This window comes from Thunnus albacares, chromosome 7 (genome assembly GCF_914725855.1).
Source record: "Thunnus albacares chromosome 7, fThuAlb1.1, whole genome shotgun sequence".
Taxonomy (NCBI): domain Eukaryota; kingdom Metazoa; phylum Chordata; class Actinopteri; order Scombriformes; family Scombridae; genus Thunnus; species Thunnus albacares.
Genome location: NC_058112.1, coordinates 26305421 through 26423674, shown reverse-complemented (window position 1 = coordinate 26423674; position 118254 = coordinate 26305421). Strand labels below are relative to the sequence as shown.

The 118254-nt window shown below is 39.2% G+C and overlaps 1 protein-coding gene across 1 annotated transcript; it reads right to left on the bottom strand.

Moving 5' to 3' along the window:
- Positions 1-23241: 23241 nt before the first annotated feature.
- On the bottom strand, positions 23242-93397 carry cspg4 (chondroitin sulfate proteoglycan 4). The gene is made up of 11 exons (XM_044357492.1): positions 93261-93397; positions 55328-55491; positions 49986-53534; positions 48201-48389; positions 47761-48036; positions 42017-42193; positions 33029-33227; positions 32558-32689; positions 31154-31314; positions 27254-27437; positions 23242-26099 (listed from the first exon to the last, which is right to left on the bottom strand). The coding sequence occupies exons 1-11, from the start codon at positions 93331-93333 to the stop codon at positions 24229-24231; spliced, it is 6975 nt and encodes a 2324-aa protein (XP_044213427.1). The 5' UTR covers positions 93334-93397; the 3' UTR covers positions 23242-24228.
- Positions 93398-118254: the final 24857 nt, after the last annotated feature.

Below are 118254 nucleotides of genomic sequence, written 5' to 3'. Positions count from 1 at the left end.
TAAGTCATCAACAGCACAGGTTTATGTAAACGGAACATTATCTGAATTGTTTAGACTAAAATGAGGCACTAGCTAAAGTTGCCTAACATATCCCTCTTTATTTGTGTTAGTAATCAAACCTTTGATTCAGAAAATTAGACGATGTGAGTGGCATAAATGTAGATAAAGAAGAACTCTTTAAACCTAGGAGACATTATATGTTTGTCACTTTTGTCTAAAAGCCACGACACATGTTCTTTAGCTGTAAGGATCTGGAGGAAAACGCTCCAGTTGACAATCACTACACAGAGAGCTTTTTGATTAAGTTTACACTCATACTTATAGAACATTTTATTGAAAGTTTCCCAATGTGAATGAGGCTCTATTGCAGCAGGTTTGATTCTTGGAGACAACTGATGAATACCAAACTGGAGCCTAGTGCAATATGCTGAGGTGAAATCCAGGCTTTTCCCTTAAATTGGTTCCAGATGTTTCGGAAGCAAACATTTCGTTTGGACAGCCCAGATCAGCAGCTCTGTTAAAGTGAATGAGGTGTTGGCATAGACCTTAATATATGGAGTTCCCTCTTCTGTTTCACCTTAACAACAGGTGACTTAAGGATACTATTTAGCACCTATATACTAATAATTCCTTTGTGGTGACACATTGTGATTAAATGCTAAAGAAGAATCACTATTGCTCATTGGTCTGACAAGGACTAAACATATCAGTGTACGTTACAGATACATTCAATGACTTGCAATCTTTTTAACTTAAAAGCCAGATGTTTCTATTTGAGCCCCGTGCCTGGGTCTGATGTTAATGTTTCAGACTCGCAGGTTTTGGAATGCAACTCGAGCGGTGGCATGATGTCATTTTTGTGATATGTGCCAGGAGGAGATGTCATCAAGTTTATTTAGAAACCCAAGATTGACAGAAGAATGAAAATCTAAATTGGAAGTATAAAACACTGAACTAATTAAAGTGGTGAAAGCTAATTCACAGAAAGTATTTTCACCAATTAAGTTTGTCTGCCACACGCTCCTAGTATTAGTGAAGCAAAAAGACCTCAATGGCTGTAAAATGACACCTTGGAAAAGTTCTAAAACCTTGAGGTATTGCCAAAGTAATGCTAACAGTGCAGTTCTCCAAAGCAACCCACTTTGTATGAGCGAGGAAGTGGGGGAGATGAAAACCAGTTAACTCTGCCTTCTTTTAGAATTTTTCCATCAGACACAGCTGAAGCCTGGATGAGCTAACTACCTCTTTTCCAGGATAAGGGAACAGTTGTTGAAACGGCTCCAGTGTGGTGCAAAAATGGAAGTTGTATAATAAAAACAAAAAAAAAAATATCTTGAAGCCTCAGTTATCACTGGATAACAGACCTGTTGCTACTGGTCTCGTCATGCCTGGGTGTCATGTTGCAAACCAATCACATTTACATTACTTAGCACATTCTTAACGTCTCTGATTTCTCTTAACTCACAAAGAAAATCACCTGGCTCATCTAATGGGAAAAGTGTGGATTTCTTTCAGGTCTGCAGTGCTGCTGCAGGGGCACATGGTAAAAGCGTTATGGCCCAAAGTGCCAGCAGATGTCTATTAAAAAAAAACACACACACAAAAAAAAACAAGATGCTGAGTGAAGGAAAGGAGCAGTTTCATGTCTGCATAGTCTGGGGAGGAAAAGTGCACCTCCAGCCCCTCTACAGGATACCTCAGAGGACACGACGTACCCAGAGTCCTCATTTGTTTCCCTTAATGAAAAATCAGTCTGACCTCCAAAGTACTGCAACAAATGTGTTTTGATCCCGGCAGCAGTACAGCTGTCTGCATCAACTGGTAGACTGCAGACATGAATCACACATGACTTCTTCAAACATGTCACGATTCCAAGTTTTTAATCTCAAATTTCCCACTCATTTGTGAGTAACTTCTCTTTGATGTATATGGGCTGCATGTACTGTACAGTGTACTGCAGAGTGCTACTGTAATCAAATTAAGATTTTGTTCTTGCTATCACTTGTGTGGGTGACCAGACAGGATTGTTGTCTCGCTCCTAAACTAACTGGAGTGACATGGACTTGACCTCCACGGTGCAGAGGATTACAGCGTCGTCCTCGTCGAGCATCTGAAGGAAACAAAGGCAACAGATGGTCAAATCAACACACACACACATGGTAGGTCTGGTAATCCCTCCCCCTGCTCCTCCTTCTTGCTGCTGGGGCCAACATCACAGCAGAGCCAAAAGCCAACATTCAAACCAGATTTGTGGCTTCATTGAGTAAGTTTGGGAGGGGAATCATGGCACTGGATGTCATTGGGGGCTAGTTATTGTCTCCTCACTGAACTACCCAAAAGAAGAAGAAGAATCTATAAGGTCAATATAACACTTTTTGCACATGTGGTTTATGCGGAAATAGGAATAGAAATGTGGTTCCTGACTTTTCTGGCTTGTGGCCTTTTCAAATGAAAAAATATTTACTTGTGACCTTGTGACTTGTTAAACAAAAATCAAAATAGATCAAAGGTCAGAAAAACACAATTTTGTGCAAAAGAAAAGTTTTATTTCCTGTTTTATCCCTCATGTTGTGCCCTCTTAGATCTATCCTGGGACCTCTTGGTGGATACTGACCCCCAAGTTGGGAGCTACTGCCCAACAGCTACTTTGGATTTAAGTATACATGTGAAGTGCCTCTAATAATCTAATCTGTCACTTTGAGAAGCCAATTTTAATCTGCTTGAGAAAATGTAAACATTTATTTATAAACTGCTCTAAAATGGTGCATGTGTGCAGGAACCGAATCTCGCAACAGACGACAGAGTCATTTTTTTTTTAGCATGAACATTTATTCTTCATCCCAGATCAAATCCCTGAAAAACAAAGAGTACACAGTGTACAGACGTAGACAATATAACTCCTAAACAACATAAATTTAGCCAGTGTTTGACATGACAGCTACTAGTTTAATTTATAGATGACAACAAGAAGTATACAGGGGCAAAATGGATCTGAAGCTGATGAAAACACAGCCACTGTAGAGCTGAGATGTGTTTTTAAGACATAGTTTATTTTTGAAACTCTGTGCAGCCTTGATACACACAGTAGGAATCATACCAATTACCCATATGCTGTATCCTAAATGTAAACACTAACCATAACTAACACTAATGTAAACTATTCTGTCTCTGTCTGATTTCCTTCACATCCCGGTCTCATTGCCCTCCACTCACACTTTGATAAGGAGGGGTGACCCAGACTTGAGCCCGACTGGTTCCAGATGTTTCTTACTGGCCAGATGCATCAGAAAAGTACATTTTAGATGGCTAACTATACAATGAGGTAGACACTTTCATCTGAACTGTACTATGGTAAATGTTAAAACATGCTTGGTCATGGTGAAACGTTAGACTGTACATGAAGATGGACATAGTGAGGTTTGATGTCACCCATTGGTTTGCGTTGGAGCTGGTTTGACGCCCAGAGTTGCAGCTTATGGTCTGTGCTGTCTTTTCTGTTTGGAGCCAGGACCTCCCAAATAAGTAGTGCGGGGTGTTGCCTTTCACGCTCTGGAAACACACCCTGCTACCGAAGCAAATGATAGCTTACTGGGAACACCGGGCGGTGCACTCCTGGGCTACCATTAGCTACTTTAGCTACTTTAGGTATCTTAATCAGCTAACATTAAACTTACTGAAATATAATATCAACGCCCACATTGCAAACATCAAAGCCTACTATAAGTCTTCAAATCTTATAATAATGACTTGTTGAAAAAAACGTTTGACTTAGTATTTCTAGAGAGAAATTTACACTTTTTGAATGGGAGTCAATAGGAGCCAGGAATTTTTTGGAGCCTGATCTAGCAGCCGCCGGTAGCATTGCACTTGAAAGAACTTCCGCATTGGCTTCAGCTTCAAGCTGTGGTAGTTGCTGCTTGGGTGAAACCAAATGGGACTTTAACCTTGGCAATGTCAGTGTAATTTAGCTGCAAAGAACTGTGACTGTTTGATTCTGCTTTAGATAAATGTTTGTATGATTAAAACTCCAGTCCACGTACACTTCACTTCCATTTGTTCTGCGTAGATCAAAGGCGCCAACATTCTGAGGTTAAAGGTCACATCTCCACTGGCTACACAATCAGAATGTTTTCTCTGATGCTCCTGAAAGTCAGTTTTGATAAAAGCATCCATCAGCGGACATGTGTTACCATTTCTTATCTTATACAGAACCAGCGCATGCAATTTATGCCATATTCCAACCCTGAACCAGGCTGGTCTAACACTTTGCCTGGCTATGAGAAAGGACATTCCAGTGGGTTGGACCCAAAAAGCTTCTACATTTTTCCAGAAAGTCCTAACAAAATGATTTTGCTGGTGGAATTTTTGCTAATAGGCCTTCTGACAACTTAATCAGGTCTCAACTACCTCAATATGGCTGTCCCAGCTGGATGACATCAGTAGTGTCCAGAGGGAACAGGATGTATTGTGAATATCTATTTTCTGTTCTCTCTGCCGCACGCTAGACCCAGGCATTTGAACACTGACTCATCAATTTGTTCGGTAGACCACACAGCATTTCACAACATGAACAATTCTTTGGCAAAATGAAAAACCAGAGAGCAAAGACAACCTGGAGTGGTTCCACAGACAACAGATAGGAAACGTATTTCATGGACTTATCTATCAAATACATGAGTCATTATCAGGTTTTATTTGTGCTAATGGTCAAAGATCAAACCCTTTGAAGCAGTATGTCAATGTGACATCAGAATACAGGGTGTGACAAACTCCTCCAACTGGTTTTTGGTTTTGGAAGACAAATAATCATTACATCAGGTGTCCTGGTCTTGACAAATTAGAGTACATTTCAAGTGCTGAGAACATACTTTGTACATAATGTAATCCTTGTGCTTTTGTTTAACTCTTATGACACATTAATCCTGGTAATTTTACACATTTCTAATTTAGCTGTGAATGCATACATGTGTCTGTACTGGTGCTTTAAAATGATCAAATCTTTTCCTTGCCACAGGTCTAGACAGGCAATACAAGTGTTGCGTGTGAATAGTTTCTCTGCTGAGTGTTTTCAGGACGTCACATGGCAAAGACTTGTTTATCCAGAAGTGAAGCGATTGTGAAAATCCTTGTGAAATCCATTATATAGGGAGCGAGTCAGACATGAGGTAGCTGTGGAAATTTCAGGGGCTGCTAGAAAAATAAAGAGGACAGCTCAGGGTTATATCAGAGAAAATACGAGGCCTGTAAACAATTCTGCTGGGACACAAAATGCTGCTGTTACGTCCGGACCACATTCTCTAACAGAGACTGCTGTGTCATCACATTCAAGCTGCAGTGGTGGTAATACATCTGAGCACATCTGTATCTTTATAAACCTTTCATCTGTGTTGCTTCACATTACCCAGTTTCAAGTTCAGCTGCTTTTTCCCAGACGTGTGTGTAGCTGTAGTTGAAAATGAAATTGATATTGAACATTCATGTATGTTAACTGTTTCTGATGTAGTTCATCTAATGAAGTGTTGAAGTAACAAAACATTGCAACGACTGCCAACTTGAGTTTAACATGATGTTCCATCCAAAATCCATTCTTTTAATGTAAACCGACCCCCCCCCCACCCCCCACTAAACCAAACACAAAGTACATCTGAGCCCGCCAAGAGTATTGTTAAGCAGATCTTGGGTTCTAAATGAAAGTATTAGACAAATTAAACTTTTGACTCGATGATGGTGCTAAGGGACATGAATGTCTGTATCAAATTATATCACATCCATCCAGCAGTTGTTGAGACATTTCACTCCCAGTAAAACCCCAAATGTCAACATCATAGAGGCACTAGAGGAAAAGTCAGAGGATCAACAAAGTAATTAGGAGTCATGGTCGGGAAACCATAAATATCTGTGACAAATTTCATAGCAAACCATCCAATAGTTGTTGAGATATTTCAGTCTGGACCAAATTAAGTGGTGGACCGATCGGCAGAGAGAACGACATTGCCATCCCCAGAGACATGCCACTAGTTTCATAAAAACTTCTCAAACCACTCATAATTCACCCCTCTACTGTCCATTCATACGTTTTCTATGTTCCAAACACAATTTTTACTAATATGTAGTTGACGTCCTCAGTATTTGGTCCAGAGTCATCACAATATTCTTTTGTTCTTGCTTGATCAAGTATGAACTAAATGGTGGAAAAATGAGCATGAAAAAACAAAAGATATATGAGTGTTTTGTCTAGAGCAAAGTAGGGTGAGTACAAGAGGGAAATTTGGGATAAAGGATGATGAGATGTTATTGGAAGTGACTGTCATGTTCAGACTGGAGATGAGGGGTCACTTCGCTAAGAGGTATCTTAATGATATCCTGTCTTTTAACTTGTACTTTTGGAATGATATTTGTCTATGCTTGAAAAGATCATGTCAAGATTGCTAAAAGTATATTTCAGTGGGAACTGAGATATAAAAGGCACAATAAAACCACCCAAACATTAAATCTGGAATAAATGAAAGCTTGTTTAAAATAGACCTCAATGAAGGGCCTGAAACCATAAAGAGTTTGGAGTTTTGGGCAGTGTTTGTACTTTTCTGTGCCCACTGAGTTAAATTCAGATCAGAAGAAAATGAAGCATCCTCATAGTCTCTCAAGTCGTTAACCACCCATTAGCTTTGATTTTCTGACCACCTGTTCGTCTCTGCACTCCAACGAGAATGATATGAACGACCAAGCCAGTTAACTAGCATCAATCACAACCATCCATCCTTGAGGATCCGCAGCAGGAGGTTGACGACTGTTGAAATGAGAACCACTTGTTTCCATCACAGAAGCTGGCAAAGCCATCCCACAGTTGGCCATGGGTGGATCTAAGTAGGCTGGACAACAAATGATTGACAGTTCTCTTCTTCACTAACACATCAACGTGAACCCATCCTTAACCTCCCTGGATGATTGGACCACTCACTGGGCTGTCATTGTGCATTGTTTACGATTTTCAAGCTGGTAAAAACATGTGGATGCTAACAATAAATTTCTCTTCAGCTATCCACCAAATCGTTTTCTCAATAAATCTGAGGCAAGATGTCGGTAATAAAGTGACAGACTTATTCCCATTTTATTCTAACTCTTGTTAGTGATTTTTGCAAGATCCCAAAGGCAAGTCATGTTATCATTTAAACACTCACTATTGTTAGGTAATTGGTCTGGTTTTCATCAGACTGTGCTCAAATAATTCTCAGAGGATGTTTCTCAGACATAAATATTGTAATGAAAACTGAACTTGTATTCTGGGTGTGTGAGACTATAAACATGTATATTATCATCACATCATCTTTCACACTGAAAAAAATATTTTACTCATCCTACACATAAGGTTCGTCCCTGTCAACCTTTCTCCTCTGTGACTGCAGCCAGGCTGTAGAAGTTCCCTCTGGAGACAACCATTTCCTCTGAACACAGTCTGCATTCCTGAGACGCTGTCCAATCTCTGTAAACAACATTCCTGCTTTGGGAAACAAAAGCCACAGAAAACCATTATCTCACTTTCCGATCCAAAAGCTACCTCTCTGCCATCTTTCTCTGTGCACATAATATCTGTCTTTTTCTCTCTCTTATGCTATTTTATTGGAAACTGTCAGGAAACTTTCAAACTGAGTCTGACCGAAGATCATATATAAGAACATAGAGCTTTATCTTCTTCAGTGCATGTTGACCTAGAAAGACCCCAACTCTCAGGCCCTTGACCTTCCCATAGGCTGTAATTTGTACAACAATGAATGACATTTTCACAGTAAAGACAATTTAAATTCCAATATAATTCAATTGAGGTGTTAATCTAAGATTTTTGTCCATTATGACTGATGGTCATGAAAACGTTTTTGTTGGAGAGATTTGGGAAAAACTGGCGAGATTCCCGTTGATCAGGGCAAGAAATGTGACCATCTATGGCTTTCTGAAAAACTTAAATCCTACATAAACTGGAGTATCTTATAATGGCAGTCCACTGAATTTTTACAATTCAAAAAACTTGACAGACATGAACAGTCCACTTGCATTTATGCATGAAAGTTAAATGGAAAGTGAGCCAGAGTCTCACATTAACAGTGGTTGGATGCAAACAGAGGTGAATTTGTGTCACAAATTGAGATTAGTTTAAAAAAAAAAAGCTGCAGCTTTGTGACTCATCTTCATAAGGTGCTGAGGTACTAGCAGAGAGAACTGGAGCTGGAGTCCCTGGTAAGTTTTCATATCACATGCAGTCAGTGCGCATGTTGCTAGCTAGCCACAGCTAACGTTTGTACAGCTGGTAAATTTTGTGGTGAATAAAATGGACTGCACAACCTTTATGCAAATAAAGCCAGCTGAAAATGTGCTTCCTCTTAACTCTGAACATACCTTACAGAAACAAACATGTGCTCATAAATAATTCAGGTAAGTCAGGCAGCAAGTTGACCAGGAAATGGACCTGTTATGCAGTGCAGTTAACTACGCTACACTATGCAGAGCTACAAAAGCTTCAGTGACCTGAAATGATCTTAAACATCAGTGCAAAGATTCAACAGAAAATTGTTCTCAGGAGGTCTCATATCGCAATTCAAAATAATGTGCAACTAACATATTTGCTTTTTTGCTCATACCTTCATAACTTTAATGTTTTGCATCAGATTTCTTGCTTGTAACATTGTGTTCAGTCAGTGGTGTTACAAATGCGAGCAGCACAAGTGAAAAGAATGTTTTGTTTTTAAACAGGGTACAAGCCAAATAAAACAGAAGAAGAGTTTTCAAATCCAAAAATCCAAGCAACTGGCCAAAAATAAGTAAATAAATAATAATAGTAATAGAAAAATCAGGTCACTGATACTGATCAACAAACCCCCGCTGATATGTTATGGTTACACAGGCCAATAGAAATCCTGACATTCACTTTCAATTTACTGTAAGAGGAGGGGACAAATGCCTGTGTGTTACATTAAACAGACACAAGAATGACTGATGATTTTGAAAGTCTCAACCTTCCGCACAATGTGGTCAGACTGTATCATACCAAACTGCTCCCACCATCATCTCCCCCGGGACAGTATAATCTGTCCGTGAAATGTTCAAAGCAAACAACAACACTGAAAAACTAACATCAGACACTAGAAAGTATACAGCCAAGCGTGATTAAAACATTTTTATTCCAACAGCACTTACATCCATGCATAATGATTCCCTGCTCCCTGATGTACAGTATGCATTGCTTCCTATTTCCAAAGAATAGATGAGTTCATACAGTATCACTCATGTTCAGTTAATTGATTTTACTCTCACGTTCACAATGTTTTGGTAAGAGTGTGACTCAGTTTTCAAATGTGGATATCTAATGTTCTGATGAAATTCTTGAATTCCCTCATTGTCAAAACATCCATCAATAAACAAAAAGTCTGGGAAAAACAGTGCCAGTCAGCTGACTTCAGGCTGCTTCAAGACTTTGGCATTAACATTGCACAAGAAATTTCTCCTGTTGCATTATTATTGATGATGAAAGAAAGCCCTGATTGATCTGAGAGGGATTTTTTTTCAGGCAATGCATTGATTTTGAGGTCAACTTCTTATAAGATCTTGACATCAAATATTCCATTAGTAAAATTACTTCACCAGATAGGATTTACACCCAGACACCAATTTTGGAAACACTACTTGATGAGAGGAAAATCAAAAGAGCTAAAGCCAAACCAAAAAACCCCCAAGGGTTACACAGTAAATTATCCAGCAACCCAGCCTGAAACTGTAATGCCTCTTTATCATTTCAGTGAAGCGAACAGAGTTTAATACGTTGGAAAATAAAACTTCAAATGTGAAATTTAAGGTCATAAAAAAAACGTCCCACATAGTGTTATCAATACACAAATAAGAATGTGACATACAATGCAGGCGTGTACGCCCTGACACGCTTTATCTGCTCACATCACACCCTGTGCAAATGTCAGAGCTCAAACACAGAGCAAGGGGAAAAAGATAAGAAAAGTAGTATGCCTGTGGAGGCATACTAAGATTTTTCCCCTCTCGTCTGCAGCTCTGTGATTTCTCTGTGGTTCCAAGCATTCTTGGATGGCTGGAAGTCTAAACTGTGAACAGATATTAACAGTAATTATTCAGATCCCAGTGAATCTTTCACACAAATAGAGAAAATATCTGTAAACACTTTGTGTTCTGCTCTGCTCTGCCGGGATACTGTATATTCCAATGAATAGGGTTTCTCTGGAAATATTAATGAGGTGAAACAGCTGCAGCAGTTACATCATATTAGAAATGAAGATGGCTGTTTGATAGACACCACAGAAGTTGAATGTGAGTACTTTCTGGATCTGAAGAAGATATGATAACACTTAGCTAGTGACCTTGTTCCAGTAAATCAACCTACAGAAGATAATTCTCACCAATCAGTGAAAAACTTTAAACATTGTGACACTTTTACTCCATTATTTTGGCGTGCTGTCCACCTACCTTTTGTGAAGTTTTTAGAATAGCTAATGTTCTTGACATTTTGCAATATTAACATCTTTTCCTCTCAATAAAGTGAAAAAACACGTGGAAATCAAGGCATTATGTTCTTGCTAAGGTGTAACAACTGCAACATGACTCAAAGGACTGGGTAGATGAGATCATTCACATGTTTTTTGTCACTTTAAAATGGATATTTGTACACATTTCATTTCACTTATACAGTGTTATATGCATACTGTTTATACTGTAGTATTAAAAGCTACACTAGTTGCTGCACTACTTCTCATTAACCTTATTTCCAGCTGCAGCGGGCAATGAGCTATTGAACATAGTGGAGCATTTAGCACCAGCTAAAGAGCCAAATATTTCACACAGGTGTTGGTGGAAACCAAAAACAGAGTGAGAAGGGAGTGCGATTGTTGTACATTGCCAATACAAGTTTATAAGTTAGTACTTAGAGTGCTTAGTAAAGTAATCCAGTGATTAAAAAAACAATTAAAATAGTCAAACTCATTGTAAATTGCCATAATTCAAACTGGTAGTCTTTCATCAGCCCCTCCCCTCCTGGTAAACACCTACAGCATGTCTACCATTCCAGATGTTTAATAATTGTTTAAAATGTGTAGTTTCCAAGCCCAAGCCAAGAGTAATTATCTCAGACTTGATGTTATACAACTGTTTTTCACAGTACTACTTAATAAATTCAATCAATCAAACAAACTTTATTTACATAGCACAAGCCATACATCAACTGCAACTCCAAGTGCTGAACATAAAAAGGGTTAAAAAAGGACATTTTTGATAGTTTTGTGAGGAAGCCTGACCAGAGTGGCTAGGAAGGTGGTAGGAGGCAGATTCAGACTCTTGTTGAATGAGTAAAAACTGATTTATTCAGTCCAGTGTAACAAAAAAAAGGTGTCCCAAAAACTGAAATGAATACAAGCAAATCAAATTTAATTGGCTCAACTCATAATCATGTGCATTCAGCTAAACTGTCATCCTCTAATTTCTGCTCCCCCCTAAACTTACATCTCTCCCCTTAAACAGGCCCACGAATCTACTAGGCAGAACCAAATTTACTGCAAGGGTGTCCTTTCCCTTATACCAACTGGCATATAACAATGCTACTTGTATCAGTCAACATTGTTAACACAAAACACATCTACAGCATAAACCTCAACATGAGTCAAAACAAGCACAAATCATATAGATGCTAAACCAAACATTTAACTAAGTAAAATAAATCTCCCTATATTTGGTCTAACCCAGTGACATCACTGATGATGTCACCCAGTGTATAAATACAGGAAGTGGTTTGGTGCCTCCTCTCTTTGTCTCTGGTAAGTAAGAAAGAAAGAAAATGATTAACTTATGGAACACAGAACTGAACCAATAAACAATCACTGAGCTTAATACTTGTCTGTGTTTTACTTTAACTAAACATCTTGCTGATATGTAAACTGTAGCCAAACATTAAGTTTTCTTTTAAAGATATCCAACTTGACTTTGACTTGTAATTTTGGTGGAGCATCTCTACACAGTTCTTACATTAAGTACTTGTATATTACTTGTCAACCCATAGTGAACTTTAATTGGTAAACTGAGGTTGTACACATAGTAAAGTATAATTAAACATCTTCTGAAGAACCCAGTGTTTTTCCGTCCACTGTATGACTTCACATTGTTATGTGATGGCCTGCAGAGCAACGACAGTGATGAAAAGCAGTGGAGGCAGACAGCTCTGAGTGAATTTCCAGAAGGGCTCTCCCTTAAAATAACTTCCCAGCCGGGTCCTGCATACCACGTCTCTGTGTGTGCCGAACCCTCAGCCCGCCCCGATCTGACCACCACCTCACCCTAGCTCCTATACCTTCAGGACCACCTCTGACACTTCCTCTGGTCATATTACAGTTTGGTGCCTTCATTTTGCCAACATCAACATGGAGAACTTGCACAACCTTTTGCCTTAATGACAAACCGGCCTTTGAAAAATGATGAGGAATTAAACTTTGGTGAGTTGTATAAACAAATGCCTGTCAGTGTACGGAACTTCATCAGTGTGTGGAACATTTTTCATAGTCTCCAATGAGGAAAAGAAACCAAAACTTGTTTTGCATTTTTCATTCATGTGTGCATTCAGACTGATGCAATTTGTTTCCCTGCTTCATGTAATGACACAATAAACCTTGGAGGGAAGGATCCACCCAATCAGCTGGACGGAGCAACGACACTGCACAGATCTGAAGTCATGACCCCACAGTTTTCAGGGAGGGGTGACGGGGTTCCACCCTGGTGATTTCCTGCCTAATCCAGACTCTTGGCCTCTCTTCATGCTTTTGGAGGGCATAAGGATAGATGGAGAAGGGGTGTAGCGAAGAGGGGATTGTGACGGAGGAGAGAGAGATGAGGTGCAACCGAGGAAGGGATGAAAGGAGGGTGGGAGGCAATATTAGACCAGTGCTGTGTTGTTCTTGGCTCTCTCTGTAGTCTATCCCACCCCACTGCAGGGTATTAAACACACGCACATACACATGCAAAACAAAATAGAGATTTCCATGACAATAGTGTTCCAGCCTGTGGGAGTAACAAAGCAGGGCGACCACAGTGCATTCTCACAGAGGAGAAGAGGGTGAAAGTCTCACTCAGAGCTGTACCCGGGTTATCATCTGCTCCGCTGGCCAGGCCACAAAACCAAATAAGCTGTGCGATGACTTCAGAGGCAAGCTGGCGTCTAGGCAGCCCTCAGGGGAAATTGCTCACTAGTGGGGGTCTGTGGAGGAGCCGAGGAATGGATTGTGTTCGTTTAATTAACTTTCATTCATTAGAAATAACTAGGAATCAGCTGCTGTAGTGTTGGGTGTTGGCAAAAGCTCTGTTGATAGTTACGTAATCGTGTTGTTAACAACAGAAAGCTTCCTGAAAGAAGATGACTGAAACTGCAGTTAATGATTGTCCCTTTCTGACATGGTATCGTTAATGTCAGAAAGTTTAGGAGCTACTATTTAAACCCATATGTAACATTAAGGGAGTATTCCAGTTTATTACCACTTGATTCTTATTTTGTAGTTTTGTCTATTGTTTCTATTGGCAATTATAATAGATATATATATATATATATATATGTATATACCATACTCGCCAAGTTATTTGCTGTGAACTGCTGCATCAGCTACATCACTAAAAAGTCAAATGGGGCAAGAAACATGAGCAACCAAACTTAAATGGAGGAGAAAATGAAGGCAAATGGTAAAATGATTACCTAAACTGTCCATTGTACACATCCACCACAGTTAACAGGTAAATCTTGATGACTTACAGTAGGAGACGTAGTTGTTTGTGCAGTTTTCCTGTAAAATGAGGGCGCAATAGAGACAGATTTCCTGTCTGTCCAGTCTTGAAATCACTGTGTCTGCCTAAGAAGTACTTCCAGCATGTAAACTCCCTGTAAAACCACAACTTGTTATTTTTACCTTTCTGCTTGTGTACAGAATAAACAAAGAAGACACAGCATGTTAATTTATGAGATTTATGGTGCTAGTTACAGGATTTGTTTGGACAGAGTCAAGCTTTGCTAAGTGCTAATCGCCTGCTGGCTGTAGCTGCATGTTTAGCATTCAGACATGAAAGTGGCCTTTATCTTTTCATGTAACTCTCAGCAAGAACGCAAACAACTGTATATTTTTCAAAAATGTCTAACTATTCCTTTAATGAATCCAAAATAAATAGTTTTCCAGCAGAAAACAGTTGAGGGAAGTAGAAAGACTAATTAGTACACATTTAAGGAAGTCAAGATAACCCTGAATTACGACAGAAATGATCTTTAGTTGAGATGTGACATCATTAGGCGCTGCCCTGCCAATGTTTTCTCCAACAACAGCTAGTAAACATGTTTCCTAGATGGTCAGGTTGGTGTGTAAGAGCCTTCCTGCGCAGATTTAATGTAAATCTAATTACATGGTGTAAGTAGCCCACTGTGAATGGAATGTAGCTTGGAGATGTTGTGGGGAATAGTTAAAGGGGAAGCACACATTACAGTGTTTACAGTTGTCATAGCACCAAATAACATGTTGCCTTCAAGGGCGCATTAGCTTTGTCATAGTCTATATTATCCTCTCTTTCCCTCCTTTCTTCTTTCTCTACATGCTGTGTTATTAAAGTTGATGAACTTAAAAGATGACAACATCCTGGCAAACTAGAATTAAAAAACAAATGATCAATGGCTGAGGGGTTAAGGAGCCACAAAGTTCCCAGTTCTAATTCGGCCAGGAACCTTTAACGCATGTCATTCCCTATCCTCATCAACTGACATGATTCAGATCTTCCAGTTCCACGATGCAACACTGACCTTTTCTGTTTGTAGTATCAAATACTCACTTCCTGCAGGCTTGAGAGGCTTTAAGTTTAAGGTCATAATTTTGTTTCTTACACAGAACAACAGCTGTGCTCAGCTTGAATGCATGTCAGACATATGGATTGCAATGGTGACAAGTTTTCACAGCTGAAAAAAAAAAGAACGAAAACATCCACAGAAACTTCTCAAATGACTCCAGAAGCATAAACTACTTCTCTGCTGTCCATCTGTATGTATCACTGTCCTGTCATGACCAGCTCATAGGCCATGGCAAAAAAAAAAAAAAATGTGGGCGACACAAACAGTACAATGCTTAAATTAATTTAAAAAAAACAAACAGACAGACTAAAATGTAAAAAGAGATGGGATGTGGAATCAATCAGGTGTTATGTAGATGAGCGAACATGTGTATTTTGGCGAGCACAAATAATAAAGAAGCCAAACACAACACATGGACAAAGCCTCTCTGAGGGGACTGAGGTAGCAGCACTTATTGTGCACAAAGGGATTTGGACCCAGGTGCACCCCATTGCACTAATTAACATCCTCACTTAGCAATTGCCTTTAAGACAACATGAATAAACTGGCAAATGTAGCCCAGCAGTTTCCAAATCATGTTTGTTGATCATTTTAATATTTATATATAATTTTAATACTTCCATGAGCTCAAATCATTACTGCAGAAGCTGTGGTTTGATAGATTTAGATTGGTCTTAGTTTTTCTGCCTTTAAGTCATCTTTAAACCTGCAATAATATTTTTTGGCCACTTGCATGCACCAGAAACAAGCTGTAAAAACAACATTTACATATTATCACCTTATAAAGTTGATATGGTGAATGTTTCAGCAAACAGTTGCCTGTTCATACATTAATAACAACATTAGCATTCATTTGGAGTCATATCTCTGATGAATGTTAGTGCAGTCGTCTTGAAACGATGCCGATGAGAGTGGTGAGAGGTAAAGTAGCGGGTTGAAAAATCAAAACAGTGAGCCGAAAGATGCTAAAACACTTTATAGAGCTGAGAGGAACTGCAGAGTCAGGTGATAATTCTCTGTGGATTCATTACAACAAGCGAGCCCTTTCACATACAAGTAATCATGTTATCCATTGTTAATATAAAAATGGTGATTAGATCATTGTTTCACTGCCTTCTCTGGGTGAAAGTTTCCAGCTTGTTGCATATCCGACCACACACCCAGCGTCCCAGATGATTGTGGCTCTAGTCAAAGGGTGCACGGTGCTGCACCTACATTCCCAACAATGATGTCACAGTGTAGTCACAGTCTGGAGGGCATTTTTAACAAATTCACTGCAGCAAGATGAGAGTTTAAACCACTAAAAGCAAGATTTTCAGCAGTTGTCTGGTGCCATAGGATGTGACGTTTTGTATAGTTCTTACTGGCAATTTGATTTATAATTTTACAATCACTTTTTTATTGTATGTTTTCTGAAAGCAATCACACTATTGTTATCCAAAGCTTTAATATTCTTTTTCTTCTGTATGTTTTTTCGTGTACGTGACAAATTAAAGGAAGAACCGGTACGGGCCTGAATGCTTGACCCATACAGTGATTGGATCTGGTGGCTGTCTTACGCTTTGGCGGGAATTTTGCTGGCATGGTTTGGGTCCACTTGTCCCCTTAGAGGGAAGGATCACTGCTAATCAATACAATGTTGTTCTGAGTTATCACCTTCATCCTATGATTTCTATCCTGATGGGAGTGGTCTCTTCCAGGATGACAATGCCCTAATTTACGGGGCATGTTCATTTTCTAGTTTGCGTTACAGTCCTAATTTCTAATTATTCCAGTTAACAAGGACTTCACAATGAAATGCTTAAATGACTTTTAAAATACAAAATGTAACTGTGGTCAGTTATTGCATGTTTTAAATAATTCACGAACCATTAGGTGTATCAAAATAATATTTGCGTAGTGTTTTCCTTGGTGGAAATATTTTCCACCATTTAGGATTTTTTTGCTACTGTTGGCACATATTTCATCTACTCTTCACCAAACTTGGCAAATGCCATATTTAGACCCAGACAAAACTTATGAGTTCATTTCTGGGTATCACTTACCGTTTGTCTGTAATTAGTTGCCAAACTTTTGAAGGTGTGGATGACGCCCTTAACGGACCAGAACTCTTCAATGCTAAATTGGATTGCAACCCAATTTGGGAATGTTGTACATAAAGCCACACTGCACAAGTGTGTAACATTTGATATAGTTCTACCCACAGTAAAGTAACATTATAACATGATATTTCTGCAATTCTGCTGTCTTTAATAAAATGAAACTTGGTACACAAGTTCTCCATGAGAATCTGCATGACATACTGAATCATGGCACCAATAGCCCCACCCTATGGTCATGAGTAAAACAACACCATATTACTTAATAACTGCCATATGTCTTAAATATAAAATTCCATGGTAACCAAAGTTGTACAGATGGGAATGCTGAACAAGTATATTGTATTTGCAGCAATGCTTTGCAAGTTATTTCAGCTGGCAGCGTTCACGCACATTTTCCACAGGAAATGCATTTCTAGTTTAATTGTGATTTTGTGACTAATTTTGTGTCATGATATTAGTCTTTCATTCATTGTTATATATACTTTCTTGCCCAGGACACTGAAAAACCCCCAAACTTTTTTTTGTGTGTAAATGATGCAAAAGAAGATAGAAGTTATTGTTCTCTTTTGTGATCATGTGCACACACACACACACACGGAAACGCACCCACACCCTGTACAGTGGGCAACAGCCTACAAAACACTATCAGTTATCTCTCTTCCAGCTGTCTCTGTGTGTGAGTGTCTGCTTGACTGAAAGGCCTTTCTTTTCTCCAGGACCGACCGCAGCAGCAGGGCTGTGTTTGACTCTCACCCTGGCCTTGGCCCAGCACATTACACTGCTCTCATGACCCCGACATATGGCCAAGGGGACCCACCTCCAATCCTTTCTGACAGCTGCCTTGAGCTCAGACAGAGTGTTACATGTGTTCAGTGTAGGGGATACTTTTACAGTGCATGCAGAAAATCCCAGTTTTTAACTTGGTTACTAAAATAGCCTAGTTTTAGTTTGGTGCATTTTATTTCATAGATTGGTTTAAGTTCATTGTAATTTTTACTGGTTATTGTAGCTTGCAAACATTTTATTCCTCTCACTTAGTGCCATTTACTCAAACTAAGACTCCACACAATAAGTACATACCGGATATCTCAAAATAATACATTTATGGGTAACATAACAAAAATAGTGGAAATTCAGCCTCTCTCTCTCTAATTTGAGTAAAGAGCTAAATACAGCCATTGAATTAGTGAACCGAGCACAGGTGCCAGCTTTGTGGCTGCTCTTGGGCTTGAGCACTATGATATTTTTTGCTGTAATTCCACGTACTAAAATAATAAATCTAAATTTTTTTTTCAATAAATCTCACAAGGGAAGAAATTTGAGAAAAATAACAGAACCTCAGCTGCTCTCCCTACAATGTTTTGACTACACTCATTTCAGCAAAAGGAAAAAATGCACTTATTCTTACAGACACACAACTTTTCCCTTTTAAAACACTGTTTGGAATAGTCTCTTGAATGCTTATTCATAGTGCATGCAGTATTCAACTACACAACATTTGAAGTTGGTTTAAAAGTTTATCCAGGTCACTCAGTGCAAGTTGATGTAACCAGTGAGTGCTTAAAAGCACAAAAGCTTGCAGCTCTGCTTTCTCTTTCCTGGGAAAAATCCTGCAGTACACACCAAATTGACTTGTTTGATACTTTTGACAAGAGCGGTTTGTTTGGAATAAATACATAAACTCTGTCGACAGAAATTAATCCGCTGAAAATGTGAAGAATAAGACATCATAGTACCGCCTACGCTGCTGCTTGATTGAGAAGTGATCTGTGAGAAGTGCAGTACAGCAACTCCACAGTTTAACACCAACTTTGTTGCCAAAATGAGAACAAACAGGAACTTGCGGATAACCGCATCAATTAGAGAAAAGTTGAGTCAGTGGAGGTCTAAATTCAAGAGAAGCAATGCACCAATCAGGCTGAGACGTTTTATTTTCAGGTCTTGACTTCTGCACTGATGTGAGAGATTTCTAAGGAAGGAGGGAACAGCGTACACAGAAACACATCCAGGTTTGGAGGTTTGTCCTGTTACATGCCACTTACTGCATGTGGAGAGCTGATTGAGTCTGTAGATAATGTAGCAGAGTAAAGTCCAAAGCAAACAGACATGTCTCTTCTACTAAAGGCTGACTCAGAGCCTTTCTGCAAGACCTAATGCCAATGTCAACACAACCCTGCTCAGCCTTACATTGAAGGTTAACAAGCACACAAATGTTCTTAAACTTAAAGAGGCTGGAAATAATGCTGACTTAATTGCTTGTTACTTTGCTTGTAAAGACATTCAGCTTACCTAGAAGAGTTTTTGTCAGACAAGGACAAAAACAAGTATCTACTAGTACAAGTATATTGCACCATCCCTTGTGATTCTGGCACTCTTTGTTCACTTTACATCTTCAACTGAAAATCTGTAAACCTCTAACACAACTGTACTTGAATGAGTGTGTTCACTGACATGCCAAGAACTCCAGAAAACTTTGACAACAGCTAAAGAACCAACCAAAAACCATAAAATCTGACACATTCTTTCTCCAGTCCTTTAATTTCGCAATTGAAGAGTACAAGCATTTATCATCATGGCATCTCAAGAATTGTTCCCTCCTCCTTGCCTTATGTGTTTTCATTCCCATCGGTCTTTTGAGAGAAAGGAGTTAGTTTCTTCCAAACTTACACTGGATAATATCCGCCAATCAGCTCAGCTTCTCTGACCAGGTCAAAGACATAAAAGAGAATAAATGAAGCCTGCTTCAAGAAACACTCTCCCGTCCAAATCCTGAATCTGGTGAGAGGCCTGTGGCTACAAAGCAACATCCAGCTTCAATATACAGGCACATCTGTGTGAGTAGACAGTGGGAAGTGTCTACTCAGTAATAGGAAAAAGAAATGATTCCTTTCTCAAACACATACACTGTGTCACTACATGGTTTGCATTTTTGTTAGCAGAGTTGAGTCCCACCAAAACACAAACAACCCAGCGTCAGAACATGAAGTCCTCCTCCTTGTTGGCTCTTCTTAATACATGTTTATAAAGGCTTGACAAAAACAAAAATTATAGTGCTGTGTGTCAGAGTTCTGTTTAATGCTTGACCTTCAGGGCAGGGATTCAGATTAGCAGTGACTTCATGTGTTTCATAATAGACAATAACTCTCCTCAAATTGTCTCCTTTTCACAATCTTCTGTCTGTATCTTTTATCTTGATATTTCTGATGAAGTCAAGGAAAACAACATTGTATTTGAGCTTCTACATACCCCAAGTTACTCTGAAACCTTTAGTATGTCCTTGGTGAAGTATATAAGCACTGTTGCTTAATTTTGTAAGTTGATTTCAATTCCACTTTCAATTTTGCTAGTTTGTGTCATTTTGATTTCTTTAAATGTGCAGCTTTAGTTTCAGTTAAAGTTTAGGTTTTCAACTGGATGTGCACACAGTGTGCCAATACTGAATTAATGGCTGATCAAGGCTCACCTTTCACTGACTTTTTTAAAAATCTTCAATAACCCCTGAAGGAGGCAAATGGACTTAATTACACATGTAAGAAAACAAAAACAAAGAGAGGACAATCAACATAGTTGTGAGTTACATCCATTGCACAATGACTGCTGAGAGATCATGACATAAGCAGACACAAGCTTCTTATGAAACCTGCAGGATGAGTGCCGGGAGCCGAGCAGAGGCACACCAACTGCAGGCAAGTGGCACCGGGAGAAGACAAGAGAGCAGGGAAATGTAAAAAACTTAGAGAAACACTGAGAGTAAAGGCCATTCACTGGAAAGAATGACAGCTGGAGAAAACCTTGTTAAATGCTGACAAATGGCTGCAGGAACAGTTCTGGTTACTCAGGGTCTGTTTGAACACTAACGCCACCTGGTGGTGTAAAGCACACATAGCATCTTTAAAAAGCAGATGATAAAAGGTTGACGTAAAACATTTTCCTGGGAAAGACACAGCACATCATAAAAAATGAAATCAAAGACACAGCTGTGTCTTTTTCCAAGAAACTGTTTTAATACAGTTCCTTTATTGAAAGGCTCAGTTCGTTGTCGCTGTTTTCCTGTCTCTGATAAAATTCACCCCAGGCCATCACTGTAAATAACAATATTTGTTTACTGCATTTCCACAGTTAATAATAAAAAAAGAAACAGATTTAAAAACTGAATACTTTAGTCATTGCTTAATAATGTGGCATGTTAATTGTACTGGAGTGGGATTATACATGCATAATTTGCATTTGATTAGACATGTCATGTTTAAACTTCTTTATTCATTAGGAACATGTATGTTGTGATTATGCAAAAAGTGAATGCAAAAAAGAAATAAAAAAAATGTTTCATTTTAGGGCTAAAAGTAAGCACAATAAGTGATGATTACTTATTTATTCAATACTTTTCAAAGCATAACAGTAAAAACATTTAGCACAAAAAACAGGCAGAACAGAAACATGCACGAGAGCAACACAAAACAATAAAGACATAATTAAAATAAAATTTAAAAAGCATAATTATTAGTTAATAAAAGCAACGGAATACAAATTAGTCTTAGGATATTTTTTAATGTCAAATGAATTCAAAGATATAATAGTGAGAGGTAAACCATTCCAAAGTTTAGGAGCAAAAACAATATTTTAAGCCAGGCTCCTCTAGTAAACACTGGTTGGCCGACATGAGCGACGTTTAAACTCCTATATGAACAGAACAACTCAGAAATGTAATCAGCGACTGCACATTGTTATGTCTGATGAGCAATAACTAAAATTTTACATTTAATTCTAAACTTCACTGGTGGCCTGTAGAGAGAGGTGGAAGTGAAGTTCTTTGTGTGCTTTGTCCTTGTAGAAGACGGGCTGCAGCATTTAAAACCATCTGAAAACAAGCTACAGTTCCTTGGCAGAGGCAAGAGTATCATGAATTACAGTAATGTCTTAGAAGTATTTCTCATTTGGGCAAAAAAGCCAATTAAGAAATGGTTAAATGATGAAAGTTGCTTTGTTATGTTATAATACATCATACTAGTATGAAGTCAAAAACAACAGTAGAACATTAAAGTCACTGGAAAAAAAAAGAACAACAGGTTTTGTTGCATGAACGTTTTTATTTCCATTAGTGCCGAGAAAAAGCTCAGAGGTATACTGCAGCTTTGATGGACATTTCTCTTGCTCCAGAAACTAAACATCACTTTCAATTACTGTTATTTTAAAAGGCACCTGTCGTTTACAGATTACAGTTCAATCTCTGACAAAGCACATAACTTGAGTATGACTTGATGTACGGGGAGTGACAGAAATAATAAATAACGAATGAAAAAAAGACAGGTGGAGATCTCTGCAATGAACTCGAATCATCAGTAAGCAGAAAATGAAAGAGTGACACACGCACATGCACACACACACACACACACACGAACACACACACACACACACACACACACACACACACACACACACAAAGACAGGCATACGCATGCACACACATTGTAATTGATCATTCTCATTAAATGCAGTTACTTGTATTTATACCTTCAACACAAAACATGATATATATATATATATTTCGAGATGTTATTTAGGCCCCAAAATCTTACTCACAAACAGAATATTTACACATAAAACTGGTAATACGTGAATGTGATATCCTGAAGGAGTAACCTGTCTTTTTATTTCAGCTAAAAGTTAATGTCACTGGAAATACACAGTCTCCTTAAACACATCACTTCCTGAGCTCTGTGCTGTCTATAAGATCTATATGTCCTGCTCTCAAAACACTACAAAAATAGAAGATCAATAGAAGATAAAAAAACTGCGAAGAAACAATTGTATATTCAGTACATGACTAAACGAGAATAAGGTCTCATTGGTATACAGTATGAGAAAGGAAATGTACAGCAAATGGTCAAACGCTTTGCAGAAAGATCAGTTGTTTGCATCTTTCTTTTTGTTTAGTGGATAAAAACAAGCTTTTTGAATGTCTCATTATACGTCTTCACCTTAAACCTCCATTCAACATTCAACAATCAGACAACTTAACCATCACAGGTCTGAGTGACAAAAAAAAGACATCTAAAGATGAACAAGAGAGTTCTGATTTACAGCAATATTTGTAGTAGTTTCAACGTACAAAACAAGTTTAAAGAGTTTTAAAAATCTAATCTCTCTTCAATATATGACTGTCTCTATATTCAGCTTACATATGGAATGCTTAAAATCAAAAATAGCTCTGAAGACATGAAACAAAACTGAAACTGCATCAAGTCAGTGTCTTCATTTTGACCTCACCAGTGGAGCATTTTAATCATTATCCCCACCCCGGCACCAAGCAGCTTTTATGAACCCCAGATTGAGATGACCTCATCCCTGCCTGTCAGCCCATAAGGATGTGTTAAAGACCGATGCTACCGAATAACGTCCTTTCCTGTGGTCTACAAATTGTGCACTGTGTATTTTAGCGGTCAGTGCTGTGCCAGTCCAGTGAATATTCACAAGCACTTTGGAAGCATGCAGAAATAATAACATATGACAGATGATGACATTACTCTGAGCTAAATTCAATCAAACCTGTGCATGTTTTTTTGTGACAGGTTTTTTCATTTTTAAAGGTTAGTTTTCAGTATCAATCCATCCGCTTTCCACACAAAACTCAAACTACTGAAATATTTAGTGTGATGACATCAAACTGAATTTAGCCCTGAGAAACAAAACACAACGGTACCTTAAAAACACTGAAAAATAAACAGAAAACACAAAGAGGCAGTTTGTCATCTTCTCGATAATACAGCATATATTTACTTCTTCATTTATATACACGCTTATCAGCTTTCCTGATGAACCAAAAACTAAAATCAAACTACTACCAAAACTTTAAATTACCTATCCACTCAAATGAATAATATTGGCCTATGATATCATATGCAATATAATGACAGAGCACACCCAAAATACTTTCTTTTTGCAAACACAAGGCATGTTTATGTCTTCATTTGTGCCCTTTGACAAAGAGGAATGATAAAACTAAAATAAATAGACATGACATGAGCCTCCTAAGATAAGAAACTGCCTCTTTCTTTGCCAATAAGTATTCAGTGTTTTGTTGCCTGAGAACCTGTCCACAGTTATGTTGAGATAAGAAAATAACCAATGGCATCAAAAAATAATTTTCAATTAAACTGCTGTGGCAAGAGGTCTTTAATACTGAGAGGAATGATTTGAGGAGGCTGTGTTGCAAACTCTTGAGGATCCACCTCTCTCTGTGTCCCGTGTCAAAGTGTCTCAAACCCAGTACTGGTTCTTTTTCAAGGCCGGGTTCGTTGTCCGACAGTGCTGCAACAACTCCGGATCTGCGTCTTTGGAATCCATGTTGGACATGGGGATGTTATTAGCTGGGTCAGTCTTCCGAAAGGTTTCTGCGCTGGCCACCTCTCCGTTTTTGGGCTTGGACGCTGCTGTCTGGACTTCGTGCTTACCTGTCTTGTTTTTACGGATCAGGTAGTAAGCCAAAACTCCTGCCAGGAGCAAGAGGAGAAGGATCACCAGGATGGGGATGAGAATGGACCAGAAGTTGCTGCGCCGTGACACTGCAGGTTTCCTGTGAGAGCCAGTGTCAGAAGAGGCTGTAGTGGGGGCATCTCCATGGGGCCAGTCCATCTTACTCCCCCAGCCGGGACCAGCTGGAGTGGCACGAGGGAACCCACCCACACCAGGGAGGTCATTACCGTCCTTCGATGGGGCTTCTGAAGGTAACCTCAATAGAGTGGCAGGGTAGACTCCAGAGGCGTTATAGGGGCCGGTCTTAAAGGAAAGCACACATTCTGCAGGAGGGACTCCGTGGGCTTTGAGCAGGAAGCGTGCCTCATCCTGAGTGACACCACCTCTGGATCTGGAGGAGCTATTTAGGATTTCCATAGCTACACGACCCTCATCCAGGTCCTGCTGGCTGAATGTGTCCACTGGCTGACCTGCACCAGAACCTCTGGACCTCACAAAACGAGCCCCTTGAGGCTGCTTGGTAACAGTGAACGTGGGGGAGGTCCTAGTCTTGTTTGCCAGGGGAGTTGCATCCAGAAGCTGCCTGTCAAGTTGGACAAGAGTACCTTGGGGTAAGAGAGGATCTTGAGCGATGTTGGCCAGAGGCTGGACTGTGATGTTGAGGACAGAGGACACATTAGCGGCCCGGCTGCGAGCTACAAATGCAACACTGTCTCGAGGTGAAGTCGACTTTACAAAGCGGACACTGACTCTGCCTTCTTTGATCTGTTTCTGGGTGAAGGCGGACGTGGCCTGACGGTCTACCATGACAGCTGCATACTTTGGAGTACTTGTGATCTTATAAAGGACATCTTCCTCAACAGGTCCACCAGTAGTGGCTCTCAACATCTCTTCAGTCACCAGAGTCTCATCATCTCCTTGCTTCACCTTGATCTCAGTGGCTTTGTCGAGAAACAGGGTGCGAGCTAGAATGCCGATGTGGAGTGCGTATGGCTCTGTTTGATGTTCTCCATCTGACAAAATGAATTCCACAAAGCCGTTGGCAAGGCTGCCATCACTCTTAAAGCCCACCTGCCCACGATTGACCATATCTTGTGTGAACTCAGAAATGGGGCCCATTGTGAGTGAGTCAAACAGATGACCGTTTCTGGGGGCTTTGGTTACTTTGAAGTGCACCTCATCTGGGGGACTGTCCTCGTCTTGAGTGTTAAGATGCCTCTGGGTCAAGATGATTTGTGAGCCTTGAAGAACCTCCAACAGCATGTCTATAGTGACCAGCTCGGGAGGATCAGAGCCCCGCCGTTTGATGGAGATGTTAAAGTTCTCCTCCAGGACCACAGACTCAGCAGGGGAGGCCACACCATCACCCTGAGGCTTCAGACGGGCCCTGAAAGAAAAGCTGTCAGAGGAGGCCCCTGAATCATCATGGAGATACTCCACCTCTCCCTGAGTTACATCTTCCTGCAAGAAGAATGGAGCATCACGGGGCAGGTCCTGACCCCTGAGAGTGATACGTCCATGATCAGGGAAACGTTTCATCTCAAAAACCACATCCACTTCACCTCGCTCAGACTCAGGCAGGCTGGCCAGAAGGTTGGAAGCATCAAGAATTGAATCATCAACGGCTTTCCTCTGACCTTGCACAATTTCCAGACCTGAGTAGAAACAATGAACACAAACGAATTTTAAATGTCATTAAATTCAGTTTTCAGAGATACTTTATATTCAGTTTTGGCTGTCCCCTGTCGCTGTTTAATTATGCAGCACAGCAAATTTAGGCTGTTGGCACATTAGGAGAGACAGATGGAGCAGGGTGCTTGTTGTTTTGGCAGTGTTAGAAGCAGGGGTGATAAATCCCTTTATGAATTTGGACTGTTCAGGCGATGAAGAATTACAGTACATAATATGAAAACTATTCTAAAACTCTTCTCAGCAAGGAAAATTTATTAGGAATGTAAGTCAATGTGATTTTGTCCAGAATGGTAACTTTTTTTACCATGGTATGAATTGTGCATATTTAAATAAGATTCAATAATTATTCAATTCAAACATGTTCTTCAATCTGTGAACAAACTCGATGCACAATTCAAATCAAGCTGCCTCAGAAATCTGTTAGACAGTCTGAAGAAAACTATATATTAAAAATAAACTCTCACTTGCTTCAGAACGTTTTTATTGAAAGCATACATGATACATTTAAAAAATTATGTTTACAGTTGATGACGCAATGTGATTCTACAGTCACCAATCAGTGTTTTCCACTGAAACGGAGGCACCACATTAAAATGATATTACACCTAAATTCTACTTTATGTTTTGAGTATGAAACACTCACAATAAGCTCACTACAGACTCTGTTCTCCTTGAAGAAACAGACAACAAACTTTTTATAGCTACGTGTCAAGCCTACAGTATTCAGTATTCAATAACAGACTCTGACTCAGCTTTAGAATTACGACACCCCAAAATAAATGCCTTATTAACGACTGTATATGTTTGGTGTTTCTATAAAAGAGCATGTATTCTTAGCCAACCTCCTCTGTATAAATAAAGGAAAAACATAAACTGCTGCAGCTGTTGAAAACAATATTTCCGCAATGACACCCTAGCGCTATTATAATTGGGCTTTACAGACTCATAGCCACTTATCGCTGCACCGCAACATCTGCTGACATTTGTACAGTAATTACAATTATATTAAATTAGTGATAGAGTGGTCATTTATTTAGATACTAATCTATTAGAGTGGTCATTTTGGAAAGCCATCTCACATGAAAATGTTGTGTTCCTTCCTCATCTCATCACTTACCTTTGTTCTTCCACAGCTGCGAGGAGATGTTGCTGTGAGCGGCATAGTAAGAGACGGTGATGGGCAGGATGTGACGGACATCTGGGGCTGGTTGGGATGACAGAATGAGCTCTATGGAGTCCCTCACAACCCAAAAAGGCTTCTCTGGTATCTGGTGCTCATAGAAGACCATGCCTGACTCCAGCTGTGTATCGAGAGAAACAAAATCAGAAAATGGTGAGCCTCAAGATTTCCGTACTAAAATTATTAGCTATTATATCCTCCCATGTGTTGACATAGCTAATTTGAGTATTTTGTTAAAACATGACAGCAACAATAAGATACTTCAATTATGTATATTGTTTCATTCCAACTAACTTTTGTAGATTTGGGCAAGAAAATAAACAATACTACACTAATATAAGCTTCATTTTGATTGATTTGTACACATTCTCAGTCACTTTTTACTTTTCGTGAGTAATCTTGTAAACTATAACTGACATTTTAGTTTGCTCAAATATTTCATCGCTCTTTTCCCCTCTGATGTTTATAAGCACCACAGTAAAATGGGAGCTTAAATGGCTGCAGCAGTGGTTTTGGCTCAGATGAACTGGGATACGGGTTTGAGCATTGGAATGTGACTGTCTTTGTTCACTCTCTGAGGTCACTGTGTCCTAAACTCAACTCTTCTCTTGCTCTCTCTCTGTCTCTCTTACACACAAACACAAACACACACACACACACACACACACACACACACACACACACGTACACGAATAAATTCATGCATGCGTGCACAAAGACACACTGCTGAATAACTCAAACCATCAAATCATGTTTTCAGCTCAACGTAGTGTTAGATTTTCTGTCACACTCTCAACGGAGCCGTTTGCAGGGAAAGAATTTGTTCTCATACTCATCCAAGCACGGTCAAATGTCAGGAATGGAAATGAGCAGATTGTCTTGAATCAGATGGAGACAAGGAGGAGCAGACTGGGAGACACACTGGGCTTATGGTGCTTGCTCAGTGGGAATATTTACCAGTCGTCTTGCTATTATTTTGCACTACATGATGATGTTTTCTACTCCATAATCCCCCACCAAACTCATTAAATGCTAAAATATAATCAGTAGTGTTACAGCTATAATAACATGCAATATTTACGTATTTACTTAGGTTAATCATGTCACCTACTGTAGGTAAAGAGAGAAGAACATGAGTGTGTGCAGCTTTATGGACAATATGTTACACTAAACAAACTAAGGAGGTCTTTGGAGTCAAGAGCCACACCCTGACTTTTTAAATTTTTTTTACATTGTAGCCCGCAAAATCTGGCTTTCTTTTAATTAAACTCAGGACTCCGTGTGGCTGGAATTTTATTTCTTGTTTGCAAGACCTCTGCTGAGTCACTTTTACAACTGTACAATAAACATTAAAATGGTTGTAATTAAATCCCCTAAAGTCGTTCATATGTATTATTCTCTGATCTTGCCCCCAGTGTATATTTAAACTTCTCCAACCCATCCAGTCCTTGACATACAGTATGTATCTTTGAGATATAGATAGAAAGATTTATTTGACTATAATAAAGGTAAATGCAAGGCTGCAATCACCCAGCCCTGACATACAATTAAAATGGTCAAAAAACAAAAAGCTAAACTTTTATTAGCATGAGACATGCTAATGGTGAGCCTGAACAACACAGTGGTACAATGATGTATTCAATGAGACCCCCTGCTGGTGAAGAAGAGGAACATGTTGAGGCCTCATATGAGTTTGAAAGATCACTAAACCTTATCATTCATACACAAAACAGGCTATATCACACAATTACAGTAAACTAATAAGGAAACTTTATTTAGGCAACCCAGTGCTCATAATTAGGTGATGAAGCAGGTCAGTTTTTACTTTAATGTGATTCTCAGTATCACATTAAATGTGGGCTACATATATTCAGAGTTGAGGTTACAGTAGTTGTAGCAATAGGATTAATTATAAGGTCAGAATTGAAACAACAGTGTGTAGATATGCAGTAAATAGCTAAGTACTGACAACTGATAGTTTGTTGAGTGTTAATATTGTCAGATTCAATAGATTTCTGCCAATTAAAACATATATTTTATCCCATTTCACAAAAAGATCCCCCTTGTAAATGTTATAATTCAGCTTCTCATGTTTAAACAACAAAACAGGCTGTTTGTCAATGCCTTCCAAAATGCCCCATACAGTGGTGACTAGAGGGATTCATATCAGTGTTTTCTCATCTGTCACCTCTAAGGTTTGTTCAAATTTAGATAACTCAAACTACTTGTTTAAGGACAGTGAGGCAGACAGTAGGCAATCATTTAAAGAAACCAATGTTGATGGTGTAAGACCACAGGTGACTTCTTTTACTAATGTCATTGTGTGTTTTACTTTCTTTACAATATGTTTTATCTGTTCTATCACTCTTTTCATCTTATTCATATTATTTTATTGTTGGGTATTTTATTATATGCCATTCTCTGTACTTTTAGTGGCCTGATTTTATTTAATTGTATTGTGCTGATTTGTTTTATCTTGATTACTCCATGAAAAACACTTTGTCACTTTGATTTGAAAAGTGCTTTATAAATATAGTTTATTATTATATATTGTTATCATAGTGGGAGACTAGATAGGAATCGCAGTCTATGGTTTCAAAGTCAAACATATTCCACCACAACAAGTTAGTTAGAGATGAAATGAGACCATAAAGTAGTTAATTTCCAAGTGTTTGAACAAACATTTAACGTTGTTTTTATGGTGAGGCTGCAGTCATCAGTTTTCTGTCTTGTCAACAAAAACTAAGTAATGGCTGCTTGAAGGTGCAGTATGTAGGATTTAGTGGCATCTAGTGGCGAGGTTGCAGATTGCAACAAACTGAATACCACTTACCCTCCCCTTCCAAGCATGTAGAAGGACATACGGTGGCTGTGAAACTCGTGACATACATGATAGGCCCTCTCTAGAGCCAGTGTTTGGTTTGTTTGTTCTGGGCTACTGTAGAAACATAGTGGTGCAAGAGGACCCGCTCCATATGTAGATATAAAGGGCTCATTCTAAAGTAACAAAAACACATTGATTCTTATTTTTAGGTGATTATACACTGATTAAAACTTAATACTTAATACTCATGAATATTATATTCCATTTCTGCCAAGTCCGTTCTGATAGATGCCACTAAATTCTACACACTGCACCTTTAAGTCAAGACTGAACAAGCTTTACTATTGACAGAGTTCACTGCATTGACTTTGGTGACAAAAAATAAAAGTAAGTGTGGAAAATACATGAAATAAAATAATTCAGAGCAGACTTTTAATAGTATTCAGAGTTGTTCTAATTACTTAATTTCCACATTTGGAAGAGCAGTGTGTTCTGCAGCACCGGTTTGTGATGAAAGGAGGATTAGCTTCATTTTTATGCATTAAACTGGCATTATGTCTTCTTATATGTCTGTCTGGTATATGCAGCAGACAACTGGAGTGCCTTCAGCAGCTATGACTGCTCTGTAATGCAAACCTGCTATTTATAGGAATGTTGAGGCTGAAAGTGAAGCAGATTTATTTGAAAAAAGAAAATGAATAATAGTTGAACTTACAATGCCCCTTTAATGCAAGTCATTATTGAAGTAAATCCCATCAAAAGGTGTTTTTTTCTTTTAGTTTCCCTTGAAAGTTTTAATCCACAAGTTATTTATCATTTAAGTTGTACTGTTTAACTGCCTTTAATATTTACTTTTTACCATAACAAATCATTTATTGTTATTATGATTAAAGAGAAACACATAATTCATTTTGTGAGGAGATGAAGGGAAATAAGTTAAATGTCTCCTAAATGAAGCACATTCCACAAACACACATTTACCATCACAAACACACAGGAAAAAAAGTAATTACCTGTGTTTGAGAGAAGCTGTTAATTTCCTCATACTGGTTCTTGTCATGGGCCAGAATCAGTCTTCCCAGACGTGGTGGGCGGATAAGTGAGTAACTTATCTCATTTCCATCCTCATTGGTTACAGCACCCAGATTGGCACTCGTGATGGGCTGCCGTGTTCCTGTGAAGACACACACACACACACACACACACACACACACACACACACACACACACACACACACACACATTTAATTTAACTACACTTCTGAATGACTGAAAACAGACAAAGTGCCACCATCTTCTTTTTTTTTGACAGAAAAAGCACCAAAATTGCAGTAACTAAAAGTATAATAGTCTGATTTGATAGTTTGCATCCCCTACACTGTGGAAATGTCTCACTACATTGAGATAACACAAAAAGACACCTGCACGTGATGCTATAAACACATCCTACGACTGCTGTCTGGCAACTCTGAGTCCCGTGATTATTCTGTGGAAAACGGCCTCTTGGCAGTGTAGATGAGTTTGTAAAATGAAGCAGTCTAGAGTCGTCTCAAACCTCAACGGTTACGGTAACTCCTGCGCATTACTGTGCAGAGGAGTTTCCTGATGGGAGAAATTTCATTCCAAAATTTTATCCAAGCTTTTAAAAAATGTCCCCAATGTCGTGCATAGAAGTGAGGTTTATTATGAATGAAGCTGAGGTTATTTCCTGTGCTGATTCATCTGGAGAAGGTTTTTTGAACCTCTAGATATAAAGTGCCGTTTTATTTCCAAAGTACACAGATGGATCTGAACCTTCTCCATCACTGGACCCACTCTCTCCCCATGGACATTAAACACTTGATGACCCTCCCCAGTTTAAAAAAAAAGAAGCTAAAGCCAATTTTAAATAATGCTCAGCTCTTAGTCCAATACTTTTAAATGAATACTGTATGTTTCTTTTTGTCTTTTACTCTCCTTTACTGAATTTATTTTCTCCTTTTGTGTATTTCCTGCTCTGTTGTCATTGTGTGTAACTTATTTTTTGCCAATTTGTTTTTCTATGTAAAGTGTCTTTGAGTACCTTTTAAAAGCACTGTATAAATAAAAATGGTTATTATTATTATTATTAATAAACTTGAAATGTAACAAATGTGTACAGTATTGACACCCCGGTTTTGGGGCACTCAAACCATGACATCTACCTCTTATGAATGACAAGTTCAATTAATAAAGAATAAAACGCACCCTTTTTTAATTCAATACACTCTGGGTTTAGGTTTAGTTGGACATATGTATTTTTTGGCCACCTTTTGTCTGACGTATAGATACAAAACAAAAAAATACAACGGTTAAAAAATAAAAGCACTGTAACGACTTGGTTGAACATGTCATCGCACGCCGCTCACTGTGATTATCCTTCCATCTCTGCATCTTACCTGGAAACACCATGAGCTCCTCCTGCGTTACCATGGTGATAGTGAGAGGCCTGGCTGTGATGACAAATCGGAAGAGAGGAGATGTGTGCTCTCCGTCTGTCACGGTGAAACTGAAACCGCCAGACTCCTCACCTGGAGGAAGAGAAGAGTTGTGACCTGACTTACTGGTCATTGAGTTGGCTTTAAGTTCATTTGTTGTATTTCTCTCCTTCTTATACTTTCACTTATATAATTTTCTACACATAACCTGAATAGAAAACCTTTATTTGGTACAATAAAGTGGCAAATAAAAGCTACTTTCAAGTTTTTTTTTTACTACCAAATGACACAAAATGGCCACAATATATTTTTACTTGCAAACAATCTCATAAGCTTGTTTAGAAGGTGGTAACTTTAAGTCACAGATTAATATAGAATACACTTCAAACATAAGATTGAGGACTTCTTTCACTCTCAACCTCGTGGCCTCACCCTCGTGAATGAAGATGACTTCCCCTCTGTCTATGTGAGCCTGAGTGAAATTTAGGATGCTCTCCTCAGGCGCCTCTTTCAACGCCACTATCCCATTGGTTGGCACCTCAACGTTGTACACCAGTTCCTCTGCAGGGGTATCAGCATCCTCAGCGCTCAGCATGCTGGGGGTAATATCAGCTTCCTCGCCAGCAAGAACCTGTGAAATATCAAAGACGGTAGGAGAGAGAAGGAGAGAAACAAAGATGAAAAGACACTTTAGATCACTCAGTCTGTTTGGAGGAATATAGTTCAAACCAAGGGTCAGTAGTTTATTTGAAAATTATGTGAGGCTGCTCGATGTACAGTGTACAAATACAATATGATGCTGTTTATTAGTGTATGTCTGCAGTAATTTAAAGAAATTACACATTATGTTTACACAAATAAAGTTAGTGGGACAACAGAAATAAACAAATGAAGGAACTCTGAAAAAAATTAAGTACAAAAACAAGACCAAACCAATCCTACAAACAGCCACCCCCAAAAGTAACAATTTAAAAGGTTAATTATTTCACTGTGGCAGTCTAGACGCTCCTGTTATCAGAAGATGGAGCACAGCAGTGCAGGCTGAATGACTCTCCTCGGGTGGAGTGGCTTTAATGGACTTCTAATGGTTGGCTGCCTGAAAGGAGCATTAATTGAAAGAAATGGGCCAGATCCCCAGAAAGTCATTCTTAAATAGCTAGAATCAGTTGGGAAAGTGAGCTGCGGGTGCCCTGCAGTAAGAGGTATGTATCGATCTTGAAAGCCATTCGCCCTCTGATACCTCTCTTGCTGCCTCCGCTCTCAGGATAAAGAGCAAGAAGCCTCCGGCAGAAGGAAGAGGAGAGAAGAAGAAGCCTCAGTCACGGATATTACTGCTTCAGGTGTCACTCACTGAGATTCTGTTATATTTAGCAGTTAATTTATGCTATATGGCACGTACAACCGTGTATCGTTCATGTATAACACATATGTTGAGTTCCTGAAGCACTAAAGGTGTAATTAACTTTTTTATGACCCAGGTTTTACTGAAGATACTTATATCTACATATATATCCATTACTAATCCCCTTAACTACTTTTGAAGGGCACAGATGCATGACTATTTAATATGGAGTGTGGCATATATTGCATTGCTAAATACCTTAAAGGGGACATATTATGCACATTTCCAGGACTTTATTTATATGCTGTGCCTCTGCTGTTATATCTTTGCATGATTTACAGTTAAAAAAACTCCTTATAAGCTGCATCTCGGCAGACTTCAGCCAGCTCTAGAGGCTATGAAAACAAACAATAGTTGTAGGACTTCACTTCTCTTTCTCGTGGTTTACTCAAAATTGAAACTTCTCAAATACGTCTGTACATGTTCAAGCCTGAATCCGAGCTGAAATATGTGAGTGGACAAGAACTGATATCTCCCCTTTAATAACTTTCACTGAACCTGAGAGAGTGGGCATGAACCTGTATGATATTCATCTGTAGCTTTTATTTGTTAGTTAAGATTGAAATAACATAGACAAAGCATGTCTATGTTATTTCAGCAAGAGGTTTTCTAGTTGATAAATAGAAAATCAAAACTTTCAGTAAAACTCAGCTGACTTCTGCACAGATGAACACTGGTGCAAGAATGAAGATGCATTTTAAAAATCCTGAAGTTTATTGTTAAGATTGAAGAAAATCAAGCCTAGGGTGACACTTGCTTGACACTTTTAGCAAAATGTCTGACTAACAGCCCAAAACCCAAAGGTATTCAGTTTACCATCATGTTCCACAAAGAAAAGCAATAAATCATCACATTTGAGAAGCTGAAACCAGCTTATTTTTTACATTTCTGCTTCAAAAATGACCAAAACGATTATTCAACCATCAAAATAGTTGCTGTCAGTTGGCTAATCAATGAATCGACTAACCTTGCAGCTCTAGAAAGAGGACTTATTTTGTTCTATTTGAATAACCTCCAGAGGTTGGAGGAGGTAAAATACAGAAAAAATGCAAAAATTATAAGAAAGCTTTAAAAAAAGAAAATGCTTAAATTCTCTTGTTCCAGCTTCTCAAATATGAATATTTTCTGGTTTCTTTAGTTCTTTACAATAGTAACTGTTGATCTGGACAAAACAAGACATTTTAGGTTGCATCTTTTTTTTGTTATATGGTGATTGACATTTTAAACAACTAATTGAGAAACAATCAACAGATTCATCCATAATAAATAAATAATTATTTGCAGCCCTAAAAACAATATAGTGCCAAGACAGCAAGTGCAGAGTCACTAATATGTAAACCAATGTTAGCTCCGTTTTTATTTTTTTTTAAACTTTGCACAGTTCATCTCTCTTCCCGCCTTCTGTGTCATTCCTGGTATTTCAGACTCATCTAGACTGGTTCAATATAACAAATGTGTTGTGAAGTGTATAATTTAGTTGCCTTACAGTCCACTGCTCATAACATCACATTCAGTTTGACACTCCATCAAGGCTCTATCACCACGACACACAGTATCAACAGTTCAAAGCCATCATCCATCATTACATTCTTTGTGCTTTTTCTGCTGGTAGATTGTGACTTTCTTCCTCCCAAATGATAACTTTTAGAAACTCTGATGAGTACACAGCCAAGTAATTTGAGTTGAAGTGAAATCAACATTACTGTTCATGCTCCTAGAATAAATTCTGCAGCTATACATTTTATTTCATCAGTATCATTACAGAGTAGGCGCTTATATTCTATCATATCATGTGTTTATGTATCTTTGTTATTGTGATAAATGTAAGAAACTTTGTCTTTAACTTTCAAATGAGTCTTCACAAACTCAGAAATTGCATTTGTGTGCATAAACAATATGCAAACCAATTAAAACAATAGCCAAACATTATGACATTAAACACATGAGATAATTACTGAGAAGATTCTCAAAGAAGACTTAATTTTACACATTGTGGCCTCTGATTGGTTTTGGATTTGCAGAAAATCTGCTATACTGTTTTGTAGAGAAGAAAGAGGATGATGATTGTGTAATCTGGCTGTTAACCATCTCATCTCTGCATCAGTGAATGTACGATGAGCACTAATTTGGTGATTTGGAGGTCAAACAATATCTAGACATCTAGGGTAAAATCAAGCTAAATTTGGAAAACATTTTTAGACATTTCAATAAAATTTCACTGTTTTTTTCCAGCAGCATTCATTGTTTTTAAATGTGCACTTAGCCCTGTTTCACACTGCAATGCAGTCATTTAAATGCTTACTGGGCTGTCTTGGATGGCAGGGTGTGGAGAGTGGAGGTGCCAATGTTGGCAGCCCAGCTTGAAGCCTGGTTCGGCAGTGAGCAGAGAACTAAATCTGGGATTATCCCTGGACTATTTAGCGTCAAGGGGAGTGAGGCCTGCTGCTTGAACTTTCAAACAGCAGGAACCCTGGTGAGCACACCTCAAGTACAGCATCTGCACCTGAGGGGTTCAGCTAGGAACACCTGCAGTTCCACCAGGACTGCTGCAAATGAGTTACCTGCAGAGACTGTTTGCCAGATTGCAATTGGGCCAAATAGTACCTGATGACCATTTAAGGCCCAGTGAGGGACCTGGGCTATTGGAGAAGCCTTGTCTGACAGAACACCTCTGAAGAAGGCAATCTCATGCAATCAGATACATCCCTACAAGATGGAGGCTGCAAGAGCTTGGCAGGATGTGTGTCACCTTCACTGTCACAGGGTGGATCTGTTTGCACTACAACACAACACCCATTATCATCCATACACCATGGACACTGTAAGACAGCTGGTCCATGCTTTCCCTCTCCTCTATTTTATCCCTCTCCTTGTAGAATAACAAATTAAAGTGCTTCTGGTGGCCTGGACATTGTATGCAGAGATGACTCAGCTGATAATAGCACTACCCACATCACCAATTTCTCAGCATTAAGGACCATTGTTGCAGGTAAAAACTAGTATTACAATACCTCACTATTATTCTTCCACCATCACTAACAGAGCTGAGGCTGACAACTTTTTAATTCCAAGAAGGGTAGGAACAAGCTCTATTGAGAAACATTTCAATGTCACTACCAAACTCTTCAGAGTTTGACTGTGGTTTCAGTTGTAACGTTACCAAATTAACTGCCAACTGTAGCTTCCTTAAAAGATTAACAAAGTAAATCAAGCGCTCTATCAGATTCCCTAAAAGGCCCACCACAACCAAGTTTTAATCTTCAGGCTATGCTGCAATTCGTTCCAGGTATGTGAAGCATAAAATCAAAAAGCAAGTGTTTCCCAGGTCAGCGCTAATCCAAGGAAACTGAAGCACCAACCAGCATTGAGCGAGTACATACACAAAAAAAATCCAAGTTTCCAGTCAGTAAGACATGTGAGATAAAAGTAGTAATTTCTAAAGAAGCACCTCGTAATTCTCCTCATAATCATTCCTCTCTCCTCTCCGGATATAAAGGGATGGTCTGTCTGCTAGAGTTTTTTTTAAAGAGCCACATTTATAACCATCATCAACTGCAGTTAACGATCTCATTTGCTGATTACTGCACAATAGCCTAAATCAGAGAGCCATATTTTTAGAATCTTCTTCTAGGACACACGGTAAATTAAATTTATTTCTATTTTGAATAACACATCATTTTTTGATTATGTTTAAGAATCATTTGGACTAATTTACATGCAAGCTGATGGCAAAAAAAGCTTAATACCCACTTAGGTAGACAGTAAGTTTAATCACAGAACAGATAGACATGTTTCAATGCCTGATGAATTAATTGGCTGTTAATTTATTTTCTTGTAGCTTGTTGCCATTGTTTTCTATGTGAAGCTGATGTGAAACATTAATGCTTTCTCATAGTTCTTTTTGACACAAATGATTACACTGGCCTGTGATGGCCATGATGAGGTTGATAATGATCACTGTGTATGCAGCACTGATTACCTATTGTGCTAAAATGCAACTTTGAATACGCTGGTTCACTGGTGGGAATATAAAAAAAGCACCACAACAGAAAACAGAGCTTACACTGTAGCAAACAGTTTTCTTGAATAATAAAAAAGGTGTCAATATTTAAAACTAGGTCACATCAACATGGTTCAAGGTACTGTCAGTACTAGTTCAGATGGACATTCAGTCCACAATCCCAACACTAGAGGGCCACATCAACTCACTCTACACCGCAGCAAGGCACCAGGCAATCTAGGGCAGGTAATCTGAAAATGGCTCTGCAAATTGATGGTTTATATAACAATCAATGCATTTAGCACTGAAGAGAGTGGGCTATAAATACAATTTGATCGGACACAATGGCTGATATTTCATTAGGAGGCAGTAATGAAGGAGCTGCCATAGGCAAATGACTTAGTTTGCTGTCAACTCAACAGGATACCACAGTCTCTTAAATGTTTGAGACTCTGAGGGGCGCCAGATGTCTGAAGCTGTATCCCACACTTCCTGGGCATCCAAAATGCTGGCTGGTCTAAGTATAGGGTACACCAGTGTGTTCCCAACTCTATATGGGGAAGTAGGGGGGTAAAGTTGGACAAAATATATTAAAATAATAACAAAAAAAGATGATAGTGTGTTGGCAATGCAGCAGTTATAGTCTATGGCCATGGAGGAAACCAGACAGTTTTTTGGTGTTTTGTTTTAATTTCAGCTCACCATCCGCAGCAATGATATTTTTCTCACCTACCTACCCAAATATCTGATGCATTCTCTCTTTTGTTTTATGTTTTTATGAAGGATAAAATGAAATTAAACGAAATTGTATTTCATCTCTATTTTACCAGTCATTTGTATGAATTGCAAGGGGGTTATCCTGGCATTCAAAGCTAAATATGATCCTGCAAATACGTTAAAGACTGTAGTGAGAGAAGGCATCAGTAGAAAGGCTGATAGAAAATCATAGATAGATAGATAGTGAGATAGATAGATATAAAAATAACAAGCTAGACTGTCAAAAAGTCAGACTGACCCTGAGGGACAACTTTTCTGAAATACAACAAAGTCAAGTAGAGCCAGACAGAAACAAAGAGAGACAGAGTGTAAACCCTAATAGAGACCAGCTGTATCCTATAGACGTCTGCCAAATGGGATCAATGGTGAGCTTGAACAGAGCCTGATCATGGCCATGTTAGTCATCATATCTGATCATCTGCTGCAGAGGTCACTACACATATACTTCCTGCTTTAAATCAATCCAAGTGCGGCTGGGCCAGCCCTGGCTCTATGCGGGGAGACATCCACATATTATTATGTTACATTCTGCAGCCGCAGCACAAGAGGCGCAGAGATGGGATGTTGCCCTCACTCTGCCAGAAAGCCGCGGTCTCGTCGACCATCTTGGTTTTCCAAAAATACGGGTTGCCAGGGAGACGCGGAGCCGCAGGCAGAGCAGGGAGGGCTGAATGACACAGTTGTTTTCCAGTTCTGTGAGCTGATTACTGCTGGCTTTTTCCAACCGCCTGCCTACTCTTACAGTAGAATCTATTTCATTGATCCTTCAAAACTTTTCTTTCATGTCTGACGGAAATCAGCTTGAAAGCAAACAGTAAATAACTTTCTATTTACAACAAAAGGGAGGCTAATAATTTGGTGGAATCATCTTGAGGAAAAATACAGATGTGATCTATCCTGAATGTAAGAAATGTAACAGTACAGTGGTACACAGGATAACTCTACCACTACTTGAAAAAACTTATCAGAATTAAATGAAAAAAGCAAATCTATAATTTCAGCATAATTATGAATCATTCTGTTGTAGTTTTATTTGCAAATCAATGACAACTTACCCTTCATTAGTATGATGGCACATAATCCAAACACATAATGTGATGACTAAAAAGCTTGAGTTTCAATGATTTCAATGATCAAATGTGTTCCTTTACATGACTGTATTAGTGGACAATACTTTAAACAGATAAATACTCTCAAGCTAGAGTGATAAACAATAGACATATGTACAGTACCAGTCAAAAGTTTGGACACACTTTCTCATTCAGGGGAAAGGGAAAGTGTGTCCAAACTTTCACTGGTACTGTACACAAGACGGAGATAATGAGAGAATGTCAACTTAAGTCAATTATAGAATTTAATAAGTTTCCTTTCATATTTCATATTTCAGAATGACACTGTTTTATCAAACATGACCATTTAATATGGGGTGTGGCATATACTGCATTACTAAATACCTTAAAGGGGACATATGCACATTTCCAGGTCTTTATTTATATTCTGGGGTTTTACTGGATGCATGATTTACTGTTCAAAAAATTCCTCACTTATCTTATAGCCTCAGTTCAGCCTCTGTCTGAAACAGGCTGTTTTAGCTCATGTCCATTTAAGCCCCCCCTGTTCTGATTTCACTTGTTTTTCTCATTCTTTACTTGAAACGGACACTTTTGAAATACATGTTCGAGCCCAAATCTGATCAAAATAATGCGAGTGGACAATCTGTGGTATAACCTTAGCAACAACCTTAACAACAAAAGAAACAGAACAGACAACTGTTTGTGGGCGCCAAAAATCTGACATAATCATGAGGGGGAAATGAAGATTACACTGAAAATGAAACGGTCAGAGCAGGCTGAAGCCTGAACTTTTGACTTGCAGAGAGCATTTTTACATACCTCAAGTTTTGGACCCTTTCAACCCTTGATGATTAACATCTGACATCATAACAATATTAAAATAACAGAAAATCGCAAAAAGCATTTCCTCCTTAAGGTACGTTGATTATAATACACATAATACATCCTCATTGCATCTTCTAGTGCAAGATGAGATCAGCTGATTTGGAGCTCCATTAAAATACATACAGATACCTGAAGTTTTGCTCGACACTGAAGGGAGTGCATGCAGAAGTGAATCACTGCTCTCCTATTGTTATGTGACTGACATGATTCACATTCCACATTTTGGAACAGTCAAGCTGATAATATGCTAATTCACCTCTTTTTTATGGCTTTTTATAAAAACAAATATCCTGTGGAGGCCACTGCTGCACTGCCCCAGCGTGCGTCATCATCTGAGGTCAGTACCCTTCGGTGTCTAAGTAAAGATTCTCTACATTTACTGTGCTTGCTGCATGACTGAATTGGATTTTTAGTTCATACACGATTCATGACAGCGGCCTGTAACTACAGATGAAAATATCCAGTATAGATATAAGAAAGCAGTGACTACAGAGTCCATTCTGAGTTCAGAGTTCATTCATTCTTAAAACTATAACTTTATATCAACTCAGATTTGTATCATTATGGCACATTTTTACCCTTAAACCTCTAATGTAAGATATTCCATACAGCACACGATCAGATGTTTGTTTACATCTCATGGGACCTCCAAGTCAGCAGATTCACACTTATTATATTCATGCACTGTTTTGTCAGAAAATCAAACTAAATCAAGATTAAAGACTGAAGCACAAGGAGGTATTTTTTTTATAAATTGACTTCCTTTCAACATGTCAGAATCTCATCACCTCTTATAGAGTCATTTATGTGCCTTGCTTTTATAATTTGTGTGACTTGGACATCAGACCAATCATGCAAATTCGGGTGCATGTGGGAAAGTGTACAGCCTGTCAATCACACACGCACAAACCAGACTACTTCTCAGTTCTTGAATATAATGGGAGAGAAAGCAAATATGTCCACAAACATATCATGAAATAAAGTGAACACTGGAACTAACATTTTCTCCACAGTTTCATCTTTTCCGTATAAAATACTATATCATATTTTGAAATAAAACGTTAGTGTCTTCCTCCTTCACACAGAATGCCGGCTGTGGTCAACTTGAATTCTCATCAGTTCGGATGTACTATAGGAAAGAAGTATCCAACTAACTGAAAGTTTGCATTTTATAGGCTTAAAAGATTTTCCTACAAAAGCATTTCTAATCCATTTACCATTGAGTATATTGAAGAAAAGCTCAAAGTAACAGCAAATGTACTTTCAAAAGAGCAAAACATTACCTCCAGTCCCGTGTTTCGTGTCAGTTTTGGCGGCTCATCGTTGACTGGTATGACTGTCACTGAGATGGTGACAGGGAGGCTCCGGCGCTCAATCTCATAAATTGAGGCAGAGAGTGTAAAACTGTCCTCTGTGCTCTCGGTGCTGTCATGCATGTAGTAGATCTGTCCAAGTTTCATCTGGAGAAGACAAAAAGGATCCAGTTGTCACTCAATTCTGAATCAGACCTGACTGGTAGGAAACATGAAAAAATAGGGGGAGGCTGGGTGAGTGTAAAAGATGGAATGAAATTTTACAGTTTGCACACCAATATTCAAATAACACTCTGCTTTTGAGAAACCATGAAGTTATCAGATCCTGGTTAACCTGGAGAAACTTGGTTACATGATTTTTACATAGTTTCCCTCATCTCCAAGTCTTCAAGAGCTTGAAGGGGGCCTATTATGCTCATTTTCCATATATTTTTATTTTTGGATTCAACTAGAGTAGCTTTACATGATTCACAGTTGAAAAAACATCTTAACAGGCAGTCTTAGCTCCTGTCTCTTTAAGGCCCTCCTCCCAATGAGCCCACTCTGTTCTGATTGGCCAGCTGTCAGGGAGCCTGCCAAGGGGCAGTGATATCAGAATCCTGTTAAGTTACTGCCGATGCAAACCCAACATTTCCTGCTTTATTGTGTCAAATGAAAAGCTTTCAAATGACTAGATAACAGGAGATTTTTATTGTTAAGAATTTACAGGAAATTAAATATGTTCCTCACTGAATTAATGGAGCTTTGTTAGCGGTGCTAATAACCTGTCAAAAAAACAAGATTTTGAGATATTTGGAGCTGTTTCTTGTGTTAGAAATAATGCAGGGAGGAATAGTACAAGCAGAAACAACACAGTGATGATGATGTTTGATGAAGAAATGCAGATGACCAGCACAGCTCCAACAGGTAAACAACTTATTTTACTTTGCAGTGCTGTAAAATGGAAAACACTCACCATGCCAGCTGGACTCGAGCCATGGCTTGGTGTGACTACTCCCAAAACAATGGAAAAATGCCATAATGTTAGCGGTGCGGAGCAATGAACTCATGCGCTGTGCATTGAGTAGACGACCATATAAAGAAACCTGACATGAGCTGATGTCAGTTTGGGCTGAATGTACAAAAAAACGTTGGGAACTGAGCATTCAGAGCAGTCTGAAGCTGGTGCTTTTTGCTCACAGGGATTACTTCTACATACGTTTACCTCATTATTTGACACTTTGGCCATGTTTAATATGAACATCCAACATTGTACCATTATATATATGATTGAATATAAGGAAAAGCATAATAGGTCCCTTATAATTTCTTTATATGATTAAAATATTTTGGTGCTCAGTATGATTTTTTTCAAACATTTGTTCATGCCCAGATAAGGGGAACTCCAATAATTGTACACGAGGGTCAGTCTGTTGTTGTGTAATGTCCTCTGTGGCTCTGGAGGACCTTTGTCCTGAGAAAAGTACCCCAGCTATGGATTGGAGACAGATTTCTAATAGACAAGCTGTGTTACAAATTTGAGTTTAAAAGACGTGGGTGATTACTAGGTTGCATAATGGGAAATTGAGGATCCACTCTGTTTGAAGCTTGACCCATACTGGGGACTAAATGTCAGGATATCTTGGCCTCTCCTACTTTTATTTTGATGATTAAAAAAAGCCCTTGTGAGCCCCCCAACTTTATATAATGCAGTAATAAATTGCTGCAGTACCCCTTACTCTATGTATATTCTCTTCTCTTCCATATCATCTCCATATACAGTACATGGACATTAGCTGTTTGAAACTGAGATATAAGCATGCATAAACATTTACTCCAGAAGAACAGTTACCACACTACCCTGTCTCCCAGAAACTACTTTGATATATGACAAAATTGCGGCAAAAACATGCCGTAAATATGTTTTGCTAGAAATGTGTTGCTGGCTGAATTACTTTTTCTCACAACATAATGAGAAATTGTTGTTAATTAATGTATTTGGCAAGTTGCAAAAATGTTGATACTGAACATGTGAGTGAAATCCATCCTCTTTTTTAAAAATCTTTCTTATCCTCTAGAGGGTCGCAGGGGAGCTGGAGCCAATCTCAGCTGACATTGGGCGAGTGGTGGGGTACACCTTGGACAGGTCGCCAGTCAATCACAGGGCTAACATACCGTATAGAGACAGACAACCATTCACACTCACATTCACATCTATAGGTAATTTAGAGTCACCAGAACATGCAAGCTCCTCGCAGAAGGCCCCTAGCTGGCCAGTGGGTTTAAACCCAGAACCCTCTTGCTTTGAGGCTACAGTGCTAACCACTGTACTAGCACTAGCACTAGCACTAGCACTATCACTAGCGCTAGCACTAGTACTAGCACTAGCACTAGCACTAGCACTAACACTAGCACTTGGTTAGGATTAGGGAAAGATGGTTTAGGTTCAATACAGAAAAAGTCTGCTTAAAAAAAAAAAAGTTGACTGTAAACATAACCAGCCAGTGTTTACGTTTGTCAACACAATGTAATTAGGGAAACAATTTAGTCGTATATGAATGTAATTTCTAGCAGAAAGAGTTGCACTATATCACCCAATATGCAAACAGTGTGCATGTTTCAGTAAATGTAGTCTAATTACACAACAATTTCTGTCACACTTTGTAACTTTAGTTTTGAAAAGTGGTCTGTAAATGAGGCTTATTATTAAGATCAATGTGTCCAGAAGAAAAAAACTATAAACTACACAGTATCTTTGTATAGTACACACTGTATATTTTGTTGTTCTAAGCAAATAATATATCTTTTCAAACTTTTGAGACAAAGGCTATAATCAGATCTTAAAGTCTGGCAACAGCAGGGACAAGGAGAATCTCCCTGGTGGGATGAAACCTTGAGGGAAACCAGATGCACAAAGGAATCAGTCATCCAATGTCAAGTGAGCTAGATGGAAAACAGCACCTGTGGCTAGGCCAAGCCAACTCTGTTGATGTTCTGCATACAGAAGAGGAATCTCAGTAGCCAGAATCTTGTGTTCTTGTTTCTAAATCCTGTAGTCCTCTCTGTATCAAATAATCTTCCTACGTAACCTTTTTCTCTAATACTTTTTGTCACATTTACAGAGCTTCTGAGTCTTTCTCTCTAAGGACAACAGTTGGAACTTTGTCTAGATAAAAGTTGGTGAGCTGCTGTGATGAGAGGACCAGCTTCAGAGAGCAGGAAGTGCCAAATGGATCCCATATGACTGGCATCCTTCTGGAATAACAACCCCAATCATTACTGATCGGGGAAAGTCAGTGAGACAATCAGCCTGCTTGCTGGGACAATAAACAGCGGGTGGTTGTTGGCCATGTGGCCATCACATTTGTTCAGAGAAAGTATGATCTGTGTGTCAACATTTGACGCTAACTGCATAATTTATTTTACTTTGATATTTGATTGATGTACAATCTCAGCCTCAGTATACCTTCTATATTTCGGAAAATTTGTAACATAAACTGTAGAAGCTTGCGCACTTTGTTCTGATATGAAAAATAAAGATGCCTGTTTGGACCTTAATAGGTTTCCACATATGGAAGACCTAATGGAGACCTGATGGAGAGCTGAATCTGATTAAAGTAAAGGTATATTAGAACAAAGTGTTTCGGATTTCCTATATATCCTCAAGTTTGATCCCACTCAGCATAGCATATGTTGCTGAATGTGTACATGACTTTATTGTTTAGAGAGGGAGTAATTCATAGTCAGCGCTGTGGTTAGCAAAATGCCATACATTGTCTGACACAGGTTCTACACTTATGTGACACATCTGGGCCACATGGCAAATAAAGTTACTCTACATTCTTGTGGTTACTGTTCATGTTGATGTCCATGTGAGTCACTCTCAGTTTTTCTCACTTCACCCCCTGTGTTGCTGTATGCTTACATAACCTCAGTGAACTGCCCCAACTAACAGCTTTATTGCTAAATTGCTAGACACACCAGTAAGTCCAGTGTCAATTCACAGGGACAGAAGGGCCCAGTAGAACTTGAAACAAAATTGAAAAAAAACCCCCAAAAAACATTGCAATTCCGAAAAGTACACGCACATCCGACTTTAATTTTGGAACAATTATGGTGTGGTTTAAATGCTGCGCCGACTAAAGCTTGGACATTATTCTTCAATGTGGTACTCATTTTGGAGAACTGACTGTGTTTCATTCTGTGAGTATAACAGTAAAAGAAAACAGAAAAAGTACACACAGTGCACACAAAAAAGTCTCCAGGAAGCAGTATAAAGAAGTCAAAGCTTTGTCTTTTTCTTTGTGACATTTCTATAGTGGCAGATGATGATATCTATGTTCATTTTTGCCTCCCCACCATGAATGCAATCGCTGCTGTGCACTAGACCTATCTGAGTTGCACACTGGGATCTTTGAGAGACAGTATGAGTGAGTCTGGCTGTAGCAAAGCATGGGACGTTTGTGTGCACTCACACATTATTATAGGAATATACCGGGCCAGTTTATTTTGGCTTCAGGCGGTCCAAAGGCATCGTCAGTTTTTCCACAATGGTTCAGCGAAGAGAGAGGAGTAGAGGCAGACCAGGGATAGATATAGGAGCTACAAGAAATGTATCTAACTAGCTCAAACTAAACTATGTGGTCCATTCAGAATGCATGAGGTTTTTCCACCGGTAACTACTCATGCATTTTTAATATTTTCCTAAAGCTGGGGCCTCTGAGCCGCATGGAGAGAGACCAGATAACTGTGCAGCAGTGCCCAGATTCTCCCTCTCTCTCTATCTGGTACAACACAACAAATCCAAAACAGCACTGAATAGTAACTGGGGAAAGTTCCATGGTGACGCCTTGCTGTGGTAATCCTTTTGAATAACCACTATGATGATCTAGTCGTGAGAGGGAGATGTTACTCTCCCTTGAGTCATTAAGATGGGATAAAATATGGATTATTTGGTTTCTGGGCGTCTTCTGGCGATGTTTTTGGTCCAAGAGTGACAAAAATATATGAATCTTTGTCCAGGTGAAATTCAGGTGCTGGGTATGGACAAACTGACTTAAAGAAATGATTAGTATTAGTATTTGACATTACATGTGGTACACACATGGTAACCATTTGGTGGAAACAACTGTTGGGTAAATAAAAAGTCTCAAGTTTTATTTTACAAGATGTGTTTTCGACAATAAGCGAGGCAAAAATAAACATCAGAACTTTGAGTGGATCTTTGAAAACAGTGAGGGAAACCAAAAGGGAATGGAAATGATTCTTAAGGATTTAGGATGCTCATATTTCAGGACCTTCTCTATTATAGTACTAGTTTCTGACAATGCTGGTGGGTCAGCAAATATACAAATTTAGTGGAAGCATAGGAACTGGCATATTCATGCACTGGAAATCATGCATATCAAAATAATGTATATACAGGAGTAGAGCTGGTTCACTGGACACCAGGAAATCAGCCAATGAACTTGCTCATTATAGCCAGCGGCTAATTAGCCGATAGCATACAATAGTACACCATAGTGTACTACTGCACACTTGATTGACTTGATTGTTGAGTGAAAAGTCTTTGAGAGTTAGTGAGGGGATCATAAAAAAAAACTTTTAAACCAATGGTGGTGCAGTGAAGAAAAGGCTGTATTAGTTGAATGAGGAGGCAGGGAGATAAGATTGTTTAGAGTCTTGTGTAAGTAAATTTATAATGTATGTATGTCTTCCATAATGGCACTACATACCTCATCCCATGTAAAGTAAGTCAATTCATCTCCATCCAGGTATCGGAGGTCCCCATGCTGTGGCGCCTCTTCTACAACAAAGTCGATGTTTGCTGAACTGTAGAAGGGATGTGAAATGTTGACAATCTCTTGATTAATTTGCCTGCTGAGGCCTTCCTTCACGGTAAAGTTGAAGGCCTGAATAGGGATGATCCGGGGCACAATGTTCACAGAAATATGCAGGTCCTCCACTGTGGTAAAACCATTGCTGACATCCACTGTGAAGACATCATTGCCCTGTAAGAAATAGATGTTCTAATAAGTTACTGATATACTAAAAATAAACCTGAGGGGCTGAAGTTTTCTTTTGTCTGATTCCTTTCAGTGTGAATATGAAAGAGAATAAGCTGCCATGTCTGATTTATTGTTAATACAACAAAATAAATTAAATGACAGTAAACCTGGACGGATGCAGACACGTAGAGAATGCGCCCCTGATCGATGTCCTCCTGGGTGAAGGAGTGAATGTAGTCGAGGACAGGGGAGGCCGTGCTGTCTGAGCTGTTTGTCAGCTTTACCACATGACCAAGACGAGGGGGCTCTTTAATGGTGAACACCATTTCTGTGGGCAGAATATCAGCTTGCTCCACCTAAAAGGTAAAATGGTACAGGCAAAAGGTACTGTTAATTTGGTATTCAACATTTCAATATATCCTTACTTCTTTGTAGAATGTCAAACTTGCAAAAAATTGTTGGCTTGACAAGAACACTGTACACAGTGCAAAAAAATCTAAATATGTTCTGTGACAGTTTTTTGACTTATATTTATTAAATATATCTCAAAATGCCAGCATACAACTTGACAAATTGACTGAACTTTGAAATATTGTGTAGACTGAAAATTATTGTCCCACAATGCAACACAAAATGGAAATTGAGGAACTATTCTCAGCTGACAAAAACAGCAGAAAGTTGTGCAACTGCCCAGCAACAGTTCACATAACAAAGCATATAAACAAATCAAACTCTCGAAATCTCTGGAAAGCAGTTTTCACTTGACATTGGCAGTGGTATTTGCAGTTAGATTGACATCAGGAGTTAGGCACTTTTTAAAAATCATTTGCTGTTAGTGCAAAGGTAGTATAGTTAATTCATGTTACTACTCTTTATAATATCTTGTATACTAATTACCAAAAAGGTGAACTGTCAACTGTAGTATAAGTTGTTTTCTTACTGGTACTAGCACAATGTATAGTAAGAATTGGGGACATACATTGGGGTACAGTGTTAGACTGCACGGTCAGCAGAAATTTAAAAAAGCCATTGTGACATTGGGCACCCTTTAAAGCTATGTTACAGATTTACACACAAACAGATTTATGGTCATCCTGCTTTGAAGAGTTTTAATCAACTCTCTGGAGCCTGAAGCCTCAGAGTGTTTAGCAGTCATGCTTGCATTTGACAACATTTCATAACATCATACTACTTTCTATTCATAGTAGGACACACATTGGATATGCTCCCAGAAGCCAAGTCAATATTTTACCTCTTGTAAAGGCCATTCTGTCAAGGCTTTGTTCAATACATATTTCAGTAGTATGTGCACTGGGTGTCTAGGTTCAGTCCAGTCAATACTGCAGATATAAAAAGTGTACTCCATTGTGAAGTTAAAATTTAAACGAAAGAATATTTTACCTTCAGAAATGTTCCTCATTGTTCTAAAAGTCAAGATATATGTACAGGGAATGTGTTAGGAATGAACTGACAATTTAGACCCCATTAATTGCTTTCAAGATGAAGTAAGGGGAGGCTCATCTTATAAATTACAGTGGGCTTCAGGAACTTCCTCAGGGGATACTTAGTGCTCTGTTTTCCACACTTAATAGACTGTAATTTAGTACATAAACTAGATTAAAAGCAGCAACTGTACAGCAATATTTAGCCCTGCTTTCATGTGGTTACAATGTAGATTAGAGACAAGGTTACAAAACATGGCAGTATGTTTGAATGAGTCAAGTGAAAGATCTGTCCACAAAGAGAAAATAAACTTGAAAAAGACAAAGATAATGCTCTGCCACATACAGTAAGTGCTTCCAAATTGAATACATATTAAATGCTGTCTTGTTGAATAAAAACAAATAGTGCTGCATGGATTAAATGCCAGCAAAGCAAATTAATTTAAACTGATTTGTTAACTGTAACGCTAGATCTCATCATACTGTAATTACAGAGTCAGTAAACATTACCTTGAGATTGTCCCGATTGATTATGGTGTGTTCTCCCTCATAGGAAATGATGACCTCATTGGTTAACACCCCAGGCTCAGAGAGGTAACCTTGCTTGAATATTTTAATCCTGAATGTGCCCTCCTCAGAATGTCCTCTTGCTTGGACTGTGAAGGTGAAGGAGTCCTTGGACCTCAAGCTCTCATAATTATGCTCATATGACACAACACCCTTTTTCAGGTCCTCCTGGGTGAAAGCTGAAGCCTCAATTCCACTCACAATAATCCTGCCATCGCTAGGGGGTGATGTCACCTGAAACTTAATTTCACTGTCATCTCTGATGTCCATGTTGGAATCAGCACTCAGCAGAGTGGTGTTAAGGGTCTTGGTGCCTCCATGGTCAATGACAATGATTGTGTTGTTCCCCACTCGCAAGTAGGGCTCACTTGCTTGAATCTGGAGTAGCGCAGTGGTCTTGTGGAAGCCATCTGACACCTGTAGTGAGAATCGTTCCCTGTCTGCTCCATGGTGAATGAAGAGGATGTTCTTATCTCGCAGGTCGGCTTGTGTGAAACGGAAAAGGGACAGTGAGGGATTTGATGTTGAGACGATATTGCCTGAGAGGATTCCCTCACGAGCGTAGACAATTTGGGTGTCATTGAAACCTGAGTCATCATCCTTGAACTGGATAACATCAGTTGTTATCAGGCGTTGACCGTGGCGGACCACGTTGAAGACTTTATCCACAACCCGCACTGGAGCATGCTCGTTCTTGGATTGGATAGATATTCTGAAAACACCAATCACTGGTTCCTGACTGTTCTCTGCTCCCTGATCTGTCACTGAGAAATGGAACTCATCACTGCTTGTCTTGGAGCCGTCATGCTTGTAAATAAGCCTGCCAAGCTGGAGATCTTCATTGCTAAATACTCTAATTGCACCCTCAAATCGAGGCTGCCCAGGTGGGGAGTCCCTTATGATTCGCCCATATTTTGGTACTTCTGTGATCTGGTATACAAAATCTGTAGAGCTTGGTGATTGCACCCAAAGAAAATCTTTGCTCAGAGTATGCTCACCACCCTGCAAGACAAAAAGCCTTTCATTGGTCAAAACAGGATCATCTGAATTCGCGAGGATGTTTATTGGGTAGGTGTACAGGGGTGAGTAGCGATCCTCAGAAAAGACTCTGAACTGGAACAGGTCTATACTATCCACAGCTCTTTGCACCCGAACCCTGTAGCTAATAGAACTGTCCAAAATATCTTTCTGGGTGAAGATGTCACCTTCGGCCAACTCTTTGTCTAACAACTGGAGACTACCCAGTGTTGGAGGCTTGACGAGGATGTATTTTAAAGTTTGTGGATCTGGGTTTTCCCCTTTCACTTCAGCCTGAAGCTCGGTGTGTCTGATAGTTATCTCTTCACCAGCTTGCATCTCCAGTGGACTCAGGGTAGAAAGTTTCACTGGAGATGGCATGATCTTGACTAAAAAGGTATTGTTCCTGAGGGAGAACTGCCCCAGATAGGTGTCAAACTGAATTCGCTCGACCACAAAATCTTCCTGGTTACTTGCGTCTGTGCTGAAGTATCTGAGGCGGTTTTGATCCAGATCGGATTGATGGAACGTTGTAACTTGCTTGTACATCCCATCACTTGTCATAATCTGCAGTTCCCCAAAGATCAGAGGTTGTGTGATGTTATATATAATATCTCCATTACGAGGATGAGCAAGGGCAGCCAAATTTTCAATACTAATGGAAGCATTGCTGCCTTGAGTCAAGAGAAGGCCAGTGTTGGTAACAAGTGTCATATGTGGCTGTATCACAGAGAACTTAAATGTAGTTGAGTGGCTTACTGACTGTCCATCAGATACTTCCAAGGTAATTTCAGCAGCACTACCCCCTCTGTGCACAAAATAGATATTTCCCTCTTTCAACTCTCTGCAAGTGAACTCTGTGATGCTTCGTCCTGGCTGCTGACCCTTTTCTAAGTAACCAACATCCATGGAAGGCTCTGAGGTTACAGTTACTATTATGTCATCACAGCGGGTGTCAGAATCCATGATTTTGATGAGGCTGGGGCTCAAACGAGTTCTGCCATTTTCTGTTATGGTAATTTCTCCTCCACCAAGTTGTGGTATATCATTAACAGGAATGATTTCAACGGGCAGGATGTAATCGCGAGGAGTTTTTAGACATTCTGGAAGGTAGTCATTACTGTGAGCAGCAACCTCTAGCTGGATTTGATCTGCATACCTTTCATTTCCATCATGCATATACTTAATTTTCTTATTAACCACATCGAGCAGAGTAAACTTTTGTATGCGTTTTGTGCTGATGTTCATGTCAACCAGGCCATACCAGGGATCATTCTTGAGAGTAAAGATTATCTGAGACTGACGCATTCCTGCAGCACTGAGGTCAAATGTAGGGCTTAGGTTGTCAACATCAAGAGAAACTTCCCCGCCTTCAGGCACAAGCAATGGGGTGACATCGAGAAGTTTTGTTACGTTTCTGAATATCTCTGGCATGTCGTCTGTTGGGTAGCAATGCTGCTCATCAAAGTCCATATCAACATATCGGATGCGAACAGGTGGAGAAGTTGTAGTTGCTTCTGAGTCATAATAACTTGAGTAGTCATAGTCCTCTCCTTCACATTTCACATGAACATCTTTGGTCACCAAAGCATCCTGCAGACTTCTATCCTTCTGATTTACTTTGATTTCCCCCAAGCACCCAATGAAGGATTCAGCAGTGATTACCTCCTCTGCACGATTTAAGGACCCACTCTCACGAAACACATCTTTCATTTTGTCTTGGATACCTCCTAAATACAGATTTCCAACCAAGTCCAATTTTTGTGAGGAGTCAAGAGGGAGGGAGGCAGACTGGCTATCTACATTGATTTCAAACGAATCCTGACTGACCTGAACCTTAACTCTATGCCACTGATCATCATCCAGCTGCACCTGGGTGTTGTCCAGCACCTCCATGCCACTGCCGTAGTCCAGCACACCTTTGAGATGGCCTTTCATAATACCAATAGCAATGAAGTCAGACTCTCGGCCAGGGTGAAAAATAAGTAGCGCATCCTCAATGGTGGTTTTCATTAGGAATTCTAAGACCCTTGGAGCACCACTAGCCCCACTCCAGGTGGGGAAGGACACAAAGGAATCAGGAGTACTGAAACTAGTTGCCTCCCCATCACCAGCCTCAAACTCACTGCTGCAGGATTCCTTTGTGTCTTGGCATTGTTGAAACGCTGTGCTGAGAATATCAAACTGATGGGACTCAAATTTGACCTCAGTCATGCAGCCGCGGAAAGGGGGAATGGCATTGCTGAGGTAGGGAGCCTCTAGGTCTCCTGTTCCTCCCAGCCAAATGCCCAGATCAATGTTGAGCTGCTCCCCATCATTGTCCACAGGGACGTATGTTGAGAAGAGCTCATCAATTGTCATGACGAGTTTGCCGTCTTGCAGTGTTAGTGAGACTTTGTGGTCCAGAAGGTTGTTCAGCTGTACCCCTTGAGTTGAGGACAGTGTCACCTCACCAGCTCCCAGATTCATCCGTGCCTATGGGAAAACAAAAACATTTTATTTAATTCTAATCTTAAATTAAACGTCATCTTTGTAAATGTACGTTGTGGTATAATTGTTTATAATTCTTATGTATTTGATTGGTATTATCTACATTTAGGTAGCACTTGGATTGGATCCAGGGCAAATGTTATATACCTTCCCTAAAATTAAGTGAATTCTGTAGAGATACAGGTCTAGATGGGACCTTAACCCAACCCAAATACTTGTGACCATGTCTGCATCTTCTCACTTATCATATAATATTGAAATAATAACATTTAGGATCCAGACAGTATAGCCACAACCTGGAAAATAACTCAAGTATGCTCATAATGTTGACCAGGCTATATTTCAAAATGAACTCTTTCAAATAAGTTTCACTGATAACATCAGAGATCCAAGTTTTGCTTAAATCAAATTTAACAACATAATTCTTACACATGTATGAAAGATAAGGCAATTTAATTTTTGTAAAGCCTTGAGTATATTTGCTCAGTGCTTCTCATATCACTAGAGCCCCTTTCACAAATGCACTGCAACCCTGAAGTTATCCAGACATTACTCAGAGGAGCTGTATGTGTAAAAGCAAATGTCCAAATCAGTCGGACCAGACATTTAATGGACTTTACACTGCAAGCTCCCTACAAAGTCCATGTAATGTCCGATTGGGCCTATGTGTGAATAACAGTGAATTCTCAGGATGAAAAAGACAGTGAAAGGTAGTACTTCTTTTTTATTACACATACCCTGAGATTTTATCTCTTTGAAAATGCAGACATATTGTTCTTTCTGGAGAAAATCTATATGAATCTCTGAGATGGCACACCTGGCACTAATTCTGCTTCTTTTTGGAGCTGTCATACAATTAATTATAGATGTAAAATGTCAAGGTTTTCATTCCAGTGAGAATATTGGAGAAGACAGCAGGGAAATCTAATCAATTTAGGTTGTTTTCACAGTGACATGATATAAAATGTGTCATATACATGTCATGAAGTTGAATGACTCTACATTTAAGGTCACACTCTTCCACAACCTATTATACATCTTTGTAATGCATTCACAATTTTGTGGGATATTTTGCAGCAAAGATCCCCCAAATCTTTCTTAATAGAACTCATTTCATATGTGATGTCTTTGAGATTATAGCAGAGAATAAATCAATAGGTTATTATACACCTGAAAAAATAACACTGGTGTCTTTTGTATGTATAAAGCATTTTCAGAGCTTTCAGTTATACTCCACCAAAACAACACTGAACAAGATGCTATACATCTATTGCATTTGTAAGTATAAAATAATGGAGATGGCTTGCTTTGAAATTTAATTTACATACTGTACATATTTAGAACTCTATTTAAAGATGTAATGTGTATAGCTACATCTATATGTACGCTAACACTATATGTGCTAATTATGCTAATTTTGTGTTTTTCCTCATACCTCTTCTGAGGTGGAAACATCTACTCCAACATCTACTCACTTTCTCTCCCTAAAATTTACATTGTATCTGTTAATTCTTACATCCAATATGTTTGACATATGCAAGTTTGGAAGGAGTTGTTTTAGCACAAAAAACAGACATTTTTTGACTTGCCTCCTCAAATGAGTAAATTTAGCGATCATGTTTAGATTCTATTTTACTTTTATTCAAGTAAATTTAAGTTTTGTTTTTTTATTTTTGGGGACTGACCAACCTATCAACTCAGTGACCTACCTACAGTATCTTACAGTCTCTAAAAATACTTCATTCCATTTTCACCTCCTCCGCACTTTACCTACTCACCTGTATTTTCCCGTTTTGAAGCTCAAGGAACAGGTAGTCCTCCATTCCTGCAGCCAGGAGCAGCAGCCCACTTCTCCGACTCGTCTTGATCTGTAGTGACAAGTGGAAGGTGGAAACATCTTGGAAGACCTGTAAACTGCAGGAGCTGTCCCCAAAGTAGGATACTGTAAAGAAAAGAGGTTATAGCATATAAAGATAAGAAAGAAGCATTATTTTAGCTGAGAAGGGAGAAGAACAATCAGTGATTTTCCCTATATGCCACAACACAGACACACACAGACACACAGACACACAGACGCACAGACACACACACACACACACACACACACACACACATTTCATTTAACACCACTTTTGAATGACTAAATACAGATGAAATGCCACCATCTTCTTTTTTAGACAGAAAAAGCACCAAGATTGCAGTAACTAAAAGTAACATTTGATAATTTGCATTCCCTACACTATGTGGAAACTACATTCAGATAACACAGAAAGACAGCTGCATAATGCTATAAACTCTTCCTACAACTGCTGACTGGCAACTCTGTGAATTCTTATGTGAAAGTGGGGAGAAACCAATTAGATGGGCATTTTTCTGAGTCTCATGTTACAGTGCAACTTGTTTGGGGCTGATTTCTATATTATCAGGTGTCCTCCAGCTGCTTCTGGCTGAAGAGGAGCTCCTCTCGCCTCAAAGGGATTTTCTCACTGAGACATCAGTCATTACCCCTGTGGAGGTTTTCTGGGCATATAGAGTCTTGGGGTGCAGGATTTCCCAGGCTTGAGCTGTCTTGTCTCCAATGATATGCAAATTCAGCCACCTGCCTCGGACTGTGCTCTCCAGGGCCCTCGAGAAAATGTAGACCATGGAGGAAGTCAATTATTTCTCAGTGCACATGCTCTGAAATTAAACTGGACCACCTCCAAGACCCTTTTTTCCTTAGCATGAGTTTTCCATGGCCTTAGCCAAGAGATATAGAAAGGGGGCTTTCCATTAGTCACTCACTCGTCCTTTTAGGGGTGACAGTTCAAGACACAGAAACTAACTGGATCACAGTGAAGAAGGCAGTCACAAAATGCTAATGCTCTGGAATATTTGGAATAGTGAAGCAAAGAGAGGCAGTGCTGTCTCAAAGTTAGAACATTCCTACCAGATCATGAGGGCCAGAACATTCCCTCAAAAATCAACAACAGCATTCAGTAGCCTAGCAGGACGGTGGGCTTGAAGCCACGGTGCAAAATCTCCAAACAATCTCTCAGACATGACTGAGTCAGAAAATACAAGAGTAGAAAAGAAGATACTGAACAGTCACATTCATAGCTATACATGGAAAAAGTATTTTCTCAAGACTGTGTTCGAAGTTGTCCACGTGAGAGCAAGTATACGTGTGTGTATGTGCTTTAAAGGGGCGCCTGTGTCTGTGTTGCGTCTACATTCATGTCATGCTGCCAACTTCAAAACACTGAAGGGTAAATTTGCCCTTTTGGTTTCTCATCCTTTAAATGAACCCTTCCATCCGAGATCTGCAACAAACACTGGAAATGTGAACAAAGACAATCATTTTGATGTCAGCAAGGACGAAAGCAGAGCTTTTATCATTGCGCCCATGCTTTTGTGATTTCACTAAGAGGCATTTGCTTTTGGTTCCAAGGCTGCTCTGTCATGAAGAAAGTCAGTGATGAACAGTCTCAGCTCAGAGCTTAATACACACAGCAACTTTTGATTATACACTGCTGCACAGCACGGATCTCCTTCAGCCAAAGAAATGCCACGTTGGTGGCTCACTGAAATAAATATCACAGGAAACTTTTTTGATATTATCACATGTTGAACTCTGTAATCGATATTGTGTGAATATTCATTAATGAGCTGAAAGAAATGTAACTTAACTAAAGCAATGAGATCATTCCTGGTAATTCAAAACAAGAATTAGAGTCAAACATGCAAGTATCATTTGTATTTCTGAATCGAATGAAATGATCACTGTTACAAATCATTCATTTCAAAATGTCACTTTACTTTTTTAGGGGCTATTGTCGTTACTGGCTTTGCCTGAGGCTATTATGGTACAGTTTTGAGAGTTTCTGGGTAAGGCTAAGGTATTCCAATGAAAGACTTGTGCTAATTGCACAGGAGCCTTCAGGCTGAAACTGAAAAATGGGGGAACAGAATCTTTTCTTACAGGCAATTGCATTAACAAAGAAAATCGCAATGAGCTCCATGGTTCTTAAACCCGAGCTTTTGTTGGATTGTTCACTGAGCATGGGGATAAAACGCTAAAGGAGAGAATGATGCCAAGACAATTCTGCCTGGGGATTTTCTGGTTCAAATTCAGCTTGCTGCTGTTGCCTTCAGGAAAAAGAGCATATTTTCTAATGATACACACAATAGCTTTACTTTCTGCTGTGTACCTGGACCTGGAATTCATTAGTTCCCCAGCTAAGCTGTCTACAGCTTTGTATGGAATAGGCTTCATGTAGGAAAAGCACATTTTCAAAATGCTATCTGTAAAAATGTCCTGATCTGTGACACATCCTTTGTCTCTGTGTCCTTTCTTAAATGTTTTCTGTGTTCACATTGTCTAACAGGTATGCAAAGGAGAAATCTACAGGATGAAAGAAAAACATAAAGGCTTTTGAGAATGTTAATGTGCAGCACAAGCCTCCTGTTTTCCGCTGCAACATAACACCCAGCTCTTCTCCATCTTCCAGGGACTTGGGGATGTGGGTAGATGGGATCTAGCTGAGGTGATTTTGCTGACAAGGCATCATTATCTGTAAAGGATCATCTCTGCGCCTTAAGAGTGTAAGCTTGAGCTGTGAAGCCACTTCTACACTTGGTGTCAGTCTGCACGTGGAGGTTCAAACACCTAAGAGGCTGATTTAGGGATAGTCTCTGATCCTCTTTAACTACCACACCCCTGCTCACACTACTTTATTGTGCGTCAAGTAGAATCCTGGTCTCAGGCCAATGCAGATGGCTATAATTTGATGACTGACTGCACTTGTATTCATAATGCTTGGAGGAAACTGAGTCTTCCTCTCTTTAACGGACGACCGAATGAATTACCCTGTTGTCTCTCTTTCTCTTTCTTCCTCCTCCTCTTCTCCATCCTCTTTTGGTCTCAATCTAGTGACACATGTCCGGAAAAGCTATGGGGAAGAGAGATGGACTGACCACAAGTGCAGGAAGATTGGAGACATTCAGTCGACTTTGTGTCCTGTGACTTGTCTGTGCCGATGAGTCACTCGCCTTCCAGTCATATTTTAAGTGCTTGTAAAGAAGACAAGATTTCAATCTTGAGGATGCTGATTTTTGCTGTCCCTTAAATCACACGCACAATATCCTGAAGCCTAAATTCCTATAAAGTTGTTCAATCTAGATTAACTTGACTAATGTTAGTTTTAACTGAAATAGAACACACAAAGCTATTATCTTAGAAACAGGACAGTCCAGATTTCTTTTAAATAATATATTTTGCTTATTTAAAATGTTATGCAGAGGCAAGAATACCCACTGTGTGTTCCTCTACTACAATTTCGCCATGGTAACACTGCCTGGAATCCAAACAAACCACCTACTTAACGTAGCCCATGGTTAAACCATGGTTAGCTTGACTATAAATAGTGGTTATGTTGGTCATTTGTTTCCTTTGCTGGGCTGTACCTACTACAACAGGGTATAATGGCTTCTGGATATAATTATATAAAGGATAGGGTGTTGTTAACCATAGATAGAATTGGGAAGCTCTTAAGGGAATACCATATGGCAACTCGATCATCTCCATGATAAACAATTATATCTCTCACAAGGCTCAATAGCACTTCTGCTTGTAATAAATGAAGTTTTTCCAGTTATGTCTGCAAATTGCAACACTCATTGATTGATCATCTCACATTTTTTGACTTGAATAATTGTCATTTATTGATATTGTTTCAACTTCTAAGATGGTTTAATTTTTTTTTTTGCCAATTATATGACTGTAAAATGTAATTGGCAAAACAAGTTAGTATTATATACATGTTATGTTTACCAGAGCATTCCTGTGGCCAGTGGCTACTATAGGTCAATGTGTCAATCAAAGATTCAGTGATAATTATTGGAGAACCATTTTGTAATAAATACTTGCCACTTCAGTTTTTGTTTGGTAATCACCTGTGTTTTAATTCAGAAAAATGCAACTGACATGTCTGCTATATTAGGATAATACTGGATATCCAGGAAGAACCCCATTTTTTAAAAAATATTCCAACATAATCAGGCACAAGCTGCTCTTAAAGGGAACTGATAATTTTAGTGCAACATGTTCACAGACCTAACACTGAGCACAGCGGTCTGTAAAGGAAAGTACTGCTAACTCCAGCACTGTTAAACAGCAGAGAGCAGAGCCACAACTCTACATACCTTGACAGTGTGGCTTTATAAGGGCCCCCCCTTTCCCCACCGACTTTTCAGAAGTCACCAGGGACACACTTTTACAGGCTTTATGGAGCCATTTCTCAGACCAGACTATGTCAGTGTGAAAGCAAACACAACAAATTTTAGCCCCCTTTCAACTTCCCATCTACATCTGCACCCATGTGAGACACTGCAATGCCAGCCGGAGATTGAGGAGGCACAATACATAAAAAAACAGGCTTGTGGAGCCACAGCGGGTGGCCTCCTCCCTGGCAATAATTAAAACTTTTCAGCTCTCTGTCTGTAAAACTTGCACTTACACAACAGAAAAGGAGTGGCAGCAGAAACAAAAAATTATGACCTTTCCCTTTGAAAGGAGAATGGCAGTGCAATGTAATTTCAGCTTAGGAAAGTGGACCTGTGAGAAAAGGGAGGGAAAGCATGGAAAGGAGGATGTGAAAGACTCAGTGTTGTCTGGGTTTGTGCTGTTAATGCAAGAGGGGTCTGAAAGGCTGGGTTTCTATACAAAATGAATAGGAAAAGCCCACTTTCTTTGGAGATATACAGTAAAAGGTGGGGACTTTTTCTTTGTGGACTTGTTTTGTTGAGGAATAATGACATTTGTGAAAAAAGTGACAGACCTGCTTGCATCTGCTGCCATTCTCTTGCTTCATCACTAGATTGAGATCTGTGTGGCTGAGCGGGAAATCAGGATGGATCAGAGAAGTGAAAGGTTATAGGTGAGAAGTTTAAGACCACACAACATCCAACTGAGTGCTACTCATTAGAAAAAAGAAGGGACAGCCTTGTTTTATACTTCGGAAACCCACCATTAACTCTTCTTTAGAAAGACGGTCTGCAGGCACTCTTGCAAGGCTGCCAAAAAAAACATTTCTGTCAAATGTTGGCTGCATTTCAGTTTCATGTTAACCTTGCTATATTTTATTTCAAGAAGACAGCAAACAAAGAAATATTGTGCTCATTCAGATGTACACAATGGGACATTCTCAAATATTCAAGGCAGGCTTAGGCTACAAAGTAAACATCTTTTCTCAAACCCGTTTCCAGACGAATAAGGCGTGTAACGAATTCACAGTTTGTTGGCTCATCACACTCAACTAAAAGACTCGTTGGTCATAATGACTTTGGACTGATGATCTCACTCACCTAACAACATTGTAAGACAAACACAACCATGAACAGAGCATTGTAGTGACTCAAGGCTCTGCTGTGGTTTATGACTGGCTAATACAAAGCGTGCCTCTGTAAGCTCAGCCGAGCTACGGAAGCCATCAACTGCCAAGGTCCCAGTGGGTGGGTCTTGTTAAAATAATCCCCCCGTGACATCAGAGGACTGACCCGCCTCTTACTATAATTCAACCTATGCTTCTTCAACTGACCCCCTCTACATCCTCACACACACACTTTCTTTTGCCAAATACTCATTTAAAGCAAGAAACGTTCTAACAAGTGATTGTTTATACATATAGCTGTGACTTTCTCTGTTTTACCTCAGCTAGAGAAAGACTGTTTATAGACTGACCTGAAGGACATTTTAACACACCGGTAATGAATTCCAGTGTGAAACCTCACCATGTGAAAAGAGGGTAGAACAGGGTGTCAAGGTAGAGGACAGGAAGGAACAAAGTAGAGCCCAAATAGCGATGAAAATCATGTATATAGACCATTAAACTTAAGACTTTTACAATGATACATTTCTTATCTTGCAGAATAGAAAGTGTCCTGCACCTTTACACCTGACATACCCGTATAAATTTAATTAAAGGTCAATAAAGGATTTTCATTATACTATAGTACTTTATTAAAGAAAAAAGCTTAAAGAACAAACTAAGAACACAGCATGTAATGCATGACTGACTAGACTGCTCTGGCTTTGCTCCACAGCACTGATGGTTCAAGGTAATAGCAGGAGGAAATTAGCTAGCAGTTAAATCCAGCCACTTGAGTTTCTGATATTTACAATGTCAACACAAAATGGGGGAGCAAATAGGCTCTGTGTTCTGTTGCTACATCACTGATTAGTACGGATAATTAAACTAAATTATTTTAATGTCAGTTATTTTAGGCCACCAGTTTGAAGAGAGATAGCCTAATGCGTCATGCCACAGTGTTAAACTCTGGTTTTAATGAATGAATATTATCATCGCCTAATTTTCCTATGATGTGGTTTGATTTAAGGGCTTTCTCCATTTCTCCATGATATGCACTGTGTCCTCTGTAAATATGCTTTACTATTCTGTCAGTGTCCTTGCAACAGTTTTCTTTTTTTTTACTGGCAGGTGAACATTTACAACAACAGTGCTATAAGTGGAAATGAGTCACTGATTTAAGGAATAATCCACTGAAAAGCTGTCTGTAGGCTAGGCTTACAATGGCTTCCAACAGTGGCATATTGGAAGCTATTGTAACAAACTCCAGTTCGTTAGCTATCCGAGCTATCTACAGCTGCTGTTTGCCACGAAGGAGCAAGCTGCAAACTTCTTAAGAAATAGTTCAAAATTTGGGAAATTTTATTTTAGGGTTATTTGTTGATATCACTCTCAATGTTTGTGGAGCAATTAGCTCTGCTTAGCACAGGGGAAAGAGCTAGCCTGGCTCTGTCTAAATATGTACACAAACAGAAATGTAAAAACAACAATGGGTTTTACTGGGTTTACATGTTCTAACTATTTTAAACAGTGGCTGTGCAGAGTAAACTAACCTAATCGCCTCCTCTCCAGCTAACACACAGAAATGAGAGTGGTATTGATCTTCTAATCTAACTGGAAGAAAGCTAATAAGTCATATTTCCCAAAATGTTGAACTTTTCCTTTGAGAGCATTGAAGAGGGCATAAATATTTGATAGCAAAGAGATTTTTCTTGATGTAGCCTGTGTCCGAATGTTGTGACTCAAACACCCCTTGACTGATTTCTGGAACTTCACTTACTGTTAGCAAACTGCACTCTTGTGGTTCTTTACCTCAGTTATTCTGTGGGTTTTAGTGTTTCCATCATACATACCATTAGTTTTCTGTTGCACACTATTGAAAGTGTCTGAGGCATTATTGGAACTGTCACAAATTCAAGTATGAATGAGCAGAGAGCAGTAGTATGGTTTCAGCTCATAATTTCCACCATAATGCTTTTTGGGATATTGAAAAGGTAATGACGGCATCTTTGCACTAATTCTGATTCTTTCTAGACATACCTCATTCACTGTTATTTCTGACATATCAATAGCTCCATTCAGCTTTCACTCAGTGCCCGAGTGCAGGGTTTGAATGTAGGCATCAGTCACTCCACCGCTAATTATCAGCATGACATTGGCTTTTCAGTGGGCTGGAAAACACTTTGCTGAGTAGCAGTTCACTGTCATAAATCATTCCACTTAAATGTCAGCAGAGGGAGAAGAGATTTAAGACCTGGACCCTGAGAAACTTCGCTCAGCTGGGGTCCTGCGCAGGGGAACACTTGATAGAAATGGGGTTGAAGTTGGGCTTGGCTGCTGTACGGTCTCCAAATATTTCCCAGACAGATCTCATAAATTAAGCAACTCTCTCTTGCTTTGCATTCCCTGACTTTAGTATTTATTTCTCATTATGGTCTCTGTAGATTTTAGGCCTTGGTATTGTTTAAATTGTTTCAATACTAGTGCTGATACCTGAGTTTTGGTACAAATGCCAAAGTAATACTTTATTCAGTGCTCTGAGGAATGTATTTATTTTTTTATTTACTTTGATTCAGATAGAGCTGGTTGGTGGTTGGCTCCTCTTGTCTTATCCAGATGTCAAAGTGCCCTTGAGCAAGGCACTAAACCCAAAGTTGCTCCCAATGACCAGGCCAGTGCCCTTACATGGCCGCTCTGCCACCATTGATGTGTGTGTGAATGGGTGAATGAAAGGGAAATTGTAAATGATTTGTCCACCAAGGTAGAAAATAGCTATATAACTCTGGTAAAAAGCCCAGAAAATGGACTGAATTAAGATTTCAATCAGAAAGTGTTTGATAAGTACGTATAGAAGAATATGATGACTAAGCATTTGATACTAGCTTTCAATACTCTGTGCTACTGAAATATTTCAGTCGATTCGACAAAAGTAGCGGGGTTCTTTACTTAGCCCTATAGTTTTATGTTAACTTCAGTGTCTAATTATGCATAAATAAGCAAACAAAGTTTAAAAATAAAAAAGTTACATGTCTTATATTTCTCATCTTACAGGCAGGACCCTTTACCACATAATTTTCAAGCTTTCACACCTCCACACTTTTCCATGACTAAATCCGATAGTGAGGCCTTTCTGTAAATGAGGCCCCCAGTCTCGCAATGCTCCGAGGAGGGAAACTGTGATACAGAAGCTGCAGTGAAGGGGCCTCCCAAAACCTATATCCGGCTTTAACCTGGGTCTGCAAAGTCAGTGTGTGTTTGAGATCACAGCGTCACATTAGCCCCATAATGAGAACCAGCTGAAGGCACACACCACCAGACTGACCCTCTCCAGCTCAGACTGATCCTCCCCTCACCACCTCACCCTTCCCCTTCCCTAAACCCTGGAGACACCTCTTAGTTGCTTAACCCACTGAATTTAGGCCTAGATAAATGCTTTATCCAGATGCTTGCTCTCAAACCCTTCCATCCAAAACCAGCGTTACTCTAAACCATTCCAGTGCACACACCCAAAGACAGAAGTACATGGTGCAAACATAAACACCCACACTCACTCCTGCACATATTAGTGGCCATGAACACACATACACACACACAGTCTCTCACTCTGTCCTCCATTAGTTAGACGTCTCACAATCTGACAGCCGTTTCTCCTAAGTCTGCTGGCTGAGTCAGCCCACCATCTCCCGCCATTCACACAACTGTTTTCCACCACGTTACCGTTGAGGAGGCCCGCCCTGCTCCACCACATCCAGCTACTATTTTCTTTCCCCAACACCAGCTCAACTCTCATTTGGGAGAAGTTAGGAGTACCCGCCAACCCCCCACCTCTCTTTCCCGTCCGTCTACCCTGCTCTCACTTTTCCTCTACCCGCCTTTTTTAGCCCAAAATAAACTGCGTATAACATGGAAAGCCCGGGAACTCTGTGAAACAACTTAAACAGCACTCTAATGTTCCAGCTCCAACTTATTCATCCATACCATTTTTTTGTGCAATTTGCATGGTTTGGTTTCATGACTGAAGTACTGACTTTCTGGTTTCACTGGAAAATATTGGTTGGTAGTGGACATGGGGAGAACATAGGACATGCTCCTTTTTTCTCTTTTGCTCTTTTTGAGCTGTTATCACAACCTAATGTATTCATGTGCTGTTAAAAGCAGGTTTAATTTGTAACATAAAAATAAGCGAGAAACCTTTAATCCTCAGTTTTATTAATTATTATGTGATTTTGTGTCTCATATTAGTTTATTTATTGATGCCAGTGAGATGTGAATTATTATATACTAATGTAAAGTGTGACTCAAACCAAAATAATCAAAACAGTGATGATTATTTGAAAAGGCACTAAGTGGCACAAGTGGGGATTTGGCCCAATGTGAAAATCTGTACCTTGTTTATCTAACCTTTCTTTAAACATAGTGGATTCACTGAGCGTGAATGGGTTTTTCCAGGAACGCCCTGCTCCAGACAGTTGCATACACACACCGATGCAATGGGGGGTAAGTTCCTTGCTCAAGAGTTCCTTGGCTTTGGCACGTCATTTCCACATCTCAACATGTAATTTTTCACAATACAAAAAAGAATTGTGCCGTCAGCCTTGTGGAGTCATTCCTGTCTACATATGGCATAAGAGGCTTCAGCATAGAATACACATTTAACACAAACGCTGGTTTTGTTGGTCTTAAATGCTTGTGCCACATCTGTGGTAATGGTTTAAACATGTGGTGACAAAATTGCCCTAGGGGGACACAAATTCTGCGTCCCTGCCAAATCATTCACTGACAGGGACCACTCTTCACACTGCAGAGGGACTGGAGATACATTGTGGCAACATGCATCCTCTAACACAAACCACTGTTTACTGTACATCACTCACGCCCTTTGGCAGCTGTACTGTGTACAGATGTAGCAACAGACAAAGTCCAACACTATAATCTATGATGGCTGTGGCCTTCACCTTGCTGGTAAAAAAAATGAAACTCTTTCTTAACAGCCATCTGTCATAGTTTTTTAAGACAAAGGCTTTGCGGAGTCAAAAACAACACACAGATCCACTGTATTTACTGATTTCTATTGAGATGGCCAAGTTCTGTGTTTAGATCAGCTGCTCAAAGCCTCTTACACCCAAGGTCTAAGCAACTTCAATATGGCTGCCAGCCATAGCTTCACCTGGAAGCACTTTATATACTTCTACTTTGCAACAATTGAGACTTGAGACTTGCCTGTCTTGGCCACTGTGGTACTAATGCAAGATAAGAGCAGGGTGGAAAAGTTAACTTTGGCTGCCGCTGCGTCCTCTCTGAGATCCAGAGTGTTTTTTGAGACAGGGAGGTGTACTGTATAACAAGCACCTTATCACAGATGTGGTAAATAGCTAAACATTATCTTAATAGCAGTTCTTATTTAGACAATAAGTGTTGTCAAGTAAAATGGAAAAGACAGTGGGAGGGAGTAAAGTAGACCTTTCATTCTCAACTGTTCACTCAAGTTGCTTTGTATTTCCAACTATCCACCCCAACCTAAGAGCTTTTTAGGTGGCAGAAGCACAAGAGATCACTTGTCAGAAAATGTGAACATATTGTTGGTCATCCTAATCATCTTAACAAACAACCAATGCTGTTGAATTTCTGGCGAGGACAGTCTCCGTGGTTTTATGTGGAAAGAAACTTGTGACAAGGGTCATGAGTCAGATTTGAAGCCACAATGCCACGAGTTCATGTGCTTCATAGCTTGCTGAACCTCAGGGATGCCTCAAAGACAGAAAGCACAAAAAAACTTAAAAAAAAAAGCAATATAATGAAAAAGACACAGAGAAACTGTGAAACATGCTTCTGGGGGGCTGAAAAAAAAATCTTGAGAAATAAAAAGAGTGAGCACAAAAAGATTGAGAGCTACATCAGAAAGTCTTTTTCTTTTTGCTAGTTCTGTAAGTTGGCACAGAGCTTCAGCAGACAGACACACAAGGTCCTTATTACATCCAATTTGCATTTAGATGATAAGAGTATGGAGTTTGAATGGGCTGTTGTTCCAACAACTTCTCCGTGTATCCAAAAGATGTAATTACAAGTAATGCACCTCATTGCCTCTGACTGATTACAGCGTTATTTCTTCATTTCATCTGAGGGAATTTGCTCATAATTTTCCTTTGTGTAACCCCCGAATGTGCTCGGCCGATTCAACTAAATGATCATCACTGTGTTTGAAACAACCATATGCATTGCAGACGACTGCAGCAAACTCAAATTCCCTCCCTTACAGTACCACCCAACCCGAGGATGACAGCAGATAAAGGCTGCTATTGTTGGAGGTTGACTGCCTCTCAACCACTTAACTGATCTATGGAGATGTGTGCCCTGAAAGGGAACTTATTGTAACACGGTCAAAGATCTGTCTACATTTCCAGAACACTGGATACAAGGACTAATAGTCTGTGACAGCTGAATGCAGCCTTCAGGTGAATAAGCTATAAAGTGTGTATTCATGATCTTAAAAGGTTAAAAGTTATAATGTACAGTAGATAAGAAGTTGCAAACATCTTGCACCTTTTGTAATGTAAAGACATTGATTAAGCAATAGATTAACAAAGAGGGAAGGTTTCTGGAAGTAAAAGTCATGTTAATGTTCTATATAGACAACATTAGGTGGAGCGCTTCCAATGCTTGGATGGACATAAAACTCTAGTGGTTTAATCATTGGAATGAAAGGTGAGCGATTGCAGTAGAAAATATCAGATATTTTATTAAAAAATTAAAGCTACAAGCTTGAGAGCATAAAGTCAAGACAATTGTTATGTTCAAGGAACATTCCTGTAAGAAATATCCAATCAATGAACTGAAAATTATGTTGCTGAGGTGAAGGAATACATTTTTTTAGAAACCTGATTGGGACCACTTTCTATGAAGGCACCCTTTATAAAGGGTTTTAATCAGTCATTAATAAGTACAATATTTGGGTTGCAGGTAGTGAACAGTCATTTTGGCTGATGTTTATGCTTTCTTTTCGGTAATAATGCAGTTATTAGTAGCATTAGTAAATTATTTAATAAACACTAATAAAGGCATTTGTTACAGCTTTTAAAGCCTTTATGAATGATGTGTTATTGGAAAGTGGTATACCTGATAAAACATTCAGCAATTTAAATCAAATCTCCTACAGATTAATGAATTCAACTGCGCTGTGTTGCAACAGCAAAGCATTCTGGATGCTAATAATAATAACAACTAATAATTATAACCAAGATAAACAGACAATAATTTTGTTAGCATTCAGCAACAACATAGTCCATGAATTTTAGCCAATAGTAGGCTTAAAGGGTTAGTGCTAACAATATAATCATTTTATCTTTAAAGAAAATGATGACATTTTACTACCCAGTGCAGTAGCAGATTCCATTTAGCATATAATACAGGCAGAAAAACAGGAACATGTTTCCACCTTTTGGAAAGACAGCTGAAGTAAACCCTCTATGAGGCTGATACACAGAAGCGAGTTGAACAACTTTGAACTTTTGGCCTCTGCTTTCAGTGGACGAAATACTAAAGAGGTCAAAACTCCAGCAACACTTGTAGTATATAGAATGACTTTATTGTTAGACCAACGCGTTTATAGCCATCAGGGTCATCATGTGGCCTTCATCAGGATGACCCTGATGAAGGCCACAAGCTAAGATGCGTTGGCCTAACAATAAAGTTGTTCTATATATTACAAGTGTTGCTGGAGTTTTGTCCTCTTTAGACTTTTTTTTCTTTCTCCATTCACCTTAGAAGTAGGTGAAGTTGTGCCAGAAACCCCTACTCTGCTTCTACAGTGGACGAAATACTAGAAACTGTCATTGTGCACAATACATGTCTCATCTCTCTTGTGTCTTATAGCTTCCTCCTATATTTATGTACACTCACCTTCTTGACTGAACAAGATTTAGTAGGTGTAATCAATAAGATATCATGGCATCCATTAAGATTTACCCTCAGAGATTTACCCCTCTTTAAACCTGTGTAAACTATGTAAAAATGCATCTGCTAATCCAAATCTGGTTTATCTTGTGAGCCTTTCATCCATCATCGGGTAGACCAATCTTTTATCTTGCCACCGCACAATTACGTGTACTGATGAAAGTGCCACACATGGGTGAGTAATTTGATGGTATATGACATGCCATATGCACAGATGGCATGTACAGATTTTGTGCGTAATACCCTCATAGCTAAACATAGTTTTACATACAATGGTGACAGCTCCTCGGCTATATTTAGATTTATGAGCGCATTTGTTCATCACATCGAGGTGCTAGATGGCTTTTTGCCCACTTTAGGTGGTGAATATTGACAAAGCTGTCAGAATTTGATGAATCCAGGGTTGGAGGAGTGCAATGTTAAAACACGGTGTCAGTGAGGGAGAGAGAGAGATCCTCAACAGGGGCGAGTAACGGAGCACCGGCGAAAAGGAAAGTGAGGAATGCCTTTTTTATTCACCGCTGGAGGCGAGAACTTCATTGAGACAGAGTCACTGTCTTGACTAAAGACTAAAACAAAGCCCATGACTAAAATCAATGCTCGCCTTCACAAAACCCTGCAGCCGAGAACAGAACCTGATAGAGACGAGCATTGTAAACTTTGACGTGGTAAAGAAAAAAACAACAGCAACAAAAAAACAAACCCTTGAAGGTTTAAAAGTATCCAGACAGCTGATAATTCCAAGTATTGATAGTATGAAAGGTTTTTACTTTCGTCCATAATGTTGCCTCTTAACTCAGATATATTTTTAGTTTTTTAAACAGTCTCGACCACAATAACAGTTTTATTTCACATACCTATGCACACACTTAGCCTACAATTTGTACTGCTGATTTATCACGAGAATATCTAAATTATCTAAGATTTCAGTGATTCTGTTTTTCAGCTAAACAGCTGTTGGATCATTCCTTTCTGGCGGAAAACAGTCAACTGCAGTTAAGAAAATATGCAGTAAAACGTAGAGCTACTTCCAATTTAACTACTGCGTATAAAAAGGAATAAAGTGCAAAACCTTTAAAAACATACCTTGTGAAATGTTATTTCAACATACTGTGAAATGTCATCACCTGTTCAGTTTGTTAGTTTGTTTCATGCACACACAGTCATAAAAAACAGTACATTAGTACCCAACATTTCAACGCTAAGAATATATTGTGTAAAATATGTAAATTAATTTCATTAAAGAGTCTACTTCTCTGCCCCTGCTCCCTGTGGATGAGTGAAAGTATGTCATAATGGTGCTATTACAGATAATGGTCCCTTCTGGAGCAAATGTTCTGTCCTTCACCTTCTTTCTTCTCCATTTCCCTTCTAATGTTTTATGGACATGTGCTCAACACGCTGTCATTTGGCAGACACTGGCATCCGGACAACATGTTTAACAGCCCTGCAGGTCAATTATACAGTGCTGTTTTTGCACCGGATCACCTTTTAGTGGTGAAAAGTAGACTTTTACTATCTGATGGAACATTTCTGCTTCATATTTAAAGCAAGACTAGACTTTGCACATTGCCAAGTAGATAAAAGTGGTAGCAAGGGCTGCTTTAAACTCTAAAAACTCTAAAAATCAGTAAGCTCCACATGGCATTCATCTTTATAAACCAGCCTGTGATCACTTTATATCAAAGGTGGTTGTATGTATTTAATTTCAACTCATTAACTATTTCTGGACTCTTTGTATTTTTCTCTTGAGTTTCAATGAAGTGACAACCACCATAAGTGAATGTTAAAGCCAAAGTGACAGCATCTTAAGATGAGGAAAATGAATTGAGACTCTTCTGTAGAAATACAGAGTCGATACATGTTGACACAAAAAGTTCTGGCCTCGGTTGCTAATCTTATGCCTGCTAGAGTGTGTCAAGATGTTGATTTTGACATATTGTTTAATTAAGGTTATATTCTGATGTAAAGAGGGTATGGAGGTTTGTTGACTTCATTGACAGGTCTCAGATTCAGCAAGGAGTTAAGGTGGTTGTGGCTTATTTGCCCAAACACTTAAGATATCAGTATGCTATAAATAACGTACAATGTCCGTACATGTTGTTGCTCACATTCCGCTGTCATATAGGTGTGATCAGAGGGGAGGGGGGGGGGGGGGTCTCAGATGGTGTTAGACATTCTTACAAACACATGGTTTGAAGCGTCACTGTGCCTGATTCCCAAATTTAAACATGGTTCTAAGAAACAGACAAAAAAAATGAGAAGTGAAAACTTGAAAAAGTCCCTTTAGTAAACATGTGGCATCACAGACACTATAGTACATCTAGTGCCAAAAGTGCCACACACCAAATATCAGAATGTCACATCTGCAAATATGGAGAACAACTGTGATACCTCTCTGTCAGAGCCCCACTTTAGTCACGTTAGTTCAAAGAGAAACTAATATTTTAATATAACACCATGCCTAATGTAGCTTCAAACAATACACAGATTTCACAGTGATTCTCTTTTATCAGCGACTACTGATGTAGGACTGTTTTTTAACTTAACCGGCTCATTCATAACCACAGTGTGTGTAATAAGGAATGTACAGAATAAATTAATGTTAAAATAAACAAAACTAAAATACCTTTAAATTCCTTTTTCCCAGTAGACACAGAGAAGAACTTTAATCTCTAAAAAGAAAACATTGATCTAAATCATGAGGATAAACATCCAAAAGAGAGGAAAATGGTGATAAACCCTTTTTAAGGTTAGATTTTTTTGGGCTTACAAGGCTTCAGGCAGGCTTTCTCTGTTATACTAGCTCTTTGTTTGACCTCCTGCAGAAATCCCTCCTGCACACCTACATTTTGGATGTTCATTGTGATTCATTAGTTGTTGCTTGAATGTTGGCTGTAGAAAACTATCTGAACTTTTTCCAAAAAGGGAATTATCATACATTATGTTCCATCTGGCTCTTCTTGGGGAAGAGGACGAGTTTTTTAAAATGAAACTTTTCCGTTCTCCCTTTGCCTCATTAAAGTAAAAATGATATACTTTCACCTGTAAAACACAGGGAAAATGAGACAGGAGGCCTCCAAACCCAAACCTAAACCATCTGCAGATGCGTTCACTGGTGCTTTCCCGCTAAATAAGCAAACCTTGCAGTATGTCAATATGTGTGAGAACTGATGCGCCACATCGTCTGAACATGCATATATTACATCTTGTACCTCACAGGGAGATCAAATTCTATGCCAGCGGATATGATAATCATAAATCTGAGGATTAGCTTTGTGAGCATTTCACAGATCTGGATGATCTGTCAAGCTGGCAACATGCTTCCTGTAAAAAGTCACAAGTCTCTCAAAGCTTCTGTTTCAAACATCAGACAAACAAAGGATAAAAATGCTCAGTTACTTCATCGTACAAAACACAACAGTCACAAAATTAATAGCTTTGCTGTGGATGTTTTCACAGATTGTTTTTTTTTCTTTGTTTTATTTCAGTGAGTGAAATTTAAATATTTCACTTATTTCACAAAGAGACCTCTGTCAAACACTGCCTTGGGAAACAGAACAAACAGTTGGCCCAATCAACTTATCAGTCAATCAACTGATCGTCAGCAGCGGCAGACACTGATTCCACTGACTTGAATCTGAGCCCGAGACGACTGGAATCTGAAACAGATGTCAATCTTTGTGCAATGGAGACTGGGTTCAAGCACTGAAAGCCCCTTGACTGACTAATATAATATCTTGGATGTTTTTTTTTTTTTTGACATCACCTGTGATCTTATTGTCTACTTGTTTATTCCTATTTGAGTCTGGGGATGAAATGAAAACAGCTTACAAAACCATTAATTTACAATCCAAACAACACAAGCTAACCCAGTTGAAAGCTTTCTGAGTGTAATTAAAATTCCTCAGGATTTAAATACATTCTCGAGTGCGCATGTTAACGGCCCTTTTGGGAGCTTCTTGGACTAATCGGAGAGACTGAGAAGTGTGTTACTTTTGCTAATGGGTGAACACATGATTTCACAGCTCCCAATGCGATTATACTCTTATTAGGGTCAGACATTCATAAAGACTCATTAGCAATTTTTCCCATCATGTGTGTGGGTGATATCATTTCTATCTCTTTTGGTGTGTGCAGTCTTTTTGCTTTGATTCCAGTGACTCAATCCCTTTGAACCACTTTGTAAGCCACTGAGTGCTTGCACCCAAACTTAACCAAGACCTAATAACAAGCAAAAGTCTAACCAAAAAAGTCAAAACGGGTAAGAGCCTCTCTTGGCTGGTTTGATGTTGCAAAATGTTCAGATGGTTTAGTTTTAACAGACTTTGAGGGATCATGAAATGATTAGTTTTCTGACGAATTAAAAAGCCTTGATTTGGACAGGCAGCTTGTGCACACTGCTGTTTTGGACCAAGAACATCTTAAGCAACTCATTTTGAGGACAGGAATTAGGAAAAGGTTGAAAAAAGCCAAGTCACACCCCCTCAGTCTGCGAAAAATGATAGTTATTTGTGACAACAACAACAACATCTCCTTCCATCTAAAGGTAATTCACTGCTGCTTTGTGCTCTCCTTCAAATGAAACTGCTAATAATAAAGAGCCTCACACACTTCTGAATATTGGCAGCCCACCTGCGGAGCTGGTTTACACTCAAGTTAATTGAATAATGTGCAAGTAGTAAGTGATGGCAGTGTAATTAACAGTTAACGAGCCATTGCTACAAATAGTTGGCTTGTGTATGTGGCTGAATTTCTCAGACATACAAGACTCGGAATTTTAAGCACATGTAATGCAGTTAGATTCGCAGTTTTCAAAAAGTTGCATGACATTTTCTTTCCTTCCTGTGAGTCATATGAAGGGTGTGGTGCTGGATTGGGCACAGATAAATATCAGTAAGTTCTTTATTTTTCTATGTTTATTTATTAATTTTGCGTGAAGTCAGTGTAACTTCTAATGTCAACTGCATATTAACATTCTTCACACATTACCTGATATATTGCTGCAGTGGTTTTTGTGGCTTTTAGCAGTTTATGATCTGATGATTATGGTTTGATTTGGTGCAGAGAGCATGACTGCTTTCACTGAGTACATAATGATCGTCAATATTGTGAGAAATCCACATTAAACTTATTCCCAAACCATATTTTTGGCAAACAGATTTGTCAAAAAAAGTTTTTCACAGAGCAACAAAGGACATAAAAGCAGATAAAAATAAAACAACGGAACTGAATGTATTGGCAGCAACACAAGTGAGGAGCTTAAAATGTATGACTCATCCATCTGTCTTCATGCTTGAGATGGCCACACACATGAAAAATCACATATACACACATAACCACACAAGAATCCCCGTTTCCTGCTCTCATGGAATCAGCCTGATGAGCCACAGACACGCTCAATTTTATCCACTCAGGCAAAAAACAGACACAAACACACAGCCTTCGATGAAGATAAAGGACTTCCTGATTAGGTGAAGGCATATGCATGTGCTGGTGGCATGAAGGTTGTAGAGAAGGGCTTATGACTACAGGGATGTCAGCTTGAATCCCCAAATGAGCTCAGGGTTGAGTAATGCCGTTTCCTCCCACTAAAAAGGTCCAATGAGGTGCCCTTGAGCAACACATGCCAGCTGCAGTTAACACTGGTGGCTCCCCAATGTGAATACACTTATGACATGAATGTGAAGCTGAATGTTGCTAAATGTTGAAATATTCCTCATCTCTGAAGCACTCATCGTCCTCTACACCTGCCATATGGAGAGTATATCCATATTCTTGGTGATCTGCCACAAGCAAAACAAACTGTTGTGAACATGAAGCTCATAAATCTACACAAATTCCCTAAATCATCACACCACTTAGCAGCTGAATGCAAAGTGACAACAAGTGACTGTGTAGCCTCACGCACAACCAGCACTGCTTTGTGAGGCTGATGACATGGAATGTGTTTGTTACGTTTTACTGCGTTCGTCCTTTAACTCTGCCAAGCTTTGGGGTGGTTTTTGGATCCAGGAGAAGAAGGCTCTTTTTTAAACATTTATAAGCTACCGGGCGACTGCGTTGCAGAAGGGAGGGGCAATCTAAACCAGCCTGTGGAGGAAACCGCCTCCCCAAAAAAAGCAAACCAAACAAATGGCACAAAAAGTTATTTTTCAGATGGCTACTGTAAAAGGAGTCTTTGTGTCCTCAAAAATCTGTTCCAACCGACACTTGACTAAGTACTGCAAAGGAAAGGACAAATGGAAAGAAAGACTCAAAGAGAAAGTACGCAATGTACCCAGTGGGAGGAGGGGATTTTCTGGTGAGCAGCAAAAAATGTATTTTGGAGCTCCTTCTGGAGGCTTCTGATCTGCTGTTTCACCAGAAGGCCTTGGCGTACTGTCAGGGCGTTGGTCTTGTTTCCAGTAGCGTCACTCTCTCTGCGACAGCAGCTTCATAAGACCTTAATAATGTGTTTCATTTTTAACCGCTTCGGTTATCTGATGTGGCACTGCTAACTGCAACAGTCATGTTCAATGAAAAGCTATAGATAAAGTCAGGCGCACACAAACCACGATGGTGAATTTAGCTTGACAGACAACTCAGTGGAGAAATGTGCTGCACTGTTCGTCCATGGGGAAGAGGCACATGTGTACTGAACACCTCTCTGTTAGCTGCACAGTTGAACAACTGACACTGATGCTCGTGGCTGTTGCCATGCGACTACAGAAAACCCACTTAAAGCATTTCAGCCAGCAACAAAATTATATACATGTAACTTGAAGCCCTTTGTGTTCTCACCACTTAACAACATGTTACACTCCCAGAGCTGTCAAGAACATACAATAAGGCATGATTCCAACTGCAACTGCCTGCTGTGAAGAAAGGCTGAACTACACAATATATCCCAGATCAACTGTGTATAAAATGAAAAAAATGAAGAAAAAAAAAACTTCTATACCTTCATTCAAAACTTATCAAAGCCGCCTCTGCATAATATGTCTCTAGTGTTAGCATCTAACTGTAGATATTATAATATGATTGAAGCATGTATGTAACACAGCATATGTGGAACCTTTTCAGAATTCATGACATTGGTCCTGTGAATCAGATGTAAATGAATTCTGGCCTTTAGTTATGAATATATTTACAGTTGTTTATTAGAATTTAAATGAGGTTGAGATATCAGATTCTACAGGCCAAATGAAGCAGCCCATATATTTCTGACTCCTAATGAATGCTGCACCGAAATGCACTGATTCTCGATAATCCCGCCAAAGGCATCCAATACCATCCAGCTGGCATTCAGATGTTCTACAGATGCGCTTGATTCACCAAGAAAAAAAAAAAAAAAGGCTCATGGAAATAAACGCATGAGGAACACTGCACTGCAAAGTGTGGAATGTGTGAATGATGCATTTTCATAAACACGCTTAACTGTGTGTCTTTCAATCCAACGGTTTGGATGAGTAACAGTGTGGAGATACAGTACAATAGTCCATTTATTGTTCGTTGTGGTTCATGCTATGTACTCATAAAGTCAAATAAGGTGACCAGTGTTTTGATTTATGTCCACATATTTGTTATTGTTGTCCACTGTGTATACTATAGCGGAAACTACAGAAAACCATATTTGATCACCTGCATATGTGATCTTTCCAGAAAACATCAAACATACACATGCAAACATATACTAGACATGCTCTGCTATAGTCTCATAAGGATTTTGGAGCTGTACACTGACTTAACTGTACACAAAGAAATGTATTCATAAGCAACCCTGTCTCCTAAAATTTATATACGACTAAAAGTGTTTCCCACTTACGTTGCATTGGAAAATGTAATCCCTGCCTGGATTATGTTCACAGGCAGGTTTTTTTCCAAAATCGTTGAAATTGGAGTGAGGTGGTTGGGGTGCGGTTAGGTGCAGGCAGCAAAAGCACTTTGGTTAAGGTTAGTGAAAGATTGTTGCTTCATTTGAATGATAATAAACATGTTGTGCCTCAAGTCACTGTTGACTTTTTTCTTTATTAAACCAAGACCATCTTTCCCTAACCTTAACCAAATGCTGCCAGTGCCTAAACATAACCATAAAAAGTTTAAAATAGCTGTTATTACTACTAGCAGATATTGTGCTGCAAGACTGGATATTTTTGGTGGAGAGAAAAAAAGAACTATGTTGTTACCGATCATTTCACTCTACTTTCAGTATCAACACTTTCGCAACTTGCCGAATACCTTGGCAACCTTTTATCATTATGTTGACAGAAAACATAAATAAGGTAGCATTATGTACTTGCTGTTGCAATTTAGTCTCATATGGGCATCATTTCTAAGGGTTGTCATAAGTGTGTTTTACAAGTTATGTAAACACTTCTGGGACAGAGACAGAAATAATTTCTGTTAGTTGAGTGGAATATCACTGGATGAGTTCACAGAACCATAAAATCTGGGCTAAGTAAGATAGACTGAAATGTAGCAAAGAATCTAAGAGCAGAGAGACGAGGTAGCTGTTATTATGTCTATTATGAAGTCTGCCTCTCTTGCTTTTAATTGAAAAACTGCCATAGTAGTGGTGAATTAAAATACATACATTCATATTTTCTTTTTACATATTTTTGGACCAGATTGTCTCCTTATTTTGCCTCTGGTTTGCCTGTTAGCTAAAAACTGTGGCTCTATCTACCCTTTAAGATTAATCTCAACAAATTCACCTGTGTCAAATGGCAAAATAAGTAAATGCTGAAGAATCGTGTGTGAAGGAGACGGAGGAGAGCTGAGGGCGTGGCAGAGTGGAGCCGTGCAGCACATAGTCGGTCTTGTTGAATTTGGCAATAAAATGCCCAGTTCTGCATCACCACAGCATCATTCTCACACATCGTGTGTTTCATGTTTTTGAAAGCGGTTCACTAAAATCGTACAGTGTGTGCATAAGAGACCCTGACACTCCAGGGGTTCAGTGGTTTAACATTATTTATCTATATTTCACTCAACAACGCCAGTGGGCCCCTTTTTTTTCTAAACAATATGTTTCTGAAGCTCAGGACTCACAGGAAGGAAATATATTATATCTACAACACAGGACACCTGCTTACAGTTAAAGCCTCATTCATAAATCCGCAGCAGATTTTTTTAAATGTATAACAACGAGTTACATACAATCCAGGCTGCTTCGGGGCTACTAAGTTTGTTTCCAAATGACCTCACTCTGGAGCGATGTGATTCAAGAGTCAGCAGTGTGAGTTCAGACAGAGACCACCATCAATAGTTTATGATCTGCATTTAAAGGAGGCCTGAGCAGGTCTGTTCTGGTCAAGGTCAAACCATTATCGTCTGTGAATGGCGTACATCTGATGGAGAGTGGAGAGTTCACATAATCCACCACACAGGACTGAAACACATGCTTTGGAAAAACAGCTGTCTGATAATGAGGAGGTCACAGTGCATTAGATCAGTATGTGAGGGGCTCGAATGGAACGTTTGACAACATGTACGCACTGCAGTATTGCCCTTTAATGCCCCTTAGTAACAAGACAAAAAGTCGGAAACCCTGCTAAAAGCCCCTATATTGTTTGTGCTATTGTTCACTTATTACACTCCAAAACATTGTAAAGATATTGTATTCTTAGCCTTTCCAATAGTGTGGTTCAAAATGTTATGTTTGACTTGCAATGGTGCTACAAGAAGGCCTGGGTATCGTTTAAAAAATGACGATACAAGTACCAATACCAGTACCCTTAAAGTGATACTGATACCAATCTTTTTTTTTACTTCATTCGGTACCCATCATGTGAATGGGAGCCTTCAGATGCGTAAAATGCCACCACTCCTCCCCATCCAAATAATTTTTACTCAAATACATTTTGAAAGTGTTCAAATTATTAAAATATTTATTTTTGTGGCATCTCAGCATGCTGAACTAGACCGTGCTTGACTTCACCATCAGAGACTGTATGGGTTGTAGCTGCTGTGGTAGTGGGCCAATCACACATTGCATTAAATTGAGGAACACTTGCAGTGATTGACTGCGAGAAAAACCGAATAAATTTTTCATTTTTTTTCTAGATCTGGGTACAAAAAGAATTAAATCCAGGTATAGTTTGACTTGAGAAGTTTTGATACTATTTGGTACTTGGCTATTTCAGTTGATACCTTAAAGGTATCAAGTACTGATACCCAGCCCTATCCACTTGTGTGCATGAATGACAATTTGTTAGATTTTGATAATCCTTGTATACAAGTAGACATTGTACTCTGATGGTGACGCTAGTTAAAAGGTCATGGATGTCACTGAGATCCACATCCACGTCAAATTTCATGGAAATTCAGCTATTAGTTCTGCAAATGTCATGGACAAAAGCATCAGTCTGGTGGAAATTTTAACCTGAAGATGGCACTAAAAAGGTCAGAGATCCACAGAAATTGTTAAAAAGCTCTCTTCAGACCCTGACTATCCCTTTAAAAGTTAATGGTGATCTGACCAATAGTCATCAACATCTCTTCCTGTGAAACGTCAAATGTCAAACATGCTGATCTCAACATCCCTTTATATTTTTAGATGTTCTGGCAGAGCAGAAGTTATTAAAATTTTTGTTGTAGCTCTAAATAACACAATAATGTTTGGCCAACACATGTTTTAATAGTTTTGTATTTGTCCATTTCCATATCAGGAAAAGCAGCCGTGTTATGTGTTAAACTCTTCAGCCAAGCCAGAATCCTGCACACACTGATGCTTCTGTGCAGCTGTTTTGCATTTCATTTCCATTTAAAGGTTTTGAAAAGCTAATTCCCTGCATAAACTCCTAAACTGTATCCCATCAGGCCAACGACAGGCTCAGGAATCCTGACCTGCATACACAAAGACAGATGTCAGGTAATGTCTGTACATTCCCTGGAAGAAACGTGCTATTTCAAATTTCCAGCGAACACCGGATCATGTCTTTGTAAGAATGTGGACTGGATTTCACCTTTCGGCACAGCACTATAGGTGTCATGTTGAAAGCAGCCTCTTCTGCAGTGTTATTTGGAGGTGAATGTTCCCAGTGAAACATCGTGAAGACATTTTTGGCGAGGGAGAGTTGGCTGCTCAGCAGTTATGTTCAGAAAGTCAGTCAGTTATGAGAGAGACTGAAGTTTTTCCATTAGAGGAGCAAGGAAGGTTACAGCAATGCCAACATGTATTTAATAAGCATATACTGTAATCTGTTATAGGCTGCAAGCAGAAATAGTCAAATGGGCCTGTTTATGTTTAAATTGCACTGCCACTAATAAGGATGGTCATGATTAGGCCTAATCAATGATCTATTATTCAGGCATATTCTTGATTATGTGCAATTTTAATCAGTGTTATCAAACTGATTAATTTTACTGGCATTAGTTGTTTACCGACATAATTGCAATATCTGCTGTTTGCTCATCATGTGAATGTGGCAGGAAAGCAGAATGCACCCTTTAAGATAACACAACAGTCTTCGCTACCTCCAACAAACATGTTCAATTATGTTGAGAAATGAAATCCACAATTTGGCATGGCGGTGAACCCAGTTTATTCCACTTTCAGTTGCCAGGAAAATATTTGTGCTCTCAAGTAGCTGCATGTTGGATGACACTGTGATTTCTCTGCAACAACAGCTGCTGAGTGAGTTAGTGTCGAGGCTTCTACCAGAATACAACAAGCCGTATGAGTTACATACATTACAGGAGGGAAATCTTTACTTTGGCGGATATCGGAAAACGTCTCAGTGTATTTTTTTTGGAACTCAACAGTTTTCATATTTCTCTAACTACAATACTGATTGATAGAATCCAATTCCATTTCTGTTCTATCAGTTCTGTGAACCCATCGCCCTTCAACAATCTCATGTGGTATCTGGTTTGATAATATCTGGTAGCAAAGTGGAAAACATTAATTTTGTTTAGAGAAAGTTTGCAGGGGCTGTAAAACTGTGTCTTGGTTGAGACTGAAATCTAATCATGTGGAGATACTTCTATTTTAGACCTAATTTGAACCACGCTTTCCAGGGATCAGATATTTCTATTTTAAACTGCTGACCTCTCTTTCACTGTCTGCTAAAGTAGAGTACAGGCCTGGGAGTGTAAAACTTCAGACCCACCCTCCTAAAACTTGCTTCACCATTTATGATGTCTCAATTGATTCGCAGCTCAAAGGGGACATTTTAATCCACATTTATAGGTCTATATTTCAATCTGGGGCTCTACTGGAATATCTTTGCATGTTTTACAGTTAAATCTTGCAAATGAAATGTTCAGAACATGTTGAAGCCTGGGCTTTTGACTTGCAGGGAGTTTTGGGACTTTAACCATGTTTAGGGTAGATATCCGACATTATAATAGTATATAGATAACAGAAAATCACATAAAGTGTTATATCTATCCTTTAAACATGAATAAAAGTGTCCCCTCCTCTTCACCTACACGTGAGAGACTGAACTGAGGTTTATTAGTCTACTCAACAGAGGATCCCAGCTTTCACCTGAGCAGATGATTCTGAGTCTCACCAATGGAAACCAAGTTGGTGTCAGTTAAAGTGTCAACTAAGAAAAAAACACCCACCAAAGGGATCTAAACCATTTCAAAGTGCTTAGGACTTAAATGCCACAGACCAGATTTCCCCTCAGTCATCTAGCTACACAACACATCCTGTTTTTACTTGACCATTTCCTCCTTCCATACATCTACAAGATTGGTTTATGTATTTAATAGAAAAAGGGCAAATACAGACTGGGAGCTTGCTCATTTTTCTAATAAATTAATGTGTATTAGAGAGTCAGGTAGCGAGAAAATGCAAGTTCAGATTTCAGATTTTTTCCCCTCAGACTGCCCTTAAGCTAATTGCCATCCGATGGTTATTGCTGCTCTTCTTTATAAAATGCTCTCTCAAACTGCAAATTAGCTATATAGCCTGTGGAGGTTATTAAACAAGGATTGGACCACATTGCTGTTAGATTGGAATACCTGAACAGGCCATGTGTATCATTGGTGTGGTGCAAATGGAAGCTTTCTTGTTATAGTACCTTGTCCATGGTGTTTTAATCTACTGCAGTATCAGATCTTCATTTACACATATCAAGCAGCAGATTAGTGTATGATTAGGAGGGTCTGTTAACTCAAGGGGCTGCTTCTGTGATGCACTAAAAGATTACTTTTCCTTTGGAGGATCAGAGGAGCAAAATCACAGCAGAGCATTGCAATCAAAGTCACTAAATATAAACTGAATTTGACAATGTTTAAAACATACACGTGTCTCCTGTGTGGTCACTTACACAATGGAGATACGTCTTGAGGAGAAGCTTGAGAATGCTTTTTTGGCTGTATAGTGACAGGATGCTCCAGGGTCATGCATGGTCAGATTCTCCTACTCCGTATCGTTTCATTCTCCAGTGGCCTATTCCCATGACCTGGTCTAGCACAATACGGTACAACAGATTGCATAGTTGGCCACAAAAACACCGGTTGTTCTAAGTGTGCAGTGATCTCTTCTGTCATCTGCATTTCTGCTGGTTTGGCAGATCATTTGTTGACTTCAGTGTGCTCAGCTGCTGTTGCCATTTACTCAAAGATTCTCATTCTTTCCCTCCTTTATCACAATTTCCGCTTTTTCACTTGATGAAGTGGCAACGTTTTAAATAAAATGTTTATTTTCCTGTTTGTTAAATCAAGCATGTAATTATTTTGAGCTTGTTTTCCCCAAATATGTGCTCCCCAAATATGTGCTCAGAGGCAAGGTACAAAAAATGAGAGAAAAATGTTTTCACAGCAAGTAAGATTGTATGAGGGAAACATAACAGATACTGTTGAGGTCTGATGATGAGTAGCAGGTGGAAATTTGTTATGTTGTGATGAGATCGGCGGATTCATGCATATGTTTTACTGTAAATGTTAAAGGAAGGAGGGGGAAGCAGCACGCTGATAATTCTACCCTATTTTTATTGAAAGTAAAAATATTTCACTGGAATATGAGTGTGTGAAATAGTTCAACGTTTTGAGAAATACACATATTCACTTTCTTGCCAAGAGTTAGATGAGGAGATCTCTCACTTTCATGTCTGTCTGTTAAATATGGAGCTCCCGCCAGCAGCTGGGTAGCTTAGTTTAGCACACAGGCTGGAGATGAGGGGACACAGCTAACTTGGCACAAAATGTTACTTTTACACAGGGTTTAAAAATGGGATGTCATTTATAAAATACTGTAGTGAGCTTTAGAAGTGCTGGTAGGCTGATTTTGTTACCTTGGCTAGTTGTGTCTCCCTTTTTCCAGTCACTGTACTAAGCTAAGCTATCCAGCTACTAGCTGTAGCTTCATATTTATCATACAGACCTGAAAGTGATATCAATCTTCTCATCTAACTCTTGGCAAGAAAGTGAAAGTGTATTTCCTAAAATGTCAAACTAATCCTTTAATGTCTACCTGTGAGCCAGCACATCACAAGAATAGGTGTGCAGTTTTACTTTATCTTACATTCGCCTTCACCTCATACTTATTCAATTCCCAACCTGTGAAGAAACTGGCCATTATGTCCATACCATAAATTAGGCCATTTAACCCCAACTCCAGTTACGTTAAAACCTAATATTTAACCACGATCAGTGCTTTATTTTTACTTGAACAAAACCTTTAGATTCCTGCCTCAACCACATCTATTCTACTTTCCTAAACCAACATATGAACTAAAAAATGATGTGGCAAAGAAAATGGAATCATGCTTTAACATGTAATCTGAGTTTGTGCTCACTTCAGAATATTTTCTGAAACTATGTGGAACTTTTTAGTTTTGGTTTTGCCACAACTGTGTAAAAGATTCAACACATGATTGCACAAGGAGCTTAGTTGTCTGGCTTGGCAAACCAGTGACGTGTGCTTCAGCTCCACCGTGCAGCTGTTCGCTGCTTCATGCTACTGCAGGCGGGTGTACAGTCAGTCAAACCAAACTTCATGGGACACATCATTTCCTTTGGTTATTTTAAGCCTTCATAACTGACAGGATGACGACATTTGCTATGGCCTCCTAACACTGGGATCTGTGTGAACCACAACACATAAAGAAAATACACCCTCATGCACGCACACACACACACACACACATAAAAACAAACACATGTGCAACCCCAACCCATTCCTCCCCCCTTCTCTCTTTCGTCAAACCCATGTGAAGCAACATATTCTTGTTGGTTCTCCCGTCTAGCTATATTTATCTGGTGCAAGCTATTCCAGACTGTGATCTGCCAGATCCCAGGCTTGGTGCTATCCCCAGCCCCCTTGATTCTGTCTGAACCGTGCCTGTAATGAAGCCGTCTGGCTTCAAATTACTCAGAACACTTCATGGTCCCTTGGCGGTGCTGATGAAGATTTTCAGCAGGATGGGAGCTGGCGCTGATATGCCTCCATGTCAGCATGCTGTGAAAAGTGGCCCTCCTAACTGCAGTTTCCCGTTGACATGTTGTGAGAAAGACAGAGAGGGAGACTCACTATTTGGATGAAAAAGGGGATGTTCATGTTTTACATATTTTAAAAGCACCCTTATAGAAAATAAAAGAAATTATGTTACAGTCTTGCTGAAGTAATCATCAGCCAGAATCTTAAAACTTTGTCAAAGTGTCAAAACTTTGTCTGTAATGTAATGCTCAGAGTAGAAACACTTCATTCTTCTCATCTGATACACATACCATTGTACCTTCTGGCTAAAGCTGAAGACCATCATATGCGAGCATAAGCTAATAACGTCTCAGAGTCGAGAACTAATTAGAAGCACAAAAAACTATTAGTTTGGAGTCGGGTGTCTTATGATTAACCACTGTGCCCTTGTGCTTATGAGTCATACACCCTCTGGGGTGGAGGGAGTCCCCGTGCTGGCAGTGGAATTCTCTATATTTAAAATAGTGAGTCATTCATGTGTGAGCTACCACACTGTCCCTGCTGGACCTGTAAAAATAGCAGACTTGAGCCTCTAAGGGCTAGCGCTATGTAAAACTATACATAACATATGTGAAATGCAACATACAACACATGAATATTATATAACTTTTCCAACTTTGCTCTCCTTTTTTCATTTGATCTATTTAATATTTGAGTTACAGTGTGTGGTTTATATAGACTGTGCCCTAAATGGTTTAAGTTCCCAGGAGTCGGAGAGTTGGTGTGAGAACAAACATGAAAGACATCTGATAAAAAAACAGTCTCTCCATTCTTGTTTCAAGACTTACTTTAGATCTAACACTAGACATACTTCATGAGTTGGCTAATTGCGGCACACTTACATTCTTTCATTGCGTTGTTTTGTCTATATTAGGTAAGAGAAGCACAGGGACAATTTGATTAAAGCCTTCAGCTCTGGCTTGCTACTAACTGACCAAGCCAGCTCCAGATGTTGGAGTGGAAACCTCAGGATGAATCAGCCCTATACTGGGAACATTTCCCATGATTCATGCAGCTTTTCCAGCGCCTTAGTAACTTTTTGTTACCCCATTGGCCACATCAGTCTGATTCCAGTGATCAGAGCATGTGAATTACACGCGATGCAGTGTTTATGAAAGCCATTATTGTTCTGAAATTTTATTTAGCCATTAATTTGAATCATAAGATGATGTAAAATAACAATATCTAACTATATTAGCAGTTGAGAACATTCGTGATGAAGAATTAGATCTTGAGTATTGATGTTGGGGGGTCAACTGAATAATTTTAATGAACACTCTTTGGGGTAAGAAGACATTTTACTTTTCCTTTTTCCTTTTCATTTATTTCCAATGGATAAGAGAGACAATGGCAGTCAAAATAGAACTGAATTGTCTTATTCAACCAGAAAATCATAATACAGACTATTCTTTAGAAAAAACAGAATAGAAAAAAGGAAAAACCCATAGAGGCCACTCGTATCGAGACATCTGGTCATGCATAATTCTTGCTTATTGAAAACTTGGCAGTTCTGTGATGATGAGAATTTTCTCTAGAGTTTTCATTTTGGGCACTTCCCAACAGCTCTTATCAGAAATGAACATGCAGAGTTCAGTCTCTGCAGTGGGAGGAAGAATACAGTATAAATCCTCCCTTTCTAAGTGGGCGTAACACACATACTTTGGCACCGTTGTGGTCCTACAGGTGAACCAAAGTGCATGACTTTATCAGTGTAGCATCTATAGCAAGGTTTGTCTTTTTTGCTTTTTTGCAGCGTGTTAGTTTGGTTATCTTTTTTTTTTAATTTATGTTTTTAAAAATTATATTCCGTAATAAATATTTTTCTTATCCTGCTGTCTTTAAATCTGACTGTCTACTGCTGAATAATCCTTACAAGTATCATGAATAAAATCTAATCTAGTACATCAGATTTACGACAACTGTATGTCAAGCTTTGAGCCAAGGAAAACAAATTTAGTCCAAAACATTTTTCCTGTGTCTACTGTTGGATTTTAGCCATGGCATGGTTCTATGAATGGAAGCTCGTCTGCTGAATGGTCCACCACTATGGCTCTGACTGAAATATCTCAAAAGTGGCACTGTGCATTAGTATAGCCTCACAAAGCCACTAGCTCAGCTGCTTAGTCTTTGTCTTTTGGTAGTGAGTAGGCCAACAAAATAAATCTAGTATCTAAGTGAGACCTATGATGGGCGTAGATATTTTTGTAACATGTCCTCACTTTGTAGCTTCTAGTGAATGAAAATTACAGCTGTTAAACTTTATCATGTTCCATGAGCCAACACATAAAACTCTGCCCTGTAGCCCTGTAGCTGTAAAACTCTTTGGTTCATAAGTATAAACAAACGTGAAGAGAATGATAAACTGTCCAAACTCCTTTAATGGCAGGTTTGGTGTGCTCTTAAGCAAGGCATACTGTGTAACTTCTTTTACAGCTGTGGTCCCCTGGAGTAAGTATTGAATGATTTTCCTCCTACACCCAAATAGCTAGAGCCCCACGCTGCTGTTGCTGCTGCTGCTGCTGTAGGTAAAACTGTGCCCTTAGAATTGCCTAAAATTGCATGGCGACAAGGTAATCACAGTTAAACAACAATTTGAAATCCCAAATTGCCACTTACAGATCTGAAATCTGGGTGTAGACCAACCGTTACTAAACTGCTGCAAAAAAGCCCCTTCCACCAACCTATCTGATTGACGTGGAAGGGGTTAAAACAACACAGGAGTCAACCATGAGATGGCCTTTGACCTTCCACCTAGGGGCAGAATCTGGGCTTGTGTTTATGTACAGAAACTCTTTTGTGTACACACCCAGGGTTAAATGAGGTCTGTGTGTGGGCTGTCTGCCTGCTCTAAGCAGATCATGGCCCTAAAATATAATCGGAGCAGCCTGCCGTTGACAGCCAGCAACCTCAAAGAGAGCAATGTGGGAAAGATCATCTGCCAAGAGAGTATAGAGTCCTCAAGGCGAGGGACATGTCTTTTTTTTCAGTGTTCTTGCATCAGAATGAGAATAAACTCAACTATGATATGTGCTTTTGAAGTCTCTGAGTCCACTGCTTTAAGTGTAACAACAATGCCAGTGATATATTCAGGGGGAAGTCAGAATTTCTCTCTTGTTTTGAATGGGATAGTGCATCTGGCACATCTGTAGCCTTGTGAAGGGCGATGTAGCTTGATCGCTTCACACGTGTTTATCCTGATGGACAGGATAATTCTGATTTATAACAGCTTTGGTTTTATCTTAATATAGTCTTGGCCATAATTCCTGTCAGTAATTATAACCTACTCACCGAGTTAATAACTGAGATCTGGAACAGGGTGACATCGCTAAAAAGAAGTCCTATGGGGGAAGAAATGTGAGCAATCAGATGATCAGACAGGCTGTAAAGAAATACCCAGGCAGGGCTGGATTAACCCACTATGGGGCCCTGGGGTAAAAATGATTCTGATGCTCCTGTTTATTCCAATATCTTTGCATGTATGTATTTATGTATTAGTTTGTGCATCATATAAGCACAGTATAAACTGAAATAATTAACGCAGAGGATTCTACAAGACCAGGTTTTGAGATTAGGTTATAATACAGGCATCATATTGTGTTTAAGTCGTGCATACAGTATTACCATATCTATTTGCAATCAATCAAATTACCACAATGTAATCACCACACAGTGAACCTGGAGTGTTCAGGCAGTTGTCTGCTTTGCCTGGTTGGTAATCCAGCCTTGCCTCCAGGTTAGCCAAACTTATTTAGAAGAGAAAACAAATATAAAGGGTAAAATGAATGAATGCTGTCAGTTGCAAACAGCCTTCACAATTTACAGAGCAAATAGGTTCTACTTTGACCCAACATAATTGCCTCCATACAGTTTTCCTGTGAAATGAGTAATTATAACTTTATCATTTTTGGTGTTTTCAACCTCCTAATTAAGTGTTTTAAATAAATCTCGCTAAACTGTTGGCTCGTTTGCAACCTTGCTGATCATCTGACTGCTCATGTCTTTTGTCATGTTGAGCTTGCAGCGATGTCACTGTGTTCCCAGATCTCAGTAGTTACTTTGGTGACTAAAATGTCATCATCATAAATAGAAACAATGGCCCAAACCATGAAAATAAGACCCATGTTGTAATGAACAAGAAGTATTATTTATGCATGAATCTGTAGTTCAGCTAAATACAACGGTACACACTGGCTTTTCCGAGGGACTCTTTAAATTTACATTTCTGGCATTTAGCTGGCATACACGTCAAACTACAGCAACTAACTGTGAATGAGCAGCAGTAGCTCATGTCTTGTTCAAGGACACCTTGACAACAGTTATTGCTGTTACAGGAATCAAACATCTAACATGTCCATTTTGGGACAGACACTGTAATTACTGGGCAGACATGCTGTCCCCTCTGTTGCTGCAGGTCAGATGAAAAAATTCTACCTGTAGTAACAAGATGAAGTTATACACAGGAAAGGAGCGGGGTAAGGCGGGTTACTAATACAGCTAACTTTAGATTCTTGCAATGATGTTAGCCTCAGGCCAAAATCCCAAAAAATACTCAATAAACCATGACTCACTGAAACTTTTTCTCTGAAAGTGCCAGGATAAAACATCAGGCAGACAGATGTGAGTGAGGTTATATCATATGAGAAACATGATCAGTATTGATTGCCTCCAATACTCTGCGATATTATGAGGGTCTCATTTTCATGCAGCCTAAAGGATGAGCTTATCAATGAGCAGAATATCTTCTGAAGTACAAGAGTGAGTTATGTACAACACAGGTTTTAGAGGATATGTCTTGTTTTCATTCTCTCCTAAAGATGACATGTTAAGATGAAAAAGTGAATTACATCTGTGCACATTTTGTCCAATAAAACAGTCCTTTATACTGAAAATGTAAAAGCTCACTCCTCAGACATGTCTCACAAAGTTAGTGAACACCACATCACACATTTTTGGGACGTTTAGTCCTTCAGTCACATGTGGAGGGATTTCCATAGAGAGCAGGCGCAGGGCTGTGTATTCTGCTCTGGATTTATAAACACTTTTTTTCTCATATTTTCTTCTTTGGATTTACTCCAAAAACCACATTTCTATTTTGTCCTAACATTACCTTGTGTTTAAAGGTGCAGTGTGTGGAATTTAGTGTCATCTAGCAGAATGGACTTGGCAGAAATAGAGTATAATATTCATAAGTATATTTTAATTATTGTACAATCACCTGAAAATAAGATATGTCGTGTTTTTGTTACCTTAGAATGAGCACTTTATATCTACATAGTGAGCAGGTCCTCTTCCATGGAGCCCGCCATGTTGCACTGCCATGTTTCTACAGTAGCTCAGAATAGTCAAACGAAACACTGGCTCTAGAGAGGGCCTTTCATGTTTTTTGCAAGTTTTGCAACCACTGTAAGTTCTCCTACACACTTGAAAGGGGAAGGTAAGGGGAGGTGTATGCAGTTGGTTGCAATTTGCAACCTCACCGCTAGCGCTAGATACTACTAAATCCTACACACTGCACCTTTAAACTAAGAGGTAAGGGGAGGGTCACAAAGTGTGTCTGTGGGACCAGCATGACCAGCAGAAGACTAATCTCATCAATTTCCCAATGCAAATATTGGTTTTATTAATCGTCTGTGCAGACACTTGTAGTCACACCATTCTCCCCGCCAACTCTCAAGGAACACATGGAGGCCTTGTATACAGACACTTCACAAAGCCCAGGCAAATTCCATATTTATTTCTTCTTGTTACCATAGTGACATTATACTCTTGGGGAGATAGCAGGCTCATATGCAGTCTCTGGATGCAAATCCCCTTGTTAAGCTTCACAATTGAAAATGCAAACTCATTCAGGAGCAAGACATCTCTAAAACACTCAAAATTGTGCATAAACCATCAGATCGTGTTTGTACTTGATGTTGTTGTCTTATTATATGTAATTTAAGCAATTTAAGAAAAGAATCCACAATGGTATGAGGTAATTCTATCAATTCTCTTGCAATGTTAGTTCTGCCAATAAAATTGGACAGGAATTTTGTTTTTCCCCATTTCGCCCCTTATCTGCCTGTTCATTTATCTATTTGTATTTCAGAAAATGCCAAAAAAGTTATAAATGGATTTTAAGATGACAAAACAAATGATAAGCACCATACAGAAGCAAAATATTTCATAGAAAGGTTGGTAATAGGACAAGAAAGAAGTCGTTAACTATTCACAACAGAGGGGAGTGGCCGTGGACGTGGCTTCCTTAGGAAAGCATAATTTCCAAACAGATTTGCATAACAACATCAAACATTTTGTGACTATCAATAGACAGAAAAACAGGGGAAAAACTTTATTACCCTGCCAACCAAACAACATTTGAGCTCTGGAGAGCAATTTATGGTTTGGACATAACTGCCCTGCCTATTTCCCAAACCTTAGTACTGTGGTGGTTAAAGGACAGCCTTAATAGCCACTGACGAGATACAGAGCTGTAGGGTGTTTTAAAGATTCTGAACAGGGATATGTCATGTCCAATTTCAGATATAGTCACGGTAAACTGTGCATCCCTTGATTTAAAAAAACAGTCTGTCCTATGGCTGCTGAATACAGAAGCATACTGGCAGTTTTGCTTCCAATGCTAAAAGAGATGTGTCTCCATTCAATTCAATGGTGAAATAATATAAAGGATCTGAAGGGGTTAGCAAGTATTTAGTAAGCTTTATGAGTGAAAGCTGGTGTTATCAACAGGTGAAATTTTAAATTGGGTGATATCACAAGAAGGTGAAACAAGAACAAATATATTGACTCTGAAACACTTAATCTCACATCTTAGTTTTCTTACATTTTCTGCATGAATTCTGCAAGCAGAGCAAATTATAGAATTGATCTGTTGAGCTACCGCTTATGCTCACACTCCACACACACTCTGTTCCTGTGGCTGCTATGTGGGCGAAGCACAATGCCGTAAGACTATGGGAAAATGGTAGGTTGCTCCACTGCAGAAAAACTCATGGAAAATGTTATTATACATAGGGGGAGGCTCACTGTGCTTTGTTCATGATTTGTCAATGCACAAATCACTTCTGCTACCGAGTAAGAAGCTCCTATAAAAATACAGCGTGGGTGCAGGTAAACCACTTCCATACTTCAAGAAAGCCTGTAGTGCTTCTTCAAGGAAAGGTGCCAATGACTACAGGAATGCCCAGGCATCTGGACGTCATGTGGCGCATGGCCTGTGACATTTGAAGGTGTAAACACAGGGAAGAAACAAAACCTTCTGTAAGCCTTCTAGGTAGTTGGTAGAAGAGTCCCCCGACAGCTTGTGGCAGGCATTTTGTGAAGCGAAGGGGGGCCAGAATCTAATCAGTGACTCTGTACATCTGGTCAACATTAGCATTCAGTTCTCCAGGGTCAGTGGGTGAGTACTGTTCACACTGAGGCAGTGAGGATAGTGCCAGCAGATAATTAGATGAGGAGAAATTGTTCCCTCATACAGTTTTTCCTGTTTTATTCTGCCATCATTTTGATTAGGGAAACATTTGGTCTTGGACAAGTAGAAAATTATATCCATTGCACCATTTAACCAGTCATTGCTAACTGTAATGCTAACTATGTATATCTGTATGAGGATACTGCACACTGATAATGATTTACTGCCAGTATTCATGCAAAAGGTGCAAAGTTTCTGCAAAGTGCCAACAAATGCAATGTCAACAGTCACTGTTCGCTAAATTCATCAGTGGAGGTGTTGCCATTACGCCAGTCAGCGGGTTTTATCTATAAATGAGCAAACAGAAGGGCAGATGACTCTTTTCATGCTTGTGGTGAGCAGATCACAGTGCAGAAGAACTGAATCCAGCTCTCCAGCTGAGCTTTGATTCACTGCCATTGAAACAAAGCGATACTCCTCCGTTCAGATCAAGAGCCACTTTTTCACTTTAGCTGCCAATGAGACACTCACAGAGAGGTTTGCCCGGACTTAATTGGAGTGGAATTTGCAGTGAGAGTTTGAAGATCTGACAGCCGGCAGAAGACAATGGGCTCAACAGCTGCTCTAAGTCCAAGGCTGATCCTGCCAACTCGCCATATGTACAATTTTGCACTGAGGTGAGTTGGTTAAGCTGTTTAAAGACACTATTTCAAGTTTCCATCCACATACCGGATTTGCCTCACCCAAACACTGTACATCCCACACAAACTGTACTTGAACTCAAGAAGAATAAGAAGAGCTGCTGCATCATATCACATTGAGAAAGGTACACCTGTAGCTGACTTTGCCCGTGCACTATGGGACCATTGTATGGGCCTTGGCCTTCCAGCACCCCCCTCCCCAACAAGCTCACACTACCTCTCTCACTCCCTTACAAGTCCCTCTCTCTCTCTCTTGCTTTCATCTCTCCTCTCTGGGTGGATAAGGAGCAGCTCTGCCTGCCACTGTGCACTTCCTTCTGAAAGATCCATTCATTGCTGCCGGCAGAGGGACCTCATCTCACCTCCTAACCACAGAGGGCTTCAGCTTCACTACCTCCTGCCTTTTGGCAACACGCTTTGAATGCAAACATTCTCAAGGTAAATGCGCTCACACACAGGCACAGAAAAAAATGCATTAGAAGAGAAACCGACAGATGTTGTCTCAGACCTTGGACCAGGGTCAAACCCTTGGTACATCTTTTCCCTCATGTATTGAGTTTCATCCAAGGAAAGGAAGGTTTCACTGCTGAGCAATGAATGGCATGAGGACTGGGAGAGGAGACAGCAACAAAAAAGAAAAGAAAGGAAAATAAAATAAAACAAAAACCTGATGTGGAGTTCACTTAGAAACTTCTGGCTAAGTGCAATATTGGTGCAGTTTCAGTTTAGAGTTTAGTTTAAGTTTGAGAATTCATCAGCTTGTCATATGTTGATTTATGCATCTGGGAAGCCTCAGACAGTGATCTGATCTCCCTCAGTGCATCTCTGACAGAGGGGAGCAGAAGGAGGGAACGGGACACTGACAGAATGATTTGCAGTGGTACTTACCTCCATGACCGGGGCTGGGGAGGCAGAGCAGGGTCAGGAAGGCACCGATCAGGATCGAATGCAGGGCTTTCATATTTTCGTGCTGAAAGTTAAGTCCTCCACTCTCACGTTAAAGACACTCCATTCAGAAGGGACTGAATGAGTTTCCAGTTTTGGGACCTGCTACAGGATACTCCTCTATGTGAAGGGGCAGGGCTGGGGAGGGACCATGGGAGAGACGCCCTCTTTCAACTCCCCCCCCTCCAGCACGCTCACACACATGTTCAAAGATTGGATAATCATATCCTGCCTCTCTCTTCTGCCCCTGCACTCAATCATTCATAAGTGCAAGACAAGTACGTGCAAAAAAATCACACATACAAACACATACACACACACACAGACATACAGTATATACATTCACATATGTAAGTTTACCAACATACTTCTTGTAACACTCTCAAATCAAACATCCCCATAGCAACACCTCTCTTCCTCTCTCTCAGTCTAGCAGTCTGGCCATTCCTTGATTTGTAAGACTCCCTCCTTTTGTCTCACTCAGTAATTGGAGTGGCCTTTGGAGACCAGTGGCTGCCTTCTGCAAGGATAAACCTTTTATTTTTAATTAAAGACAAATCAGGTTGGCCAACTCTCTTGGCGCTTTATCTTACTAGCCTTTCCCTTGATCAATGTCTCGTTCTTTATTTTTTTTGTTTAAGAAACCTGCTCCCGAAGCTAATTAAGCTCACATTTAAGTGTGCAGGAGAGGCAGGTTGTGTTGGATTTGAATTCACTATCTCTCCTCTATTGATAGGGCAGGTACAATGACAAAGTTTGACAGCTCAAGTTATCTAAAGCACTCAGAGAGAGACTTTAATCGTGGTGAGTACTGTCACTGATTGTTCCCCACTTGGCTTTTACTTTTTTTTTTTTCTTTGGTAATGAACATGCACACTCTCCTCACAAGGATTAGTATTTTCAGGTTGGATGCTGAGATTAAACCTCAAGTTCACTTTCAAAGCCTGAACGTTCAATTTCACCTGTCTCACAGTCAGCTGGTTGGCAAATTATTCCTCGTTCTCTCTGACAGCTGAAATGGGAATACAATTAGAATTTCTAAACTCTTCCTCTCAGGTGTGGAATAACTTTACAACATTGATTTACTGTTGACTGCTGCCCATGCAGTTAAATTAGACTTTTATTGTTAAACTGGACAAACAATTCCTCAGAAATTATCTTCGAATTAGCTGGGACATGAAATATGATTCCACAACATGAGAATGAGAGGGGCATTTTACATAAATGGTGATGAAGTTTTTATTCTGCAATTTGTGTGTGAATGTTTGTTATAACAGAGAGCTTCAACATGTCAAGATGAAATAATCCATACATCCATACAGGAATATGGCTGCAGGATTCCTCTGATTAGTTCAAAAGAGAACAAGTTCTCCCTTAAACAAAATCTCAATTTCTTTTCTTTGGTTCAACAGCACCTCCAGTGGCAAACAACAGCTCCACAATGAGGTGGCATTAATTTATTGTGAAAACAACAGACACAATGAAGATGAAGTGGACCTCTCATCTCTTTACAGAAGGGCGTGAGAGATTGTGGCCGTAAGAAAACCTGCTAAATAACACATGGCACCTGTAACACCACACTATTTATTGCAGTCAACCTTTTCTGACACCACAGCCTCCCTGATTATTTCAGCATGACATGAGATACAATTAAAATGCTCCCTCTGAGCCTCAGCCAACCGTTTGCACCGATGACATGCTCTCGCCTCCCTAGGGATGCATAATTTGCCCTGGAGGGATGTCACCCACTGATATGAGTGGGCTCCTGCAGTATGCGAGAGCACAGGCAGTCTTATGTAATCTGCAACACCAGTGGCCCCCTTAGCATAAGCACTTCAGATGATGCAAGTAGATGTGTGTGAACCCGCCTTTATCAAAGTCAGTTGATGCAATTCAAGGGATTTAATTAAAGTTACGGATATGGCTTAATAATGCATGGGTGTGTTGGTGTCCTGTGGAGTCTTTATTGTAAACAAACAGGGTTTTGTTTATGTTCAGCTATTCACACCAAAATATATTATACGTATCCTCGAGGCCTAAAAACATGTTGAATGCATTTCCCACCTCATAAAAGCCTTTTTTCATGTTTTAAAACCTGTGTTGTTTATGTTGACATGTGCTCTTCTTCTTCTTCTTCTCATCTTTTATAGCTGTACTGCTGCATTTTACAATGAAATTTTCTATCACGTTAGCCTCCTGTTCATGTTGTGCATGTGAATCCTTGTGGTGGTGGAACACAAGATAAAAACAATATAAAACCCTCTCATGGAAACATTTCACTAGAGCACCACTAGTGGTCACTGGGTACCTTTAAAGCTACATTAATTCATTTTTTGGGCCACTTTGGAACAGCAGTGCTAGTTGAAAACACATCTGACGTGTAAAGTTGTTGTGGCAAACCTGTTAGGAAACTGTTGACTACAGTATTCACAGAAGCTACATCCAGCACACATGGAGAAACATAAGCATTGATTTGGAACCACATTTCTGGGCACCTGACGCATGTACAGTGACTTCTACTTTCTTAGCTCTATTTTGGTCTCCAACTTCTGAGGGAAAAATCTGCTCAACTGTGTTCACTAGTTGCTAACTGCCCATCTGTTGTTTGGTGCTTGGTGAGTAGTGAACCCAATTGCCAGAACAAAACGTTGACATTGAACATTTCTGCAAACCACAGAAACGTTGAATATATATGTTTCAACATGTGTAATACGTATCATATCAACATTTTTACAAACGTAGCATATTAACATTTCTATCCGTTGAATAATGATGTTTTATGGTGTGACAGCGCTGTGGTTAAGATCTGGTTAGGTTTAGGCACCACTTGGTTAGGGTTAGAGAAAGATCATGGTTTGGGTTAAAATAAAATTAAAAATGGCTGCAAATGTCCCGATGTCTCACTAAAAACACTCATCTGCTTTTGTCGGATGGGTGTTGGTTTCTAGGTGGTCTCAAACCGTGCTCTGGTGATTTCCAACTTGCTGCCAAGAAACTTACTAACGATCCACCGACCCCTCCTCCTCCTAATAGGAAAGTCAGCTCATATAGATCGTATGTGAACTACGTCACTTTAGAAATATTGATATGATATGTTTTGTTGAAATATTAATATGCTACGTTTTGTAGAAATGTTAATATGCTATGTATTACATGTGTTGAAACATAGATATTCAATGTTTCTGTGGTTTGAAGAAACGTACAATGCCAATGTTTTATTCTGGCGACCAGGCTGATTTATCAGCGCTTTTTGCTGCAATGAACTGCCTTTTGTTTTTGGAAATAAGGTTGATGAAAACTGAGTCTGCAGGACAGAAAAATTAAACAATGAGCTAAAAGAGGCTAAAGAGTAATTGGATGCTGTTATTATTTCTCCTCTTCTTGTTGGCAATGAAGTGATCCATTTCTAGTAAATCCAGTGTAAGGGATACAGGGCACATTTCTCAGTCTTCATGCAAAAACGGCTTCTAAAGTTCAGCTGCAGCTAGAACACAAGGCTTCTTTAGCCTCAGTCAGATAAATCACAGCGGTATCCTCCAAAATTTCAGTCATTTAGTAAGACATTCCCTCTTTGTCTTACCATCCCTCCCACCACAGCTCTATTAGGAAACACTTTCTAGGGAATCCCAAAGTGGGAATTTCATACAAACACCCACTTGGCTAACTCGGACTGCAGATGCATATCATCTTAAACGGGGCTTTTGGATGTTTTTTTGCAGTTTGAGGACAGTAGATTTAGACTTTTACTGTTAAACTGGACAAATAATTCCTCAGAAATTATCTTCAATTAGCTGGGATATGAAATATGATTCTAAAACATGAGAATGAGAGGGGCATTTTATGTAAATGGTGATGAAGTTTTTATTCTCAAATTTGTGTGTGAGCTTCAAAATGTCAAGATGAAATAATCCATATATCCATACAGGAATATGGCTGCAAGATTCCTCTGATTAGTGCAAAAGAGAACAAGTTCTCCCTTAAACAAAATCTCAATTTCTTTTCTTTGGTTCAACACCACTTCCAAAATTTCAGTCATTTAGTAAGACATTCCCTCTAACCCTGACCCTAACCCTAACCCTCTTATCATCCCTCCCCCGCAAGTCTGTAAGGAAACACTTTCTAGGGAAACTCAAAGTGGGAATTTCATATAAACACCCACTTGGACTGCAGTTGCATATTATCTTAGGCAGGACTTTTGGATGTTTTTTTTGCAGCTTGAGGACAGTAGATTTAGTCCCCCATCACTTGCATTGTCATGTTAGGAAGGGATCACTTCACAGGCATCAAAGCAGCCAATAATTGTTTCAGTATACATATGAGCATGTGAGTATTGATCTATCCTTAAAACAGCAAATATCTGTGCACTTCTGCAACAGTATGCTATATTTGATTCTACTATCACACCATATTACCTTCCTGTTATTTTTCAGTAACTTTCCTGAACTCGGAGTCCGTTTAGCAAGTTTTATCAGATCTCATTTCTTTCCCAGAGGGTGTAATCTTCAGACAGAGCAGTTAAATTGGGACATTTTGCCAAAATATTACCTCTCAATTCATCCTGGGCAGAGGGAAGAAGCTCAGCTTTCACCACTTGGGCTCAAATATCATCTTCGTGTGTTGCTGCAGCCGTCTGGCCAGACCACCGCTATGCTCTCAAAGCTGCAGACTTGATTAAACCGCAGCAAGTATTTCCATGTTATTCTAAACCTTTTTTTCCACTGTCAGGATAAGGAGTTGAGCCAAATGCCAGATAATCACAGCGGTCTGTTTTGATCACCATGATTTACTGCTTTTAAAATGCACTGTAATAATCAAGTGGCCAATGAACAAAGAGACTTAGTGGCATTGGCAACTGCAAGGACCCTACTGTGGGAAAAGAACTGTTTCATAATAAGAAATCCCTAATATTGTCCAGAAGATACCATTTTTGTGAACCTTTTCATCTAATGCGAGCCCACTTATAATAGCTCACTGTCCATTAGCTAATTAATCATTAATTGTTTGACTAATGTTCGCTTTTCCTTTCATCTGTCTTTCTGCTATTGTTGTAGCTTTGAGGGCCATTCAAAGAGGAATTAAATGAAAAATAATCCAAACTGTAGGTTCATAATTTTATTCATAACTCCTAAGTATATTTTTCCTTCCATGTCCACCAAAAATTGAGAATAAACTGAAACCACCTGCATAACATCACTGCTCCCCATGCGGTATGCCTCAAGCATGTTGGATAGAATTTTATGAGAGGAAAAGTTTTGCGGGGGTTGTAGGTTGCAACCCCTGTCAGCTCCGCAGTACAGGTAATCACTTTGATGAGTAGCTGTGAGAGAAAGCAGCACACGCAGAGGAGAAGCTTATGGTGACCTTAATTCTATACAGGGAAAAGAAGGTCACTTTCAAAAGAAATGTAATTGGTTATAGACCAATGATTATTACAGAATACGCTTAAGAGAGGTTTTTACTGGTATCTACAGGAGAGTAGTTATGTCCTTTTCTGTTTTCCAAATTACCACTACTGAGTTAAAAGTTTATGTAGAAGCATTGGGTCTCCTGCAAAAATTATTTTTTAAGGTTTTATAATGAAAAAATGAGAAGTTACAGGTTATCAAGATTGATTCCTCTTGTCTCAAGATGTCATAAATAGGAATGATGGAGCATTTCAAAATTGTAAAACTGAAATAATTTAACTTCTACAACATTTAGAGATTTGGAGGAAATGCTCCTTAAGAAGGAGGCATTCTTGATTTCTAACCTCAGAGGGTTAAATGAGATACTAGACTTGAAGCTGTTTTCTAGATTTTACTGGGTCATATTTGTTTTCAACTGAAAAAATGTTTCTTGGGAACAATTAGAGATTTTGTCCACAGATGGATGAATTAACTTCAGTGTTCAGATGAACTTTTGAACTTCACTGTGTTTCAAATTAGAAATTAGAATGGGAAGATGAACATTTAACTTTTTTATTGATTGATGGATTGAGGTGGAGAATCTCAATAATAGGATCATTTCAAAGAAGAAAAGTTATTATGATGTTTTGGAATATATGATATTTATTTAGTTGGTCACATGATGAATCGGTGAAATGTACAGTATATACGTAAAGGAAATGGAAGCGGCCTCGGGCATCGCTCTGATGAAGGCAAGATAGCTGAAAATGTTTGATGAATAAAGCATCTGCTGAGGAAGAGTTGTGTGATGTGTTAACAATGATTATTTAAAACTCTTTTTTCCAGAACACATAAAGATTTTGAAATGTTGTATAATATAATATTATATCATAATGCAACATATGTATATCTGCACACTACTTTTGTTATTATGGCTCTTACAAACAGGGTTGTCACATTACAAAATGTGCTGAATCATATTTGTGAGTTACATCAACAATAAATATCTGAATAAATTAATAGATAAATAAAATGAATAAATGACTGAATCATTATGCTTGATTCTGAATCTATTCACTAACTCTCACCACTTGCGGCTGATGCATGGCAGATATTTTTTAATAAGGTTTATGTTAAGTTACACAGTAAGCTCTATGGATATACATTTTTAAATCAAAACAACTAGCTCACCTCTCCTAGTTCTGACTATACGGTGTCTTTGTCCATGTCTATGTCTGTGTCATAGTGTGGAGTGTAATGGAAATATGTCTGTGATCATCACATTCTTTTGAACATTTGTAACAGAGATTTAAGATAGGAGAAATACTGGCTGTGAGAGCTAAATAAGCTGAATGAGCTTGGTCTGCTACGCCTAGTAGACCCAAGGGAGACCATGGCCTTGCCTGGAGCTGCACCAGAGAGAAAACAGAGTGAAAGTGGTACGATAGGACCAAGAAGCGGGGCAAGCGTGGAGGAGTGCAAGCTAGACTAACTGCTAACCCATACAAACCAGCAGTTTCAACAATCATGCTGCCTAATGTTTGTTCTCTGGATAGCAAACTGGATTATATAACCCCCCTACTGGTCACTGCTGGTCACTCATTGACATGTACCAGTTGTTAAAATCAAACTGAAACATGCATTTCTCTCTGAATGCACTTTAATGCACTGTGGTGCTCTTTTAAGGGATTTTTTTAGATATATATCTTTATCCTTTCTGTTGCACTGTTGCGGGCTGGGAGTGTCTGCAAGTACACAAGAAAATGACGATGAACTAAATCTTGAATCTTGAATCCAGGACCAAGTGAGGCCCCAAAAAGGAATTTGTCATATATGGTATTAAGATAAGATTAGCATTCCAGCGTCTGTACATAATTCTGCATGTTGGCTCACTGGAAAGTAGCTAAATATACTGTACTGGAGATGGATAGAGAGTGAGTATGGATAACTCATTGGAATTAAATGGAATATTAATTAAAATACATCTATTTTAGGCTGTGAGACGAAAATCTACTGTATGTCTGCCTTACCCTCAAAGGTAGAGGTGTTATTGTGTGATTAACACGCCTAACGCTGCGAGAGAGGTGTTGATTGAACTCAGATTTTGAGGTTGCAGCCTGATGTTTACGTCAAGCTGGCAAAATGAAGCTCTAAGAATTACTGAAGGGATTTTAATCAATAAATAATCCAGGCTGAACATTCTGTATCTGCAGTGAATTTCTATTTTCTGACTGACAGTCACTGATAAAGTCAGTTCACTCACAGGACACGTTTTCAACTTTCAAAGGACTCCAAACCACCAACAGCCAACATTTTCAGATTATAAAAAAGCATGGCAAATATAATTTTTCAGGCTTCTATTTTGTGCTGGAACATTAGCAGACACTAGTTGTCAGAGTTACTTTCTTCCAGCTGTAAGCCTATTACACTCCTTTTTTTTGACAATCCATCAGCAGTGTCAACTTAATTTGCTTTTCTCACCTCAGCTAACGCATGACACCACTGGTAAATGGTTGACTCATTTGCAGCATATACACATGTAATGTTGTATCTCCCACATTTATTAACCTTAATCCTACTGACTGGGGTACCCACAGACCCCAGAGGTATACTTTTTGTCATATCTCACAGGTGCTTTATTTTATCATTCCAATTTTTCATGACTTTGTCAATCAATTTGTTCCTAACGACTTAATATCGTTGTTTTCTATTTCTGTTTTTGCATTTTAATACCAATGTATTGTTGTATGTATAGCCTATGCTGTTTTAATAGAACTATTTATTGAGTTCATGTTTGCCATGGATCCTAATTTAAAGTATCACACACTATCAGGGATAGGGGCACTCTGTCAGTCATTCTGAAGGCTTTGTAGAAAGATGTATTTGGGATAAAATCTGAAATTTGTATTAAAGAAAAGTATATATCTTCATTTTACACATTATGCAAATTAACTGTAACTTTCCTAAAATAATAATGTTTTTTTGTTTTGTTTTGTTTTTCAGATAACATTGATTACATAACTAATAATGTTTTGAGAAGAAATAAGTTTTGCTATGATGGTTGTTTATTCTTGGAGTCCTCAGAGACCCCAGTCAGTAGTCCTTGATGTTAAATATGTTGGTAGGATGAGGGTTAATGATGCCAATTCCTATGACAATATTTGCATCACCTCCAATTTTTTTTTTTTTAACTTCAACACCCACTTTGAGGAGAGGATTTAGCTTGCCAATCAAATCATTTTGCAGTTTGTAAAGTAATATAACTTTGGACAATAAGTGATTGCAGCCTAAACTGTGTTTTGGCATGTGCTGTAAACTTAATTTGAGTACATGCTAATCTCTATTAGCATGTACTTTTCAAAGGCACCGGGCTCCCTGGCTAAATCCTCACCACATCCAGTTTGTTTATCTTTTCCCTAACAGCCTTCACAGCTACCTGCCAAGTGCCAAACGCGGGTAGATTTTCCATTTGGCGAGTAAATCTCGGAAGGCTATGTGCCACACTGGCGGGTAAATGTTTGTACCAAAATAGTCATGTAATAAAATATTTGGCTTGATGGCTCGGAGGAAATTACTCATGTTTGTCCCTCTGTGTAGACATGCGCACACCATATGTGTTTTTTAAAGCTGGGCTCAGACTACAGGAGTTCTGGGATGATTTATCCCTGATTCACCCCTCCCAACATTCAGAGAAATCTGGTCTGGGACCTTGGTCGTTACTGATGTTCAGCCCAGATTATCTAGTAATGTGAGGGGTTTAGAGATCCATTCTTAAACCTCCAGAACTGCTTGCAGACTCATCGGGGCCACCCTGACAATTAAAAACATGTTTGATACTTAGGATTTAAAATCTGGATGATTACGTCACTACTTTCTAAGTGGGACCACAATAACCAATGAGAGAGACAAGTCTACAAGGTGATAGAAGTGAATGAGAGGACTTCTGAAATGGTGACCGCAAAGAAACATGTGCCTTGGACAGCTGAGATGAAAGAAAGGCTTGTCGATCTGTGGCAAGAACACAACTGCTTATAAAACATGTCTTCCAAGACGTATCATAACTGTACGGTTAAAGGAAAGAGCTTTACTAAAGCAAGTTGTTGCATTGCTCTATTTTGTTTACATCTACTTCCTCATGAGATCATGTGAAATCATATGAAGTGGTGCATTGCTCCCTCTGGCACAATCATCTTAATAATATCCTGCGGTCTGTGATGCACCATTATTTTCAAAGCTTGTAGTGTGAGCATATTTGAGATTAGAGAGAGGAACATCTGTGAAGCTTCTCCCTACGTGCGTGATGCATCTTGATTTCAAAATCAGTTTTTGATCAGATTTTAAAACTCCTGTAGTCTGAGCCCGGCTTCAACAGTGCTGTGAAACTGTAGGAGTGCTTGAGATGGTCTGGGGCGAAGGAGCGCCAGCCGTAGATCATCTCAAGCTCCTAGTTTTACAGCACTGTTAAACGTACTACGGCACATCAGCTACTCAACATCGCAGCTGTCTGCTAAACTGTCACTTGCTGCAGTATATGTGACACAAATAAGGCAATTTAATATTTTAGCTGGTAAAAAATATGGTTGGCTGGTGGATTTTTTCATCTACCTGTCCCCTTGGCGGATGAGACAAAATGTTAATTTCAGACACTGTTTGTGACTTTGAATCTCCATCCTTAATGCAATGCTCTGGGGCACATTGTCCGCAGATAGATGAGGATCCTCAGGTATTAAATGATGCTTCTGGAGAAAAAAAAACACCCAAAAACATTTAATTATATAAAACCAAAAGATGCATGAAAAATGGAGGATAAATAACTAAGCAGAAGTGTAAATGAAAGCAGATACGGAAGACTTCCTCCGTTTCAGTAAAATAATAGCTGATTAGCCTCACACTTCAAACGGTACTAATTTGTTCAAATTTCAAGGTTAAATTCTAACAAATACGCTTGCTTTTGTACAAAGAACTTTCTCCAAATCTTATTTCTTGATACACGTGTAATAGGCTACTGTGAGGCATAACATCACAGCTGATCGTCTAAAACTGGATTTTCCCACCATCAAAGCCAACAGATCATCAGTGTGACAGAGTGGGACAGAAATCTTTCTAACAATCAATTGGGTGCAGGAGTCAGCATGTACACAAAACTAAATCCAGAATTTCATGCGCTGCCTCACTTGATAAAGAGAGGAATGTCAGCCGTTCAACTGCTCACATGAACTTGCTAAATGGTAAGACGGGAGGGTGACAAAGATTGTAACACTGAGTCCCCCTGGTGTGCTCTGAGCATCACAGTGCTTTAAAGCAGCAAACATGCAACATAATGTAGACTGAACATGATTTTCTTAGCAGAGAAAACATGGCGGTAATTAAACAAGAGGTGTCACTGCACATTAGTCTGCAGGGCTTTTTTTTTATTTGAAGTAAAACAGCTTTTGTTTTCTCACCTGAAATCAATAAGTAATGCGTTGCAGCATATTTATGATACTGCATAAACAGGAGAGGACTGCAAGCTGCACATGAAACCTTTGTTTCTAAAAACTGAATGCACACAATACACGGATACAGTGCGGTAAAGATACAGTGTGACTAATTTCTTTATATTAATAAATTTATCTCACAAGGGTTTTTCTTACAAGGTTGTGAGGGATTGGTGGGATAAATTAATGTGAGTACGGGCTAATGTACTAAATAAGTCATGGAAATTTAATTCATTAATAATCAACAGGTGTGACATTCCACATGAGTGGGAATACAAAAACAGCAAAGTCAAGGTTAGTGTTAGAAGCAAACAAGACTTCATTTTGTCAGTATGCACTGCAGCTTAACAAGTAAACAAGTCATAAACAAAAGAAAAATAAAGTCATGTGTTCTACTGTGGTTTACTTTTGCCAGTTCCCTCCTATATTTCAATAACCAATGTTAAAATGAGGTACAAAGATGGATGTTCAGTGGTATCCATGATCATGTAGTCTGCTGATGCGCACATCATGCTCTTGGCAAGAAATCAAACTTTATATAAATGGACATATTTGCCCTCCAAAGCATAGTCACGTCTTCTCAATGCTATCCTTTCATCCTTGTGAAACATGTGTCTCTCACATTGACCATTGTTGTTACAGCATTTAGACAGGGACAACATTAATGTTATAGAAGGATGTTCTTTTTTATTTCTTCACCAGAAAGACTCAACAAAACTTGCAAACTAGTCAGTACAGCAGCACCGGGCACACACTCGTCAATGCTCAAACTATCAACTGAAACTAGTCTTCTTCTATATAGCCTGCACTAATGTACCAGAAACACCTTATTCTGCTACCTGCTGACAAATGCAGTATATGAAACCTAACTTTAAACAAGAAATGAACATTTTGTTAAATAAAAAGGTTTCAGGCAGGTATCATGAAATAATATCTCCTTAAAGGTGCCACAAAGACATCATTCCAACTTCACAGAGTGTCATTTTATTACCTACTGAATTGGAATATATTTATATCACATAATGCGAAATGATGGCATTGTTTGAATGCCAAAGAGTGGGCGGTGAAACGCTCGTCTTTGCGGAGGTCAGTATTCAGCCTTGGCGGTGGTGAGTTCTGGTGAATACACAGGCGGAACAAGAAGACTTGGCTCATGGTTATACTGTAATATTTAAAAAGAAACTATTGACAAATGTGTTATTTTTCAATAATGTAAAGTGCTAAAGTAGAACAAACAATGCATTTATGGAAAAGGCTGCAGGCTAAGGAGATATGTTTAACTTTTATGATTTTCTAATACAGTCAGTAACACTACTACAGCACCTCATAACAGGAGCCTTGTAATATCTTGAGCTTGTCATTGGTCCAGGCTTTTCTGTCAAGAGCAGAAATTAGCTTGATAGTTCACATAGGAGACTTAAAGTACTTAATTAGCTTCTATTCTGTAGCCTTGATGGAGGACGCCATGTGGAGACTGAGTATCACTCTTTTTCTTAACATTTAAAGAAACCTGCTGGGAGCCTAAAATGTTTGACTGCCTTTTGTGTTTGCACTGGGCTTGTTCAGACACAAAAGACACAGTCAGATACAAAGCTAAGCACAGTGCGTCGAGGCGATTATTTAAAAAAAAAAAGCTCTCTTTCAACATGCTTAAAGATTCTGTGCATCTTCTGTTCTTGTACTCTTCTTCTAAGAGCTGTTGGAACAGATCCAAAGCACCTCCCATCTATACTTTGTGTAAAAGGAATGCCGTGTAGAGTCAAGGAAAGAAAAGTTTTATCCCACACCGTCTGAAAGTTAAAGCTGTACCATGCCTACTAAACAGTACCATACGCCGCAGGAATACAGAAAATACCATCAATCTACTCGACAGCATCAACATCTAAAGCAATTAGTTGCTGTTTTTTCAGTTGATCTTATCAAAATGTGCTCAGTAAAGATAAACACAGCTCTGAGGTACAGTAGTAGGTGGGATGAGATGCAGCCACTGCACCACCAGGGAATCTAGCAGAGCTCTGAGGTCAAGAGAGCACTTAGCACTGCCCTCTGGTGGAGGATCAAATGAGCTTTGATGACCACCCATAAAGCCCTTGCCTGTATCAAGCCCTTATATTCTCTGTACACAATTGAATGGGCAATTAAAATGATTGCAATGAATAGACTGCTGCAAAGGGCATAGGGATTTCCTTTAAAAGAGTCTGATAGATGCATTACTCATAACAATCTATTCTGTGGGAACATTTTTCATATTAAATGCTTCTGGTTTATGAGTTTTTAGTGTACGGAACTCAAACTACCAACCATGTAAACAATCATTGCTGTAAATAAACAGTCATTTCCGTTGTGCTGGTATATTCAAGTACAGGTCAAACTGTGATGGTAAGAAATGCAGGGTCAGCCTCGGGGTCCCTGGGAACAAGGCAGTGCAGGATGCTTGCAAAATTAATTCATGCATGTGAATGTAATTTCATTAGTTGGCTGCGGTCAGAGGTTGTCATCACTAAATGGCAACTGAATGAATCAGAGAAAATGATAATGTCTCTCATGAGCAGTACAAGTGCTGTCTTTGAAACTGTATGTTCCCATGCTAAATTAAATGTTTTTAGTTAATGTTGATTTCTCAGTATTTGCAAAGGATAGCTGGTTTCATCCTTAAAATACTGTTCTTTTATTACTAAAAAATCTTACCACAGCTAATTATTTCATTGACATTTAACAGTGAATTGTATTTTCATGCCAGCAATCAATCTGCAAAAGGTGTCCAATTTTTCAAAAGCTGCCTTTCTTATTTTATGAGCTGCATAAAACCATGTGGCAGTCCATTGGCATTTCAACAAGGCAACATCTCAGACTGATAACAGGAAGTTCTGGTAAGTACCATAGCAAGATTATGCATAATGCAGCATGAATGGTTTCTAAATCACTGTTTTAAAATGAACAAGATGGCCTACTGTGGGCTTCTGTCAGACCCTGATGCCTTGAATGATATCGATGCTGAAGTTTGAAAGGCTGTTTTGTTCACAAGAATGCTCCCCTGTGTCATCCAGATACAAATGCATCGGTGTGATGCAGACGCACTATGTGGAGAAGTGTATATATGTTTGTAGGCGTCGTGCGAAATCAACACCCACTCCTGTGCCCCGCCAGCCTTGTAACTCAGCTCTATGAATACACCAATGTTGAGCCAATTTTTTATGTGTTTGTGAGTTACGGTGTTTTTTTCCCCAGTGGACCATAGCTGTCTCTGTCTCTATCTCAATCGCTACATCTCTCTCTTTCCTTTCTCCCTCTCTGTGTCTTCCTCTCATTCTTTCTCTGCCTCTTCCGCTCTTTCTCCTCAGTGCACCAGGGCCATTATAAAACACTGGCCCGAGTCCCAAACCCTCAGGAGGCTCAGGGGCTCAGGGTTGACTGATCGCTGGATTTCACCACAGGCTCCCAGAACGGGGATTGTTCAAGAAGCTTTTCCTTCCCACTGAGACCCCTGTGGATTAAGGATTCCTGGCTTCTGTTGCAATAATAAGGCCTCACACACTGCCAAAAGAAAATACTGCAGTAAAGCTCTGCAGTGCTTCAACTGTAGATGCTGTGTATCACCACATTTTGCACTCGCATATTTAGTTTGCTCGTTTTTTCAGCAAGCTAAGGTGCAACACAAGACATGCCTCCATGCTCATAAGAGAAGACATCAGCTAGAGAGCTGGTCATTCAAAGTCTGTATCTCATGTTGTGTTTTGTTGTGGCTGTACTCTGGCTGTAAGTCACTGTCAGCCTATGACAGAACTTAAATAAGTTTAAAATTAATTAACAGGATTGGCTGCATGCAAAGATTTTCTCTGTTTAAGTCAATAAAAAAAGAGCACAAAAAAGCTAAATAAAACCCTCACAGCACTGACTGGTATTTGCACAGAGGGGGTGTTGTCATAGAAGAAAAAAAAAACCTTTAATATAGTTTACAGAACAGATCGGTATGCTGCAGGAGAAAAAAAACATGCAATTTGATTTCAGTTTTACTTCATTTCAGCGTCAATACTAAGAGTTAGAGTTGGAGTTTAGTAGGAAGTCAGGAACAAAGATGTGACACAGGGAAAGAGATGGAGCAACCAAGACTGAGATGGGGACCGAGTCACTGCCAGGTCTTCTGCGTCCTGCCAGCCGCCCCCACACGATGGACTCCTTATGTGACGTTGATTGGCTTAGGTACAGTAGCAGTATTCATTCCTAATGGCATATCCAGGCGGCTGCCATTGGGCTGTGGTTCCAGATGGCTCTCTGTGGTGTTTTTGACGCCACAGCCTTCTCGATGCAAATTAGTGGCTGAGGCTGACCAACATTAGCTCTTTATGGAAGTCAGATTCCATTAACGCCATTGATTACGTTATTGTAGAGTGCCTCAAACACCCATTGCCCCCTCATCATCATGCTGTCCTTCTAGCCTCACAGTAAATCTGAAAAGATTATCTGTGTTTTGGGCACAGTTGTGAATGGTCAAATGGAGCCAGCATTTTGAGTCTGAAATAACCAGTTAATACAAGAAGGTGTAATTTAATATGGAAGAAGAATAAACTAAGTGGACAGTAATGAAAAAGTTGGACTTGGACACTAGTTCAATAGCACAACTGACATGACCAGATACTAAACCCTTCAGACACTTGGGAATTGACATGCTGCCAGTTAATTAAATGTAGTCTTCGATGACTAAATAACACCAATAAAGCGACTGAGATTCTCTATGCTGAGGCTTTCAGGATGGATTGATCTTACTGGCCTCTATCAACATGAGCAGTGAATTCAAATGTAAGCTGTCGCGAATATAACGAGACACCACTTCCATCGCACAATAACAAGGATTACGGAAGCCTACTTTCCTGATCTCCCTAAGGTCAGAGGAAAAGTAATTGCTGGACTTTTGCACTTGATAAAACCAAGCCAGAGACAAATGGACAGCCTCCGTGGTTTTGCCTCAAAGTAAAACTAGTCAATAATTCCTCTGTTAATCCTTTCTCCTTGCTTTGAGATCTCTAAAGAAGGACTTGAAAGACATTTAAGGGGAGGTGGAGAGGGAAAGAGGCGGATCGTTATTTTTCTGTCGAGAACAGACAGAAAGAAAATGGATCCGTAATTGCTTTGTGTGTGTGTGTGGTTTTTTTTTTTTATTATTTGGATGATGATTTATTAGGCATTCTGCTTTCTACTGTAGACATGTCAAATATTAAACAGCCCTACACAAGTCTACTATTTCAATACCTATCCAGAGTCTATGAGCTACTGTGGAGAACTTGTTTTACTTTCTAATGACTCCAAAGTAGTATTGATTGTTCAGTTTTTCTCTAAGCACTGCCATATTGACTAGACTAATTTAACCATCCCTCAAAAGAAGATCTTGTTTGCAGATATAGATAAAATAGCTGCAGATGTGAATATTTGGTGTGTCTGTGCAGGCGTATGTGGCTCATACACACACAAACAGGCAGGCAGATGAACAGTTTTTTTTTTTTTTTTTTACAGATACTAATGTATAAAACAAATGCACTTAAGTAATAACAATAAAAATGAAAGAAAACAAAATTAGCAGTTATAAAAGGGATTGCTTGTGACAAACCCACAGATAATTAAAACTTTTCCTCAGCTCTACAGAACATTTTAGCATATTTTAGCTCATTGATTATGGCCTGCAAATGTACTGTTTTGATTTACTCTCACCAATTGACATTGTGGGTGTATGTGATGTGCTGTTGTATGTAGCTTTGTATTTTGTATTTTGTATGGTGTGTTCTGTGTGTTTTTTTGCTTTGTACTGTTTGTTGTTGTGCTGTTGAATGTTTTGATTGTGGGAGACTGCAGATGCAAATTAGCTTTGAGCTAACTCCGGTGCAGTGCATCTTTAATGTTTAAAAACTGCACACTGTCCCAATCAATAAATCAAATCAAATCACTCTCGTCGGTATTGTGTGTTTTCAGCAAAAAATCTCTAAAAACCTGCTGTATGCTCACTGCCAGGCACCAATTGGCAGACAAGCAAAGTTAGTGACTAGCTGGTGACCATAGTGGAGCATTTAGCAGCTAAAGAGCCAGTTATGTCCCTCAGGAGTTAGTGGAGACCAAAACAGACCTAAAGGAGAGTGGATATCAGACTTACATTCATCAGGCGGAGACAAACACAACTATAAAAGAATTCTTATGCTGCTCTGTGTCTGCTGGATGTGTAAACAAGCAACTGTTTGCTAAAAAGTACACCATATTAACTTAGATAACATGTCAATGTTGTGTTCACAGCATATTTCTACTGCACCCCCCCCACCACCAAAAAAACCCCACATACTGTATATTCCTTTAAATACTCAGTTTTGCTCATTTTGAAATCATTTTTTCTAGAACAGAAAGCAAACAGTAACCTCAGTGATATACAGTAACCTGAAAGTTTAAGGTACTTAAAATAGTCTGGCATCTGATTTTGACAAAAATATCAGCTTCAGGTAACAGGTTTTCAGACTAGAGGGGGCATCTTAAGTTGACTTGGAATTGATTGATGATAACTGATAACTGCCCTACAACTTTTTTAAGCTTAAAGGGGACATATCATGCACCTTTCTAGGTCTATACTTTTATTCTTGGGCTCTACTGGAATATCTTTGCATGATTTACAGTTTATGTAAATCATGTCAAACTCATCCACCCCAATGAGGCTATTCTGTTCTGACCTGCTCAGGAGGCTGCGTAAACAAACTCTAAAAGTAGGATTTCACTTCTTTTTCTCGTTCTTAACTCAAAATGTCAACTTTTCAAATACGTCCGTACATGTTTTAGCCCAAATGCAATCCAAAATATGCGAGTGGACAATGCAAACAACACTATGGAACAACCTTAGCAATAAAGGCTATTGAACAGACAGACATTAACAGACACAAACAAAGCATTCAGACCAGGCGAAAGCTTGGGCTTTTGTCTTGCAGAGAACATTTTTACATATGTTCATCTCAAGTTTTGGAACTTTGACTATGTTTAGCATAGACATCCAACATGATAACAGCATGTGAAAAACAGAAAGTCACCAAAAGCATAATATATTCCCTTGAACACCAACCCTAACTGACTAACTTTGACTTTTTTATCGGCTACACCTGCTCATATTTCTGTAAACGGAGTGTTAGTGGACTCCACTGGTCTTAGAAACTGAGAACCTCAATCTGTACTGAGCAGCATCTCATGTTCTTCATACCAAACGCACCTCACCTCCTCCAAATGAAACACACATAGAAAAAAACACAGCCAAACAAAAGAATATTCTGAGATCCTCTTTCTGAGTCATCTCATCAAATATCTATGAATGAAACAAGGGTGTGGGACCATCACAGGAGGGTAAAGCAAAGGCCCTGTTTCAACTTGCCTAAGGCTCTCCCGAACGAGGATTTTGCACTCAGTGACCAGCATTGACTCTGCCCGTGAGCCAACACCTGCAACATGAGCAAGCAAACAGCATACTGTAGTGGTCCTAGGTGGGGTCGCATTAGCAATGCATCTCAGTGCTACCAGTTAAGTTACTGTAAGTGTTCTTGTGCCTACTGCACCAGTTGCATGTTAATGTGTTGTAAAGGGTGTTTAGCCAATACCACAATGGTTTGTTTTCTATTTGGTATTCCTCAGTTAATGTAAGAGTCAGCAGAGATGTCAAACCATGCCCCAATAATGGCATTCCCCTCCCTCTTAGACAGAAAGTGTTGCAAAACTGTTGTGCTATGCTGCTGCTGTAGCGACAAACAAAGATGGCTGTGAAGGAAAGAAGTTTGCCTCGCTGGTTCTTGTGCTAACATGACCCAGCTTGTCACAATACTGACTATTCAGAGGTGTCTCCAAATATAAAATGGACAGCTGGTAACTGGTTGCATCATCAGAGAACTGTGTGGGAAAAATAAATAATTAGACAATGCCATGGCACTGTCCAATGAGCTTTGAAGACAGTAATTAGTCATTTTAAGTATGTGGGCAAAGATTAGTTAGAATTCTTGCTCTCTAGTTGTGGACAGTTACTAAGTACATTTACTAAAGCAGAGTGTAATAGATTTGGCTGGTGATCTTCTATATTTTATTTTTTTTGCTATCAACAAATCTCATGTACACAGCCAAACCAAAAATGAATTGATCTACGTACAAGTATTATATGTGTAACCAAAGCCTGATATATCTTTTTCCATTGCTTTTGTCCAAAAACTATTAAAAACACATCAGTAAGCCACACCGTTGCAATGGGCGAAATGATCCTTCAACCCGAAGATTACGGTCGCAGTAGTTTGTGTAGAAACGGCTCCAAAGACTAATAACAGCGTTCACATTTTCAGTCTCCAGAAAGTAGTTCCGTGTAAGGCAGACGCCACTGCACATGGGCGGGAATGAGATTCCTTTCACAGAGCTTTGATAGCTCGTTGTGCTACATATCACAACCTCTTGACTTTGTACTGCATTGTAAAATTCTCAAAGAAATTCTGTTCAGAATTTCAGACAACAACAAAGGTCTGTAGCACAGAGGAATACAATATATCAGGCTTTGGATACACACACAATACTAGCATCAATTCATTGTTGGTTTGGCTTTCAACATGAGTTTTGTTGACAATAAGAGAAACATAGTTTTGAGGTACTTTAATTTACTTGTATTTCCACTTTGTTACTTTATATTTTTACCCAAGGGAAATGTAAGTACTTTTTAATCTATTACATTTATTTGACAACTACAGTTACCAGTCATTATGATTTATTGTCATAAATCAAATATTAAACTAACAGTAATGTATCGGTGTCTGTATCTATATGGAAAACTTAAAATCTAAAAGCTTTAAGTACATGTTACTGATACTACTTCTGTGCTTATACTTGAGTAAAATTTTGAATGCAGGACTTTTACAAGTAATGTAAGTACACATTTCACATTGTTGTATTTTCTAAAGGCTCTACATCCTCCACCACTGCCTTCTTCTCTGACACACATTCATGCAAACTCATGCACACATCATCTTCATCTTTACCTCCACCCCTCCTGTGCCCTTATACTTAGGACTGTTATGCTCTACAGCATCTTGGTACGACCCCACTGTGGTGCTTTGCCTCTAGCAGTGACAGCAGCAAGTGAGCTGACCTGAAGGTACAGCATCAGCAGCTTATTATTCTTGCAAGAGGTAAAAGTGAGGGTACATCTTTCATAGGTAGTGTATCTATAGAATAGGCCTCTATGACAGATAAATCCTTTTGTGTTACAGTGGTGCCAGGAGTGAATAAATACCAATGCCTCATAAGTGTATTTTGACATTTTGACGAGATACTGATATTCAGGGTCAAGGTGCCTACGTTTCAATCTTGTATGAAAAGCAAAAGGACCAACTCACAGAGATGGGAGAATTATTATGTTGGAGCAGTGTTCAGAGAGACACAAAACATTCTCCGCCTCAAGCTGCAGCGAGCGAGAGAGACAGGGAGAGACACATAAAGAGACAGACAGAAGAAGAGGACATATGAGTGGAGGCAGCGTGGGAGACTAAGCATAACAAGTATCTCAAGAGGAGAGGCTCATGTCTCTGAACTGCTCTGATATTAGTAACAAAAATGCTGGTTTGATATTTACAGCTGTTGGGATATAAAATCCATTTGGGTCTTCCTTAGCTCATCAAGGAAGAAAACAACGACAGTCTCAGTTAATATTGAATATTAAACGTACTCTATATTTCATATGTATAGTCTAAAATATATAAACTGAATTATCCTGAGAAGCCTTGCCAACCTTTCATACTCTTATGTTTAGTAATTTATTGTATTTCAATGTTAAAGTGATTCCATTTCTGCTTCAAATACCTCTGAAATGCTCTAATAATTTATTGCACATGCTATGAAGTTAACACATGAAAGGGAAACATATATATAATAGATAAGAAAGGCACAGAGAAAGTTTTATTTCCAAGAACATCAAAATGACATCTGTAGTTTTCATATAACAGAAAGACAACATTAAAACTGAATGACCCTCTTCTATTCTCAGACAGTTTGCAAAACATCTCCGTAAAAGTTTGGGTAAAAAACATGGTCCACGTCAAAGCACATATCCCATTTCACTCAAATGCATCTGAACTTTAGAATACCAAATTGCAATTTAAAAACCACATGTCAAACCAGTCTTACCGAAAGAATGTAATTCCAAAATGAGGTAGTAATCATAAAAATGCAACTTTCTTCATCACTTTTTAAAGATTTATTTAGATATTTATATGTATGTATTAATGTATTCATTACTTATTATTGTATTGTATTGTGTATTTGTTGACTTAGGTGGCGAGCTGCTGCATATAATTGAATATATCTGTATTGAATTTAACTCTCTTTAAAAATATTTAATATGGGATGTAGTTCTGTAGTTTACAAGTTCCAGATTTAAGGGAATGACACAACTAGATTTACTAGTTTGGGCTCTAAGTTAGGAAACCTAAACACATAAAAACTCACGTGAATTCTAAAATCACATGAATTTGAACATAAATATAGTAAAAAAAACCAACAACAACAAAAAAAAAACATTAAAAAAACAAACAAAAAATGGCCCACAACAAGCAAAAGACCACAGACTCAGCCTTCCATCTGTCTAACCCAGTGTGGTCAGTATAAAGATGTATGCGTTCAGCTCTCCACAACTGTCTGCTTATGTTTCAGGATGGAGAGAAGAAAGTGGAGACAGTCCAAATTCCCCCTCAGGGCACATCTGGACTGTGGAGTTCAATAGACGTAACACTAATTGGCCTTACTTCCTCCTACATTCTTTGTGACACAAATTTCGGAGCTGGCCATGCTCTAAAGGGGGAGCTGTTGCTTAAAGCTCAACATCTGCCGACCTCGTGATCAGCAGATCACCAGGCAGCAGTGTAGGCCAGTTATAGTCTGCTGAGAAACAGCTTGTCACACCACAGCTCATGGGAGCTTGCAGACCTCCTTTGCAATCAGACTGTCAGGAGTTTAAGCACTTAACCTGATGGAGATTGCTCAACAGCGTGACTACGGCTTCCGTTTTTTCCTCTCCTTTCCTAACCTCTTTTCCTGTCGCCTCTTCAAAGCTGCAGGCTCACCAATTTCATTTGTAGCTGTCTCTCACAATAATAGTAATTGTTTTAATCTCCAGGGCTCACTGTTTCCACTAGTTATCATCATTTGCATGATAATGAAACAGACAGGCATTCAGCCAAATCATCCAATTTTTCTGAAATGATTTTTTTATTATGAAAAGGTTGGGGAGTGTCATTTTAATGGAGTCTACATACAGCACAAGATCCACGCCCTCTGTGAGACCTCATGGCATTTCAGAATGTACATTCAATGCCTTGTCGCTTCCACAAATGCTAAACTGGTCGTCTGACAACTGTGACATTTTCCAAACTTTCAGAAAAAACATGTATCTCATTGCGTAAAGGAAAACTGTTGATGTAAGGCAAGGCCCCAGGAAGAGCAGTGGGCTGTACGCTGATTTTGACATAGTGGCCTCAGTCTGAATTGCAGCTTGAGCCAAAAATACTTACCCCCCATATAGCCGTAAAACAATGAAAAAAAGAAATGTACTGACCATCACACTTTGAAATTATTATTTGTCTTATCACAATTGATATGCTCTGAGAAAAACTAAAAACAACATGAAAAGAAGTACTCTAATGTGAATGTGCTATGGGCCTGAAGCTGGTGCTTTCTGCACACAGGGATTACTTCTACATATGTTCACCTCATTATTTGACACTTTGGCCACATTTAATATGAACATCTGACAGTATAACATTATATATATCACAGTGTCCTAAGAGCAAGCGAGGGTCTGACTATCTCGTCCCATTGCATCACATCAGATGTTCTCTTCCCACACTGAATTCATTAAATATGCACTTCTGTTATGTCATGTAAACAAACCAGGTACCTATCAGCTGTGCACTCAAGATCAGACCGGAGACGAAAGCACTCCAGTAAAAGATGAGTACTGGCTATTCTATGTTTGTACTTTATAAACAGAAAATACATATTATATTGTGATATTTAGTCAACAGCAACCTAACCAGAAACTTCCAGCTCCCTAGCGATGTACCTCCAGCCAGCTGCTACCTTATTTAGGTTTTTGTAGTGAAATGAGGAGGTGTCGTGGAGGTAACTCCTCATTTCAACTAAATGAATTGGCTATTCCCTGTCCACTGATGTGCATTCAACGTGAGCAACAAGAAGTAAATAGAAACGGGCATCCGACAATAGTTCAGCTCAAAACGACACGCCACATTGTGCTGCTCAGTGCTGCGTTGCTTGCGGCCAGTTAGGACATTCCAACAGAAAACAAAGCAATCAAACTGATTTTGTCGCTGACACTGGCTCAGTTAGGACATGGTATATGACTGAAAATAAGGAAAAGCATAATAGGTCCCCTTTTAATAAATCCATGATGTCAGATTAGCTGCATGAATTCATTTTGGCCACTAAGTGGCAGAATAGCTTTTCGCTGCGAATCTTAACAGACATAGGGGGCAGAATAACTCCATAAGGAGCTGACAGACACATAGCCCTGATACTGTGTGTGACTGCACCTGTAAAGTTAGCGGCTAATGTGTTAGCAAAAAACTGGCAATCTATATACGGTCAATATTCAATAGCCTTTTACCTCTGGTTTGCTCTCCACCAACTCCTGAGAAAAATATGTGGATCTTTAGCTTCTTCACCATCTAGTTGCTTGCTGTGTCTGGTTGCCATTGGATTCTGAGCTGGTAGAGAACATTGAGTGTATCAGAACTCGCTTATTTAAAAACAGCTGCCTACTGTTGCTGGAAACAGGGTTGATGAAAGCAGTCAGAGTGAACCATACAGTAAAGCTCCATAGAGTTGCTGAGGCGGGTAATAATCCTCTGAGGACCTGTTACACCTTTTACATCACAAATAGTAATTTAATTCAGTGCTTATACAGTATGTAACATATTATTCATTATAACACATATAAGTGTACCACATTGGAAGAAAATATTGTACACACCTGCTCTTAATTCTGTGATCACAGCAGGTTGAAGCTTGAGTGACAGCACGCATCTGCCCTGCTGAAGTGTGCTTGAGCTCCCCAGGGGCTGCCTCTGACCTCCATGAGGAAGTTGAATATTTCTAAAGGAGGCGAATAAATGAATGAATAAATTAACAAACATTTAAACCAATAAACAAGAAAAACACATAAACACCACTGCTGAATTGAACCAATGATGGAACCGATTTTGTGAAGGACCTTTTTCCAACAGCCAGTGACATTCACATTTAACAATGTATGCAGAGACACCAGAGACACTTCAGCCTAACAAAATCACACTGAAACAGATCTACTGTGACATGCAAATGAATATGTAAATGACAAATTTTCGAACCTCACATCCACTCAGCTGAATTAAATATCTGGTTCAAAAGCATGACAAGTGACTTTTCCTACATGGACCTGGGTCTTTCTCTGAAGAAATGCTACACAGAGAACAGATGTTTGCCTGGATTGTAATATCTTTTGTTTTCTTACATTTAGTTTATTGGTTTAGGAAGCATACTTGGTTCAGTAGTTGTTGATGGAATTATTTTCTAAGGAATACACCGAATCATGCTGTTGTAAGATGTCAGCATGAAGTGTTTGAAGAAGGAAGCTGTCAAAGTTGGAATTGATTTTAAAATAAATTCATATGAGGGTGTGTTATGTGCAGCCCGTCCTCAAAAGAAAAACGACAGTATAGGTCGAAACTTCAGCTGGCAAGTATGACATATAGTTACATCTGATTGACAGATGCCATCTAGTGGCTGTAGTAATTATAACCTGGGGAAGTGACGCAGTTTAGATGGCGATATAAGGTGACAAATTTCCGTAATTGGAGGTGGCGGGTTGGGTGGATGGCTAGATAGATTGGATGGATGGTTACGTAGATAAGCTGCAAAAAGTGGACTTAGCTGCAGGAGACCGCTGTTTGCTTCCCATTTCCAACCCAGAGTTGGGATAGTTTTTTAAAAACCATAACTATGATTGTCGTGGTGTTTACTGTTGCCATGACAACGAAGGTTGTC

Excerpts from the sequence above, each read along its gene's own strand:
- cspg4 (XM_044357492.1), bottom strand. The coding sequence starts at position 93,333 with ATGAAAGCCCTGCATTCGATCCTGATCGGTGCCTTCCTGACCCTGCTC. Across the intron at positions 55,492-93,260 it reads CCCCAGCCCCGGTCATGGAG|TATCCTACTTTGGGGACAGC; the intron begins GTAAGTACCACT and ends TTTTCTTTACAG. Across the intron at positions 32,690-33,028 it reads AGTCATCTTCATTCACGAGG|GTGAGGAGTCTGGCGGTTTC; the intron begins GTGAGGCCACGA and ends CTCTTCCTCCAG.